This window comes from Papilio polytes, unplaced genomic scaffold (genome assembly GCF_000836215.1).
Source record: "Papilio polytes unplaced genomic scaffold, Ppol_1.0 DF824303.1, whole genome shotgun sequence".
NCBI lineage: Eukaryota > Metazoa > Arthropoda > Insecta > Lepidoptera > Papilionidae > Papilio > Papilio polytes.
Genome location: NW_013524901.1, coordinates 2,525,961 through 2,651,409, shown reverse-complemented (window position 1 = coordinate 2,651,409; position 125,449 = coordinate 2,525,961). Strand labels below are relative to the sequence as shown.

Sequence of the window (125,449 nt, the reverse complement as noted above, 5' to 3'; positions counted from 1 at the left end):
GTTAGACTTTTAATCAATAAGATCCGTAAAAAAATTTAAAATACCTAAGTATACTATTAGGTATGTTAAACCAATCATGTACGTGTATATTTTGTACATTTGAGTAGGTAAAACTGGTCAGAAATAAATTTCCCTTGTTACCATTCAATTTGGCAATCATCATTCGAGCGTAAACATAAAATGGACTTTATTGTATATTAAAATTCGGTCCGCACATGCTCGTTATCTGTTTGTGGCAGTACCGACGTTGATACCATCTTTGTCCCCTGCACACCCCACTGCCCCCCTCGTTGGCCCACCTTTGTGCGCGACATCAAACGATCTTGCTGTTTACACTGCTTTACCCCGCAATTACACTTTTCCTTTAGGTTATCACGCCTCCTTTTTAAACTGCTGCTTACAAATTTGCAAGGAAAGTTCTTACCGCAAGGATGTACAGGATGATTCTTAACGGATAGGTGATTAAATTCTCGAAAGAAAATTTTCAATGATTTTGAAAAAGGGGATAACGATAAGCTCAGTTATTTGATAAAGATAAAGCTCAATTATTTGACTGGTTCAATAGAAAATGACCATTGTAAACACATTAATTTGGACGTACGGACAAATCTTAGGCACAAGTCTGATTTTTATGATTTTTTCACAAAAAATCATTAACTTTAAAACAATAGAAAATCGGGCAGCATACTTTGCGCTTAAAAGATAGCCATTGAGGTCCTCTAACTCCATAAAGTCCTTGATCCGTCCGTTAAGAATCAGCCTGTATAACATATATTCATATATTTATTGCAGTTAAAATAACTTTATATGCTCGATTCTTTGTTAAACATAGTCGTTTAATATTGTTGCGTGTCAACGTTTATTGGGACAACTTTTGAGTAACACTATGTTCTGAATAATGGTATCCACTCCAGCGATTAACGTCTAACGCGTTATCTAACACTGTTACAAGATATTTCGATGTCAAAAAGTTGGTCAAAAGGGTGCGTGAAGCCATTTACAAGATCTAATAAGAAAAGGTGTATAGTAAATGGTTTAAATAAACTTGCAAATGCTTTTGCATTTAAAGCGTCAGGCACTAGAAATGGCTGCCGGCACTTTAAATGTATTGTGCTAGTAAGGTAAACAATAAACATGTAAAAACACAGGAAAAGAGTGAAGGGGCGATCAAAATGGTTAAGTCGAGACCACCAGTATGCGACACTCGACTGAAACAATGCTGTTCGTTATGAAGAGCGCGTGCGTACGCAGCTGTGGTTCCACTTGCCCTATAGAGGTCGCTCTCGTGCTTTGTTCCGGAAGTGCTGTCGAGTGGCGGTAAGTAGGTAAACTGGGGCACGTGCTACCGCGACCGCCCGGTGGACCACCATCGTTGATCACAAATTATATCATCGTTAATACGTCGTTAAAAAATGACGAGGATTGTCGTACCTGTGATGTTGGTCGAACAGAATTTATTTCATTTGATTTGACAGCTAAATCGAAGCGTTTTCTTTAATTTTCTGAGCTATAAAGTTAGTTTAAAAAAGATTTTGTTAACAGATTGTCCATTTTGTAGTTCGACATACGACTTAAAATCCAGAATGAACATTTTAAATTCTTATTGGATAATATATGTGAATCCTATAAGGATATAGAAAACAATTGAACTTCGGATTGGAAAAACTGTTACTTCGTAAAATATTCTTTCTAATATTATAAATGCGAAAGTTTAGATGGATGGATGTTTGTTAGAGTTTGTAGCTTAAATGGCTGAATGGATCTCGATTAAATTTGGCACAGAAGTAGATATCTACAACAGAATAATATTTAAATTAAATTAAATGTACAAATGTTCAAAGTGTCTAGTATCATAAGACATGTTAGTTGGTACTAAGTGCATGTAATAAATCGGTTACCGCATGCTCAAGTCTGTGGCTCAATAAATCCCACATCGGTACCACGTGGCGCTTTACAAATGACCCGTACGTGCCGCCACCGACCGCCGCGTTCCTACAATTGATTAGAAACATTAAAAGGAAGCTCTAACTTAAGTGATACTTGCTTCCAATTAAACAAATTACACTTACCTGTAGCTATTTTATATAATCTATGTAAATATGTAACTTTATACGGTTAAGAGATAAGAAAGAAAACATTAGTTGCCAGTCATTTATGTTTTCGTTTATGATATTTAAATAAAATTAGTCATGTATCAAGATTTGCGATATCTTATTAGATTGCATCTATAGTGCATATTTTCGACACAAACTTCTATCCAACATGGTTTAAATGAAGAGGAAAGTGTCGTTTTTAATATTTGCGTTTAATAACTAGATTGGCTGATGTATTAATAAAAAAAATGAACTATTTCTCTTATTCATTTAATATCCTTAGGTAACCTTAAAGGCTGTTTACGAAATTTTGATAACCTTGAAAACATGGCCCAATTAGCATAAAAATTGTCTTCTAATAGCGCTTACATTTGCTGCTGAATTTGCTTTAAAATACGTAATTGTATAAACTAAGTGATTACCTTCTTTTTGTATAATTTGGAGACCTTTAAAGTAAATCGACACCGTACATTAAACGAATTTGCATGTCAAATGAAAGGTCTGTAAGTACAAAGGACCTTAACATGTCCGAAAAAAAAATCAAGTACCTGTACAACCGTATAGATACAAGAATAATAATTTTTATAAAACTCTCACGTCTATAGGACAGTTGAGAGTCATGTTACAAAACAATTTTGACGTTTTGATGTTTTTTTGCATGTTGTTTACAGGTGTGTGGGAATTTAATCCAATAATCTAACTTTTTTACCTAACTATAATAATATTATGAAGAAGAAAGATTTGTATTTTTGGATTTTTGTATGTATTGAAATAAATAAAAAAGTACTTGGTTGATTTCAAAAATTCTTTCACCATTCTAGAGCTACGTTATCGCTGAGTAACATAGGCTATATTTTTAAATTTCACGTGGACGAAGATGCGGGCAACAGCTAGTAGTTGAATATGTTGAAAATAGAATTTGGTTTCCATGTTCTATCTAGAGTAATTATTTTCAACAATTCAGTTAATTTTTGTAATTTCATGTTCAAAGTTTTTAATTTGTATTAATTTACTTAAAAACATATGAAGTAATAGTAAGTTAAATAAATTTTAGAACAAGTCTTATAAATTTAGTATGAGATTAAAACAATAAATTTCTCCAAATCTCTGTTAGACACAATTCATTCAAATGATTGAAGGATATCAAATGATCGTCGAGCACACGCGTCGAAAAAATAAATCATACATTCTCTTTACGACGCCCACCATTAATAAAACTCTTTAAAATATATTTAATAATGTCCACAAAGGCGGGGGACACAATGGGCCCGCTATAAAGGAGCTGCATTTATTATAGCGACAATATATCGGATACAAAAAGATAGTGTGACAAGGATGCGTACTTTTTAATAATATTGTCATTTCTCAGCAGCAGTGGACTCTTTCAAAAAGCCATAATGCAATAATTTATCTCTTTATAAGATGTTTTTTTACTCTGTGGGAGAATATTGTTAGCCAGGTGAGCACGGGTTAGCTGATACTATTGAAGGCCTCTATACAGCCTCTTGTGACCCGACGCGGACAAAGAATATTTTTATTAAGTCGTTACACGCTTTTGTAGGTTAGATTTGATTTAAAACTATATCATAAACAGAGTATAAAGTAAACCTTAATTAAACCTAGAAAGGTAATTTAAAGAATGCGTTCTTATTTCGTCAATAGGAATGTCGTAAAAATACTTTTTTTTAATGTACAAAAAGTTTAAATTCTCATCGATTTCATGCAGAGTTTAAAACGGTCTACAGAGTGCCTATTAAAATTATGTTAAATAACACGGCGTGAAACAAGAGGTTTGCGCAAAAAATACTACAGCTTTTATATGTGACGTCGAGACGGGGTTGACACTGGAGCCACAATAAAATCGATGAAATATCTTTAAAGGGGCGCGTAATAACTCATAGAGGGCGCTGGGGTTCCATTGTGGCTTGCACAGGTAGGGACAGACGAACAGTTTGCGCATCATTGTCACATTATTTATATTTATTGCAAACATTTTGCTTAACAATAATTTTCTAATTGTTTTTATGGATCTTCTTTGTAACCGATTATATCAATATTTATTTATAGAAATCAGTGATAGAGTTCCTTGAATATCAAATACTGATTCAAGAGACTATACATAAAGCTTAGTAAAATGTAATGTAAATTAATAAAAGAGTCCACTAACTTAATGTTAGCTCAAAATTCTGGCATTCTGACAATAGATAAAAAACTATAGAGATAAAATGTGAAAATTCGAAGTTTCGCTCCAAATCGAATTAACTATTCAATCCGATTCTAACGATAGGTATACGCACACCCCTACACAGTAGGGCACAGTCCAGACAATCTAAGTGAGTTGGAGAATCCTCCGTATTCCTCGACTACTGTCTCAATCGAATGCAAATTACGTCATTAGTACCGACGTATGCACTATGTCCTAGATACAAATTAGGCACGTACGGATCTAAGCGGTGCGATGACCTCGAACATGATCAAACCTTTTGCTTTGTTTACTTAATTTTTCTGTTTTATGTGCTGATTACTAGACTTATATGATAGAAATTAGACTAGTGACATCCTTAGGGCGCCATCTTATGCTCTGGATTGATTATTGCACAGCCCTAGAGACTACTATGAACGATGAACCATACGAGGGCTGGTTAAGAAGAGAGGTGTCGAATCTCAGGAGAGAGGAAATGATGTAAACAGAAAGAGACATTCAGATCATTCCCCAATTCACCTTTTTATTTATCAATTGATAAATTAGTTCCCTGTTAATAATTCCCTGATTTACAATGATTTTATTCCCGGTTCCTTCCAACCTATCTACGCAGAATATGTTCGTCAGAATTATTGTCATAGCAAAAACAAATATTGTTGTGATAGACAATTATAATAATTTATTTACTATTTATAGAGTTAATATAAAATAGTGTGCAGGTAGGCTATGAGTATGTCCAGCAAGTCCCGGCGCGGTGGGTTCCGGGAAGCGGGCATGAAGTCGTCACGCGCCCCGCGGCGACGGTAGCGCACGGGCGGTCCCCGTCGCCCCCTTAATTAATTTTGATGTATTTACCTGCCTGCACAGCGACACATGCCTTGTCCACTCTACTAGGACTACCATGCGTAGCTTAAACCAGATACCTACAGTTTCTACTGACGTTAGTCATACATGGACAGTAGTCGCCGCTAAAATGCAGCCGGCGGCTTCCCAATCTTTTCAAGCATTTGGTACCGAATGTTCCTATATGGAAACCCTTAGTGTATTTAGAGTATGGTAACTGTATGCATGCAATTGTTACGTCTCTGTATTTATTCTCAATGTCTAATAGCGTGTTATAAATAGTTTTCAATGTTAAAATCTTGTTATGCCTACTATATTGTTTGCCTCTTTTTTATGCATTTCTCCGTCCTATTTAAATCTCAGACGGAAATGTTATTTCCATTACATGCGGATATTACTGTATTAGTTTAATAAAAATAAAAATAAAAAAAATATCATAATATTGATAAGACGAGAATTCATATTAGATAGTATGAAGGCCGTTATCGGTAGCAAAGGAAGTCGATTACTAAATATATCTTTGGTTTCCAATTGTGATGGCGGCTATCAATGCTATCAAGAATTCACGGCTTTTCAAATACACGATTATACGCTTAACGATAATATTGCCGAAAATAACATTAAAGTAGTAGATATTTCCAAATATATTTAGTACAGGTGTAATTTTAATACGATGTTTTCTTGTTTTTGATTTAGTTCTTGATGAAGTTTCCTATCGTACTCTCAAATTTGCAATCTTTACCTCGAGTCTTTTGTCTCTGTTATTCTTTATTTAAATAATAAGGACAGTGTTACGAAAATAGAATCACAGTTTGAATTGAAGTAATGTCTACTTCACTGTCGGTAATCAAATTACAAGGATGTTCTAATCGTTTTATTAATTTATCGTATTCAAAGTCCTTGTAGCAAAGGTGAACAAGATAGCCGTAGATTTATATCCTAATTTTCGTACGAATGATAACAATGTTGTTTTTTGAAATCAATAATAAAGACAAACAACGTCAAAATTGTCTGCATTGTAAGTTCGATGACAAAATTACAATTGCAACACCTTAATCTTAATAAACTTAAGTGGAATAAGTTATGTGATTTAAATGTTTATTACTTTAATCTGTGAATTTATTTAAAATTCCTGTTCAATCATAATTTCGCTTTACTCTGTATTTTATGTGAATTTGAAACTATGAAGGCGTCATTTTAATTATGGTATTTTAACGGAAATGATTACACTTATCAAAACTTCAATACAAGGTTCGGTAGAGTTGTTTCTATTGATAACATGTCGAAATACTTCGGAATATCAAATGAAATTTGATATCAGTTAAGTGATTATTAATGTATACCTATTTTATATTTCGTGTCGTTTACTGAATATCTTCGGTTTGTTATCGTTAGATGTTTATCGCTCAGTAAAACTGTGCGTAAGTTTAGATTATATCAAACGCGATTCCTTTATGATCGGTTAATTGAATTCTCACCAGTTTATTAGTAGCTGTTGAATATGTTCTCACATATTTTAACTAGAAAGTAGCAATGATCGCTTTTAATGTACCAATTCAGAAGCATTACTGGTAAAACGTAATGCGGTCTTGTTTCATCGCAGATAACTATGTTCGAGAACTACATACCCTGTTTCTACGAATGGCGGATGTTGTAAATTGTATTTACGGAAGTCTCCACCGCCGAAACATCTACATAAAAACATATACTTGTCGCAATCGGAAGAAGAAATTAATTTGAATTTAAGTCATTATTGCGACTTGACTTGACTCATTCTAAAAATAGGGATCGTTGCGAGAATATTGTTTGAACTATCTGAGCTTTGTAAATCGATGACATGCTGACTGAGAAGTATTGTGAGTGTGTTCCTTGAATCCGACTTTACTAATGACCGCCCACACAAGATCTCGAGTAGTAGTATCTGATATCGTGCTAGCTAAAGCCGTTATACTTATCTATTTCCGTCCCTATAAAAATCAATATTTCCCATATAAATTATTCAGGTGCAATCGTATACAGTTTTTGCATGCAGAAGTCGATTTCATTGTCCCTTATATGCATTCAATTGTGGTCAATTTGTCTCCTCAATAGGCGTGAGCTGATTTGCGTACCCAACCTCCCCTTAGTTAATACCGTATCGAAACAGTAATGATGTGTAGCTAAATCTCTGTGTTAGAGTAATAAATATTTTGGTTGTGCGTACGTTTAGGCGAATTGGAAGCAAATGACTTTATGGAAAGGATGGCTTTGCAAATAAACAACAGTTTAAATGGCACAGAATATTATTAATTTGAAAAGAGTATAGAAAGACTTGCATATCTGTGGTAGTTTCGTAATAAGCTTATTTTGATAGAAATCTATAACTTAACTTTCATTTAATGGATCGCTGGTGTTGTTTTGTTATATTATGTAAGACTATCTTTTTACCCGTGACAGCGTCTGTGCGGGATTAAAAAAACTTAGTACCTAGTTAGAACTGACTGGAAGAACTTCCAAATTATGAATATATGACTGTATCTGTGTAAATTTTCAACTCAAATGCGTTAAACAATTTTGGAAACATGTAGTAGCAAACATCCATCCATACAAACTATCTCATTTATAATACTGAGTACAATAAAGGGGATTGAAAATAAATCGCTTTAAAAATATCGATAAGTAAATTAAAAAAAAATCCATTTATTGGTTTCTAAAGTTCAATACCTTAACTGTAATATAATTTGTGCGTGCGTAAGTCCCGAAGTGTTCACACAATTCATTCGATCATAAAATTGAAATAGCCGTACAACGTACCGCCCGAACGATTTCGCAACGCGTAATCTTTGTAAACGTATTAAACTTTGACCGAATTATCATTACCAAGGGATGAGTTCACATCGTTAAATTATCTCGTATTGCAATAAATATGTCGTTCTGCGGCATTGTACGGCCTTGTTTGGAAACAACGCAATCCGTGTCCAATGTTAATTGCCGAATGTTAATAGAGCGTGCGAGAAGGGCGTCGGAAAACGCGACTGTGCCCGATTACTGTGATATACATTTTACAGATCTTATCTGTAGATCAATTAAGATATTTGATTTAATATATAATTTGATGTATGTTTTTAAACTGTCGAAACATCCTTATTCTGTTCTTATCTTAGGTTTTTTTTAGGAATGTGAAAGAACACGGAGATGAATAAAAATTAGAAAAACTTGAGTCAAATCAATAAATAAATTATTATTATATAAAAAAGATAAAAACATTACAAAGAATTATAATCCGAATATAACGTTTTACTTGATTTGACAAACCGTAAAATTCAATTAAGTGCTTTTGTTAAATTTTTAACGCAATTGTTCGTCTTGCGAACGAAACAATTTCAAGTGTTTAGAAAACAATGAGCGGTACGATGCACAGGATATAAAAACTTAATCCCTTCCAAGTTTACACCACTGACAGGAGGCCTATATCATTTTACTTAGTTACTGCGCTTGCGCAGACCCAAAGCTATTTTGCCCATGCATAATAATATTGTAATATTAAATTGTAAGGAAAACATCTAAAACATGTAGATCTTTTTCTAGAAGTTAAGAGTTAGGTCACATGATATGTAGAATTACATAACAAATATTTAGTTTAGAACTGATAAGTGTTAGATAGAGAAATATAAATTTAAAATGCACGGAAATGTGTTATTGTAATTTGCTAAATTGTCGATTAATTGATAAGGTAGTGTCAATATTTTCACAAATAAACACATCGCAAACAAAATAGTAGCCAAACAGCAGTCAATAACTTACCGATATTTTAATAGATGGGCAATTGTTTTTTTTCTTTACCCAAGTATTGTTGTAAAAGTATCGAAGTAGTCAACAAATAAACAGCACGGGAGCCCAAATAAATAAAACGTATTGTTGACCAGTGTTGCCCTGTTGCTGTGCCACACTGGTGACAAAAGAAGCCAATAAATCCGTGCATTTCGCCGTATTTGTTATGCAATTAATGGCAACTTTGTTATAATATTGTACACCACAGCAATACCGCATCAAAATGACAATATACTCTTCATGACTTTTGCGGTCATTCTAAGGATTGGACAGGCGATTTTTTTGTCGACCTGTGATAATGGTATTCAATGCTGGAACCAACTTTAGGCATTACATACTAAGAAAGAAAAAAAACAATACGAATACATAAAGATAAGCAAAAATGCGAAAATATAAACCACTACTAATAAGCGTTGTGGTCGAGAGGCTTGGTCTGTCTGGGCATAACTAAATAATTCATTATTAATAAGAAAATATATCCTTTGCAAATTGAATTTCAGGTTGAGGTAAATTATAAATTAATAACAATATGCAAAAATAACATGAACTAGTTTTATTCGTATAATGGATTACGAAATAACGTAACGGTAACTATCACAGGTTGTGATAATGATCAAACATTTCACTACTGGTAGCGATTGCAAGTAACACTAATTTCACACGAGGGTAGAACAGTGAGGCAGAGCAGTGAACTATAACAGTACATCTATCTTTGGAACACGCAACGCTGTTACTAGAAGTCCGCTGTAAAACAGGACAGAGTAACTAGCGGCGTGGATGTTGATTCCGAAGGATCAGCATGATGACTTTTATCCTCTAAAATTACAGTACTTATTTAAAATAATTTCAAACGTTGCCATGTTCAGAGTACTAACTGCACTATTTGCTGCTCTGTTAACAATGTCCACGTGTGAAACTAAAGTAAAGCAGATATTTGCACCGCATTGGCAGTAATAGGGTTGACATTATGTGCTTATAAGGCCTGAGAAATTCCGAGCCGTACAACATAACTTAGCTCAAATTAATTGTATTATTTTGTAAAGGTGCCAATTTCAATGTGAAGTATTTTATTTTGTTCAATTAATTGTTTCAGAATAATTTAAGAAAAAAAAAAGACATACAGACGAATTGAGCAGCTCCTTCTTTTTGTAAGTCGGTCAAAAACAGAGCGAAAACGAAAACTGATATTTTAAATTTCTCTTAAATAAATAAATTCTATCGTTTTATTTATTTATTTACTCTTAATTTATTATTATCTGTTTTACTATCGCGCTCAAAGTCATTAATTAATTGTTAATTAGTCACTAAGGGAGACACCAAGAGACCAATTAACAACTTGTAGTTTTCGCATAAATATTCGTTTCATGATTAAAAAATTAACCAATTTAATTTTCTCAAACTAAATCTACACTAAGGATAGTTATTTAGTTTTCATTTGACTATAAGTGCAGTTATAATATTCTTTTATCGTTTATATTTCGGTGTTTAATCTATTAAGGAATCATTAGCCCGCAGTTTTGCCCAAACCCGCCTATTCATTATGTTGTCAAAATATTTCACCGGGCTATGGAAGTTTTTTTCATCGATATTCCCGTGAATTTGTTCAATTGTTGTCGTAAAATGGTTACGTCTCTATCCCATGACAAAGGGATACATTTGTCATTGTCCATTAGAAGATATTGTTAGGATGTATGTACACAGAATGAGTAATCAAAGTTTACTACCGAAGCAATATCGATTATTGTTGAAACCAAAAGTTTTGTAAATTTGTACAACATATCGTATAAGTTTTTAATATAACTAAAATACTTAGATAATTATACAAGGAAAGTTATTTCGATGTTTAATAAAGAACGTTTTGACATGTTCTTTAATTTGTTAATATGAATAAAATTCGGTTTTATAATATTGATAATTAGCTTTCCCCCGCGACGTCTGCGTATAATTAAAAAAAAAACAAAAGTGAGTAGCCTATGTATTCTTTCAGACTAGCATCTACGTATATGCCAAATTTCATTAAGATCCATTCAGCTGTTTACATTACAAACTCAAACAAACATCCATCTATAAGATGGCAATTATTCAAATAAAACTCCTCATTCGCTTGCCTTTGTATACCTAGATATTTTTGTCTAATTATAACTTCTAATTGACACTTATTTGAATACATAATGCATATAAAAAGTATTCAAATCCATATACCAAGAGGAGATATATAAGCGGGTACGGTATGAAATAAAAATCGCATTGTAATCCAGTATTGGCTACAGATAAGGAGGGCTTGTGACAAGGCAAGAATTATGTGCTCCAGAGGGCAATTTTTCTTTCCCGGGATTTATTCGCGTAATTTATTGAGGATCTGCCTGTATCTGGACTAACCCGGTGCCGGCCGGCGTTGGCTGCCAGCGTTTGCAATTAAGAATTAGATAACGCCTCTTCTAATTACATTTCCGAACAAAAAAATCAACACTCATGTTCGGGTATAACTCGATTTGAAAAAATTATTTGTATTTATTTTAATAATAAAACAGTGATGAAAGATAGTTTTAATCTGTGCAGTCAGTTAAATAAAGGTTTTCTATTACGCTAGAATGTGCTTTGTGACAAAAAAATATGATTTGAAAAGTAATTTCAGTTTTACTCTACTGAGGCAAAAATTGTAGTTATTCTTAGTTGATTTTCCTGTGTAATAACAGATTTAAAGTGTGATTTAAAGTGTAAGTTAGATGAATAGGTACAAAGCTAACAATTGCGTTCCGCGCAGAAATTCAAATGGGCAAAAATGTTAACGGACGTGCCTCGCCATGAATTGCCAGTGACAAAAGTGTCTAACAGCAAGCGTCGAGAGTCGGCTTAATGCGGCTCCCACCCCTCGACCGCAGTCGTAAATTTAGGGTTTCATAAAACCAGATCCGAGATAAGACACAGTGCGGAGAGTCCCGGATCAAATGCGAATGCGAATAGCGCAGCCTCCTCGCCTCGCTCATAGACAATAAAAATAACACCCGCGCATCTGCGCCAGCCATTTACATCGATGCCACGAAATTTGTCTTGTTTACATAAAATACGTCCGAGAGATAGCGATCGCGAGATTTGCCAGAACTCGCGCCCAAAAAAGAAATATGTCATTTTCACGGCGAAATACGCACTGGCCGAAATACGAAGCCGTGCCAAAGCCTCGGATAGAAAAAATAAACAAAGTGAACTGTCAAGAGGCGTACAAAGGGGGCATTATGATTTTAACAAGTTTCGGAATTGTTCCACTATTATGAGGTGTGTATTATGCTTTCTCGGCTATAGTACGGGTATTTGGGCGCCTTTGTGGCTCGGTATTGACAAATAACGAAGATTTACTTCGAATGCAAAAATAAAGGGAGATTAGAGAGTGTATCTTTTTTTGTTGGAGTTGTTAGGAGGCGCCACTGGGCTGGCGTTGCATTAATCCGGGCAGGCTTGCTAGCGCTTTGTAAGGTGCAAGTGGATGCATTGTTAATTATTGAAATGGAAATTGAAATGCTATTAAGAACTATGAAAGCGGGTTGCGCAACGTAACAAAAGGATTCTTTGTCTTCACAATGAAGAGGTATTACGTGATACTCTATTTCATGTTTTAATGGTTGGAAAATGTTTGACTAAGCAAAAGTCTTTAGTTTCAATACAGATAGTATGAGACGATGGTTGTAATAAAATTACTATACTCTAATAGTAATAAAAAATTAATCCGAAAATGAACGGTTTAATGTTGCAAAAACAAAAATTCCGAGTTTCCTAGTAAATGTCTATGTCAAGAAATGTACAAATTACTTGGCTTGTAGAAACCAAATTGAAATATTAAAGGTCATGTCTTTCTTTAACCTAGGATATAAAAACCGCCTTAGTGTATTTAGCTCTGAAAAAGGGGTTGTAGGCTGGGCTATGTGTCGGGGACATATATTTAAACCTTCAGTAGATAGGGGTGCAATAATTTTGACAATGACTAGCAGCCTTACCCCGGCGAAGCGTAGGCGCGGGGCGGCGGGGCGCGCGGGGGGCAATCTGCGCACTAAATCACGCTACGAATAAAATTTATGGCGCCGAGATAAAAACTCGCAGCTTTTCTCTTTTACGTTCCTTCCCCGTCGCCCCCTCCCTCGCACCTCCCTCCAGCTCGGAAAATCCATAGGGATTTTTCCAAGTGTTCCGGCGACGGAGTGTGTGGGGTCGGAACGATTTTGTTTTATGCTTATTGCCGGCTGCGATGTTTTGTTTGCTAACTTGCACTGATAAGGTATACGTATGAGATCGTCTCGGCTGGACTCGATTTTTTTGTTACATCGCAGCGTCACGCTTGTCACGGCTGACTCGAGGGTTCTCTGAACTTATTACCTTGCAGACGTAAACATTATCAACGTTTTATTTCATATAAACTGCTTCGTTTGAATTATAAAACTGTTAGCTGTGATGAATTTATTAATTTTATTATTCCCAGACGGGTTTATTTACCTTTTGTTTGGATATTAAAACTTTTATTTGTACTAAAACAAAACTCCACGTTAATAAGTAATTTTATTATATGTATGTATTTATTTATACATTTTAGTCTAATGAATATGCGATTTTTTTAATTAATTTAGTAGCTGCTTAATATGGTAATAGTTACCGTACAATTTATGGAACTTTTATAATCTTATTTAACCAATTTCATTATCTTACAATGATTTTAGATTATCTTACAAACAAAAAAACGTTAATGGTGTAGTAAAAAAATAAATAAACCCCTTAACTGGATTGATTTTTAAATTCACGTATTTACACTAAAGTGAACGTTGTTGAAAGAAAGTTAATATTTTAAAACTTAACGTAAATATTTATGATACCGCTATCAGGTAAATAATATAATTAATCAAATGAACATAAAATAATATGGTACTGGCAGAAGACTCCGAAATTGGTCGTCTTGGCCTCGTCATATTATCGTGGAATCGCATTAAGACCATATACAAAGTAAACGAAGTTAACTCGGCCATAATCATTTAAGCATTAAAATCATAAAACCCTTTTAAACCTTATAAAAATTATGATGTTTTTAGCGGAAAAATATCGTCTTTTATATAAGAAATGTCAGAGTTTTATTGAGTATTTTCACCGTTACCGGAACAATATTATTAGTTATTTTATTATTTAATTTTATTACGTGAACATGTTCTTTTTAAAACCAACGTAATGTTTTAAGGCTACGGCGTTCAATCGAATCTGTTTAACATTGAACCCCACCATTAAAATGTACATCTATAAATACGGCCTTGGTTTAACCACCTGCCGAATAACTCGACATCAATTAGTAGCAACAACGAGTTGTTACTTAATTTTAGTTGACTTTAATATTACTCTACTCATTTTTCTTAAACAGTAGAAATTCTAAGCTAATAGCTTTCGCCTGCGACTCCGTTCGCTTGGAATAAAAAAAAAAACAACAGCACCCTATGTGTTCTTCCAGCTTACGCTCTACATTTAAATCAAATTTTATAGAAATCTGTCCAACCGTTTAGGCGGCAAACTCTAACAAACATCCTTCCATTTAAATATTTGCATTTATTATATTAGTAACATGTGGTAAAGTAACAATAATTAAGGTGATCCCTTTGTTTAAGTTTTTTTTAGTGGCTCAGTGAAGCAGCTGCAAGTACGTATTTCGAATTTCGATTCCGATGCTTGAATTCTGTAGGAATCGCATCACAAAAAATCACATTCATGTCACGCCGATTGTTTTACTTATCTGTACTCAATCAGTGTTTACATTATGACGACGCCGTGATCCACGTCAAAATAATGTCCTTATTAGACTACAAAGCGACGACTCAAAGGAGACACGGCAAAAACTGACAAAAATAACCGCAGCGAGAGATTACTCGAGAGCAAGGCCATCTGGGGATATTGAGACCATCTAACACGAGATAGCTTATCGCACCATCTCGACTCAGATTTTGTGAAGAAAAAGCGAAAGAAAAGACTCCTATTTATAGATGAAGAGCCATAGAGTACGGAGCGCACGCCACAATCGCATTAGGTCGGCGGCTGTCGAACGACGATGATTTGAATTTCCATTGTTTATGGTGGCAGACATGTGTCAAAGTTCGATTGGAATTTAAATTCGGCTCCTTTGTTATTAGCTTTTTTTTGTTGAGTTGTAAACACGGCACCGTGATGTTCCAATTGGGTTACCGGCTTCGCCGATGGAAGGTTGTATCTATGACTTCACTCGTAGCCGGAATGATATTTTTGACATCGGTATGCGGTATGAATAATTACGAATCATGTTCCGAGCGGACCGATGGTTGCGCGCTTTTCTTTTCTATTTTCACAGAGGTAATAATAATTCAACGTGGACTTTGCCGTCGGAATATCAAAGCGAACAGGCATCTGCTAAATTACCAAACTCGAGGCAGTCACAATCAGGAGCGAGGCGAGGGCGCAACACAAAGCGTCTACCATTTTGTTCCGACACTTTTCAAAATTGGAACGTGACGGTCGCAAGCGCTCCCGAGCAGAGACAATGACACGAAAAGGAAAAATGTAAACGGCCCTATTTTAAATAGGAGTATCGCTACATCAGACATTTTAAATCTCGCCACGATTTCAAGGAATATTGATTTGTCATAATTCATAGCGGTAGTACGACAAGGTCGAGTTTGGTTTGCGTTTCGTAGGTGACATAAGTCGTTGTAGAGTTTTCCGTTGTTAATTTAAAAGTGCGTTCTTGAACCCTTTCAGAGGTATTGTATCTTTGTGCGCTTTGTACGGGAGATGGTTTATCTGCGTCGCGGGGTACATAAGTGCTGTTTTTTCATTCCGTAATGCTTTTACATTTCAAAGGGGTTAAATGTTATTCAGACTGGCTGCCCGCTTAGAAAACGTGTGGGTGTCGTGGGGACCGGGAAATACTTATTTACTTATTCTCCTAACGCTTGTATATTTACTGTCCTGTTCTATATGTTGAGTATTGTATGAAGCCTGTATTGTACACGGTTCATACAGAATAAATATATTTGAATTAACATTGTAACTATATGCCACGTAGTGTATTTAGGAATATGCTTCCACGCCTATCTTCAGATATATCAAAGATAAATATAAGAGTATTTTTAGACGTATTGTTAAAATAACTAGTTCAATGTTAAATTGTTAAATAAATGAATTTATTATTATTATTATTTATTATTAATATTCACATAATTCTCACTATAGTTTTTTTTAAACATTTTTGTAATTTATTGTATGCGTGTTGTAAGACTATAATAAATAGATAAATTAATTGTTTTTAAATATTAATTTGAAACTTTAAACGACAAAATTATTCTAAAATTGTTAATTATTAAATCGGCATACAGTCCGTCATTATAAATGTAGTTAATTCTCTTCGAATACAGACCTATTACCCTAATTTGTAAAATGCAAATTTTGTTTGATAAATATTTATTTATATACCGCTATAGAATAAACTTATTAACTCAATTGATGTCTATATTTTACTAATATTAATCTAAACTAGATTTTTTTAAAGTAATCATGTAGATATCATGACATCACGGGTTTCCATTGTTGAAAGACTTGTTTATAAACATATACCTTTCATTCTTTTTAAAACAAGAGACAATATTGGGTGCTTATATTTTAACATAAGTTAGTGCAATTTCACGCTTAAGATATTGATGTAGATGTTTTAATAAACTAACTTGTGTCCGCGCTTATTAAAAAACTAGATGTTCCCGTGCGGCTTCATCCGCATGAAATTTCGAATATTTCATTATATTGTTTACATTTGTCAAATTATCAATTGCAAATGTCAAAATGACATGACATGATGACAAACAATGTCAATCTTACTTCCATGATGTTGGAAGCTTGTAGTTTATGGTCACTTTCCCACATTAAGGCTTTTAACCACTTTATGGTACATAAGTAAGTTTAATAGCGTGAAAATGTAAAACCTAAATCGTGACGTGATTGTAGGGCTTGTTATTAAAGAAAGAGTTATTCAAAAATATGCTGTGATTGCTGACATCTTACGCCACAAAGTAGTGTGTGTTTACGCTTTATTATATTAGTATAGATATACATATATAGGTGTAGATATATTGTAAGTAGACTATGTATTCTTCCAGACTATGTTCTACATCTGTTCCAAGTTTGATCAAGATTTGTTAAGCCGTTTTGGAGATATGTGGTAATAAATATACATCCATTCATCCAAACTATAATAGTGTAAAGTGTGATAAGTTACTAAACTGTTTCAAGTCAAACAAAGTTTTTATCTTGTTAAAATCATACCTAAGTTTTATCTCCATCTTTTTACTAAGTAGTCATACTAATATTATAAATGCGAAAGTTTAGATGGATGGATGGATGTTTGTTAGAGTTTGTAGTCTTAACGGCTAAACGTATTTCGATGAAATTTGGCATATAAATGTAGAGGATAGTCTGGAATAACATATAGGCTACTTCCTTTTTTCCGCGCGGATGTAATCGCGGGCAAAAACTAGTAATAAATATTTCAGTGGTTTGGAATGTACTTCTTCCCCCTTGACCACCTCAATTTGTGACATATATAGTTTTCCTGTTTTTTTTTCCATTTTCTTTGCTTGAATATTGGTCTGAATATTGAAAATTGTCTTAAAATAATTATGCAACTAGATCTGATGGAAGATATAGTTTTTGTAAATAGAAATACTAATAGTAAACGACTAATCAATATTTTGATTATGTTGGTACCTAGTTAATCTAATATCTACACCATGTATCCTTTATTACAAAACTTTAATATAATAATTTCATGAATTTTTATAAACTGATCTTATAATAGTAAATTTAAAGTGTATTCGGAAATTTAGTAGCTGAAATTGGGGTTTTAATTACTGTTAATAATTTAATTTTATTGTTATCACCAGTTTCTCTCAATAGTACTATATATTTATTTTATTTTAATAAAGTATTAAAATTATTACAGTGCCAAAACAATCATTACTTAATTTAATGGAAGCCTTTCGCAGTATAACGGTAATAACATCAGCTAAATTACATTACCAATAAAATAACCCTTTTATTGCTACTTATTGAGATATTCAATCGTATCGAATAATATACGAAATAAAAAAGACTTTTTATTAAAACTTTCAATTGCAAAATATGACCCACAATAAGTATTTATTAAGAAAGTTTATTCATACTATCTTAAAAGGTTCCCATCGAGTATATTTACAAAGCTCTATGATACATGCTGTCCATTAAATGTTTTTTTATTGTCATCCGTCCGAAGCATACATGAGCAATTGATATTTACAATCATAACAGAATGGATCTAGCATCGACGGACATCCATAACGAAATACAAAAATGCTTCCATTGTTAACGTCTACCGCTGCCTCACCGCGCCGCCATCCATCAGCCGCGGCGCGCGCGAGACTGACGCACACCACCGTACGACACCCGCCCAAAAAGAGAAAAAGAAAATTTTAAAAAGAGAACACTCCCATCGTTCGCAACAGCACCGCCCTTTCCGCCGCCCGCCAACAAACCAGCCAATAGGAGGCCGGTGGCTGCGAAGCCCCGCGCCGAGCGTGCCCGAACCCGCCCGAGCGAGCGCTCACAACAAAAACGTCACACGACTAGTTTAGTGTCGGGTCGCGTCCCAAAGAGGCCGCTTCCCGTGCCGCGATAGCACCGCAAGGCTCGCCGCGCCTGCGCACTCACATTTACAATAATCTCAAACAAAACATTGTTATCCCGTTCCCATCTGACCGTTGCACACGCTTATACTTTACGAACACGTCCAGTGACTTGTGGTTTTACAAATTTTCGCACCAAACAATCTGAGAAAATGGACCCGCGAACGGAATGGAGCGTACAATTACAGTGTGTTCATATATCTCTACGTTTACAGTGATAAGTGACAGTGATCGACATCTAAGTGATAAGTACCGGTCGCGGACATTAAAGGTAAAAAAAATCTTATCTTGGATACATAACTTGAAGCTACTGTAATATTAATCAAATAATTTAAATTTTCATATATAAGTAACTAATTTCCTAAGATATTCAGCAGAATACAACCTATTTATAGTATCAGTAAGTCTAGTTTTAGTAAAATCAAAAAAAATATTAAATAATTCACTAAAACATAACTACAGTGCGTTAAATTTTGCTAATTTCTTTAAAATATTCAAGTGTTGACGCTCATTTTTATAGACTTTGATAAATTAAAAAGGAGACTTATGTTAATTATGGTAACATTATATTTAAAGTATGTTTAACATTATCTGTTTTTAATTAAGAAATAATGATGACCAAGTCGTAATATTGCACGTCCGACGGTAACCAACAAGCTATAGGAAGATCAAATTTTCTTATAAGTAATTATAACAAATATTCTTAAATAAAAATCGTTTTAATTAATCAATACAACTTCCTTTTTTCTATTAAAATAATTCTCATGAAGGAATTGGCGTTTTAATGTACAATAATGAAAATTGTTTTTGAAACATGAATTAAAATTGTTGCAATTATACTGTAAAAGGTTTGAAATAAAAAGATATTTTTTGATGTATATTTAAAGGTATTCGTTAACCTATAAAGATAACTTTTTAATCATACTAATATGATAAATGCGAAAGTTTAGATGGATGAATGGATGTTTGTTAGAGTTTGTAGACTGGGCTGAACGGAACGGAATTTGGTATAGATGTAGAGGATAGTCTGGAAGAACACATAGGCTACTTACTTTTGTTTTTTTTTTAAATTACAAGTGGACGGAGTCGCGGACGAATGCTAGTAAATTATATTTTCCTCTCCTCATTGAATACTCTATATAAAAGACATAAACGTGTTTAACAGACAAAATATTTGACTTGATAATGTATGGATTGATATTTGTTTTGAATATATAAAAGAGTTTATTAATTTTCTAAAAACTTAGGTCTCTGGTTACCTTTTTATACCGGTTTTTATGACCAAATTATAATCAACTCACTTCCGTGCCATATTTTTAAAATAAATACAGTTTTTTTGGTATTTAAGCCTTACAATATTATAGTAAAACGACAGTGGGAATTGAATACAAAACTTCTCAACCGTAGTTTAACTAAAATATACCAAATATAAACTATTTACTAAATCAAATAAGGATATGGATACATTAATATTTACCTACATTTATTTAAAATTTGAAAAATATAAAGATAATATCATATGTGTTTAATCTGTAATTCTTTTCAATATTAAGAATTACTTATAAAAATATTATAGAATTGTGAGTTAGAAAAAAAAGTGGTATTAAATATACTTTTGCCTATATAAATTTTGCGAAAAAATTACATAATTTATAAACTAAAAATTATCAGAAGCGTTAGTTCCTACTACATACTTTTTCAGAAACGTTATACAAATAAAACTAGATATGCAAAAGGTATTCGTACTGGCAATGTGTCTCGTATTTACTTTTAAGAATTCTAACTTGTTACGAATAAGAACTTGCGAGATCAACAAATCAATGTCAAAGTCGAGAGGCTTCTGTTTTTAGTATGACTATGGGTTTCGACTTGTATAAGTTCATATTTGCATCCCTTTCATCGTCTTTAAAAAAATAGAGACACACTGCAATCGAATTTTACCGCTCAAAATTTGGGCCGTTACGATTGGCCGCCATGACAGTTCGCGTTCGAAATTTGAATGCGGCAAAGATGCGCGAACGCTGGCCATCGATTAGCCGTCGATAAGGATAAGCGTGTGTGCGTCTATGTAAATGGTTTCCGCTGATTTTATATATGTTTGCCGTATCCTGTCCTGACGATTTTAATAAATCAAATAATATCGGATTAATGTTAAAGCAGCTCACGGATCGAGTTCACTAACATCGACAATGTAAATGTGGCCTTGTAGACATGTCTGTTTTAACTTATTGACGTTGTATTGAAATAAAATTTTGCATCGTTGTTGCCGAGCTCTATGGAGTCGATGGTTGATATTATGAGCACCTGCCGGAGAATTTATAATCTACGGATTGTTTCTAAGAAATTTAGATAAATGTATTATATAATTTAGAACTTTTCTGATATTTTAATATGCAACTTATTTATAATTACAATTGTTATTTGTACTACTATAATTTTTATTACATAATAATCAGTATTTTCTGAACTTAACTTAACTTAACTCATTCTTATATTTATTTTAATATGTTAAAGTTGAGTTCTCTTTTAATTTATTTCAGTTTAATGTTTTAATATTTAAAAACGGAGGAAGTATTCAAAAAAGTTATTTATTTCAAGCTATTGTAAGTAAATAACTTGATGCATTTTTTAAAGACAGGACTGTAGAAGAATAATTTGTTTCCCTTCCCCTGTCTATTGGAGTGCAATTATAAAACATAGAATCGGTTTGCCGCTTAAGTCCTCTTTCCGTATTAGGTAATGCCAATTACTTAGGAATTATTAATTAAAAGTTTAACCGATCTAATTACCTGTGAAATTATTAATTAAAACGTTACGAAGGGTAACATTCTTTCCCTTTTTTTAATTGTTAAAATGTTTATGTAGCATTAACAATCCGCACCAGGATTAACTGGGTGGCATTATAGGTTTAGATTTTGTGTCTTATCCATAGTTAACATTAATGTAAAAAAAGTCTATATTACTCACATATAAACTATATTTATTAGTGTGAAATCATCATCAACTTGCCCTTATCCCTTATGGGGGGGTCGGCACAGTATGTGCTGCTCTTCCATACATCTCTATCAGCCGTCATGTCTGAAACCATTCCTTTCTTAAGCATATCCTCTTTCACACAATCCATCCATACTTTCTTCGGTTTTCCTCTTCCTTTGTAGCCATCCACGTTCATTCTTAACACTTTCTACTTTATGTCCCTATCGTCTCGTCGCATAACATGTCCGTACAACGCTAACCTTTTGCTTCTCAATTTTTATAATGGTGAAAGAATTTTTCAAACCGGCTTAGTAGTTTTTGAGTTATTACAATATATACAAAAATACTTATCTCTCCTGTTAATAATATTAGTATAGAAGAAACGCCTGTAAGGGTATCTAAGGACATATGATTGACTAGTAAGGTTAGAAACCTAGTTCGAATGTTTCGTATGTTTCGAATTTTAAAGATTAATTTTAAACAATAAAATGTCACATATTTATCAATAAGTATTAAATTTATAAATCAATATGTTGAAGTGCTTACAGATATGGGGAGTGATATCTTTTGATTTGTTTCATATTATCATTGATTGATATATTTACAACGATTACATTTGTGCCGTATGTGCGTAATAAACACGAATTGATATCACACTGATAGCTTATCAGTGGATGGTAACGAGTAAATGTGACCTTCAAGTACATTTTATGTTATTTAAACATTTTTATACATTGTCTTTTATGTCTGTAATTTGATCAATAGCGGTGGATATTAAAACGTAGTGTTACTCTTTGTTATGTACTTATTTCTAATTGGTTTATCAACTTATTTACATGATTTTTTAAGAATTTCTTTGTAGTGTTAATAATACAGATACATATGGCATCATGCAACTTATGTTATCTTAATTAAAACCTACTTTATGTACCTATATAATGTATCATTCTATGCACATTTTCTTTCTAACTCAATGTTGTGATTAACAATATTTTTTTATTAAATTAACTAATGTAATAAAAGTGCCAACTCTTTTCGAACTTTCCTAATATTATAATCGTAATAGTCATATCATCCTTAATGTTATAAATGCGAAAGTTTAGATGGATGGATGTTTGTTAGAGTTTGTAGCTTAAACGGCTGAATGGATTTCGATAAAATTTTGGTGCAGATGTAGAGTATAGTCTGGAAGAACAAATAAGCTACTCTCTTTTGTTTATTTAATTCGACGCGGACGGAATCACGGGCGAAAGCTTGTGTAAAATAATTTACATTTACTGGTATTAAGTTATATCTAGTTTCTCGATTAAATATAAATAAATAAATGTATTCTGACATATCTGGAATTATCTAATCTTTGACCTCTCACTAAACTTTACAATAAACTGGTAGCTTTTTGATTTAAGACTTAACAATTATTTATATTGTCTCACAGACAGCTATTATCTGTTAAATGAATTTCTAAACGCTGCGATAAACGTCAATCGACGGATTAAACGTTGTCCAATAAAAAACTGAAGCAGGTCCCAATAAATTATTCAATCTGGTGTTCATTTTAAAAGGCATCGATCAAGCCCTATCGGTGGCGCGTCGGCGATACAAAAATAACACGCGCCTCTGTTACTCCCGTCAAAGATTAACTTTAAAACGCTTAGGCCCCTAACACACTGACGTATAAAAGCGGAACGGAATTAAAATTGGAATTCCGCTCCGCAATCCAATCGTTACAATAAACAGCAAGTCTATCACGAATTAGGACAAAGTTAGTTTACGGATGGTAGGGGCGTTGCACAAATGTAGTTAATACAAATATTGTCGATGACAAAACAAAAACGATTCCATGAAAATCCGCGATAAATCCTCAGTATAGTAGAATGAATACATCTTATTTCAATTTATTGTAAGACACATGTACAGTGACGTTTAGAATTCTGTCAAAATAGATGGAACTTGTCGCGAAACAAAAGCGAAATTAAACCTTCATTTGTCATGCTAAACAATAATTCGCTTACTCGATAGTATTTTGTTTCATTTTTATTCCGCTTTAATTTCTAGGCAGTGTGATTGGGCGTTAAGGATGATCTTTTTTCATGGCCCAACATTGTTTTAGGCGACCATTCTAATCCCCGCCGTTTCGACACCTCAAGACTTATTATTGTCTGGTACATTTTTAATCCTAGCTAATGTGTCTGGTGCTCTTATATTACTGTCTATTCTGTAACTCGAGTTATATGAGAAAACTAAAAAAAAAACAAAGTCTTTTGTAACGTAAGGGTTAGCACACACTGTGTTTTAAAGTCTAGATTATTTAAATAACTTAAAGTTCATTAAAAAATAATTCTACATCATAAACATTTAAATGTATTTCCATTGGTCACAGAAACTGTTATTATATTATTAAATATCGAGGCCAACGATTTCGATCGCGAAATTATGTAAAAATTTATAACTTAATTGAATTTATTTAATTAAAAAAAATTACTTTCAATATATGATTACATATTTTTGATTTTATGTGTCGCATATTGGACAAATACACATTATTAACACATTTAAAAATATATTTTCTTACCATTTTAATTTTTAATTATTAACGCAACAAGAACGAATCATACACACTTATTATTTTTAATATTAGCAAAATCGTTATTAAAACATATTTCATTCCATTTTCAAATACATAACATATTAAATTTATATTTTATTTTACATGGCCTATCATAAAAATAGTAATGTAGATCGCCGGAGGTTATCTTAGTTAGAATCACGATAGTAGGTCGAGATAATGTCGAACACATTTTTTTAGATTTGGGCCTAAACGGCCCGGAGGTCCGAGAGGAATCAATTATCTTAATTGGAAGCTGGTCTAATCTTATTAGGAGTTAACGTGCAAGGTGTAAGCCAACGTGTTTGTATTGTATCACCATTATTATACGATACTATTAATTTATAATGAACTAGATGTTCTCGTGCGGCTTCATCCGCATAAAATTATGAAAAAATTCATTTTATTGTTTACATTTTTGTCAAATTATTACTAGCAAATGACATGACATGATGACAAAACATTTCAACTTTGCTTCCTTGATGTTGGCAGCTCGTAGCTTAAGGTCTCTTTTCCACCTTAGGGTTTTTATCCAATTTTAATTTTCTCCGGAAGTTTTATAGTTATATTAGTATAGACATGGAATTTTGGTAATTTTTAATAATTTTTACATGTCTTAATATATAAATTATTGTATTTTTTGGTTTTAAAACGTGTTTTATACAACTGATGTAAAAAGTTGCATAAGATTCAAAATAAATGTAACAGAAATTGGTTATGTTTTTACTTGTGAAGTTTTATGAGTAACTTTTTGTTCATTACTTAGATAAGTAGGTACTTATGTTGTTTAAAGTTTAATTATTCAATCTAAATAATACAGAAAGTTTTTATAACATTGTGTAAGCTTTTTAAAGCGACTTTTCGTAGTAAAGGACGGTAATTTGATACTGCGGCGGAGGTGTCGGACAGCTAAGAGGTTTTTTACACCTTAGCCCTGTCATTATGTTATGTGTGTGATTGAAATATATACGTACTTTGTATGTTTGCCTATCTGTTACTTGTTGTAAGAACGCGCACAACTTTGACTAAACTATCGCATAGCTGTCTAGTCTCGCTTTGATTCCTATGAACTTATATGGAGGTGCCCACACTACTCGATTTTTAGTTTTACAATTAAATAGTTGAATGAGCTGCGAAGCAATCGACAATCGCACAGCAGTTTTGCGATAGTTTAGTCAACGGTGTGCGCCTGCTCTAAAAGTGATTTGATGTTATTTGTAAATTTTGAGTTGCTTTATGACTATCGCTCACTTAAATGTGATGAATTTAAAATCTAATAACTTTTAACGCAATATGGGTTCTTTGATAGTTTACACTAAAAATTTTGTAATTTATCTTTTCATGTGAACGAAAATAAGAAAACTATTTCTGCAACGAATATTGCTAATATTACAATACAATAAATATTGTACAAAAAAGCGCTATAACATATTTAAATAAAGAGCGGAGCCGCGCGTAAAATTATAGTTCTTATCACTGATATCGAGTTATGGGCAATCAGCAATGATTTACAATGTCGAGTGTGCTACTGCGCATCGTGCGATCACACGGGCGAGATTCCAATGATTTAGATGCTGATACAGGCGCCTGCAGTGGCGAACGTTCTTACAACTACGTCGATAGCGTGCATGCAAATTTAGACTTTAATGACAAATGGTAACAGATACTGTCTGCTCCTTTATTCCGAGCACACGCACGCTCGGTTTCCTGTTACATTTGCTGGATTGACTTTGCAGTTTGGAATCGATACTGCTCGGAGATTAAATCTTTTAACGCAATCAAATAGAAAAAGGTAGCAGTCCCTGTAAGCATCAATATTAAAATAACCCTTAAAACAATTGACTGTGCCGAAGAATAAAAACAAATGAGTTGAGGTCAACTACATACGTTCAGTATTATAGTGAACTAACTGTTGTTCAAGACATCGCCCGCGTGATATTAAAAAATAATAAATAAGCCTGTGTCACTCACAGATAAATTAACTTTCTATCGGTGAAAGAATTTTTAAAATCGGCCCAGTAGTTTTTGAGTTATTGCAATACATACAAAAATACAAAAGTACAAATCTTTCCTCTTTACAATATTACTATAAATTTATAAAGGACAAATACAATTTAGAATGGATTGCATTTGTACATAAGTTACACCTTACCCTAGACCATAGTTGTTTTACTATAATTAGGAAGATAGACGGTTCTTTGGTTTACTAGTAGTGGTACTTATTTACTAGCTGTTCCCGTGCGACTTCATCCGCGTATAATTATGAAAATTTTATTATATTGTTTACATTTGTCAAATTATCAATTACAAATGTCAAAATGACATGAAATGACGAGAACCTTGCTTCCTTAATGTTGGCAGCAACTTATGGTCTCTTTCCCACATTAGGGTTTTTATCCAAAATATTTACCTCCTACGTTTAATGGCGTGAAAACATATAACCTAAAGCGTGACGTAAGTGTAGGGCCTTTTATTTTAAAGTATTATTCAAAAATATGTTGTAATTGCTGACATCTTAAGCAACAAAGAAGTGTGTGTTTACGCTTTATTATAATAGTAAAGATTATCAGTATAAGTAAACGAAGTATGTGTACGATGTGAGGTATGCTCTAAGTTACGTGTTGCGATCGATCACGATATCAGATACCTACTTGGTGCATTAGAACCTGTTACATGAACTTCGAGCAAATAAAGTCGTGTATCTTAAATTAACAGTAATACCACGATGTAGGTGAGAATTTATTTAATGCCATTTTCATGCTATTTTTTAGAATAGATTTTTTAAATCGTAAAAATTCATACTAATATTATAAATTCAAAAGTTTAGATGGATAGATGTTTGTAGTTTGTAGCCTAAACGGCTGTACGTATTTGGATGAAATTTGGCATAGATGTAGAACATAGTCTGATGAACACAAGAACGCATACTTTCATTTGTTTTTTTTTAATTCCACGCGGACGGAGTCGCGGGCGAAAGTTAGTAGATAATAAAACACTTTCGTGTTTATGATTATGATTGTTAAATACAAAATGATCGATTTCTTTACAAGATTAATCTCCAAGTATTCGTTTTTTAAAAAGTGTAAAGGCACAAACTATTAAACTTATTAAATTATTGATGTTTAATATAGGCTAGGAAATTAAAAATAGTGCAGCCATTTGGAGAATTTAAATGTTTGTAAATATGTAACTAATACTGGCATTAATATATAGCTTTTTACATAATAAGCGCTGTTAAAATCGAATCTTTATAACAAGATTAAATAGACAGATGTAATAATTATCAATGTTTTATCTAACTCCAAAGAATACAGAGATATTGATCTCAAACTGGTTAAAGTTTGTGTTTAAGATTTAGCAATAGTCAATAATCATTTATGATGAAGGCTATATCAAGTATTTTAAATGTAATAAAGACGTAACATTTTTACAAATAATAATAAATCAATTTAGAATACATAGTGTTAATAATTGAACAGATTATTACATTTTAATAAAGCACAAGTTTTTAAGTCTATTTAAAAAAAAGACCATACTAAGCGCAGAATATTAGTGTTTCTAGGCCAATATGAGTATTCTTATATCAAGAATATTTGCTACTAGCTGTTCCAGTGCGACTTCATCCGCACGAAATTACGAAAATTTTATTTTATTGTTTACATTTGTTAAATTATCAATAACAAATGTCAAAATGACATGACATGACGACAATCTTGCTTCCTTGATGTTGGCAGCAACTTATAGTTTCTTTCCCACATTAGGGTTTTTATCCAAAATGTTTACCTCCTAAGTTCAATGGCGTTAAAATATATAGCCTAAAGCGTGACGCAAGTGTAGAGCTTTTTATTAAAAAAAGAATTATTTAAAAACATGCTGTAATTGCTGACATCTTAGGCAACAAAGAAGTGTGTGCTTACGCTTTATTATAACAGTATAGATATAGAAAGTAAGTAGGATTTTTTTTTTAAATCATGTTAACATCTTAAAACATGAACAATGCAGCCAACTTCACTTTAATACGAAAAGTTGCACAATACTGAGGTGTTAAACATTTTTTGTTATCTAAATGGAAATGATTTTACATAATCATTTGTAAAAAAACAATTTTATAATTGATAGAGGACGTTCAAATAGTTTATTAATAGGCTCTCGAACTCCTTGCGACTTATCTCATTCCTTATCATTGATACTACCAGGAAATCGTACGAAATGAAGACAATTTGCGATAAATATGCGATTTCTTTTTATTTTATCAGCAAATCCTTTTTTCAGTCGATTGCCAGATAGCGGCGTTACCGGTTGTGATAGATCTTTTTATTGTCCCTGCTTACTCTGGCTCTGTATAGCAGATTATCGAGCAAGCAGATCACATCTTATCAAACATTGGTAAGATTCAATTCAAGTGTTCTCGATCGCTAGGATTAAGCGCTTATTTTCATTATTTTATAATCATTTCTTATCATAATTCGTTTTTTTCGTTTATTACTATGATTTGTTAATAATGCTTACGTTGTTGATACGTATTTTTTATATAACTCAGATTAAATGTCCTTCTGTTGTTTGTTAAATGGGACTTTTGGAACATAGAATTTGAAAAAATACATATTCGTTAATATTTCTTTGCTTTTATTTTCTTAGTAAGGAATGTTTTAAAATCTCTTATCTGTTATAATAATAGAGAAATATTGTAGATATCTGTGATATAATATTAACGTGCAAATGCGTTCATAAAACTTATCTTTCCTTATCAAAATATCTGTAAAATCTTAATATAGATTTTTCAATAAAATTTCACAATATTGAAAATATTCAAACTAAATTAATTTAGTCATCTTTACAGCGTTACTTGCGGGCTATAATTTTAAAAGAAAAGTTACAAATGCGTATCACAATTAACTTAATAGTAATTAGGTAAACAATTCTTTATACTTTCAAATTGAAGTGTTTTAATTAGTAGCAATAAGGTATTTAAATGATTACATTTATTGGCTATTAGAATTCAATTAAAGTCATGATATAACCAATAATAATTCGAGACAGTGGGCGATAACGTTACCGATGCTATCGGCACGTATCCCTGACGTATCTTATCGCTATACGAATTAATAGCAACAAATGTAGTTGCTAATACAGCTATTTTTAATATCCTATGTTAATATTAGCGTTTAGCAGTAACGTGGCAATAATCATACTATCATAAGTTATAAATTCGAAAGTTTAGATGGATGGATGTTTGTTAGAGTTTGTAGCCTAAACTTCTGAACGGATTTCGATGGAATTTGGCATAGGTGTAGAGGATATTCTGGAAGAACACGTTTGAACACTTTTGTTTTTTTTTTTAATTCCACGCGGACTGAGTCGCGGGCGAAAGTTGGTGCTGTAGAAATTTAAAATTATTATTATTATTTACTATAGAAATTTAAAGCATCTACATATATAGAGACTATCAAAATATAATCTACAATTTAGACATTTGGTAATATTCCTAAAATAAATACGTTTGCATCTGAAGTAGTTTTTGTTTGCTTATGACATTTGATAAAAGTGTTTCGAATGTCCATTCTATTATTGTTAAGTTTGAGATTAGTCTATGTATAGGAATGTAGAGTTACAAAAAATATTTCAATAAAGAGAATATTGTAAATACTATGCTTAAATAATAAGAAAAGCTGAATTTACTCGGACATTTCCTATTAAAAATATTTACGTTGCAGATGTTTATACTCGTTTAATAAATTGAAATAATCCCTATAAGACCTGTTATATAAAAACGTGTAACTATATTCGGTGTTGGCATAATAAAATAATATTATAGGCAACACGGTTATTAACAGCGAAAATAAAGGTAAACTAAGACGTTCTTGGTTGAAGAATGTGGATGTAATTATTATTTATATTGGAATTGCAGATAAAAAATTAACACCACCACGTGAAGATCAATAAAACACTTGTCTGTCTTGAAATGTTCATTAAGTTTATATACATTTAATTATTAAGCATTTTAATGCACAACACAAACGATGTAGTAAAAAAAAACAATAACATGATTACGCTCCTATCTCGGGGGGTAGAACTTGAAATTAGAGATTAAAAAATTACAACATGATTGTTTTTCTATTGTTTTACTCTCATTAAGTTAATTGCTTTGCAATGTAAAAATATATTGAAAAAATTGCACTATATTTTTTACAAATACAAATTTATACGACATTGTCTTTTTTTTAACCACTATTGTAATTGTGCATAGATCTATTTGTCACCAGCTTAACAAAAATTATGAAAACTGTTATCATCACGGGATTAAAAGTGAACGTAGATATACCTACTGTAGATTTACGTATACGGTTACCTCAGAGTTCCACTCCCGTGATACATGTATTCATTTCTATTCTCAATCCTTACAGTTTGACAAAACAGAGAGATTATAATAAATGTTTCTTACAGTGGAAGTCTACGGCAAGGAATTTTATGTACTGACTATGTTTATTTTTTTTTACGTTTTTAAGAAACCTAGAGAATGTTCACAGTTTGTTGTTGACATCATTATTAATGTCGTTTATGAATTTAATTTACGGTTTAAATAGATTTGGAAAACAGTTGGCGTCTTACCTTCACCTTTAAACTAAGTCTTTAAGTAACTATTATTTGAGAGTTACAAACAAATTATAAATAATGAAATATGAAATGTCAATAGAATGATTTGGACAAGAATTGCAATATTGTTAGTGGCATATAACGCTCATTGTTTATGACGGAATTATTACAATAACTGTTTTTGAATTAAGAATACATGAAGTATTAAATATTCGAATTCACATTATTTAACAAATTCACATTTAATGTGAAGATATATGCGTCATACATATCTTATTATTTCTCTTGGTGATTCACATGATTGTTCGATGTGTGTCGTTTTGGATTTCTTAAATTTGCTTGTCAATTTTTTTATGTAATGATTTTAATGATATAATATTACCAAACAATACAACGACTATCAACTCTGTTTAAATTATTATACAAACAACTTGTTAGTATTTCTTTAAATCGAGTTTAATGCGTCGGAGGTAAAGAGTTAATTCCTTATTCAAGATGCGTATATGCTAATCATTACATATGAGTTACTTTTAAGTAATTTTTCTTATTCCAAAAGTGTAGTTACAGTTTTAATTACGCATATTTTTAATAAAAATATCATTACGCTTTAAAAGCAGTTGATAAGAAAAATGTTTTAGTTTTGTAAGCGTATACTTATCTAATATGAATGCGGTTGTTTTTAATTGACAAAAGAATCGGTAGCCTTTGTAGATAGATAGCGCGAGTAACTTTGCGGGTACATTCGATACCTAGATACGGCGTATATCTTTAGTCGAGTTTAGTGGCAATAAAAATCACGGCTCGCTTGGCTAACATCGCTTAATGTGCGGTTGGCCGTTATCGCGGCCGTATCGAGTGTTGTTTGTGGTATATCGCCTAATCAAATTGGGAGCGTATCGATATCTCCGCCATCTGTCGATATCGATAGCGCACCCGCACCACCTTAATCTTAATTGATTGTTACGTTTTGACAAAACACCGGCTTAACTATTGACGTTATGTTTTGTTTGATCTTGCGCAAATTGTGTTGTCTAATAAAATCATAAACTCATACGGAAATTCTGTGTTTCTAAGAGGTCAAAATGTTAGGCGTAACTGCTTTTGTTTTATACCCTACTTAAAGTATTTGTTTGTGTGTTTTAGGATCGAGGATCGACGATAGCTACAGAGGCGTTTGGAGTACTACGAGTGGATGCGGACGAAATTTAGTTATTGACTGTTGCGATGCGGATATCGGTGTGGACTCATAGTGCGTGTTTATAAAAGCGATGCATGGTTTGTGAGGCCTTGGCGGTCATGGACATGAGTGGCGAGGGCGGCGCGGGGGCCGGCGCAGGCGCGGGTGCGCTACAACAGCGCTGGTACGACGGCCGCGTCAACGGCAGCCCGGCCGCCGGCGACGTGGGCGATGCCAACGCCGACGGCTTCTTCCACTCGCCGCTAGAGGGCGGACACCACAGCCGCGCGCGGTACTACCACCAGCAGATGCACGCCCCCTACTCCGCCGCTGTCGGATCGCATGGTAAGATACTGTATACATATGTAGACACTATGGAAAATGAAAAAAAAAATTATTTATAGATTTTTTTACACAATACTTAACCTAATTTATATTCAATTATAACAAAATAAATACATTCTAAAATTAACATAAACAGAATAATAAAAAGCAAAAATTACTTGCAAATTGTTTAGCTACCTTCCGCACTAGTATGACTCTGTATTATGACAGGGCAGTGCGGCTAGTTTACTATTAATATTTACTAAAAATTATTACAGTACAAGTAAAATACACAGATTAATGCAACGTAATATAAAAGTTAATTAAAATAACTAACATCAATATGGAATCTAACATAACATATTTATTTCGTTTATTAATAAGTTTTGTTCTTAAATGTTAAATCCGAAGTCGTTTATAATTAAAGTTGAAGTCATGAAAGTTTGAGCCAAGCGTCTTTAAATCTGAACAACCTGACTGGTTTTTGCACAGAAGTTATGTTCGCTAAAGTTTGGTTGGCTTGACCACAAAAATTACAATAATGTTTACAACTTGTTACGTTGGTCTGAAGCTCTCAAAAAACTGGGTTCTGACGTAAGTCGTTCCACTTCTGAACACCCTATTTGGATTATACGAGTGTAACAGGTCTTTTTCTCTATTTTTGGGATAACAAACAGTATCATATATAAATATACGTTAATGTTGCTGAGTGGAATCATTTATATGATCTAGAAATCCGTGTCGTCATGTTAAAATGTGCATTGGGTTCGTTCAAATTAATAAAACCCCCTAATTAGCGGTATGAGTTCAAAAATAAAACAAAATTTGTAAGAACCATATATCACGGGGATGCTTATATATTTAAGGAGTAAGCAGAAGTAGCGGCAGTAACAATTAAATATGTGAAACGGGCCTGCAATTCTGCGAGCGGGCCTGTCAGTATTTAAAGCAAATTGCGGCAGCGCGCGGCCGCCCTTATCGCGCATCGGACGATATCTCTCCCGCACTCCACGATTAATTCAACAGCCGGGCCGGTCAAAATCGCCATTCTGTAAGGTGACAGCTTAGGTAAACACCATCTAAAATGGGCCTCGACCGTAAAAGAGAAAAAAATATAATCTCATGGTTTTGTTTTTTCATTTGAGGTTTAAATTTAATGGCCGCTATAAAGTTTTTCGTGGAGACAGGTGGCTCTTCTTTAAAATTTAACTACTCGTTCGGAATCGTACGAAACATCGTCTATAGGTGCGTCCTTAAAGGCTAGATTGGCATGCGCGCGCCGCGGCTAATTTATTACCGTGTGCGTCGGTAGTGATGTGACACTCGAGAAACTGTGTCACTTCTCGGAATCGGAACTGGGAATCGATTCGGTCGCGTTCGCAGCAGTTACGTGGTGTATTTTATGTGTGTCCCCGCTTTAAACCGATTTTTGGCCTGTTTGTAAACTCGCTTCGTTATCGTGTTACGTCGAGGGTCACGCGGCGGCTTCTTCTCGCTTTGATTATATCTAAATCTGGTAAATTCATTTGTCGACACACGGCACGGCAGCGGCCATCGCGATTACGTACGATAAAATTATGTGAAACATTGATTTTCTGCTTGTTTTTTATTTGACTTGTCAGCGTTCATCAAAGATACGTTAAAATACAATCATAACTTTCGATTCTCGATACAATGTTGTATACGTTTATGTGATTGGTGAATCGGAGATCGTTAAATATGTTTGGGCAACATCAAGGCTGCAATAAACCAGTGCGATGACAGTGAGGTCTGCAACTTTTTATGTCCTTTGAATGTGTTTGCGGTCTCTTCACTAAAGCCATACCTACCTTATTATTTGTATGTTATTTTTTATCAACATGAAGGTTTATTATTCGTATTATCACAAATGTTATTTGCATAAAAGGCCAGCAATTGGTAAGTCTTTTAAGAGGCTTTATCATATAGAATATATAATTTTCTTTGCAAGAATATTCGTAGACAATATTTTTTCCTGTGTTGTTGTTAATTTTAATGGGTTAAGTTCTGTATAAAAACACTACATTTGCTCATAATGAAGATAATTTAGCAAAAAAACTTATAAAATATTTGTATTGTTGACATTTTATAAGGTTGTAACATTTCATTTAAGTAATTTTGTCATTTAAGTTCAGTGATTTGAATCAAGTTAGAAATGGGGATCTTGAGCAATGTAAAACAAAACGTAGACTTCTACATTCCATGGATCCGATCTTTTTTTTATTGTACGCAGTCTGTTGTCGTAATAGGTGAGTGTAACACGATATAGGGCGAGGGCAACCGATTTGACACCGACTCTATAATTTATGGTTTGGTGACGCGATTGATGATATGGATGAAATTATTTATTTCACTCCGTTTGAGATCACTTTTACGGCTTTTTTCATATATCAAAAAAGTAAAGGAGTTTTTTAATTCGATATTTGTTTAAGAATTTACCGTAAATGTTTTAAAAAATAATATCAGGAAATTGTTGAATTAAATAATAATTTAAATAAAAAATTTCGTGTTGAAATTCCCGCCTGCCATATTTATTCATTTTTAGCAGCAGACAATTATTATTTTCTTGCTTAAATGTAATGGTAATTCAATCGAATAAAAATCGAAAGTAATGATAACAAAATTTGATACGATGAAAATAAATTTATGAAAATATCAGAGATGGTTTTTATTTCACCTTTATGTAATCACCGTTATTCATAATATTTAAAATAATGCAAAATCTTGGTATTACGACTTTTGACGATTGTATTTTTAGAATACACAGTTTACGTAGCCAGAAGTAAGTACTTTACGGTTTTACGTAGTTAATTTGTTTTTAAAATAATTGAAGATACTACAGGTAACAAAGCCGCGATATATTAAGCATTTACACTATGAAAAAGCATTTTGAAATATTTGTACAATTCATTGGTTAGTAAAGGTAATCGATTTCACGTATTAAAATGCTGTTTTACTAACACGTTTCACGATTTAATTTCAAATTTTATTATACTAAATCAGAATACATTATAAAATCCCAATATCGAAATTCACCTAATTAGGCGCACGTTTTATCGAATAACGAACAAAACATATAACCAACACATAACGAATTATGAATTTCATATTTATATTGCATATAAATGTCTTAATATGATATTTAGAAACATTTAAAAACTATATAAAAAACGTAGTTGACACGTTATAGGTGTATGAGAATTTAAATTGTTCTCTGATTAAGTCCATACTGATTCCATTAACGAGCCCTCTTCAATTACCTCGGCCATAGAGCAGAGTAATGAACAAGGTATATCAAGAGCAATCATCACTATACCAATTAAAATTGACTAAACATTCGTTTTGTATAGGTCTCATGAAGGTAGGTAGCCAGCGACCTGCGAGGGCTCGCATTACCAACCTATTTTTTCTTTGCATTTCATACTCTGTCCTCTATAATTCGTTAGCTCTGTCTTCATTTACTCTTTGCGCTTTTTGCTCTTTTGAAATTCTCGTTACAACTAGACACTTAATTATATAGTGTACGGGAATTATAGCTTAGCCTATTCTATTTACGTTTCTTTTAACAATGAATTGCGATTAAGAAACACAAAAGGCGATGCATTTGCCTAATGCAATGTGCCATTACGTGTGGTTGTGGAAATGCGTACGTCGGTGCGTGGAAATGCGTGTGTGCGTGTTCGTCCCGCAGATTGGTGCAATTAAGTCAGGGGCGGAGCCTGCGCTGGCGCACGCGGGGACATCTCCCCTCTGCCTCCGCGCCGCGTCGTCCTATAAAAATAATGATGCTTTGAACCATTAATTATTTCCTCCCTGTTCGTACACGAATTAATAAGCCGACGGCGATTCCGCTTGCGAAAATAGTTGCTAAATTACCCTCGGTTTCGGTTCGGAGAGGATGAACCTACTTATTATATGCAAGATTTTATTCTATATGACCAACTTGTGAGACTTGGTGTGTGTGGTAATTGTATTTTATTACTCTGTGCAAGTTCTTTTGAAATAACGCTTTTAAAAAATTATGCCTGCATCGAATACTTCGCCACATTACCACTTATACATTTTTTTAACAAAAATGTGCCAAAAACATTTATGTGATGAAATATTTATTTTTAATTCAAGATGATCTTAAATGACGATGAAAAAGATGATGATGAATAAAATGTTGATGCTAAAATATATATTTGTAATTAATATTAAAAGTAGAGTTGATGTTTTAGGAGCCATTTTTAGGGGAAATAGTGTTTGAGACTTTTCATTGAGTTACAGTAACGCTTGCACTGCATTCCGTATATATGTTCTATAGATATAAAACGAAAAATGATTATCTTACATACCTTGTTATTATTTTCAAATAAAAAGTTAATCTACATTAAGACATTACGATTAAAATTAAACAAAAAGTATACAATCATCCGAGCAAGATGTTGCCGCCATGCCGGCACGCATGCTTGCTTTGCGGGACCCATTTGTAATTCCTTTTCAGACAGACGCTGTTTATTTTTTTATACAATGCAATTCATACTATGCGCAATATCAGGTTTATCATCAATATTTAATAAACAGTATTATGTCACTTAAAAACTTGCCCGTAGCGCTGGCTGTACGCCTGCGACATTTGCCCATTTATTAAGAAAAAAGTCGAAAGCGCGGACTGTTTTCTTGGTGGCCAGTTAGGTTGCGCGTAATCATTGCGCGGGTAATTTATGAAATTACTTAATCTCATTGAAAAGTTTCATTACATACTCTTTGCTCAACTAGAATTGCTAAACGTAGAAAAAAAACTATTCCGTATGTTCGTTTACGTCATACTAGTTGTTTTTACGGTAAAAATTAAGTGTAATTCGTTAGTTGATTAACCTACTTTGTACTTAAATTCAGGCTTCACTTGTTTCTGTCTTATTGAATTAAATCACACGGATTAGGCTTTGTTCGCCGCCATTTTTATGTTTGAGGTCAATCACTTATCTACCGAATTGTTCCTAACCTAAAAAGTTTGGTTACTCAAAATTAAATTTACGTGTTTTTATTTTTTTTTTTTTACATTTTTAACAAGCAGAGTTAGTATTTACACAACAATGTAATAGAATCTCGAATATTCCTGTTCATTGTATTTTGCATTTGGCACTCCCTCTGGCGGATCGTTCGCGCGGAAATGTAATATTTGCATAACTTTCCAGACTCGATCCCTTCACACACGCATTCTGCCGAATTCCCGCATTGTCTTCTCAGATATTTTCCACATTAATGGTTAAGAACATTCTAACTTCCCAATATCTTAAACGTTTTGAATTTAATTATTGTTCAAATTTAGTTGATACTCTGATAATACTTAGTCTGTTATCTTTTAAAATAATAATTTTGACAAACGGACATTTGATACAAGTATAATATTTTTTTTGAATTTGTTTTGAAAGTTACAAAAGAGTGTAGTTTTAAGAGTGTAATTTTGATATGTTAAGGTTTGATGTGCAGAAGGATTGTACCATATTTTAATACCGTTTGTTACACAGTATTCAAAAATCGAAAGTCCTATCGCAGAAGCGGCACTTAATTAAATCAAAGCCGTTAGAGCAGCAGTTTATAAACCGTCACAATACATTTAACATCGACCGTCTGAAGTAAAAAAACTCTAACTTAATCGCTTCTATGCCTATGTTAATTATTGCATATTTCTTACTAACAAGTAGTCGTAATAAATTGCTGAAACAAGCTTAGTTATTTTTTGTACTTTTTTAAATAGCTATCTTAATGTATTGATGCTGTAATTGTCTATTCAGGGTATAAATTTGTCTTCATACATATTCCATTCGCTGCAGATTTTTTTAATAAAGTTCTATTTAAAAAAATCTGCAGCGAAAGTAGGAATTTGGAAATTACCCTGAAGATGAAAAAAATATTCATTTTAATTCTACTTATAAAATTTCTTGAAAAAAATTGAATAAAATGTCGATGAATTATCACCAAGTTGTTTTATAACCAAAAATAATTCCATCACCACAAAAGGTGTATTGTTTTATTATAACTAACTTGTTAAATAATTGTTTTATTTAGAACACGACAGAAAGCTCGCATGCATTGTCGGTGAACTAGAAACTAGTTTAGTTGCACTGTTGGCTGTAACAATTAGAAAAATCGATCGTCGCGCCGCCGCCAACGAGCGGCCAGAACGGAGAACAGCGTTTAGTTTTATTGGCGTTCTTTGTTAACTTCGCCCTCTCATATCGATTGCTTTTAAACACGGGACGAGTTGACCTAATTACTTAACTTTTTAAATTGCCACCGGCCTTTGATCAGTTGGTAAGTTTACTGATGGTGGCACTCACGAGTTAGGATTGTTATGAAAGGTAGAAAATCATTTAAAACTATAGAAATACATAATTGGTTTTGTTCATTAATTTACATAGTTCCTCTTAAGAGCTATTTTGTAGAGAAAAAAAAATGTGTTGCGAATAATGCGTAAGTCTGTGTCATGTGAGTTACGAGTAATTAATAGATTTTTATTATAAAAAATGATCCCTCGGTAGTTGATTCCCGGGCCATTGCACACGGCGCGGGCGTCAACTAAAGAACTTAATGTATTCATATTGCTTTTTTATCTTTCGCGTGATTAACTTTGATTGATCGCATCCAAATATTGATATTTGATATTAAAATCTGACGATCGTTGTGTGGGAGATGTACAAAGCGATTTATTTAAACATTTCACAGACCCTCTTTTCGTTTTTAATGTCCTTTTAGTGTTTTTGACATGAAAATAAGAGTAGTAGATAGTTAGATTTAAATATAAAATTAAAATGTATTAGAAGCATTAGAAGGGATAATGGATTATAAAAAGCACAATTTGCTAACGTGTAACACTGACTTTATAATTCTGTTAAGATTGGATAACTATGTTGTCTGTCTCTTAAGGTATACTTCATGTATTTGTTTTTAGTTTATTTTATTTAGGATTACGAACAACACGATCCAATTTAGGATTTGGTAAGGGTCTTGTTTCCGGTCGATTGGTGCTGTGAGGGTGATTCGGCCGGACCTTGATCGATGGAGGTTGTAAGGCATGCCGCATGCACCTCGCTTCAATTCAAACTTATTTACACTAGCGATATCGATTAAGCTTATTATTATAGCACTTATATCAACGGAATAAGGATAAGAAAGTTGTTAATGTTTGTTTTTGCGTCGGAAATTTGTTTGTTTTCTAAAGTGTGGATGAGTCGGTGGTTATGTCACGTTTTGTCATACATTGCGGTGCGGTTACGTTCGCCCCCAGAGGAATGGCCACGATTTCGGCTTTAAGCAGAAGTTATGACAAAAATGTCATGGGAACGGCCATTGAACTATGGTCCCTTTTTAATTGATCGGCCTTTAAATCCGCTTAATGGCGATCGTGTAGTCTCGGAGCTTGCGGTTTGCCCTAGAAACTGTAACGTTAGTTTTATTATAAACGTGACTCAGGCGTATTTAAAGTGAAAGTTATTGTTATAATGTTGTATTAATTTTGTGATTCAGAGAATAGAAAATGTTTTTAATTACAACTTAAAGGTTTTGAGTTATAACCTGAAATTGTTTTAGTTATTTTAAACGAGACTTATACTGAAAGTATTACCGTAGAAGAAAGTACTTTGAGATTTGTATTTTATTTATACGTTTTTAACACTTGTAACAAATTACGGGCGGGATTACGGCGACCGTTAGCGTTCGGGCTGCGAGCGAAAATTACCTTAAATGAAAAATTTATGTTCTCATTGCACCACAATTTGTAGTTTAAAGCGTTGGTCGCGGGGGGCGTTAGCGTCGCACGACTTCGTTCCGAGTGGAAGCCTATTTTCGCAGCACATTACGGAGGATGAATGATTTCCTGGGCCGCCATGATTTATGCCCCGTTGTTTCGTCCGGGGCTACCGGGGCGGAGGGGCGAGGGGCGAGGGGCGAGGGGCGAGGGGCGCGGGCACTCATTACTAGGCGGCCGTTAAAGAACGCTCCTTTGTGCAAAGAAAGCATCGCATTTGTCTTTCTTTGTTGCTTTCGGGTGGCGATATCAGTGATAAGGACGGGCTCTATCGTACCGATCTGCCACTGAGAACTATAATTAAAGTAATATTTGTAAGCACTCATTCATTCGGTTGAACATTCAGTCTATGTTATATGTGACTGGAATAACTGCATAAATGTTCAATTCTATGTATATGTACACAAAATCTGAGTTTTTATTTCCTTTTTTATTTTTTTGTTTCAGTCTTCATTTACATCGTTGTAATTATTTCTTAATAAAATAAATCCCAAAATATAATTATGCTTATAAAATACGACTGAAAACTGTTTTTATACATATTCGTGCTAACGCTAACTTGACGTTCATGCTAACAAAACATGTACTAATTTAGTGTTAATAAATCTTTAAGTAATTTCAAGTTATATGCTCATATAAACTGCCCTAAATAAATTACAAAAACTATGAGTACATCTTTGAGATTAATTTTAATTGTTAGGTTTAAAGACTGTTAATTCATATTCTATATCTTAACATGTACTTTCCTCTTCTTTATTTGAATTCTTACAGTTGATGTCAATATAAAATCTAAAATCTTTCAGAATAAATTTAACACCACCTGGACAATTGTATTGTACATTCAATAACACAAGGATTGTTAAGAGTAGTCTATATATTAAGATTAAAACAACAAAAAATTAACAGTTTAACAATACAATCATAATCATATTACAACAAAATTAGCAAACTTTAAAAATTACATTTTTATTACTATTTGTTTAACATACGTATTTAAACACATACGTAATTTTATCTCATACATTTTAAAACTTGTATATCATAATAAAATTTAAATCAACTTTTCTACCTTAAGTATTGTCGAGATACATCATACTAATATTAAAAATGCAAAAGTTTAGATGGATGGATGATTGTTAGAGTTTGTAGCCTAAACGGCTGAACGGATTTCGTTCAAATTTGGTATAGATGTAGAGGATAGTCTGGAAGAACACATAGGCTATTCACCTTTGTGTTTTTTAATTCCACGCAGACTGAGTCGCGGGCGAAAGGTAGTTCTAACATAATTCTAACAACGAAACATTAATGTTGACGAGTGTACAAGTTAGATTATAAGTGTAGTTTACGGACATGTTCGCAAAATAACTGTGATCAGTACAGACAGGGTTCAGGTACATTCCTTGTAACTTGTAAATACTTTTAGAAATTGTATTCTTAGATATTATTTAAACCATGTTTTCCTTTAGAACAAATGAAATCTTTCTTAACATTTTTCTATAATTTTTGCCTTTTTATAATAAATAGATCTGACAATTTCTATTTAAAAAATATACCAAAAAGAAGTTACTTAATTTAACACACTTATTTTTTAAAATCAAAATTATTGTCACTAACGCGAGTTTCTAAATCCACTTAGATTTTAGACCTCCGGGCTCTATTCAGTGTTACATTTACTTCGTACATTGACTGACCAGTTAACGTCCAACCTAGCTATATTAAATTGTCGAACTACAGAGCGATCATTTATCATTTCATATACCAATTAACTCAGTATTAGCAGATTGTCTTTCGTTCTCCATTGAATTGTATTGACATTGTCAGTATGAAACGGTTAATCATTGTATTGCATACACAGACATTCAAATATAACATGGAGCGGACATTACTTAGATTTCCCTTTTCATTATTTTAAGCATAATTGTGTAAAATGTTTGTACTGCTACCCACCAGTGTCAAAATTAGTAGTGAAACTACCAGTAATAGGTTTTTTCGTAATGTCCCGTCTATTAATTTGTAATATCTTTTGTTTAAACCGCTACGCATCAGTGTTACAATAAGAACTGAAATTATATGAGTAGTAGGTTTTCGTATTGTCCTGTCTATTAATTTATATTTTTAATGTCTTTGGTTGCAATGACTGGACGATAGCGGCAATAGCGGCGTTATTGATCAATGTCGCGCTATAAGGTGTGGAAGGGATTTCCTTTATGCTAATACGTAACTGTTTATGTACTGCTTTGAAAATATCTTCATTAATTTAATTATGATTCATATACTACTTTTTATCTATATGTAAACTTAACATCACTAATGTAACATAACGGCGGGCCGATTTCGACCGAACTTTCGCTGGAGGGTAGCTGACAGACGGGTATATTATAGGCTTCTTTTTATATTAATATTGCGTGGATGATGTCGGGGGTAACAGCTAGTTAATAATCTGATAATGACAACTTATGACATAGTAGTAGCGTATTAACAGTGTAAGTAAGAAGCTTTTTATATTGATTGATTGGGTCTGTAACAAGGTATTGCGGGAGGGAGGGCTGTTGTCACACCGAGTGAGGTTATTAGACTCTAACTTACTTCTTAGCCAGGATTAAATTATGAAGATCGAAAAATGGACCGGTTAACGACAACAGGGGTGTATTAAAATTTTATTGAAAGTACTAGCTTTCTCGATTCCGTCCGCATGGAATTAAAAAAACAAAAGTGAGTAGTCTGTGTCCTTCCAGGCTATCGTCTACGTATAGTGTGCCAAATTTCATCGAGATCGGTTCAACCGTCTTGGCTACAAACTCTAACAAACATGATGGATGTTGATATTTAAACTTTCGCATTTATAATATTAGTAAGATTAGTTTATTCTGAAGCTTGGTGCGTATTTTAACAGTTGCTTATCGTCTTACAGAAGTTATTTTGTATAGAAAACTCGCCTATTAATTGAATTACAGTTTTCTTTATCCTCTGCTTAGTAGACTACATTGTTTGATTATTAAATTAAAAATCACGATTTATCAATTTGAGATAATCGAGTTATTTTAATTTAACTAAAATTAGTGAGTTCGTCCCTGTGGTATGCGGGTTCGTATTTTTGTGTCGATACCGTAATGCGCGAGTCACGAGCGGTTATGTAAGCAAGCTGCCGGGCGGCGTCATTATAGGCATTATTACAGGAACACTCGCTATCGCCCGGCCATTGTCAAGATTGTGGGGTCAGGCAGACCCCGGCCCGATGTTAACCAACTTGTAATTTCGCAACGATTCCTATAACCCAATAAATCGTAGCTTGTAAAACAATTTACCAGCATCGTCTGTAGATACGAGATGCTGGATCACGTTTGATGATAGACATCGTGACCGACGCACGGTTATTAATTATGGAAATTACAACTCATGTTGTGCTCGTGTCTACCTACATGTCTATATTATTTGTTGTGTCATGGTTTAGATTTAACTGTACCATGTTTGCTTATCTAGTTGTACTCTTTGATTTAGGTCACAGGATATTTCACACTGCCTTTATGAATAAATTCTATGAACTAAAACAGTTTGATAAGTGTAAAACTTTTCGAGATCTGTTCACTTATCTTGCATTGATCGTTGTAAGTGTCCACAGATTAACGAAAAAGAGAGAGAACTCGATAGTAAGACGTCTTGTCTCTCAGATGTACGTGAGCAGGACATTGCATAGCTCACAGACATTCCTAAAGCGATTGTATGGTAGTTATGATTAAGATAAAGTAATAAAGATGAATTAAATAGGTCATAGTCTATCACGTACGTTTTACGTAAGCTCTCAACAATAATGCAATTCTTTGCTTTGATGCACTCACAGATTATAAATGTCCTTATGCATTCGTAATAATTGACTTAACTTGTGAATACAGAATCAAAGTTTTTGTTTATTAAAATTTATGTTTTTATTTAATGAAATAAAATAACGATCTTAAACAATCATTCAATAATGACGAACAGCATTTTTCTACAATGTCATTTTAATTCATTTAAATTGACTAGCATGTTTGTGTCAGATAAATTTATGATTTTGTTCTATGTTATATGTCACAGTAAAAGTAATGAACTGAAGTCTAAATCGTGTTTAGAACAAATAGCTCCTACGTCTTATGTATATAGAGATAATGAAAAAGTAAAACAAACGGTTATACTAAGGTTAAAGAAAACTAGGCTATCTAAAACGTGAAGGTTTCGCGGAAGATGCAAGTGATAATTTATCAGCCGCATCTGTTCGGTATCTCAATAAACTGTCGCGTCAAATGTAGCGGAAATTTTCTAGAGGCAGGTACTTGACGTTCGTAGTGCGCGGCGTAGCAAAGCGTCGGCCCGTTTGATGTCCGGGATCACAAGTGTAGCGTGACATATCCGACGGCCGCGGTTGCTGTGGACATTTTTTTGTATCTGTGAATTCTTTCTTGTGTATGTGAGGTACAGTGACGTAGACAATAATGTGTTATATTCTTGTTGGATGTATGAAAGTGGCGTACTTTCTATATTAGATGACAATCTTTTAAAGATAATATCGGGTTGAAAAGCATTGTTCTTGTCAACTAAGTATTAATATTAAATAAACGTATAATCAATAAAAACTTGTTACAAATTCATTATTTCGTATAAATTTTCTGAATGCACCCCAATTCATTCCTAAAAACAAAACACACAAGATGCGACTTCCTTCCTCGCTCGGAAATGTAAGAGTGGGAGAGAGCCATTGACGAACGTTGGAACAATGAAAAATTTATTAAAATGCAATAACAATAAAATTCATGTCCGGACATTAGAGATGTTAAGTTATTCTTCAAACGCCACTTAATGAGAAGTGATGGGTTCGTAAGAAAATAAAAAAAACAATGTACCCACCCCGGGTTCCAACGAGTGACATCGCATTGCGTATGCAGGGCGCGTGCACTTAAAATTACATGCCCTGTATGCAAAGAAATTCCTTCCACGGTGTCGCCTCGACCGAGAAGAAATTGTCGTGTCATCAGCTTACATCATTATCACGAGATGTCTATTTTTTATCTTCCACATTTAAGGGATATATCGACGCATAAATGGTATGCGTTCTTGCAACAATCCTTAATGTCCACAGATGTCTGACACACACGGACGTCCAAATACATTTCATACATTAAAGTCGTATGTTTACGCGAGACTGAACGTTGTTATGAGTTTTTACTAAAGCTTGCTATAGGGAATTGTCCTTGTTTTGATGCAAACGTTTTCTAGTTAATACATGAAATTATAATAAATTAAAACATTGTTATTATGTCAATTTGGAGTAGTTCATTACAAAAATTAACAACAACTACTAGAAAATATAAAAATCAAAGGATATGGATGAAATAATCATAATTTAAATGATAAAACATCCAACAAATCGTGTTATAACACACCTAAGAATATGTATAAGGCTTTAAATTGTCGCATATATAAATTTAAAAACAAACATGTAAAATAATGCGTTAATTTTGATAGGTTCTAAATCCACGTTAAATTACTATGTTATAAAAATTATGTAGTAATTCGTTTTTATTACTTTTATTTAAATAAACAATAGCTTTGTGTAAACCTGTGTAATATCTAAGAGCTTCGACAGTTCGACCTCTAATCCGCCTCGGCTTAACTTCGCCTTGGGACACGACTCGACGAAAGCATAACAACCAAACTAGATATGCAAATAAACTATATTATATTAACAAAGTCAGTTTCGTTATAATATATGGATATTAATGGCATAGAAATAGTTTATTAATTTACAAAAAATTCAAACGTTAAAGTAGAAAACTAGTATAATTGACGTTAATGATTACGAAATTCAAAATAGCTATTTTTATATGCATGTTGCATAAAGCTACTGAAATGCAATTTAGATATAAAATGAAAATGTTCAAAAGGACGTATTGAGAGCAACGTTATGACCGAGTTCTGTCGCAGCGAAATATAACGTAAAATAACTGTTACACTTACAAAAGAAATAAATATGAAAATGACATCGAATGAAACGTCATTTAGGAACTCGCTGTTGGTTGGTGAAAAGTACATGCAAATACAGACAATTTAACAAATATTTCTTCTATATTAAAAATTGATTAGACGCAAAATGGTGTAGTAAATGAACAGTCTTAACTTTAGATGTTATTTTTTAGCGATAACGTTAACAAAGTTATTTAAATGGTCACAACTTAAATTTGCTTACCCTCTGGTTTATAAAGCGATATCTTATTAGACCTTCAATATTACAAAAACCTGACATATTACGCACGTATAATGCACCATTCGTATGTTGATAATTCCGTGACAATTGGGTGTTTAAGAAATGAAACGATAGAAATCGTCGCTTGAATTTTAATAGGATTTTCACAGGCGTCGTTTAATTTATGTTCAGTTCTCTCACCAGTGGTCGCGCCACACATGTCGCGGCCGCGTTCACATTATGCCTCGTATCAATATGTCCTTGTAATTCTTATAAGTGTCGTACAAACGAAAAATGTTTTACGATCGAACGAAGCGCGTCCCGAATGGTAAAACGATCTCGCGGGCGGTCACATCGCCGTCACTTCTGATTGGATTATAATACGATTTTTATGATTGCTACGTCGCTAGAGTATGATATGCGGCAACAACGTCTTATTTAGTATACGAAGGAATTCAATTTGACAGAGATAGAGAGAACAAAATGCTGCTTTCTGTTAGTCTAAGCATCTCCAGTTAGATCTCAGGATATCGAAGTTGTAGGAGAAATCTTTATTTGTTCCACTATAATTTTAATTTATTTGACGATTGATTAATTAAATATTATTATTACTTAAGACACTATCTTGATTATACGTAGTACGAGATTCTTTTTGACGTAAGCGATATTAAAACGTAAAATGTTTCTTTACGTTGTTAAGAATGAATTACACATTTATCACTGTGATCGAAGGAATTATATTAAAGTTCACACCGTACAAGCATATTAACTTGTTACTTTAGACAGGTGAGTGAGATATCATCAGTGTTGTCACTATATCTCGGTAGTGAAGTGAAACGATCCAATAATTCGATATTAATTCCTTAGTTTAAAGGATTAATAGTTGGAAGAATAAATCGCGTGTGAAAATAGCATCCAATATATCCGGTTCACCTTATTTGCACATTATTAGCGATTACATTTAAATACATTAACGTTTTATGCGATGATGGCAATAATATTTATTTAGTTTTAATTTTAATTTATTATGACATCATCTGGTTGTTGACAGGCGACAAGTGTGCAGGATTTATATTTTTCATTAACAATATTGCATTAATTACATCGCTAAAGTAGTAACTGGCCGGTTTGCCATTCATGTTGCGAAGTGGCCTTATTTTATAGGGCATAATGAAACTATCGAGTCATAAATAATATTTGGAATTGTACTTCCAGTTACCTTGACCGATAGTACGACGGATCGTGGGTACGGGTACGTGGATGGCTGCTTTAAGTTTGTTTGGTTGTTTTAATTACAACATGGTACCACTCAGCGTTGTTGTTTGTATTGTATTTGTATCGATGTCGGTATTAAATATGGTATAGGTTCAAAGCGAGCGCTGCACGGCGATGGCGACGTAGTAGGCAGCTAAAATACTCCGCGTCGATACGGCGATCAATAAATTAAAATTAATTCGGCGTGCGAACGGTGAGATCCGATACGCGATATCGACGCCTACATTTATCATTCGCTAACACGTCGGACATTTCACAGGGGACGACTGCTAGAGGAATTTAACCTCTAACTTGTCGGCGTTATGGGTCAGGTGGGTACAGTTGTATAGTGTAATGATCCGTCGCTGGAACAAAGGATAACACGTCTAAAGACAATAAGTGGAAGGGATAAGTTGGCATAAGTTGGTTTAAGATCGTAACACACGTCCGCGCACGCCGCCCGCATGCGTATGCGGCGTGCGTCGATGCGCGGCTGCAACGACGTCCGTAGACTGGTCGACGCTCGGCCCGGCCTTGCCTCGCTACAGGGCACGATGTTCCTACTGTTTATTTTAATTTAGATTAATAAATCACGTTCTGTAACAAAATTCTTTCTAGAAATTATTGTAACATAGTTTCAGTATCGCTGAGGCTAGTAAATTGCCTGAATTACAATCAACTTTTTTGTATTTACAATGATCTGAAAATTTGTTTCATGTTCGACCATGAAACTATTAATCTTTGGAAAATACATAGACTCGTGAAAAAGGATTACATTGTAATGCAGAAGCAGAAAGTTAACACATAAATAGTAATAAATCAATTTATAAAAACCTATTACTTTTTTGACAATAAACTTTTTACGTAACAAAGTATTATAGTGAAAGGGGTTGCATCAGGACCGTTACAAGCGTATACAAGAGAACGCATCGCTAACACTTGCGGAGGCCTGCGGAGTCGGCCAGATAAGATCTGATGCCACATCTGCTGGGGGGCTGTTGCAGGGGTCCCGGTTCAATTCCGGTGTTTTGTTTCCGTACACACTGTGAGAACCAGCTGAACCGGTTTTGATTGGATTTTAATTTAATATGACGATATATATTTTAATGATATATTGGAATAACACCTTTAATGATGACAAAACGGTGATTATTCACAACATAATTTCAGTATCTCATATGAGAATATTTTTTATAATCTTGTTTTCAAGACGTAAGGTCCGATATTTATCTAATACTTGTAGTTATTGATCAGCAGTGACAAAATGTAATGAGGTCTTTAGATCAATGTTTTTTTTTTTTTAAATTCAAAGTTCTCATATTGAAATAGCAATTGGAGTGCAAGTTTTTTATTTATTATTATTTATCCGAATGGTTCATATGGCACAAATCCCCACACAATCGCAGCTTAGTGGCACTTTGAGTATCTAGCACAATGGCCGAAACTTTGCAGCCCTCTAATGAATAAAAAGCTCGGCTGGCGACCGGTACCATGTAACCGCTTTCCCTTTCAAATCGATTCCCTTCCGAACCGAAAGAATTCGATTTTTATAGTACATCGCTTGGTCGTTGTATCGCATGGTAGGAGGGCAGGTAGGGCATGTGGCGAGATGGAGCGATAACAGGAATTATTCATACGCGTTATCGGGCCGCCATCGCCGGTGGTATTGTGCGCGAGGGGCGGCTGCCGTGGTCGCTGTTGAAGCCCCGTGTGTACTCTGTGACTCTGCCTAATGTCACGCCGTCGATTGATTATTGTTTTATTCGCTCAGTAATGATGCTAAGGGTGATTTATAACGTAAAATGAAAGAAAAATTGCTTTCCCTTTTATTGCATCATATATGGGGAATAATAAAATAATAATGTTGAATATATATTTTTCATACTTTGGCCGAAACTAGAATTTTTCGATTCGGAGGTAGTTTACTGAAGTCACTCTGATAAACGTATTTAGTTAAAATTAAAAGTCGGTTGTAAACGAAGTAATTAATTAGGCAACAGTTCACATAATTTAATTATTCATTCCTCGTAGAGAGCATTTCTCTCTGTTACGCTGGTAGTGGGGACGCGATGTACGGGTGCCCTTGCGATACGATCGCTGATTATCTGCAGTGCGATCGACACCTGGGTACAGGCCATGCGGGCAGTAGGCGATCGTTCGGCATTGTTGATGTTCGTATTATGTTTTGATTCTTTATATGGATTTTGGTGCTTTATATGTTCAGTTATATAGTTTGTTAATATTGTAGTTAATGTTCTCAGGAATAGTAGATGTTAGCTAGCAGCGAGACGAAGTCAAATGTTTTAAAAATGTTCTTTTTCCGTTATTTTAATAGAATTGTCTAAATAAATTAGTTAGTTAATTTTGTTATTATTTGAAGATCGTTAATCATATGCACTTTATTAGTATACATTTATGATAATAAATTATTAATCAGCTCTATAACTCGAATAATGTTAATTTATTCTAATACGATAAAGCGCAGCTGTTTATGCAATTAATAAATAACATTTGCAAGATTTGTATAAATCGAATTCATTATTAACAATTCATAATATTTAAGGTTACTTCTCAATATATAAAAAAGTTGCATTTTCATCATTTTCTTTGATAACTTCTTTCCAGCTGTTAAAATTATCGGATCCAATAATCTAAATGTAGACTTAACTAATAAAACATTAAATAGAGGCGCATGATAGATTTATAAATCGCAATCTCATCTAATAAACATAGGTTTGGCAGTAAATTAACTGTTACTGAGTAATTTGCTAACCCGTGGAGCACCACAGGGATGCGTCAACAATTGCCCAGCCATGAGCTGTGGGCCGTGGGCCGTGGGGAGCGCAGACGAAGGGCCCACGGCGACCAATCCTCGCTCAAGCAGACTACCAGCACCCCACAATAACGAGCCCGTACATATGTTCGTTTTCACTTTTATAAATAATAATTGCCGAATGTAGTTTGTGAAATTGAATGGGGTGTGCTTCCCTTAAGTTTATTTAAAAATTATATGTAATGTTCCATGGTTATGTACCGTGAATATGCGGGAAAGAAGACATATTTTGTTCATATTAGAAGTATGAAAATGGGGGCAGTTAGTATTAATTAAACTATTTTTTTTATAAAATCGATATCTATTAGTCAGCATTTTTCTACTACTACCAACTTTATTGTATAAATCCTTGTAATAAACCACGTTTTAAACAAATATACACACATGTAAGAGAAATGTTAATTAATTTTGAGTAAAAAAATCAAAACAGTTCATGACGTAAATATTAATCACCTTTTAGTTGTCTAATTAATGAAATATCCAAGTGGGCCACAATTTTAATTGTCCGAGGTTGTGACACAGCGCTTTTGTAACGATTTCGGAAAGAGCGGCCTTTGTTCACGGACGCAGCCAACGAGACCGACGCAAACAATCATTATTTGTTTATCAAATACACATTAAACTGCACCACTACACCACTGGCGTACTATTATAATTACGTTGAATAGAGATGTCGCGTGAAAGAGCCGCTGTTAAAGGCAAATGATATTAATTTGGGCGAGCGCGGGCGTCCGAACATTTTAGCTGTCGGCTTTAATGATTGTAGCGTAGCGTAGGACTGGTCAAGCTACCAGCACTACTGAATGATATAAACGAGTTCAACCATGTGTCCTTGAATTCGAAATTCGTTTGTATTTTAACAAAAAAAAAAAAACAAAACACAAAACTATTTCAATAGATTAATTGTTTTCGTGTAAAATATTAATAGAAGTCACATTAGTAATCTTTAATAAAAGTTTTTGTTGCACAGGTCGAACGTTAAGCAGCGGCAGCGGACAGGTGTGCAGGCCGCACTTCCACACGCCGCTGCACCCCTGGCTGGACTCGAAGGCACTGGGCGGCGGCGCGTGGGGTGGCGGTTTCCAGCAGGATGGCGCACAGGCAGACAAGCCGCTCTCCCCCGCGCAGCACCACCACCCCCACCCCTTATTCTCCTTCCCTCCGACTCCCCCCAAGGACTCGACGCCGGACTCGGTGGCGGCAGCGGCGCTGGGCCAGCAGGACTACCAGGCTGCTGTTGCACACGCCACCGCCATGAGTGTGGCCTTTATGCAGCAGCAGCAGGAGCTGCCCCTGTGCGGGGACGTCAAGCCCATGATGGGCGCGCCACCCAGCAAGCAGCGCGAAGGTGCGCAGCCCGACTCGTGCCCCCAGGACACGAGCCAGCCCTCCGGGGAGTACAACACGCAGTACAATGCCGCCGCCGGCGACTACTACGGCTACCAGGGCAAAGGCTATAGTCAGCAACAGAGCAAGCCGCGCCCCAACAAGACGCGCACGAGCGCCGGTGAGTCCGCGTGCTCCTCACTGCACTCGCCTCACTCTCTCTAACTCCCTAAGCACTCGGCACTACATTAACGGCAACACTTACTTATCCGATCACAATCTTATTCTATTTTAAATTTCAACAAAACTGTTTATATTTTTCCATTAAATGAAGTACTGAACCGTACTCTTAATCTGGTACTGTTATCATTAAAATTGTATAAAAGCAAAACAGATAGTAATGAAGATGTATTATCTGATTTAGAAAGTATTGATGTATTTAAGTGTCAACAGCAAAGCGCTATAAATGCGAGAACAGCTTGTACTGCGGTCGGTGCGACGAAATATGGCTTACACTAACAAAGTCTATCTTCGTTAATCAGCCAATAAATCAGAACCAAAGCTTGTTAATAGACGCAGCTGAATGCAGCCGCGAACACCGACCACGTAATTAGAATCTCACCACAGATTGTCTCATTCACGAATTATCGAGATTAATATTTCATTTGGCATTTCTAAATCATATTATCTAATAATTGTGTTAGATGAGATGTGATCGGATAAGCGTGTTGTCTCGCACTGGGGGATGTGGCGCTAAATTATCTCATCATAAATCGCAATGATTCGCATCGGGAAGCCGCTTCGGTTTTTATTCGGTGTTACTAACGCTTTTACTAACTGCTATGGTGATGGTGAAGGAATCTATACTTATAAATATTTGAGCTGGTGATGGTATTTTATATAGGAGATGCTCTCTTAATTTTCATGTAAATTGAACTGTAAATAATATGTTTCCCTTAGAATGCCGATTTTAGTAAATTGCAAATATTTTTAACTTGATAATAGGTCATAGCGGAATCGAAAGATCCTTTTGAGAACAAATCTAATTTGAAACTTCAAGTTGCGAACGCTGTGTTCATTGTTTCACTGGACATGTGAACCGGCGGCGCTACGGCTAAGGCAACTGGCAGTTCCCATTACTTATATAATTGCACCGCGCTATTGTTTATACTCGAGTAATTAAACAAATGCTCTTAACTAGATTTCAACTCAATTTTCGAAATCGACGCGATGAGCTATTTCCCCATTTCGCTCGGCAAATGCCGGCTATTTATTACGACATGGTTAACAATCTTAAGAACTCCCAGTTTGTGCTATATGAGGGCTGTGCTCGCGGCTGTTCTATCCGATTGACCTTTGTATTAATGCAACCATTGTTACTACCGACAATTGGATGCAAAATTTTCGCAATCGAAAACTTAGTTATGACGATTGTTACTAAGTATTACTCAACTATAACTGTATTACGGATTAGAGCCGCTTTATTTTATTCATAAATATGCAATTATAACTCTGTTGTTAAGCTTTGACAATGGAGAGAACAAAACCGGCAACCGCTTATTGTTTCATTTGGAGTGTTAGTGGCGGTTAATTTAGACTACCATGTATGAACTTCGTTATGTTTATTCAATATTTTTGTGAAATTTAAAATGAATTTACATTACATTTCAATCTCAAACTTCTAATCTTATCTGAGTTCTCATGGAATAATTAGTTGGGATGGATAACACGAACAAGTTTCTAATTATGCAGAAAAAGCTATGTGTTAGAACAAATATAAAAGCTATTGTTAACTTACACTCACCGTTAACATGCAAATATATTTGTAACGGAAGTGTAGTTGTACATACATTGACACACTTATGAAGCTAAATAGATAAAAATTCGCGAAATGTTTAGTTATTTTTTTAGAAGAATGTTACTTACTAGGAAGTAAAATATATAGTATAGTAAAATATATTTTGTACATATTTATCAATTGGAAAGTATTAATGGAGCTTGACTTAGAAAATTTTGAATAAAAGAACGACTTAAGAATGATACTATTGTCATTTTAGTAGCTTTTTCATTGTTTTCTTTCTAAGTTCGATCTGGACTGGATCTACAGGTCATTACAATTTATCGCTCGCGTGAAATTAAAATATAATACCTACATATACCCTATGTTACTCACAGATAAATTACCTTTGTAATGGTGAAAGAATTTTAAAAATCGGTCCAGTAGTTTTTGCCTGAATCAAACACATGAACAACCAAAAATACAAAGTGCAAATCTTTGCTCTTTATAATATTAGTATAGATTACTTTTTTAATTTGCAAAGATTAACGTTTACAATATTGGTATCAAAGAATACAAAATCTTAGGTTATTTATGGCTACAAATCGTTATTCTATCATTATGCATCGCTAGACAGTGCGTAGTTAACGTTGGCATAAACTCGTACAAGACGTTGAAAAAAACGATATTTACGAAGCAAGACGTGTTGGATAATTGGAAATTGGTTGTTAGCTTGTTTATTGAATCGCCGGTTTATTCTATTGCCAGTCGATTAGCCTTGGAAAATTTAAATAATAGCTTATGTGTTTACATCGTTTTTTTGTATTTTAACATCTTTTTGAAATCTTTAATTAAGCAGATAAAAAGCATGGCTAGATTTTTTTATATAACGAGATTAGAAGAGTTAATTGATTGAAGTAATAATTTTTTAAGTGAAAACAACAGCAAGTATAGATTTTAATCCTAGTTCTTTCTTCTTACTTATATTATAAATGCGAAAGTTTAGATCGATGGATGGATGTTTGTTAGAGTTTGTAGCCTAAACGGCTTAACGGATCTGGATGAAATTTGGTATAGATGTAAAGCATCGTATAGAAGAAAACATAGGCTACTCACTTGTGTTTTATTAATACCCCGCGAACGAAGTCACAGTCGTAAGCTAGTTACAAATATATTTGTAGTGTTTAGTGATAAAACTGTTCCTCAATTTAAAGTGGTAGTTTAATGAGTTCTGTCTTCAAGTTTACTGTGCATTGTAATACCGTATTCAAATAGGTTTGAATTGCGAATGGCGGTGTTAATGTCGGTGTATCGGCACCGGCAGTACCTTAGTGGAAGCAATATTATGATAATACCGCTCGGCCGGATGTGGCCCATTCCATTGTTGCCGATCGCTTGACCTCGGGCCTCTAATGCTGTAAAACAAGACACGAGAGGAACTCGCAGCTTTGGAATCTAGCTACTTTTTTTATTAGATTGAGTTACGTTTGATTGCCAGGGTTTAATTCATTTGTTTTACAGTTGTTCTTGTAGGGATTACTATTAGCTCCGTCTTCTTTTGTTTTATTGTTTGTGATGTAAGGTAGAGGTAGACTTGGAAAAGATGTATGGATTGTTTGGAAGGTGATACGATCAAGAAAGGAATGCTGACTGAGGTCACGGATGGTAGAGTTATCTGGAGGAAATTCAATGATCGGACCCTACGGAAAAAGAAGGGATGATGTTGACTTACTTTTTGTAGTATTTATTATTATTTTCTTTCCCTTTTATATCCAAACTTTTTTTGCAAGTTCACTATATTGTCATTCGTTTAATTCAACATTAAATTCTACAGACAACGTATATGCAACGGTTCTGTTGTAAACTGGATAATTCATTTTGAATCTTATATTTAATGTCATAGGACTTATTATCAATTGTCATATTATTCATTATACGAGCTTGTCTATGCACATCACGTATGCTGCAACAAAGATGTTTTGCGAATAGTTGCGCAACCAATTATCCGAGGTACATTCGGGAAAACAGTTGATAGTACTATTCCATGATGATGTTTGCGCGATTATAGTCTTTATACTATCGGAATACTGCATATATTAGCAGATATTTTAGACAGTAATAGTCAGCCAAGCTAGCGTGTGCCTACTCCACGGACGGCCGGGTCAGAGGAATGAAGTCGAGACGGCTCTCTTAATGGTGCTATTTTTGTTTAGTTTTTTTTTATAATTTTCTCAGAGGTCTATTTATAATATTGCTAAATTTAATAAGCTTACATAGCCTTACGAAGTTATTATGACTATAACATTTATTTTTACTATGGTAGCACAGGCACGTTTTAAAAAAAATGTTTTAATGCTGGCACTGGCTGTTTTTGGTAATAAATATCTAAATTAACTCATTATCTTAACACGAATTAAAACATTAGAGCATTTAAAGTAGACAGACGTTAAAAAACAAATGAAATTGTCTATTCGATTTTATCTAACCGCGATAATTTAACCAAACGAGATCCTGTTAGCGAATAAGAAAAAAAAAGCGAGATAAACAATGGTTTTACGTTTAATATACCATTTTGATTGTTTCCAAACAGCACAATGTGAGCCGTTAGAGCGGAGTATTTTGAAACAAGGCTGTAATGAATATTTTCGTGTTTAAAACCGTACAGTAGGTAGTCACGGTACGATGCCCACAATGTGGGATACAATTGCACCAAACGAAATTTGCATTTAGCTTTCGGTGAATTAACAATTAATTCAACGATAAAACTGTCATTAGGGTACGGTAAAGAATTAAATTCGACAACAACGTAGCTTATAAAAAATGTCACCATTGAAGCTACAAATTAGTGACGTACTAGCTGTCGCCCGCGACTCATTTTACGTGGATTTTAAAGAAAACAAAAGTGAGAGAGCCTATGTGTCTTTCCAGACTATCCTCTACATCTATGCCAAATTTCATCGAGATCTGTTAAGCCGTTTAGGCTACAAACACTATCAAATCTCCATCTAAACTTTCGCATTTATAATATTAATATAATTAAAATTATATGACAAGTTTTCAACGTAATAGTATTGAAAGCGTCAAATTACTTTTTTTTTTACCCAAATGGGTAGGAAATAAACTTCCTCAACTGTACATCTGACTTTTTACTTATAAGTTAAAACCAAGTATTATTTCATAATAATTTTTATAGTTTATGAGTCAAATAAATAAAAGTTAAATGTTAATTCTGTCTAGGTTATAGAACGGTTAATGTCTGGAATAATTAATTTAGATATTATTTAAATATTATATAGAAACAAAGAAATTCATTAGAGTTATTTCGATAAATTTTATTTAATAAATTGCTATTTTACAGACAAAGAGTTACCGTATTTTCTGGAATATCTGAATATCTTTATATGAATAATGTACCTAGATTTCTTTGTTTAAAACAAAAGAAAAAGTTACTTATTGTTTAGAGGACGATAAGGATTTTTTAATTTTGTTGTTCAGTTTCCGTTGAATTTCTATTTTTAATGTCATTTAAATTAATTTATTCTTATACAATAATAGGAAATAATTTGTGATAAACATTATTCTGGCGAATTTAAATAAAAAAATTGAATATAAAATTAAAAATAATAACAATAGAACATGTACTTAGAAATTAAAAAAAAGTTACAAAAATAATCTATACTATTATAATAAAGCGTAAACACACACTTCTTTGTTGCCTAAGTTGTCAGCAATTACAGCATATTTTTGAATAATTCTTTTTTTTAATAAAAAGCCATACACTTACGACAGGCTTTAGGCTATATATTTTCACGCCATTAAACTTAGGGGGTAAATATTTTGGATAAAACCCTAATGTGGGAAAGAGACCATAAGTTACTGCCAACATGAAGGACGCAAGGTTGTCGTCATGTCATGTCATTTTGACATTTGTTATTGATAATTTGACAAATGTAAACAATAAAATAAAATTTTCATAATTTCATGCGGATGAAGTCGCACGGGAACAGCTAGTACGTTATAAAAGAAGTTAGACGCTGTCGCGAGTGAATAACGATAATTATCATATCGATAATAATAGAATATTAATAAATATAAATTTTATATAAACGTATAATATTTCTATTAGTGTCAACACACTATTTCCGTTCATGTAATAAATTTATTCGACGTTTATGATTTATACATTTGTAACTTGACTTCATAAATTAGTTGAAATCTTTGCTTGTCTAATACTAGCTGTAACACGCAGTTTTACTCGCAGAAACGCTGTGCAGTTTAATTCGAATTAAATTAATTATGTTTGACAATTTAGAATGCAATTTAGAAGCCGTGGACAGTGTATTATCTTTACATAAAAATTCAACAGTTGATTTCCTTACAATTCCTGTAGTTGCGACGTGTACTGACATTAAACCTTCATGGTGGGACTGTTGGCTTTAATTATGAGACCCGGCCCCCACTGCCTCGCTCGTCACACGTAATTATCTGAATGTATGCTAATAACAAATGCAAATATGATCGCTGCGCCACCGCGCCACTACTGGCGACCTCTGTGTGTGAAAAATGACTTCATTACTCTACCCGACCTAATGATTTTATTTCACTTACCATTGTTACTTTAATTCTAACCTCAAAATACACTGGCAGCTTAAAATCCAATCTCAATACAGATTGGTTTCCATTAAATATATTTGCATACAGGCGTGTAATTAAGGAGTAATGCCGGGCTTTGTGGCGCAACAATAAGTTTTTGAGCAATAACATAATGGTTTTGTATGCAAAATAGCCACACCGTTACGTGTTGATGGGCCGATGCACCGAGAGCGCGTCACGGTACACGCCGCGCCGCGTTGCGCCGGCGAATCAGTCCTTCATTTAAATTACATTAACGTTGCCGCTGTCGGGTGTTGGAAGTTTTTCTCTCATCGATCGTCAAGTTGTTTTTGTTTGTTTGATGCTTCACTAGCCGCAGGGAGTACGGGTTGGACTAGCAACGCATTCTGCACGATCAGCTGAATCGGCGCGTGGATTCAGCGCGGGGACGTTTTCCCCACGCGCGAGGGGCGTGTGAAAAGTTTCCGCGCACTCGACGGCTCGAGTGGGCTCGCCGGGAGACTCTCGAAAAAATAAAAACCGCCCACTCCGCTGCGTAAATACGGCAGATGAGAATCTTTTATCGCGGTCACGTAGCGCCGCCGCGTCACGACCGAGCTCCACTCGGCCACTAAACGGCGGACCGCATTCTAATTTTTGAACAAACACTGGAATTTTTGCGTTCAAAGCTCAATCTTCGCTCGTCCGCTCCGAATAGGTTTATCTTTAGTCGGTGGTACAGTTACGAGCGCACTAAATCGTATCTTTATTTCGCGTCAAGCTCACGTCCGGTATCAAAAGCGGCGTGTGCTGATGCGTCGATAGCCGCCGAGTCGTGGAAATAAAGAAATAATTCTCACAACGTTACCGAATTAACACCGTTACGTTACAGATTGAACAGGCCCGAACAATTATAAGGCTGGGTAATTAATCAGAAAGTCTATTCTCTTTAATAATACGTATGAGTATATGAGTGCGGCGAGCAGTAAATCTTGTAAAGCACCGGAGTCGGCGGCTGCGGCCGCTGGCAACACTTTCACAATAGTTATCAATAGAGACGTTACAATCGAACGAAATCACTTCACGAGCGAGAGACACCGTTCCACAACTCTAACCGCGTGTAATATCCTATCATTTTTTCTTAATAATCGTTATTGGTGTTTATTTATTAGAAACTTCGGAACAAATTACAGGCTTTATCGACGCTACAAAAAATAAAGGGTTAGTCCAAAAAGTGAGTCGTCGGTTCGATCGCAATAAGTTTTCGATAAGGTCCGGGCGATTTAATTGCCGGTTGTGATCTGGTTTTACATAAAAAAAGATGAATGGCTCGATGCCTTGAGCCCGAAGACCATTTTGTGTTTTTAATACGTTTTTTATTCATTGTATGAGGTTTATTAGAGCACTTTCACCTTCCTCGTTAGATCCTGCGCGGCCCTCATTATTTATTCAGCGCGCCGCGATCTCTGAACGGGGACTTGATAAATCAGATCTAGATACATATTGTTACGTTTTAGATATTTATCAATTACACCTGTTATATAATTCACGGAGCAATAAACTGGCAACATAACATTACTATCACTTTCCGTAGAAAGTGTAAACAAAAAATCTAACATTTTTTCATTGGATTTAAGATAACAAGCTAAAAATAATTAAATAAATTATGATAATATTCATTCAACTAAGCTTTTTTTATTCAGAATTAATTAGCAAACGATATGAAGCATGCTGTAATAAAGTTAGTCGAGAAAAACCATTTGTAGTAATACGATAGAGAACCTCATTACCCAGCGTTATTACGAGTGCAGTTTTTTAAAGTTAATGTATTGCCAGTTAAGTCATTCTTTAATTGGTCGTGTATGTATGTGTGTATAGGTGTAACGAGGCGAGCTTCTAAATTCGATCTCTGTAAATCATCGGTAGTGTAATCGAGTTTAGAGAGAGGTGGGCGGCGCACGCGCATCCCATATGCGTGCACATCCTCTCACTAACAATGTGAACGCTCTTGTGAAATGCCTTGTTTTCTTCAAAAAAGGGGCCGAAAGTAAAAAAACTGCAATATTTCCCGGAGGGCCGCTCGTTCTGGGGTCAAATTATATTTTATATGCATGATTTAATGGACGTTAAGTTGCAGCATGTATCAGTTGGTAGACTTGTGAGAATACTTTAAATCCCGCACTCAGTTTAATGGTTACTTAAGTAATCCCTTATTGGGATCTTTAGTGACCAATTAACGTGTGTGGACTTATTTGAGATAAAGTTTTTATTAGTGTTATTATATTTCCTAGAGCTTTATTTTAATTTCTTTGTTAACATAAAACTATTTACGGTTGAAGTGATATGCCTTGCGTTGAAGATTGTTTAGACGGACTATGTACATCGGTATATAATTACATATAGTAAGAATTAGCATGTAGGCAATACTTTGCTTTATAGCTCCGTTTCTGCTCTGTTTACTATGCAGACGCTCTCCTACATTTTTGCAACTGGCATTGTTTTATAATCTGCTTTTGTTGCTTCAATTTCGAATAAAAAATATAATTGCTCATCGATATTACATTTTTACATTCATTTGTTTTTAACAGTATTTAGTTCTGTACAAATAGACTTTATATCGTTTTAGTCATTACAATACGATAACAGAAATAACTTCAAGTTGTCCTTATAAGGTTTGTTACTTTTGATAAGCGTAAAATGATAGGTTTTGTGTATTCATAATTTGAGGAGATTTAAATTTTAGTAAAATATCTAGTGTTTATTTACTTTTTATTGAAATGTAGTTAACCGTTATTTATGTTTTAAGGGTTGGTTGCATGTTAGTATGTTAGTTTACTTTCTCTAGATTTTTCTTTGCGTGTAAAAAAATCTTGATATTTTTCCTACGAGTGAAACTTCGTGCGCTTTCTCTTGTTAATTGTATACTTGATTGCGATTTATATTGCTTTCAAAGTTATGGTATATTTATTAGTATTATTAAATGTGTTTCGTGTCTGCATGTTAGATTAGTTAGTGATATTTGATTTGTAATGTTTCTGAATGTTTTCTCTCGTCTTCCCCAGCCTGCCAGGAATCAGGTAAAATCACTCAGAGAACATGCAATTATCACTAAATTTCTATGCATTATTTCCACAATCTCATGTTAAATTCCTATAACATTTATACTATTTCATTAAATAGCTTTCTTCCAATTCATTGTTACTTCAGTTTTATTGTGGATTTGATTGATTTTTGTTTAATAACAGAGGGTCGCGAGTGCGTCAATTGCGGGGCGACGAGCACGCCGCTGTGGCGACGCGACGGGACCGGACACTACCTCTGCAACGCGTGCGGACTTTACTACAAGATGAACGGACAGAACAGACCTCTAATCAAGCCAAAGCGAAGATTGGTGAGTGTAAGAATCCGACCAATTTGTTAAATATCAACTGAAGTCATTCGTATCTTTTTGACTGCTGGTTGTTCATAACAAGGTTGTTCTATCTCGGATTATGATACAATCAAACACTAATAATAATAGAATTATATGATTAAATAATACGAGTGAACACTTTTTAATGTATCTACAACGGTGTTGTAGACTTTTTGAAAACAATGCAGAAAAAGGCGATGAAAGGAAAATTGCAAGACAGTACTACCAGATAAGGCAATGCCTATTAAACTATCCATTAAAAACCTAACGATAAATCATCTTTTTTTAGAAAATTATACCTCCAAGGGTTGAATAATTGAATAACTCCACGCGATGTCGTGGGCAATAACTAGTCAACATATATGGTCATAAGCTCCTTTTATAAAGATATAGAGCAGGAATTATGGCAGTTATAAAGCGTAAACGTTTTATAGCTTTCCTAAATTGCCTTTTTAAATTTACGTTAACCTAAGTCTATGATCCGAGACCAGTTAGGTCGCGTACACATTGTTGCAAGATAAAAAATCTTAGTGTGGTCGGAACTCTGTACTTTTTAGACAACATAGAGTTTGTGTTTCGTGGAATAGCACGTACTATCGTTTGTACAGCGGCGGTACTTCTTTCAACGTTTAATCTGTGTTTGAGGCAATGCGACATTCGGCTGTCGGCAGATGAAGTCGCAAAGGCATCTCGTAACGACTAGCTCGTGCCCGTAATACTATAATTTACCTGAATACTGTAAATAGAGTAGACACTACCGAATGTCGCAGTTTTTAGAAATGCTTTCATAATTCAAAGATTGGAAGCAATTAGTTACTGCATTAACCATTCGTATGAAATATTCATAAAGAGCAATAAACATTGAATAAAAAACGGTTAAGATGTTTATAAATAAGTGAAAAAGTGAATTATAGTTTGCTGAGGAATTTTTAGTAATATAAAACAGTGGTCATGCTTTGAAATCTTACTAATCCCACTTCTTACTAATATTATGAATGCGAAAGAGATGGATAGATGTTTGTTAGAGTTTGTAGCCTAAACTGCTGAACGCATCTCGATGTCATTTTGTTAATAAAAATAAATTATATTTTCATATACAAATATTAGGATGGGGTGCAAAAGTATTTAATAGTTTGTATACTTTTTTATGTTTATTTATTTCGAACACAAAGAGTAACAAAAATTATAGTACACATAAAATTGTTTTTCTTAATAACACCTCGACTTCTGTTGGAGTTAAGAGTGTCCGTGTCGCGGATAATTAAGTAGAGTCATGGTACTTAAGTTGATATGCAGCCAGCCGAGTACTTTTAATATTTAAAGTCAGCGTACTGTACCAAGATACCGTTACCCGACCAGGGCAGATTGAATCCTCACTCTTAATTTCAATGAACACAATTATGTGTACTCTGTACTGTATTCATATTTAACTATCTTTTGCCCGCGGCTTTGGTGTAGAATTAAATCTCGTAATACAGTTTACTAGCTTTCGCTCGCGACTCCGTCCGCGTAGGATTTAGAAAACAAAAATGAGTAGCCTACGTGTTCTTCCAGACTATCATCTACATTCATGCCAAATTTCATCGAGATCCGTTTAGCGGTTAAGGCTACAAACTCTAACAAACATCCATCCATCCTTTTAAACTTTTGCATTAATAATATTAGTAATATAGTCTATATCGTGCACTGATAGTGTGGCTTTACAAAATTGAAATAATGTTTCAAATTATTTGACTAGATTCGGAGATTATTCGATACAATCAAATTTTTCATCTTTATAATGTTATTATATAGATAAGATTGGAATATCAAGTCTTGATTTCAATTTTTTATTTTATCAGTGTTATTTGATGTAATTCCAGACACATTTCGAGTCTATTCTGTTTAGAAATCCATAGTAAACACTCAATTTAATATTACTTATAAATGTCGAGCCACCTTATTATTATAATGCAATATATCCTTTCAATAACAATAACATTGTATTGTAGTCGAATCATAAAACGCTTTTAGCTAAATAATATTACGAACACAATGCAAAATATTTTATTAAATCTCAGAATTAGAACGGCCATTGTAATGGGTTGTTACAACAGTGCAAGCCGACAAAGATGTTGGAGCGTTAGAACAAAGAAATTAATAATTAATTTTTATTCAACATTAACATGATTGCACTTGACACTAAAAAAATCATAAAAGTGGGAATCTTTTTACAATACAAATTAGATGTCTCACTCGTCCATGATAAAAATTAAAACCACCTAATAAAATACACAGACAATGGGTTCGCATTATTATATTAATGAGTCGGATTAGTTTGTCTGTTTCGTAAATTTTGTCTTACGTTCAAACAACGAAAGTATACGAATGTAAATGTGGTAATAACTCTTGTTAAGCGGTTAACATTGTAATAAAGTAAGTTTTGCCACCGACTTGTTTACTATAGATGGTAGAGATATAAACATTTTAGTACGTGACGTTTTTTTTCATGATTATGAAAAGGGATGCGATCGTAAACTGCATATTCCGTTCGTAATTAACTTAAGCGGTGTTTAAGTCACGAGTGTTATTGCAATTCTGAAGCTACTGCACGTTTTTATTAAAACTACGTTTTTACTTGCCGATTCAATTTACATAGAAATGGCAAAGTTGCTAGCGTAAAAAAACATTTAAATGTTGAATCCACTTAAACATTACAGAATTGTTATGTCTATTATTATACACACAAATCATAACCATTGCTTTTTATGACATTTGATTTTTAATTTCATTAAACTTATTTCACTAGAGAGAGCGCTTTTTAAGGTGCATTTTATAGCCCAGTTATATTAAACAGCATTTTAAAATAGGCAAGGTGGTCCCATTTTTTACACTATTTCAAAGTCTGTTATTTCTTAGAAATAGCAATAATCATTGTTGTACATATGAGTTACAATGTTACGTCTCATAGGACTTACTTTGTCTCAAGTATAATATGGTTCAAGTATTAAATAATTTAACTTCAAATACAAGGTGAGGCAACAAGCCTGGCTGTCGTTGGACATTATGCAGAGTCGTGGAAACAAAACGCGAGCGCTAGGGTAACAGCCACTTCTGTGTGGAAACGCTTTAAGAATAAAGACTGTTATACATTATCTGTATTTTAATACTAGGTATTGCGCGCGATTTCGCCTGCATGAAATAAAAAAAAAATATTAAAAGATTATATTTATTACTGACTGATACCGTACTTTTTAATGGTGATAGAATTTTTGAAATCGAACCAATATTATTGGAGTTATTTCAATACATGAAAAAATATAAATCTTCCCTCTTATAGTATTATAATTATAGACATAGATAATTATTTATTTGTATAATTTTTTTAAACCTTTCCATAATTGACACATTTCATTTTTTATCTCATTTTAAACTAAAAAGGATTTCCATTTTATAGTTTGTTTTTCTTTAAAATTCAATAATTTAATTCGTGATATTAGTTCCTTAGGAAACTTTGTTGACTTTTTCATATGATACTTTTGTGTCGATAACGAATTTGTTGGAAGACTCTACATATATATTTATATTCACTACCTATATCAGTGTGTCCATTCCTTTATAACGCAATAAAATTGTGCAGAAGTGTACGCCATAAACAGGGCTATGTGTTACGAGCGATATCCAGCAATATATTTGCTGTGCGTTTGCGCTACTCGCGCGGGAGCACCGCAATATGCATACATTTATATACACTCTTTGCAGTGTTGATTTTAAAACCTTATGCCATAGTCGTACGGTCCAAATATTAGCAAATAATGGACGCGACTGTACCTACTCATTGTACGTTTCATTATTTCTCGCGAAAGTTTTGATGTAGAGTTGGATTTATGTTTTGCTCATTTCACTGTCGCTGAGTTTTTTATTTGTAAATTCTTAAAAACTGACATCATTGTAAAGGTTATTTATTCACAATAATTTTAAAAATAGTTCACGAAAAACGACCTTGAATAAAATATTAGTGATGATATTTTATTGTGAAATTCAAATTCTATACAACATTAAAATAACTATCTCTAATAAATTTTAACCTAAAGACTTAATAAGTGAGTATATTTGTTATCAGTTTGTTTAATATAACAGCAATAGTCTAGAGACTTTCTTTATTGGCGTCAGTCTGGGATTGCAGTGCGTGCTAACTCATTCAATATGGCTTCATTCAGTGAATCGGCTTGAATAAAATATCTCCCACGCCTCCTTTCGCGGTGCGCATTCGTTAATAAGTACTATTAGGTGTTATCCAGTTTTATCACAACATAATCTGTCCGCCTCGTGGCTACTCCAAATGCATTCACAATAGCCGGTGCGGATCGCGGCCGGTCATGGAACTCGCCTATTTGGCATTCAGCGGCCAAACAAGAGCCAAATATACTATCACAATGCGAATGCTATGCCTTACGTCGACAGGAATCGGTCCCACACTGTCTGACGTTCGGAGTGACGTCATGATTTATTCCTATTCGTTTTTATGATGTAACTCAGTATGCTAAACTGCGGACATTGCGGGCCTTTTGTACTTAAAATTCACATTCGTATTCGAGTGCCTTAAAATTTCTAATTCATATTGTTTTTGACACCAACTGAGTTATGCGGACCGGTCTCAAGTAACGTTATAAAATAACACAATAGGAACTAATGGTTACGAAATATCTAACAGTTATTGGTTTAAATACTTTGTGTGTTTGTTAAGTTTTTAAGTAAATTGTTTTGTTTATATTAACAGGAATGAAATAAATTAAAAATAACATATGGTTAAGTGTATATTCAATAAATTGTATTGGACGTGTCGAAAACGAGTTCTACATCATTTATCTTTGCATATACAAACAAAGGGCCAATTATAATACGATTTAATTCACAAACGAAAATAATTCTTATAGCATCACGAAACTGTTGTGGACACGAGGCGAGCAGCGTTGTTTTTTTGTATTGATATTTATTTGTCACGCGAAGTTCTATGCCGGGACAAAATAAATCAAGGTTAATTTTAACCGAAAGGTGTATGTTTAAGCTAAGACTTAGAAAATACGAGTATAATTCAACTTTTTTAGATTTTTTTTAAAACTGGCAACTTAATTATTTATTTCGTTTATAAAATTTTAATTAAGATTTATAGCGACAAAATTAAGATACGTTCTAGTTTTAAATTAGTACTGGTTTATTTCCTTTGCCTGTCCTGCAAAAAACTTGCAATAGGTAAAATAAACATTAATAAGATAAAATTAAGAAAAGAAGTAGTAGCAATTCGATCGTTAAGTTTCCACTGTCAAAGCCCATGTATAATATAGTGTTGTCCCTATCATCGTCTTTGAGAAAGAAAAAGATAGAAATATGTTACATAATATCGTTGGAGATTCTCAGACGGAATACTCAGACGCATCCTTACGATTACAATGAATTGACCAACTAAAAAGTTAAATATAGTATCTAAAGTTATTTGTTTAGAGTCAAGCTGAACAATAACTTAATTAGTTGTGTGCTGTTTGGAGAGGTTGTATTTTTATGTCTGGGTACGGTAGTGGCCGTGTTGTCGTTGCGGCGACTGCCCATCAATCACCGCAGACCCTCATATAAATCCTGCTCTTACACGCGGTGTAAGACATAAGCTGAAGCGATAACGGGTTAAAACCAATATAAAAGCGATTTCTTGTAAAAGTTATAAACTCATCCTAAAAGTAGTTTTTTGTACTTTATTATGATATTTAAAATTGCAACTCTTATTACCGTTACAATTTAGTATTTTTATATAAAACATAAATTAAAAAGCTCAAATAAGGCGTTAATTACACTATTAATTTTAAGAGAGTAATTAATAACGCAATTTTTAAATTAATGATTTCCATTGAAAATTAAATTTGTATAATGAGGCCAAGCGTTCTCTTAATTTTAAAATTTTTTGCGTTAAAATAAAAAAAAAAACAGCATAGGTAAGTTAATACATCTTTGTCCAGAATACGATCGCGCATTACATGGTCTATACGAGTTTTAAAACTGGTTGCAACGTTAATTATCGGTATAATTGCCCTTAAGGCATTTATTTGAAATGACAAACATTCATGTGGCAGATTTTAAGTTAGTGGGTCATGTCGCCCGCGCCTCCCCTCACTCCGATTCGAAGATAAACAGCCCGATTCGGATGTCATTGTTATTAAATTGTTGAATTTATAATGCAATTCAAATATGATTATTGTACAGTGCCTGTTACTTGGTACAATCGATTGCTCAATTTTAATTAGTAAGATAATATCAATGTCGGTATAATAAAAAAAATGAAAGTAGATCGATACGCAAAGAGATTTGAAATATTATTTCGTGTGACTTTGTTCTAAGTATTTCGTACAATATTGATTATTCCATTTTTATAACAATGTAATTTAAATGTTGTTTCTATTTGTCAAATTAAATAACACAGTTCATATCTTGTTTGTTAACTGATCTTTGATAAAGATTTTTATAATTTAGAGAGTATATTTTTCATTATTCGCACATTAAATTATTAAAATTAGACGAATCTAAATTTAATGTATTCGCGTAAATTATAAAAATCACTAAGCGATTCTAATTGGGACTTTTATGTATTGTGATATGCATAGACAGTGTGGGAATTATCATTGAGATTTTTAAATAAATTCACAATGAACATAAATCCCAGCGAAAAAACGCCGTCTGTTGTCTGTCTGTGACTCAGCTCAGTGCATTTGAATAAAATAAATTAATTTATATCGTCAACGGTTTATTATTTTATTTTAATTAATGCAAATTACTTTTTATATTATTTTATGATAGTTAATGTATAGTAAAAATATTACAGAGGGAAAATTTGTCTAGGAGTATCTTATTTTTTGCACTAATGTGTGCTGGGCCTTTTAGGTAGATAAGAGATTGACACTTTTATGTATACAACTATGTCACGATCGTGTAAAATGCAAATCTATAATCTACGGCAACATGATTGTGTAACATTGTGCTACTATTGCCTAACTCTTTAGACCAAGAGTCCACGTTTATTTCACTTCCTACTAACTGATTCCCGCACTTCGTTAGCATTGGATACTGTTAATGTTAAGAGCGCACACTTTTGAGACTATCGCACCACTGCTGTGGGATTGTCGATTGTTTCGCAACCCATCCAACTGTTTAGTTGCACAACTAAAAAAAGATAGTTTATGTAATCAAAGGTGTACGTGCGCTCTTAAACGTATTTGTAAATTATACACTTACGATGTAATTAAGAAGTACCTATGACATCTATATTTGAAATTATCTGCACCGATGTCATCCATTAGTTAAAATTCGAGCGTAATTAACATTCAAAGATTTATTTTAGAGTTGATTTCGCCCGTGACTCAGTCCGCGTTGAAATAAAAAAAACAAAAGGAAGTAGTCTATGTGTTCTTCCATACTATGCTCTCCATATATGATAAATTCATCGAGATCACTTAAACAGTTTATGCGGCATACTCTAACAAACATATTTGCATCTATAGCAACTTTCGCATTTATAATTATTTTTTCGCACTTCTTCATATTTTAAAATACTAGAATACTAAGAAAAGTTAAAAAAAAACAATTAATGTAGATAATAAAATTCAATACAGTGGTTACAATAAACGGCTATTCAGTTTAATATGTGGAAGAGTACGTCGGACATGTATTAGTTTCTCACGGGTGGAGCTTGGCGGGGCTCGTGCACGGTGAGTGACACGGGCGGCCGCACCGCGGGGGACCTCACTCACATTTTTATCATTCCCGCCTTAGGACCTTACCTGCTTGTCTATGGCGACTTAAGCTGTGCATGGCATAGAGTATAGAGTGCACTTGAGCAAAATACCAACTGTCAAATGTCACCTTAATGTGTTATATACAATTGGAGGTAAAAGAATGATGCAAAAACAAACTTTAGTATTGATAAATTGAGGACGTCCATCTTTGTAATATAGAAATAACGACAGTAACATGGTGTTTTATGCAGTTTGTGTGAATCATAGATATATAAAAACGTGTTTGATACTCTCTATTGTACGCATATTTCAAATGTTACTTAATTATTATACTTATATCGGTATTTATCAAAAAATCGTTCTTGTGTTAGTGTCGTTTATGTCTTTTTTATGGAACGTAGAGGTTAGCAATACGCTCAATTGTCTATAGAACATTGCAAGTTCGAATTCATTTTAGGTGCGTAAAAATTTATATCTCAGTATTCCAAAAACAATAAGGCACTATAAAAACAACCATAGATTCAGTTAGCGATAATTTAATTAATTTTATAATCATTATAATTTATAGACTAATACGTTTTTATGATAAAATTAAATGTAAAACAAATAATGTGTATAAAGGATGTCGGTGTGGCCGCGGCTGAACAGCGCTCGCATCTCTTTTATTGCATTTCCATAAACACGGACCCTTTTTTCATCCCACGGCTCGGGCACGAGGAAAAAATTCCACTTTTGTCAACGCCTTGATTGATATGGTAACCTTCCCTTGTTTTAGCAATAACCCGAAGGCGTCTCCTTTGTTTTTTTCTTACCCTCGCCTCGTACATTTTTATTTGCCACGTCGAACAGGTTTGACATATCACTAAATTTTGTAAGAAAAATTACAATTCTCCGGATTTTTATACCGGTGGCCGGGTGCCGGGAGGTGTTATAAATTTTCAATTTTTTTCTAAACGTTCGAGTCAACCTTCATTGTGAAGTAGTGAACCTTTTTGTGCGTTCATTTTTATAGTTTCGTGTACCTGTGCCAGGCGCCAGTGGCAACGACATTTACGGCCAGGATATTGGGACTATATTAATGTCCATATTAATAACAAGGAAACGAGCCTTGTGAGAGATCATAAATTGTCTCGTGGGTCGCTTTTTATTATCGTGTCAAAATATGGGCTGACATTTTTTAATGGGCGTATCTTATCTTATTGATTAGTTTTATTACAACGTTTACAAGGCGGGTGATAATTTAAAGAGAGGTAGCCACTTTTAATTGTATTGTGGTTTATATCTATTAATATTTAAGATCATATTTATTACTAGCTGTTCCTGTGCGACTTCTTCCGCATGAAATTATAAAAATTTTATTTTATTGTTTACATTTTTTTAATTACCAATAGCAAATATCAAAATGACATGATATGACAAACTTTGGCAATCTTGCTTCCTTGATGTTGGCAGCAACTTATGGTCTCTTTGTCACATTAGGGTTTTTATCCAAAATATTTACACCCTCAGTTTAATGGCGTCAAAATATATAGCCTAAAGCATGACGTAAGTGTAGGGCTTTTTATTAAAAAACGAATTATTTAAAAATATGCTGTAATTACTGACATCTTAAGCAACAAAGAAGTGTGTGTTTACGCTTTATTTCAATAGTATAGATAAATAGTATAGACTAAGATGAGAAAATGATCGTAATGTGCTACTTTCTATCTTGCAATTACTTTTCATAATTTATTCTAAATTTAAATTCAATTACAGCTTGTTTATTTCTTCTTTTATGTTATAATCCGTTAAATTTTTAAAATGCAAGTGGCCAGTGCGCTTGTAGCGAGCAGTCGATTTCACGCGAGCGAGCGCGGCGAATTGATTGCCCGCCTGTCGTACGTGTCCGATCACAGCCACAATAACTACTCGCCCTACGATATAATTACGACTCCTGGCACTGTGTGCTTATATTGCATTAAGATATAACCTACAAGTACTATCCACTTATTCTTAATCGCTTTCCGATACGCAATTACATGTCGGAATGTTAATTAATAATTATTTCATATTGGTTTAGTTTGACGATACATTAATTTACTACTATTTAATATCAAATTAAAGAGTACTAAGTTAATCATTTAGTATACTAAGAGTCTTATTTGTACAATTGTGTTAATAGTTCAGATTATGTGCTTAAACATTCAATAACATTTTCAGAAATTTCTTTCAAATTATCAATCAGAAAGCATACGTTTTTAGCGAACCTTGTATTTAGGATGCATATTAGAACTCTTGCCGAGTTCAACAATCATGAAGGTATCAAAGTGAAATATTCTTGTGTTACACACTAATCGCTTCGTTGTTATTTATCGGTAGCGGCAGCACCGCAGCAGCTGATTTAGAGCCGCAAATTGCACGGCCCCGATACACCGCTTCTCTTACATTTTATTTATAATCAGCACTCAATTTCGCTGTGAGAATGTTTATACTGACCTGAGACGAAACACGCTTCGATTTAATGATTCCTTATTGCGTAAACCTCTTCAATAAATTAACGGCAATTTCTTACTTCACGTTGCATGCGGCTAACGCTACAAAAAGTCTTGTTCCAGCATTTAACACATTTGTTTTATGGTTAAACATAAATTTCTAGAATCAGTAATACTTTGTTCTTTCTGGAGGCGATTTAAACGGAAGATAGACTTTATTTCCTTGCGATATTTATAAAGTTGTAGAGGGAAAAAGGAATTTCACGATACAATGTGAATCACTATTTTGAAATTACGTACTTTTTGAAGTTTATGTCATTTATAATTATAAATAATTATATTCGTACATACTTTGACAAAACCCTTTAATGTAAAACAATCACAGTCAGTTATTAAAGTAGCTGTTGGGAATGCAGGGTCTGTTGCAACATAATATCAATTAAATATTTTAAGCGTGAGTTTGAACGACAAGAGAGACAAGCGGACTACCGTATTACGTTTTAATCTGGACTAAGCTTCCCATCGACTGACAGTCGATGTAAGTGCCTACCGCCAGCCGACCGGCAATAGCCGAAAGTCGAACCGATAAATAATTCGATGCGTCTATCGACTTCCCGCCAATTAACATAGCAGGAAGCGTGAGCTGTCATTATGCCGTCAGTGGCCAACTGTTCGCCACTGTTCGAAATCATGGTTCACGACTCGCCGATGCAATTAGAACCGCGCTTTATAAATATAAATAAATAAACGCGATGCGAGACAGCCGGTAATTTGGCGGTGCGCGGCGCGGTCAAATTGTCGGCTTGTATGTTTATGGTACATGTGACTAATGACGCGACTATTGCATAGTAACGATATGAGCACTAATAACTACTTCTAGCCAAATATGGTGCTATAATTCTGAATTGTCAATTATGCGTAAACTAATAAAATCGTAGTAAATAAGTTAAACCAGCTTCCACCCGCGACTCCAACCGCGTGGAATTAAAAAAAACAAAAGTGAGTCTATGTGTTCTTCCAGACTATCCTCTACATGTATACCAAATTTCATCAAGATCCGTTAAGCCGTTTAGGCTGCAAACTTCCATAATCCTCCTAAACTTCCAACATCCATCGAAACTTTCGCATTTATAATATTATTATGATTGATCAACTTAGTTTGGTTGGTTGTAATTTTTACTACGAATTCAGACGTAGCCGTAATCTATCCATTCATTGCTTATCTACGAGTGTAGTGTAGTTGTTTTCAAAAAAGTAAACATACATTTTAAACTTGGAATATTCTTGTTTAGGTAATTTCCTCAGTATGTTTATAACTTCTCTGTACGGCTACGATTTAATCTTTACACAGTAGCGACATTGTTTGATAGCGTTGCCGCGGTTTTAATCCTGAATTTCAAGGTATTATCGTGTAGTGTATCTAGTTAACGGGACTCGCTAAACGTTGGTTTAGCGCGGCGTCTATTTTGTCAACGTGTGGTGTTATCGGCCCACGCGCGGCGCTGTACACGTCCCGGCCGCTACCAATGTGACGTCACTTCCGCGTCTACATCGACTTTAGAAAATCTAATCGACATCCAATTGGTTATTAATCTAAATTGAAAAATACATATTATATAGTAAATTGTCTAAAATCAATGCTTAATAAGTTACTTATAAGTATTTTTTGAAGTTCATATTCAGGTCAAGATTATTGGAACATTAAAAAACACAGCCAAAAACCCTTCAGAAGCAACAACGTCTAAAATACTTTGAATAACTTTTTGTTTATCTGTGGGAATATAAAGTCGGTTGCACACAACACATTTATATGTATCGGTTGATCGGAAGAGTGGTCTCGTAATTGACACACAGCGTTATTATTCGCGATGTATCTCGGATCCCGGATAGGATCGATCTTAACACTGATATCTCGGTGCGTTTTACACACATTTCAACACTTACTTTTAGATTAAATTTAGATAGAAGATTTATCTGTTTTAAATACAACCAGTAATTAAATTAACTTTCAATTGTTTTTATAAATGCTTACGCATACTGTCGTCATTTAGTTACAGTAATAAAAATAACAGATACTCGATCCTTTAATAACAACAGGATAAAAATAAAGATGTTGCAAACGGGTAAAACAAAAGCAATACATAAATTACAGCTTCCAACTTTGCCCATTAGGAAAATAAACTACATATGTATGTAGTGATCACATTGTTGAAGCGTGTTAAAGACCGGTCGGCGCCGGTAACGAGCCTCCGTATACAATAGACCTTTTAGCGTCATGTGGACGCACGTCAATCCCTCGACAGACTTGCACGACGCAATGCCTCCAGTGTGCACACGGCCTTATTATACGTAACGTGTTAGTTTTATAAAAAAAGTTTTCAACTATTACGATACAATAAATAATCAATTTGATATGATAGATTAAAATTATATTTCTTTCTTGAGTATAAAAACTTTTCTCTTTTTATTACTAGAGTAAATAAATTCCAAGTACAATTATGTCTAAAAATAATAAACCGTAGTACTAACGATTGACGTCTATTTATCACAAGCAAATATTATTACAGAAGAGACTTAGCAAAACGTTTATAAAATTAATCGTATACGCGAGTCGGACAACTATGATAACAAAAAACTCGGCGCTGCTCGATTCGTATGAAAATAAAAGATATCCCGGCAAGTGACGTGCGTCCGGCGTCACTTAGCAGCGCTGGAATGATGTGACAGCCCTTGCCGAAGCGAATTCCTTTTTTATATTTAAAAATCAAAAATAGAACAAAAAGAATTTCACTTTCTGAATCTGTTCCATTGTGTTCACGTTTAGGAAAAATTTAAATGACCGAACGCCGTCCGCTTTTTTGAGGTCCAGCGTCTCGGTTTCGGCGTTTAAATACATACAGTTTCGCGGTTTAGCGCCATGTTTTTTCCATTTTCTGAGCATTTGTTTGCGCTGGATGTGTCGCGATGCGGTGGATTTTACACGACGGAGTCGCCGTGGGGGGGCCGCGAATAAGTTGTAAGTGTTAACGTTTCCACAATCACATTCTTGATCTTTGATCGAAAGTCTCGAAATCGTAATCGAGACGATTAACTCAATTTCATTTAATTATTATCTGTGGCGTTTCTGGTGTTTAAAAACAAATCGATTCAATCTTATCGACTTCTGTATTTACCACAGATTATGCGAGGACATCAAAATGTTTCATTAATCATACGGTTTTTTGTTTGTCGGCATCTCGGCGTAGGGCATCCATTGCAGATATTTAGAGTGGCAATATGAATGTATTTATTCAGGGTCCGGGGCGGCCTCGGCCTAACAATGCTACGCTTGTCGTTGCCGCCGCGCCGCCCCAGGGTTACCGCAGCGGCTTTGCAACGATATACACTTATTGTTGCCTAGCCGGCGATAAACCTGTCCGAGGACAAGTCGAAGGCTTATTCTCATCATATATTACAGTTCGTCAACGTTCCCGGGTCGATTATTCAACGACTGAGCTCGTTGGTAATAAGTGAAGATTCCTTGTTACTGACGCATTACATGAGACTATGAATCTGATTTAATACATCTCTACATTAAAATTGCAATAATTGATAAGCAGTACATTTAAGTATTTTAAATTATTTGCAAAACCAAAAAGCCCCGACACAACTCTATTCTGATCAACAGTGTGTTGGCAGCCCTATACTTCCCGAACATGAATCAGGGCTGACACCGCAGCCCGGTGGTCCGCACGTCACCAAACGCGCGTGCGCGCTCTGTTCAACCCTTTGTATTTACATAAGCGTATTCCCTTTAATAAATACCACCTATATCTCATGCTGAAAACATGAAAGTTGACCTCTCTTGTGGAATAAAAATTTAAGTTTTTTACGATACAAAGGTATAATGACCAGTATGTCATTTTAATTTCCTACTCTAATTTCTTAATTTTTCCGAAGTTAAGGTATAGTAGCTAGTGTAGCGTCTTCAAGAAAATTTTCTTAATATACTGTAAAAGAGACATCAGAACAATAGGCAACAATTTATGATATCAAGTATTGCTTATTCGTTTGTATTAATCACAACTCAGAAGTAATTTAGTGGCAATTACAATGTTAGAACACTAGATACTGGCTTTAAATCTGAGAACAATAGTCGTTCGCGAGTGAATCCGCGCGGTGCAGGGTCGTGCGCGTCTCGCTGTCGTTGCGCGGCGTCGCGTCGGCCATTGTGTTTCCCGCGCTTACCATTGTCCGCGCTCTCTATAAATTGGGCCGCGTCGTTCTACACCGGTGACAGGTATATTTGAGTGGTCGATTTCGGTCGATAATTAATCCGTATTGTTAACTGGATGGGCCACCCTTGTTCGGGTGCAGCGTCTTGGCATGCTGTCTCGTTTGTCCCTTATTTAATTCGCCGCGTCGAATGTCCGCCGTGGAATTTTATGGCCGCCCGCTAATGTTAGATGGCGTTTAATTTAAATTGTCCTTTTGCTTGACATTTGTTTGTTAAACGTAAACAGGATAAAAAGTTTCTTGCTTTTGTTTTTGAATATTAAAATGTAAACCAAAAAAGGTTGAAAAAAACGGAACGCACTTGTTTATAAGTTCAACATATTCTCAATACATTTAAAATGGGTAAAACAAAGTTAGTAATATGAATAATTCGATCAATTATTGTGCAATCTAAGGAATCATAACCACTTAAAAAATTGGTTCTACAAAGCACAGTTAGCTGTTTGCCATCATCATAACTAGTCATTTTTTCGGTGTACATTATTGTTTGTTGTTTGTACGTGAGGCCATCATTGAATTTAATTTCACGCTCACTTAAAGTTAGCGAAGCTTATATTGTAAATACAATCTGTTTTTGCTGTCATATATTTTGCTAACTAGTATCTTACATTTTACAAGGATCATTGTTAACCGTGGAATTTTAACATCAGTGAAATCGACCCATAAATGTTATAACATTTTAACAAGTTATCTGAATTGACATTTATCGTAATTAAAACTTGCGTTTAAATTAACTTTACTATGTATAAAATGAAACTCTTAACCATTTTTTAGTTCTCTATATTTAAAAGAGTAAAGGTGGGATTGCAATGCGCAAACAATCGTGCGAACATATACTCTTCTTCCTTCCGTAAAAGATATGAGATAACACTATGCTCTGTACATGTTTCGTCAGTAAAAACTGACCGTAACACAAAGAATCTAACTGCATCCAGAACAATGCTAGAGCTAAATACATTGTCCCATTTGAACACACTATAGATTAACTAGACGTTGTAAAGCTTCTAGGAATATGCAATGCAGGCTATAAAGTATAATGGCCTACATTAGCCGATGTTCTCCACACCTGCCTTTTGTAACAAATGCAGCATATAAATTATGCAATTGGAATGATCGTACCATTGGTTCTAAAACAATTATTTAAGACAATATATACTAACTATACTATTATAATAAAGCGTAAACACACACTTCTTTGTTGCCTAAGATGTCAGTAATTACAGCATATTTTTGAATAATCCTTTTTTTAATACAAAGCTCTACACTTCCGTCACGCCTTAGGCTATATATTTTCACGCCATTAAACTTAGGGATATATTTTGGATAAAAACCCTAATGTGAGAAAGAGACCATATGTTGCTGCCAACATCAAGGAAGCAAGATTGCCAAGTTTTGTCATGTCATGTCATTTTGATATTTGCAATTGACAATTTGACACATGCAAACAATAAAATAATTTTATGCTGATGAAATTGCACGGGAACAGCTAGTTGTATCATAAAACATTCGCATAGAAGTGGATATTTAGCAAGTATTTATAAAAATATAGCAATAACTAACTTGGAATTCATTAATTCAAATTAAAATCAAATTCTATCTCTACTTCGTCGGTAAAATAGTTGTCAGTTGTTTTTTTACAATCAAATAATACTTTTTTTTAATAAAGAAACTCAGTGGCGAGTCAGTCATTAGTTCAGAGGGCTACAGAGGCCCGTCGTGTACATTAAAAGAGCACCGGTCAGTATTACGTCGGAACGAATGAAGAGCTGTCAGCCAGCGACGCGTGCGCTGACTACTGTCGGATGGTCGTTCTCCCTCCGTGCCCCCGTGCCCCCGGTACTCCGTGCCTCCATACTGCAGTGCCCCCACTCCGGACCCAGATGTGAAGAAATACTTGACCCAAGGGGTTAAAGTAAAGTTAAAAAGTTAACGTTCAACGAGTGATTTTATATGTTTTTTTGTGACAATTCATGTAGGGATGTGCTGCAAGCTTAAATTCATTTAATTTTTAAAATAATATAGATAGATATTTTTTCTAGATATCGTAGAAAGCTTATACGTAATTACAATAAACATAATGGAGAGTTCAGTTGCCGTGCCGCGATGTCATCGCAGCCTCCTTCGTACTTAGCCGTTGCTCGTTAAAAAAATAATCCAATTAACAACACCGCAAAGCTTCAATAAGTTACCGAGTTAAAAATCTCGCTCACACCCATTGTAATAATGCATTCGCTCTCAATATTAAATTTTAACAAGGTATTAATTAAAAAAAACTAAAGCGAAAGAAAATATCTTTTAAATTTTCTCAGGGCTTGCACGGCCCCCTCGGGTTGTTTTATTTTTAATTCATTTTATTCGGCGCTGGCCGAGCGGTTCGCTACGCCCACCGGTGATTTAAAATTTTGATTTATCGAAGCGGACGCTTGGCGCGGCGCGGGAGAGAGCCTAGCGCCTAGCGCGTGCGCCCGCCTCGCCTCGCCTCGCCTGCCGTAATTATAAATATGACGCGCTGCTAAACTGTGCGAACTGACCCCTCACCTTATCGCCAGGGCTGTCATACCAACTCGAACCTATCAACAAAACTGGTACTTGATATTTTTAACATACCAAAAACAACATCTGGTTTTACTGCTTTATATCAGTCAAGTTACATATTTAAAAATAAAAAAAATTGACAGAGCAAGTTTATAAGTTTAGTGCCAACCCTATAAGCAGCTGGTTGCAGTCCGGTGCAACGCGTTATGTCCGCCTCGCTGCGATTGAGGGTACGAATAACTCTCGGCGAATCGCGTTATTTTAATATTGCCGTTGAAAATTATATATTCGACTAATTTAACAGTAAAAAATGCATACTCGATTACGTAGTAAGTTTTTGGACGATGTAAGTGACTCAAAGGAAACCTTGAGGTATCCTCTTTCATAACAAAGATCAAAATCTTTACACTATGGAGCAGTGAACATGGTTTTTATCTGACTTAATTAGTATATTAGTACACATACAAGTATTCATACGAAAGTTGGAATATTACTATTTCTATTTCATGCTATTACGAAAATTGAATTATACGCCACTTAAAGGGCCACTAAAATTTATAATTATTGGGCATAGGTCCGTTATAAAATTAACTTCGCAACTAATTTTTAAACAGCGCGTAAGAAGGACAGGTGCGTATTCGTATTTACGACTTCCCTCTTCGCAGCTTTGGCTCAGAACTTGAGGCTCCACACTCGCTCGACACCGGCCCTGTGCACCTGTTTTATTTGATTAATTGCATCGCCCAATCAAACTGTCAAATAATTGTGTTAATAAACAGTACCAGTGTCAAGTTTACCGCAATATTTAGTGAAATTTCTTCGTAATAATATAAATTACTTACCCGTTTATATTTGCTTTTTAAGAGCATATGATTATACAAAGTAAGTGGCACCCGTCATATGCAGTCAGTTATGATTATGATTCACAATTCACTAAAGATTTAATTAAACTCCTTTATGGACGACGGTATTTATTAAAAAAACAATTCAAGGATCGAAAAATTTAAGAACACCATGAAAACAAATAACTCTTTAGAGGAGTATAGACCTATAAGAATATAAAGCCCGGTGGGGATAAATGAAACTATATTATGAAAGCTTCCTAACGCCACTATGTCAATATCAAAAAAGTAAGTAAGATTTTTGTTAATATCATAAGCAATCGGCGACCTACTCGCTAAACTAGCGAAACGACTAAAGACATGCATTTGCAAGTTGTCTACCGTTAAACGATGGAAGGGACATGCAAACAGATGTTTTAGCTTCGCATTTATCTCCTCTTGCACCAAATCCACTTCCCCTCGAAATAGAAAAGGGATGTAGCAGTTTTGTCATTTCCTATGTTTTAGTAGATAGTACATATTTTTATTGAATTAACCCCGTTATCAGCCCTTGTTCGACTTACATCAGCTATGTCGTATCCGGTATGGCTCTAATTATTTTCAATGTACAGTCGAAGTATACTTTTAATGCAATTTTAGCGTAAACTTCGATACTGGTCAAGTGTGAATAAACACATTTATTTGAGATAATGACAATAGCAACACAGTGTCGCGATTCTCCGGCCCCCAACAACGATCGGGTTGTGTTATTCACGAGATCGCCTTGTATCCAATTTGAAAACGCCCGCGCTGTCCTTCTCCATTCAATGCAAATTCACACGTTATAAGAAGCGATGCCACGCAGAATTACCAACGTTTAGTCGCCTCTTGAACATATTTTTAAGTAACTCGCCACTTTAAAATTTCACCAAACTATCACATTATTTATTGCTGTTTCTACTATTAGGAATACACTTTTTTTCTAAATTTACTGTTATCTACTGATTTATGAGTTGTTTACTTCGTTGTTTTACGAAGCCAAGTTTTTACAATAAACAATCTGTAAAAACTATCGTTGCATAAAATAAATACGGCAAAAATACACGAAAAAATTGTTTGTTTCAGAAATTTTTCTAGGGTTCTAGAAGAAGTAAAAACAAGAGCAATTAAACGTTCAACATTTTTAACATAAATACTTAAAACTGTATCATTTTAGTTGGCGTTCGATTATGAAGTGGTACGTAATTTGCAATTAAATTGTTAACTTTTATCGCTAATTGGAACTTTGTTTTCTTCCTACTGCAAATTTAATGTTAACTTGGTCTTAATTGGCAAGGGCCGTCAAGTTTTTGCTAACAATGACTATGATGCACTGCCTCGCATGGTCGCCTCGCCGCCATCCGTCTTGCCGACCCATCCACCGACCCGATAGCCTCATACAAAACCTGTCTATTATTATATTTTTTGCTAATAATTTTTCCATTTAATGTACTCATTAGTAAGGTATTTGATGCTTTAAATATTATTTATTTATTTAATTTTCCTTAAACAGTTGATTTACCTGATTTTTTGAATTAAAAATGTTTCGGCCATGATTCTGAAATGCGAAATGTAACGTGTGCACTCCGCGTGCAATGTCACCGCGACAAGCGCTTTATTTATATTGTACGGTGGCGCCATCCATCAACGTCCGAGACAACTAATTGCAGAGAATTCTCATACATTTTATATTAAACACAGTATTAAACAATAAATATTTTATAAAGCACAGCTAATTATTAATAACCTAAAAAGTCATATTTCTTCGGCAAAATACTTTCGAAAATTGCATAAATGTAACTTAGTTATAGGAATAAGAGTTGATTGATCGGATATACCTTACTTCTTACTTAATGCAAAAGATTAGATGAATGGATATTTGTAGAGTTTGTAGCCTAAACTGTCTTTGAATCTCAATAAAATTTTGCATAGGCAAAATCCTTTTGTTTTCTTCAATTTCACGCGGACGTAGTCGCGGGCGAAAGCTAGCCTTTATACAATTCTAATTCGGTCAACCCTTTACACTACTGACTAGATAAGATTAGCGACAAAAGAGATTATCTCCTTCAGACAGGTTAAAGACGTAAGAGGTTATGTAAATTGTGGTATTTGGCGTGTTATGGTCGTGCGGCGTGACGCCGGCGTGGCGGCAGCGTGACGATTACGATTACGAATCCCGTCGATCGTCGATAAGGCGGACGATTTGACGTGTCAATCGGAGCGAGTGTCTGCCATCGTACAGACGAGCGTATTGTAATACAACGCTACAAACAAATCGAGCCTTTGAGTCACCGAACTTTGGTATTAAAACGCTGACGTGAGTTAACGTGGCACAAAGTGTACGTTATCTTGCGATACTAAATATATTTTTTATATAATATCATTAGAAAGCTTATTGTGTATTATATTTATACCATTTACTATATAGAAAATTAATATTCGAATTTAAATTGTAAACACGACGGAACTATCATATTTTGTTGTCAAATAAAAAATTAAATCGGTCTCTTAAACTTAACGTGCCAACCCTAGTTACCATTGCAAAGGTTATAATCGTAAAATAACATTAGGCAGGTAAATTGGCGTCGATGTCGGTAACTGTCAATATTTTATTACAACATTTTGACAACTAAAATGTAGTTGACTAGCATTTGCCCCTGACTCAGACCGCTTCAAATTTAGAAAGATAAACTTAGTTACTAATCGATGTGTTCTTCCAGACTATGTTCTATGTTCTGCATCTGTGCCTTTCATCCCGTTAAGCTGTTCTGGTTCTACCTTATAATATCCATCCAACTAAACTTCTGCATTTTAAATCTTACTATTCTTATAAATGGGTAAGTTTAGATGGATGGATGTTTTTTAGAGTTTGTAGCCCAAACGGTTGAACAGATCTGGATATAATTTGGTATACGTGTAAAGTATAGCCTGGAGGAACACATAGGCCACTTTCTCCTGTTTTTCTTATTTCCACGAGGACGAAGTCGCGGGCGAAAGCTAGTATTAAAATAAATACGATTTCTTAATTTATCAGATGAAACATATTTTATTTGTGTTATTATGTTCAATGTTAATCAATTTCATTACTCAATTAAATTATTGAACTACATTTAACATAGTAGTTGTAGGGACGTGTCTTTTTAATTAAGACATCAAATTAAAATTGCCAACCCTAGTGGCAACTTAAAATATACTCACGCAACATTAGTCAATTAAATTGGCGTCGATGCTTGTAAGGTACACGTGGTTAGTATCGAGATAGCATTATTTACAAGGTCTAGGGCTGCACGACGCAAAGGTCACATCGGTTGTTAATACCTTTTCAAATGTTGGCTTACAACGTGATTCAGTGTAAGGAGTGGCCAAGCTCTCGTGAATGTCATTTACTTTGTAGTTTTGTCACGTTCTGTTCAATTCATTTCGGTTCTGTTTTGATAAAATACGGAATTCACCTTTTGGTTTTGTAATGAACACGAAGTTCTAGTAACGAAATGTAAAACGTTAAGTCTGGCTTAAGTTACAGTCGATCGAATAGTCATTTGTTTAAGTAGTTATTTTGTTACGTTTTCAACGAAATTTTTTGATATCTAGTCTACGTATTCCAACGATCAACTCAGTGATCAAACTCGATCCATTCTTACTAAAGACTAGGTGTTGCTCGCGACTTCGTCCTCGAGAAATTAAAAAATAATATAGCCTATGTTACTCACGGATAAATGAAAAAGAAATAAAGTGAAAGAGTTTTTAAAACCGGCCCAGTAGATTTTGATTTACTTCAATACATACAAATATCAAATCTTTCCTCTTTATATTAGTATAGATAGGATTTTTGAGTCATTTACCACAATATTAATATCTTTCTCTAAATACAATAAGCTTAGTATATTAGAGGTAAGCGCACGGTCTTTCGTGATATGCCCTTAAACACATCGTTAGTAAATTCCCCAACATGGCTTCCCTCGCTACGGCCAATAGTAAGTTAGCATTCCATCTTCGTAGAACTCGAACAGTTGCCATATATATTATAACACTAATTGTGTAAAATATGATTAATTCAAAATGTTACTAAAACGGACATTGAATTCTCTTTGTCAATAAAGCCCTTAAGCAAAACTTTAAATGATTTATAATATTTTTTAAAGATATTAACACACTATGCGTATAAGTTTCTATAATAATCTGTTAGCTAACATGTAGTGTTAAAATAGCGTCTTATACATTACAAAAGCAACTTCAGTTTGGAGAGCCACCCCACTAACGTCAAAGTTCTGTCGACCCCCGCTCTATTATAAGAGGCCTATATACCGTCTATGCCTACAGCAGACACTATACAACCGCTACACCACCGTAGATACAGTTCAAGCCACGCTGGTGTGAGTGAACACGATGAAAATCTTTATTTTCACGCTATATCTCTCTTTATCTAATCGCCCCGGTCAGATAAAGACAGAGCGCCGGAAAAACTGGCGCGGAGCGGGGGGTAAAGGCTACATCGATTCCGCGCTTTCACTGCTAGGGGCCGTGTAAACCTTTGAAAGCGGCACTCCGGTCGGTGGATTGTCATCTCTAATACCATTGGACAAGAAGTAAATTTCCGTGCACAGAGATCACTGGTAAATGGATTGCCTCCCTCTTGGGGGTTCTCATAGTGGGATCTAGATGGCGTAGATATGCTGATACGCGAGCTTGTGTGTGTGAATGCACTACGTTAGTGTGCGAGGGTGAATAGGTGTATTCCGACAACGAAGTTGTAGCGGTATGCAGTATAGAGGGACGCTTCCTATGGGTTAAAATTTGCTTGTGTTTGCAAATATTTGAGGGGTTGTAGGTAACCATCCCTTTTTGTAATATAATTTTATGTTTGAGTGTAGATAGGTGGATAGATTAGGGAAGACGGAGGCTGTGATTTGATTTGATTAGGAGGTGTTTGCGTTAGGGTCGGGAGAGATAAGGCTGATTGGATCGCAGGAGGCCGCCGCCGGGAGGGCTCTTTATGGAAATATGTTTTTAATGCGGCCGGCTCATTGAATTAGTCGACTTCGTGTCACTTCAAGTGAGATTAATCCCTGAAAGTTAGCTTGCGATTATAAACAGGGTGCGTGTTTAATGAACACGGTAAATCGATTTAAGTTAATTTTGAAACATACTGTATATTCCAAATACACAAATATTCTCGTAATATGCACACAAATATTGTACATTGCTATATTTATTGGGTAGATAAAGAAATGTACAATGTAAGTAGCATTACTGCACCATTTCTTATTTTAAGTCATCCCAACATTTGCGTATTCGATTGTCTGGTATTTGTTGTATTGTCAAACGTGTATATCCATTATCAATGGATTTAGAAAACTTTGGAAGCGAATTACAGAAGAAAGGCCGTAAGCTGTCCACTTCTACGGGCAGCCGTATTATGCCCCATTATAATCGCTAAACTCCGTCCAATCTCACAACAAAGGGGTCGTTTTTGTTCCTGTCAAAACACAAAAGGCGGCTCTTGATGTCACAGCGTTTGCTCTTTTGAGTTTACACTACACTGCAAATTAAAGTACTACGATAACAATATGTACTGGATTTTGTCTAGTTGTTTGTTTATTTGGGCCTTTTTATCTGCACCGGCATGTTCTGTTTGACATTCGCTATGAGAGCCGCCTGGAGGAACCGATATCGGCCCCGGAATGTCGTTGACAGTGAAATGGGTATCACAATTAATAAAACTCTTCGATCGGGGAGCGTTCGCGTGCTTCACATTCTTGATTTTTTAACGTGCCCTTAAAACGTCTGTAGCACTTGAGGAGTTGCAAACGCATTGTTAAAAGCAAGGCGTACTGGTTGCTTACAGTCAAAAATTACGATAAAAAATTGAATCCGTACCAAGGTACAACATATTATCGAGTGATTTTTGATTTTGTAAAAAACTTCTACATTTTTTTACATTGAATTATCAAAATGTGTTACTTTATCATGTAATCATTTTATAGGTATTTGAGTAAATCTCGACTTATCTTTAAAAGTAAGGCTTTCACGAAAACCTTGGCATCGTGTAACGAGCGACCCGAATAAAAAATAATTTCGCTCGTAAAATTTACGACTTTTTCCAGCCATTTCAGTGTTTGAAGAGCGAAAGTAATTCGGTCATAAAATTACGAGTAAACAGTCGTTTTTTTCATGGAAATAAAAGCGCCCCCACTGACGGTTGACTTCTGTAATCGGCTTAGCTCGGCCCCTCGCGTAGCTGGTCCCCCGGGAGCCGCGTGTGATGCAGCGCCCGTAAAAGCTTGATGAGAAAATCTTATCTACAGATTATAAATTGGTTTGGCGTAATTGACTCATAAAATTCGGACCTCGGTTTGCGTTTACATTCAGATTAATCTGCCCCGTATTCCTCGTATTGTTTTTACTATTTTGTAGAAGTAGATATGCAGCTAAGATCGGTATAATTCATGCATGTACAATAAAATAGATTTTTCTTTGGCAACAGTACAGTAATTTGAAGCCAAGTCCCGTGACAGTGTGAAGAAAAAGGCTTGTCCATCGCCAGGGCCGGGCTAATACGGCGAGCTCTAATCTCTTTCTGGCACAAAGGAGCTGCCATGACGCGGCGAATATTGACGCGAACCATTTAATATTTAGGTATTCCAATATGCACGTGTACAGTTCAGCACAATATACTTACGACGTATTAAAAAGTTTTTTATATTACCTGTACAACATTTTATATCATCTTTATATAAGCTGATGATTAGATTTGACGACTATAAAACTTTGTGAAAGAAGATTAGGCATGTGTGCATTTCTATACCAACATACAAATTGATCGATTTTGAAGTCTTAAATATGTATTATGTGCACAACAGTACATTGCCGGCGGCCAAGTTACATTAGACCTGACAATGCGGCGGTACAGTCACGACGATTTCCAATATTCATTCTAGTTACCGAGAATCGGTCACAAACAGTATCGAACAATTCACCTAATGTTCAAAACTCTGATACTATTCTCTCGATAAATGACATGACAAATTAATGGATTTATTATGAGCGGGATTGCGTGTTCTGTTTCTTTTTTCCCGCGTCGGGTTAGGACGAATGCATTTTTAATTGAGTGAGGCACTTTTGTGGACTGTATAAAACGGCCACCGCATGCCTGGGATGTTTTTTGTTTGATTGACGGGTAGTAATGGGCAGGTGCGTAAGAGGGGCCGACGATAGCTACTTCGCTTTTTCGCCCCGTTGCCCCGATGTTCGCTTTTTGTCTGTCGCATCGTTTTGCCGATTCAGTTTTGTTGTAACGTGATTGTTTTAACAAATGAAGAACACCATGTGCTTCTCGATTCTTGTAACTTTTGGTAATTAAGGAAGAAAGAAATGACAAAAACTGACCAATTAAGGATATTAAGAAAGCCTAGTCTTGCTATTGATACTTATTATTACTTAATTGTAGTCGTTACGGCACATCCAAATGTATAAAAAATTAAATTCTATGATCATTCGGGTCATTTTCAGCATTCATGATAGACTGAACCTACTAGTAGCGCCATCAAGTTCCAATATATTGCATTTATCATTTTGTTAAAGTTCTACAGAAATTTATTCTTTTCGTTTTTATAACTGGTTAACACTTATTTTATTGATAAAAAAAACACATTCACTATCACTAAGATATTGCTAATTTTACTGTTTCGAACAGCCATATTGTGAGTTCTGTGTTAAACGATAAAGTCTATGGCGTCATAAAGAGAAGACCCTAATACCTTATATAAAAATGAGATTAAATTGTATTGGTAGTCATATAAGTGTGTCTACGTAGGGCTTTATAATGCTTATTGTTTTTCTTAACACATAATTTCATTAACAGTCACTGCAGAGCGCGGCGCGGCGAGCGGGCACCTCATGTGCCAACTGCAAGACGACCACGACGACGCTGTGGCGACGCAACCAGAACGGCGAGCCAGTCTGCAACGCCTGTGGCCTCTACTACAAACTACATAACGTGAGTCATTTTTTTTTTATAAAAAAGGGACGCCCTAGACATCCGCAATACCAGAAGAACTATAGATGCGTTGCCGGCCTTTGAGGAAATGGTAGGCTTATTGAAAGACCTTAAGTCGTAAGGTTTGGAAACTTGCAGTCTCTTACAGCCAAAATATAAATCGATCTTAGATCGGATAAAATGCTTTGAGATCGAATATTGATTTTGGCCGTTGAACCCACTTGGATACCTCTTAGTATGTAATCTCGTAGGCACATTATCAGATTATGTGATAAAACAATTAGAAAATTAATTAGATTTATTTGTGAATAGTTAAGGGTTATATTAAGCCAATTAAGACTAATTTATTGTTAGTTATTTATCTCTTTGTGCCAAGATCTAAGAATTAAATATTGATTTATAAAATAAATTCTTTTATAATCTCATCTTTCCTCAAGGGACCAACTCCCTTATGATGAATCGGCAGATTCTCGGTGACAGATAGCATCGACCGCCGCGCCCCCTGATGCCAGTTAATGTGTCATAACACCCGGCGATTGTCCCCACTGAGTATGTTACCATTTAGCGACTTGCTTATTTGCAATAAAGCGACATAAATAAATTACACAAAACAGTTCAACTTTTAAAATGTTCTTGAACCAAAGTTTTGTTTGTTTTGTTAAAAGATTTGTTTTTTAAAATGAATTTGAAACAATAAATTGTTTGCATACAATTAAAAACGTTCTAAATGTTAAATGCATTTCTCACGGCACTCGCAACCCCGATACGTGAAAAAAATCCACAATACCCTTGTGCAATCGGCGAGCGATACATTCGCAAAAGAACAAATGTACGGGAGCACAATGACAAACAGTCCCTTCGATGGTCTCGACGTCTTTGAAATGTATACTTTATTGCCGTTGATATTTAAACAACAATGTTGTCGGTCTAATTATTCGGAAGCTACAATACGGAGGGTGTGCCCGCTACTTTAAAAGTTGACGGTATAATGGTACACAATACGGGAATGCAGCGGTAGCCTTCACCAAACTTGTACGTACCCGCCTTTTATACATATTTATATTGATCGTACTAAGTTACACAAATGTCGTCAGCCGCTTGTATTTAAGATGGGGACAGTTAAAAACATCTCAGATATTGATTGGATACTTAACAATGATAAGAAAAAAAAAATGTTAATATAATTAAAAATGTACCAAAACGTATAAAAAACAAAAGCACCAATTTATAATATCTTTGAGGTAAATAAAAATATTTGTTAACCTTAAATTCGCGTAATAATTTTCATCCTAGATCATTTTTATCCAATTTGAATAAAATTATAAAATAAAAATCGACTTCCACGGATTTAATTAATATATTCAATGCAAATCTTTCTAACAAATTACCTTAAAAGGAAACAAATGTATATCGTAAAAATTGCATTTTAGTGAAGCATAAAATTTTTATGTCTGCATACTTAAAATATAGTCTAAGTAGTATGTTACAAGGATTTCTAACTTGTGTAAACAGATTGTTATAATTCGGCGGGACTCAAAGCGGATACACCGTGATCGATTTCACGCAAAAAACGCAATTCATACAATAACGCACGAGCCCATTGTGATTCACCGACGTCAACCTTACTATACACGATAGAACCATCTTGATATTTCTGTACATATTTATTAATTTAAAGCCAGATTTTTAAGGTTGTAAAATAATATTACGGAAAAGTTTTAGAATATAGATCCGTTGTGTGAAAGTTGTGTTGTGTGAATCATTAAAAGCAGAGACACCTACTTTATGTTTTACAAAAAAAAGTTAAAAGTATCAAAACGTCTACGTCGTTGTATAGAGAAAAAACTCTCAAGTGTGTTTACTCACAATATACCTCTTGAAGGTATACTATTGTTTGTCCATGCACGCTTAAATTGCCTTCATAGAGTATACAACTTGAGCCGACAAGGATCTTGTTCTTTTGGTCCTTGTAGCCAATGCTTTTGTATTATTGTTTTTAATAAAAATATTTTATTGGTACTTTGTAATAGTTTGATTGATATGGGAACGTATTCGACGTCTTTGGTATGCGAACGGATTCAATAAAACCATTTAAAACAATGTAAAAAAACATTGTTTTGAGATTTGACTTCGTTTCTTTACATTTTAATTATGTACTGTTTTATTTACTTGATGGAAAGGATATCGAAGAGTAGCTTTATTATAATTTAGGCTGATGATTTCGATTCACAAAAATACTAATTATTATTTTAACAATCTACTTTGAAATATTTAAAATTTTCCTTAAATTTTAGAAGCAAATTTAAAATAATTTATTAATAATTTAATTTCTTAAAGGTTCTTTAAAACGTGTATAAATTTGATGAATTAATTAAAACTAGATAAAATCCTTTAAAAAATTAAATGAAATTATTAAATTTAAAAAGCGATGCCATTCCACTGTTTTATTTTCTATTTATACAAAACTTTGTCCAGAAATATGATAAATATGCATATAACGAGTGCTGTATTTAAGTCACACGGTATTAAAATTTCGTCCCACAATAAACAAGATAATAAACTATTATACTTAACAAAATGACAGAATATAAAATAAATACTTAGATAATCATTTTAACGATGTTAATTTTAGTCATCTGCGATTTTATAGATGAAATCAGATTAGGATTGTGTTTCATAGCCATCTTTGATTAGAAGCTTTTATTCAACAATAACCTTGAACATAATTAATTGATATTCTAAATCGGGGAAACCAAAAGTTCATAGTGATTGGGTTTTAAAAATTATTTTGATCCAATATAAACCGAATTTTATCCTCGAAATTAAGAAAACAGAAACAGGGTGTCCACAGTGAGTCAAAGCCAAAAATTCCCTTGAGATACTTTCAAGTAATGCAGAATTTATAGTTATTTGTTACTATTATCAAAGACTTCACTATCCAATTGCTCTTATCCCTTACTCCGGGTCGACATAGTACGTGCTGCTCTTCCATACATCTCTATCAGCCGTCATGTCTGAAACCACTCCTTTCTTAAGCATATCCTCTTTCACATCCATACTTTCTTCTGTATTCCTCTACCTTTGTAGCCATCCACATTCAATTTTCTTCTGGTTTATGTCTCCATCGTTTCGTCGTATAACTATTATCAATGACTTATGCTTATAAATTGTTCAGTAAAATTGCAGTTTTAACTTTATAACAGAGTTTAGTTCAGTTTGTATACAAATGGCGCTTGTTTAATCATAGAAAGGTTTTCGAATGATAAAGCAATTCTTCAACAATTAATAATCGCCCCGAGCGAAGCCGAGCCCAATTGCTATTGAATACTATCGAAAATAAATTATTTATTTGGCCATTTACAATAGGGTAATAGGATTACCGTAGGTGCGTGGGTTCGACTCCAGACCCGTACCTGCCGACCGCAGTTCCTTAACAAAAGCGGTTCGATGTGGCTTTTTATAAATTTGTTTATTTAATTTATCACGCTCGTTTATTTGGTACTTCCTTCGCGTTACCGCGATTAAGTTTTTGTGGTTTGTATTCGATTATATTTTTTTCCGGTTACCATCATTTATCATTCATCGATGAATCGGTTACTACTTTTTGCGACTATTTTAAATTCGATGTATTTTTTTCGTAACATATGTATCGTAGTGGTCCGATGGCAAAATTTTTAAATTTATAACACTCGACAAGTAATACATGTTACTTTTTACTAATGGATGGATGGATGTTTGTCAGTACGTATCTCCAGAACAACACAACGGATCTCTCTGATCTGAAATTTGGCATTTATTAATTACCATAGTCTGGAAGAACGCATACGCTAATAATTGTGTTTTTTTTTAAATTACGAGCAAGTAGTGTAACGGGCAACAGCTAGTAATTTATAACTCGTACCGTTATTTAATTGTAATAATTTTAATGCAATAGCATTAAGATGTGCAATTGCTTTCAAAATTTTCGAATTCCTTTTTTAAATTCAGTAGGCGTGAGAATTAGTTCAAAGACGTAACGCAATCATTTTTTAATAATTTGAATACCTGTCAACAATCAATCTGACCGGAAGCTCGTCCAAAAATATAGGAATTACTTAATACAAAATACTACTTATAAGCTAGTTACGTTATTGACTTTAGTTCCTGATAAAGCAAACCTTATGAATGTCGTTATAAAACTCTACATGATTCAATCGCGTTATACATCGTTTCGAAACTAGTCGGCGCTGTTAAGTGCCTTCCATACAAAAGTATTGGATTACCGGCTGCATTGAGCGTTAGAAAGAGAGCGGCCATAATAACAGTTCAAATGATACATTTCGAATACAATGGAGCGATCAATTCAATTTTTGAATTGAGAACGCTCTCCTAGTCTTCTTTTTTTTATTTCGTCTAAAGTGCTGTTTTGTTCAGCCAACATCCGACGGATTCTGACAGTCACTGTTTTTTCACCCGTTTTTCTTTCGCATCAGATTTTAATGTTCGGTTGTTGATAAAAATTTAAAACTTAAAAAAATGTTTTCAAATCAAAGGTGAGACAAAACTTACTAACAAAGAATCAGTTTGTATGAACCAACGAGGTCTTATATTAAAGGCAACTAAAGCAGTAATCAATGAAATTGGTTAATATTTTCGATTAGTTACGATTAAATAAAAATGTTTCAGTTAATTTTTTGCCGATACAAAAGATCTAAAAAGCACGTTTAATTTACTCATTACACTCCGTGTACTGGCACTGGCTGTTAGCCAAACGGCCGGCACGTTTGGCCGAATGTTATAATGACATCAATTTGAATATTCAACATTGAACAACGATCCAATTTACATAAGTTCGACCGTTGAATTTTGTGCCAATGTAAAATGTCCCCTACCTTACTAATTATTGCCCGTTATTATTATTTCCGGATCAAATTTTTAAACAAGCCTCCGCCAGCTTTTTAATTATAATTAAAAAGTTATGCAATGCGTTTACGTAATGTTTATTTACAATAATAAAATGTTAGTTCCGAATGTTTCAGTTAGTCGAAATCGTTATAAATAAAATAAAACTGGGCGTCCGCGCAGTAGGCCGGAAAGATTTTATCTGTTGGCAATACAGAAAAAATGGCGCCCACCGGAAGTGTCCGAGCGCGGCGCGCGGCGCGTTACCATTTTTTTTCTTTTTTGTTTTAAATGGCTTTTTCCCGGCAGCGTTCGACCGGAAATGCGTTTGCGTAGAACTGCTCGCTATCGACCAATAGTGATACGTCCCATAAATTCTGTAAACAATTTTGGCACTTGATGAAATGCATTAAAGCTTCATTTCGAGTGAACGGTGTGAATAAAAACGTTTCGGTAGGTCCGAAGACATGGTGTGCGCAGCGCTAAATAGGATGTTTTTATTCATGAGGCCCTCTTCTGTTTTGTGAACGATTCCGGGCTGATTTATTGTATTCGTAATAAATTATGAGAAAGCTTGATACCTTATAAATTGTGTTTCGGGGAACGTTAATGTTTAACTTCTTTGTAGATTTTTATATCAACCTGCAATGATGGGAAATTGTTATCAAAACTCCGCTTGTAATATTCTTATAAGAAATCAGGCGAAATGAAGTTTAAATTATTAAGATATTAAAACTTAAAATATTCTATTAATAATTAAAACAAATGAAAGAAAACAACGTGAGATTTTTCTTTTTTAAAACTAGATCTTTTGTCATCAGATTTTAAATAGAAAAATTAACAAACTCTGTGCTATAGAAAGTCTATTTTCATTTTGCATTCGAAATTTAAAAAAAGAACAAAATGGCAGCTGCACGTGAGGCGGGCGATCGTCGGGGGCGATAACAGTGTCCTTCTACAAAACAATTACGGCGCTACGAGTAGGTCGGTCGCGGTGCAAACTAAGCGAGATTTTCGCAACGGCCATTGTCGAGAGCTTTTGTCACTGCCGATGGCTATTTGTAAGTATCGATATCTATATTTCCAATATTCGTGTCTTGAATCGAATACCTGTTCTAATCGACTGCACATAATGTTTATGATTTTGTTAGAAATACTAAAGGTACAATCGGAATACTTACCGATAGCCAGATACGGATTTAGTATAAAGATATTTTACTTACATTATAACATAGGCTATATTTTCCAATGTTTTATTTTAATTCCACGAGGACGGAGTCACGGCCTATAGCTAGTACTTAATTAAGCAACTATGATAAATTTCGCATGAAAATTGTTTAAATAAAAATTTTACGAAAGTAAATTTTTGAAACAATTAGTGACGTTAAACAGTATGGTATATATATTAAAATATTATTCAAATAAATCTTTTGTAAGATATATAGACAAGATATAGTAATTGAATAATGATGAGTTGAAACGGGGATGTAAATCAGTGATCTGGCACGCCGCCACGCTATCAGCGCCATCTGCAGTGATCTACGAGTGTGCAAAAATAATCTTCGATATTCCAAGAAGTTCATCATCAAACAAATTCGAACTTATAGTTGGGGACGGTCAGATTTTGCCATTTTAATTTCAGGTGAAATCAGATGATTTAATTCACTATTTATCTTACTAACATCAAGTCGAAATCTATTATTGGTTTTACTTTTGAGTGAACCAATCTTAAGGAAGGGTGACACCTAGATAGAATCTTGAGCGCAAAACTGCATAATTTTCGATTATTATAGACGTAAATTAGACTTTTTATCACAATTTGATAACTAGGTATGTGATTATAGCAAATATTTGATTCATGCATTTGTTCATTGGACGTGGAGTTTGTCTAATGTCCGATGTTAATGTCGAAGTGAATAATTCTGTTAGTTGAACTGACATATCAGTGCTGCCGCCTGTCGGGGTTACAGGTAATTGCCTTTTAGTCCGCCGAGCATATTAGAATTGTTCGGTCGATTGCGTTCACGAGAGACTTTCGGCCGTTACCCCTCCGGTACATCTGTAAACATCTCTTAGATAAGCATCTGACGTTTGACACAAAGCGCGGTTGCGGGAGATACTATCTGAGAACTATCCGAGACCTCCCCTCCCCTGCCTCTCCCTTCCTGCCCCCCACTCGCACTCAAAACTTCCTCGACACCGTCTAATTATTTATTTATGGCCGCCTATCATACCATCGATGCGCTCCACGGCAAAGCTGAACGTTTTCATGACTTCAAATTTAGAATGGGAGCAGTTTCGTTATCATCTAGGTGATCGCGTCGCCGGCTTCGAAATCTCAGCGACATTTCGCCATTCTATTTCGTACACAAGGACTAGTATTTAATTCTTGAAATTTCTATTTAAATACAGGTTATTTAGGACGACGCCTGCAATGAGAAAGTACATTCCTTTTGTCAACAGTTGTTTGGTTATCTTATCGCACCACGTGTTGCTAAATTAATTTCGTCATAACTTTGGCTCAATGAGCTATTGTTATTTCAGAATGAATGCTTTAAATTTCCCATGACAAAATCTTTTGATAGATTTCCGTTTGTAAAATTTACAAGTCCTAAATATTTTACTCGATTTAAAAGTTTTAAAATCCAAAACTTAGCTGCCTAGCATGGTCATTTTGACAATTTTTACTGTATTAAAAAATAAAATTATAGTGGTACAAATAAGTTCTTGGAATTTTGGTAATTTGAACTTCGAAACGTAATTGATAAAATTCCGTTTTACACCGTTGCCACGAAAGGCAGAGGGTAGTATAAAAAACTTTTATGACATCTCACTTGTAAAGCCAGGCAAAGGTGTAATTTGATTGAAAGCACCAAAAAAGTCTTATAATCATATAATAAGTGGTGGAATAATTACTAGGGTTCTTAGGGCAGGTGTATTCGATATACGTGCGCACGCGCCGACTGCTCGCCACTCGCCGACGCCCGCTGCCACTTACATTAACGAACTCCAAAATGTACTTTGAAATTCATTGTTTCTACAAATTATTGTTATGTTACTTTCTACAACAGCCAGTTTGAAAATTTAAACGCCCTAATGAATTTATGGTGTTGTGTTAGACACCGCCCTCTTTCAGCTGTCTTGTAATTTTAACTTGTAATATTTTTTGTGGCAAATTTATAACGATTCATAATTCATTATGTTTAATTAAAAAACGTGTACGGACGTTCAAAGGATATGCGAAACTCTTTGTGAACATCACAAAACTGGATGGGTATGAGTAATTAGTTGGTGTTCCAGTTTAATGTGCTACTAAAAAGTTTAATATTTTGCAGTTTTATTTTATGACGCTATTTATAACTTGTCCCCTTATTAACGATTCCCTTTTTAATGTTGTATACCTTTAGTTGTGCGTCTTTTTTGTATATTTTACAAAAATACTGTAACATAATACCATTTTCTATATCTATACTAATATAATAAAGCGTAAACAAACACTTCTTTGTTGCCTAGGATGTCAGCAATTACAGCATATTTTTGAATAATCCTTTTTTTAATTAAAAACCCTACACTTACGTCACGCTTTAGGCTATATGTTTACGCCATTAAACTTAGGCGGTAAATATTTTGGATAAAAACTCTAATGTGGGAAAGAGGCCATAAGTTGCTGCCAACATCAAGGAAGCAAAGTTGCCATGGTTTGTCATAATGTCATATCACTGTGACATTTTCAATTGATGATTTGACACATGTAAACAACAAAATAAGATTTTCATAATTTTATGTGAATGAAGTCGCAAGGGAACAGCTAGTATTCATATAAAACTAAATTAATACATGTATTCTCGTTTAGTAGAAACTACTGCGAGTATAAGGTCTAAAAGGCTTGCAGAGTTCAATATTTAACGAGGCGAAGTTTATGTTAGTGATGTGCATAGTCTACAACATATCGATAATCAAGAAGCTGTTAAAGTCGCTGTCTGTATGGACAGTTACGAGGGCTCGGCGTATGAATTAGTGTAGCCTGGTAGCCGGTGGAGATTTAATGCCGACGCGGCCCTGCACTAATTGGACCGGGTTCGATGCCAAGGGCGCGAAACACTTAAATTTATTTCATTCCATAATTGTTTTTGAGATGTAAGATAGAAATGCGAGCTACCGTACTTCTAATGTATACAATTTTAAAATTGACTTTTACACCCATTTGTTTCATTTTTTACACCGTTACGTAAATTTTAATATTTGTTTCAATGCATTATCGAGCTTATTGCTGCGTGACATTTAATAATATCTTAGGTTATGTGGTTATAAATTCAATACAATTTTAATATATTTACGATTTTTTCAAGTAAATTTTAATATAGCAAGTGCTTGCTAACAAGAAGTATTAAATAATCTTTAAACTAAGAATTTAACTTCATGCATATTCAAAGCGTAAATATAACAAAACTGAATCGTTACAAACGTAACCATTCGCGACGCTCTTACTATAAATCGAGGGTGTCGATAAATTTGGCGAGCTGTATAAATCGTGTTTTCAATTATCCGCCGAGTACCAACCGTCCTTACTGCCTCCAGTATTTATTTTAATCGCACGCACCCATCAAATACAAGACTTTTACACACCTCCTTAATTATAAAATGTTAGTTGACCTTTAATTATAACTGAAACCAGTATCTCTTTTAAAATAACTTCCTCGATGTTAAACAAATGTATATTTAAAGGATTTAGCTTATATTCCAAGATGTGAATGCCCAGAAATTAAAACATTCTTTTGTATATTTAACATTGACCAGGGGTGGAAAAATATAAATTATTCATGTTATCCTTTTTAAAAAATATATCGAAAGATGCGTTGCGCGTTGCGCAGGCGCAGGCGCCGGCGGCGGGACCGATTGCCTCGTGCTCTAACTACGCGGAACTAATTCACCGACATCACCAAAAGGACCGCTTTTTGTCTTTGCATCACTAAACGTTTATTTTGAACTGTCGCCATGAGGGTGATTGACATGGCGTTCCGTAAGCAGCTGCTTCAATTTTTTAATTTTCATTGTCTGTTGTCTAACTCGCAGATGTCTGGAACCTAGACAAATGCTCTGTATCCTCTAAGATAAATTTACTCCTTAAATATTTGCCAATAATAATAATAATAATGAAAGACGTTTTTGAAAACAATTATTGGCATCTAAATATACTGAACCCTAATCTGAATTAACATAAAAGTTCCTCCCTTTCTGATGCCGAGAACCCTTTTAAGTAACACTCGGTTGATTTTAAACGATCCGATACTTCTGTGCTTAAAAAAAATGCACACGTGATGTGTCTAAACTTGCTGCAGTCATTACGTGGCCTGTTCCTACTGTTTGTTAATTATATTTATCCGCCTTAAGCTCACATACATAAAGATGTTTCTAAGTTTCTACCTTAAATACTCATATCTAAATGTTCACTATTAAACCGCCATTAAGGGCCAATAGTCTAATGCTTTGGGGTACGAACTACTGATCTTGCAGTCGAGGGTTCGAATGCCATTCGAATTTTTCCGTGAATCATAAATCGTAAATCATAACCTAACACAAGCCGAGAGCTTAGTTGTAGTGGTTATAGGAAGTATTGGTTAACAAAAATAAAAAAAAATGACAGTATTTGATTTAGTAAAGAAATTGTTAATAAGCTATTGAGACTGTAACTAAATTTGTGTTAAGGTTTTTATACTTTGAATTGACCCATGACAACATTTTCGACTTCTAATATTAACACAAAAATTTGAACACCAAAGGCAAGGAGAAAGAAAATCAGTAAGAAGTTAAATTAATCATAGCTTAAGCTGATCAAACATATAATTTTACGTTTAAGATTTCAAAACCATGTCACAAGTTCCACTTGCAACTAATTCTTTTGATTTCTGAGTAGTGTCGTGTGTGGCGGTGCACGGTGGCCGCCGGCCCAGCGCTGTTGCGCCCAATTGCAAGCGCGTATGTTTATTTTCTCTCCACGCAACATTTCTCCTGTCTTCGAGGCAATTTCGCTTTTTAATTGCAACTCTCAACACTTGACTGATTGGCCGAAACGTTTTAGTTACTGCGTTGTTTATTTAAAATCTAAATAATCAGTGAAAATATTTTTATAATAAGCTTTATGATGAATTCAAATAATGAACGATTTGTCATTTTAATTTATTGAATGCGATTAAGTGTGACTTTAATGTTAATTAATTAGTAACACGCGATAGTTTTTGCACGAATGTGAACATCGCTTTTCTTTATAAGTTCGCACGCTTAGTGAATCGATTGTTGATCAATCTCTATTAATTAACGATAATATCGGATAATATCTATAAGTTATCTCGCAAAAACTAGTAGTATTTGCAGTACTGTTTGATTAAAATCTGCGACAATATTATGGTTCTAAAACATAGAATATTCCGATCATAAGTAGCGAAATATTGTGTTGAAACTAAAATTCGTTAGAGCAAAATTAGTTTACAAAACGTTATGCGTTGTTTTAACAAAAATAAGACAGTGGCTCGTTTTGAGGTGACATTTTAATAGTTTTAGAAGTATGATTGAATCATTGCTTACCTTAATATCTATTACATTTTACTATTTACTATAATTTATTAAACAGTTGTTCCGACCCGACGTCTATGAACTCGACATATTTCATATCACCGTGCAGTTGCAGAAGCCGGGAAATATTAATCAAATCGAGTAAATTTTAATGCAATTTGCATGTCATGCATATTATCTATCGCTAGACACGGATGCATCGCGCATTCGCCATGCAATTGTGTTGAAACTACGACGTTTCGAGTCATTAAAACGTTAAATTGCCTCCGAGATTATATAGATATTAAAGTAGGCGAAGAAAATATTTCGCAATGCATCGATAGAATTGTTATTTAAATATAAATAGGAATGTTCGCTGTTAAACGAGGGATAAAAACGAAATTCGCATGCGATAACGCGATCAGTTTCAATTGAGCCATTCATCTTTACTTTTTACCCGATAACGGGTGTATCGCATTTTTTGCGGTGTAATTGGTTGCTAATTCTCAAGTTTTGTCGTGCACTCGTACGCCTGTCTAATTTATCTGATCTTTATCGATTGATTTACAGCTAGGCGGTGTTGCGCGTGTGCGCTGCGTTTCTCCCATTTCCTGCGCTCGATTTATTGCACCGCGAGGGGGAAGTTTTGTTACAATTAACACTACACGTTTTCTATTACTTATTGTCTCATAATTTATACATTTGCATAAACATTGCCTACAATAAACTGAAACATAACTTTATAAAAAACTAGATGGCGCCACTGAAAAAGTTAACACGCACTAATGTTTTTCAACAACTTAAAAAAAACATTAATTTATACAATTGTGTACAAAGAACACACGCAATAAGGGCTCGTTTCACTACAATTAGCTTCAATACAAGCTTTCTAGCTGTCGGAAAAATTACAGCGAGGCATTGAGCAGCGTTTTCCATGGTATTGTGGCGAGCCTGTTATTTTCCCATTTGGCTTGATGTCTACGGCCGATGCCAGATAGCCCCGCTCTCTGATCTAGAAACCTAACGTAATTATTCGCACGCATACCGAGCTATGCCATGTGGTAACACAGTTGTATTGTTAATAGCTATTGCGCTTTTACTTCGATCTTTTATTTTTTTTTTCAATTTCTATTTATGTTATAGCCTAGCTATTGCTCGCGACTTCGTTCTCGTAAAATTTTAAATATAATATAATGTATAGAAAAATATAGCCTTTGTTACTCAATGATAACGTAGCTTTTTAATGATAAAGGAATTTGACATGTTAAAATCGCCCAGTAGATTTTGAGTTATTTCGATACATACCAAATATAAAAATTTCCTCTTTATAATATTAGTATAAATTACACTTATTAAGTGCTACGTAGGCATTTTTTCAGGGCAGATGTTATGAAAAATGCATAATTATTTAAGGCATTATTTATTACACTTGCATAGTTTATATTAAAAATATATTAATAGTGAAAACTTAACTTCTCTGAGTTCGGTAGTTACTATAATTATATCTATTTAATGACTTATTCAGTCTATAATATCTGAAATCTGCCAATCTAATAAATTTGGTTAGCGCATGAACATACAGTACTGTAAACTAGGCGAAAGGAAGGCTTTAGAAACTAGTTTTCACTGAAGTTTCATACGATCGGTAACAACGAGCGCAAACTCTATAAAATGTCTACCAATCACGCTATCGGTAAAGGTGGTGATACACTGCAGCTGTTTTATTATTATTTTTAATTTATTAGCATATGAGCTATATTTTGTTATTAATTGAATGGTTAACAATGTTTTACATTACATAAAGATTGAATTTACACTAAAAAGATGAGCAAATTTTGTGCTTTTTATTACAGTATTTATCTTTTACATTTCTACTTCTCCTTGGACAGACGGCGGCCTCTGATTTGACCGTAAATACTAAAGTGTGTTACAAGCATTACATCAAATCATTTGTATTCGATAATACGTTTACAAAACTTTAAACTGCTAACATAAAAAAACTTTTTCCATTCATCGACCTACTTTATACCGTTAACTTTCGAACTTAAATATATTTTAGTCTGTATTTTAAATTCATTTCATAAACTCAGTACCAGTTTAGTGTTACTAAATCCCTGGGCAGAATTATATCACCCCTTTAGGACCTGCTTTGACTAATTCTTAGATTTTGACGCCCCTTTCTGTCCAGCGCCCTGGGCGCCCAACGTCGCCTATAACTCTTTGCGCAAACTTTTATTCAAACAATAAAGCAAAGTTTATCAGTGAAGGTCCCACATACGTTAGATTGTATGCATATCGTTAGGAAGTGGCTCTGTCCGTGTACGTAATATTTCATACAGTAATTATGCTTGTTTCCCTTCGCATTGCATGTAGCTTTCATGATAAGATTTGTCTACGCAACCTTCGTGTAGTACTAGCATAGATTGAAGATTACAGAGGCTGAACGTGAAAGAACGTTTTCTATACTATTATAATAAAGCGTAAACACACACTTCTTTGTTGCCAAAGATGTCAGCAACTGCAGCATATTTTTGAATAATTCTTTTTTTTGTAAAAAGTCCTACACTTGCGTCACGGTTTAGGCTATATATTTTAACACCATTAAACTTAGGGGGTAAATATTTTGGATAAAAACCCTAATGTGGGAAAGAGACCATAAGTTGCTGCCAACATCAAGGAAGCAAGGTTGTCATCATGTTATGTCATTTTGACATTTGTAATTGATAATTTGACAAATGTACACAATAAAATAAAATTTTCACAATTTCATGCGGATGAAGTCGCATGGGAACAGCTAGTGTTTTAATACAGTGATTTTATTTTTTTTACCCCAACAAGTAACAAATCAGATAAAAAGGTGGATTTATTGTTTATCTAGTTTATTTATAGACTATCTGTTGCTCGCGAATTCGCCCGCGTGAAATAAAAAATAATAAAAAGTATAACCTATGTTACTCACTGATAACGTAGCTTTCTAATGGTGAAAAAACTTTTGAAGTTGGCCCAGTAGTTTTTTAATTTATTTCAATATGTACAAAAATACAAATCTTTTCTCTTTATAGTACTGTAGAAGGAAGGAATGTCTTATAGTATACAGATAACAGTGTTCAGTTTATGCGATAGCTTACTCGGACATACTCTAAACGTTTGTACGTTTGTTACTAGTGAGAACAGGTGGCAACGTAATTAACTCGTAAATGGACAGTTATTAAGCAATTTCTGTAGCCGACCGACGGGAAGCTCGACTATTTAAACGCTGTATGAAGTGATCCTACGAAGAGATGTTTTAGTAATAATTGAAATAAAGTGCATAATTTCTTTGCGAACATGAAAGTTCGATTTAGATGAATTGTAACAGCGAAAGATCAATTGATATTTTTATGCATTATAATTATAGCAGGATTATTTTATTTTAACTAGCTCTAGCCTATGTGTTCTTCGAGACTATGTTCTACATCTATGCAAAATTTCATCGATATTCGTTAGCTGTTTAGGCTACATACTTTGATAAACCAACCAAGTTTCTGCCCCGCACAGCGGCGTTGTGGAACGGTCTGTCCTTGGCGGTATTTCCAAGCCAATACGACTTCAAGAAGCAAGCCTATCATCTCCTCAAATGCCGGCAACGCATCTGGCAGTTCCACAGGTGTTACGGATGTCCATGGGCGTTGTTGACCACCTCGGTGTTCTCATCGCTCGTTTGCCCCCTTTTATTATAAAAAAAAATTATGCAAACTTTCGCATTTGCAATATTAGTAAGGTTAGTGTTCGCACATACTACAGAGAATTGAAGTCAAAACTAAAAATGCGGGTTCTCTGTCAGGTTTATAGAAACCGTTCAGTCTTCCGTATACGCCAGTTATGGTACTATAATCCATAAAAGGTTTCACATTTCGCATGCAAAGTACGTAACGATGACCATTGCTAACTCAAGTATTTATTTTTCCTCTTTGAATATATTTTTTATAATTTTCCTAAAGGTACACTAAGGATAGTCGAATGCATTTTGAATGTTAATTACTTTAATTTGTTAGTGACCACTATTTGAATATTAACCGTGGGAAAATTTGTTAGGTTAATTAAAATTCACAGACTGTTGCAAAATATTCCACGACATTTTTTTTATTCATTGTTTAATATTCCTATTTAATTTAATAATTTAATAAAAGTTTAGTTATTGTTTATACATTTTTTGAGTGTGCAAATAATTTTAATAAAACAAAATAAGTAAATACTTTGTAACTTACTAAATAACGCAAGACCTGGGTCCAATCAGTTTTAACAAATAATTCATTGCCCTGTCTATAGCTCATAAGCTACTTATATCTTGATACAGTTAAATTCGGTATCTCTACCCCGAAAAAGTTTCCTCTTAATTGCGAAGAACGCGAAGGCTTTGCAATGACCCAATTCGAGTGCAATCAGCCGGCGAGTGCGACGTTCTTAATGCATTTTATATTGGTTCAATTGCATCCAGCGACGGCGGCGGCGCGGTATGCGCGCGATGTGTGGGCGATTCGCGGGAAGCCATTAGGGCCAGCGAATTGGCACGCACCGACAACTGACGGATTCTCTGGATATATCAGTAGCACGAAACTAAGAACTCAACTGTTGCAAGGGTTTTAGAGGATTCATTAGGGATATCTAAACAGATGACCAAACTATGTTTATTAAATCAAATACTCAATATTAATGAAAAGTGTGTTAAATTCATGGTAATGATATTTATCATAAGTATCTAGCAATTTTTCTTACTTAAAATGCGAAGGTTTAGATGGATGGATGTTTGTTACAGTTTGTAGTCTATACCGCTGAACGGATCTTGATAAAATATGACATAGATGTAGAACATAGTCTGGAAGAACACGTAGATTATATACTTTTATTTTTTTAAAACCTTGCGGCCGGCTTCGCGGGAGAAAACTAGTGTAGTATAAGTTCTGTTTTAGAAATTCCGGTGGGACAGGAATTATAGGTAGCGCATGCAACTTCCCACGTGTCTGGTAGTAATGACTGTATTAGTGAATAGAATGTATACATTCTAACATTAATTTTAGGGTTACTAATGAGTTAAACAAGAGCAGGGCAGGCGAGGTGCAGGCGCGGGCGCAATGCAATCGTGCGTTTAGGCCCACATGCCGACGCCAAGTTCCATGGAAGGCGATGAATAACTCATTGTCCGTCCGTACGTCCGTCGTGACGCACGCTTCTCGGAAACTAACGATGCGGTGCAGAAAGTGACCGAGATAGTTGACCCGCGAGATACATGCAACTCACCGAATTAAACATTTCGGGGATTTAAGGCTTGTGCCCATTTCTTAATTTATTAATGCAAATTACAGTTATATTTTTAACTTACTTGGAATTCTTATTATCACAACGCTGTGTAACTAGAAGCCTTAGTTCTTTAAAAATAATGTACTCAACCTCTAACAGAAAAGATTATTCTTCTAGGTTACTAAGGCGAGGCTAGTAAAATAAAGAAATCGAAGTGTGTCGTTTTAAAAACAAAAGATTTTCCTTCTTTATTTGTTTGTATTTGCTTTATCCTTTTGCATCAACTAACAATAGCTCAAACATTAAAATGCCATACGCAAACACGCAGAGATGTAAACTGGCGCAGTGTTAATGCGTTAACAGCGTGAAACCGAACGCATTTCGCATTGAAGTCACGGTGTATTTAGCGTAAGTTATATGACTATAACATCGAATATAAAGCAATATGCATCGAGGATGTCAAATTCAAATGGAGTACGGATTCCCACCGGGTCTCGGCGCAAGCGCAATGACGAAGTGCATCGCTCTAATTAGGATGCTAGTGACGTTCCGTTCACGCATGTCGGCATCAGCAACCAAACAACTGAATATTCGCACATGACTATTGTTACTACTTTATGGTCTCGGCTTGCCTTTATACTACTTAGTTAGCATTCCAAATTGGTAACACAAACGTTTTTTATTTCATACCGCTTAATGTCATGTAGCAATAAAGAAGGAGCACGTCTACACAAAAGTTGTGAGTCAAGCTCGTACGATTGTTAACCTCATGAGCGTAATTGTCTACCAATTACTATGACATTTGAATAACTAGGTTAGGTGTAGAATTTGTTAAAACTTTTTTCAGACGGACCAAAGACAATAGTCATAATAAAAGTCAACTGTGATGACGAAAATAGTATAATCTATACTTATTATAATAAAGCGTATACACACACTTCTTTGTTGCTTAAGATGTGAGCAATTACAGCATATTTTTGAATAATTAATTTTTTAATAAAATGCCCTACACTTACTTAACGCTTTAGGTTATATATTTTCACGTCATTAACTTGAGGGGTAAATATTTTGGATAAAAACCCTAATGTGGGAAAGAGACCATAAATTGCTGCCAACATCAAGGAAGCAAGACTGTCAAGGTTTGTCACGTCATGTCATTTTGACATTTGGTATTGATAATTTGACAAATGTAAACAATTAAAACTTTCACAATTTCATGCGGATGAAGCCGCACGGGAACAGCTAATATTTAATACAATTTGTTATTGAACAGTATTTAACACGTTTATTACTAGTATTCTTCGTAGACAAATAGCTACGAAGTCTACGCACTATGATCTATTAGTGAAATCTATTGCTTGTTACTTTACTAATAAATCCACGTTTCTCTTGTTACAGGTAAACAGACCATTGACGATGAAGAAAGAGGGTATCCAAACGCGAAATCGCAAACTGAGCAGTAAGAGTAAAAAGAAGAAGGGAGGAATGGGCATGGGAGGTGGGGGAGCGTGCGCACTTGCGTTGGGGGGCGTTATGGGAGACATGATCAAGCCGCTGGGAGATGCAACCAAAGGTTTCGGCGGATCGGCGTTCCCTTCCGCAATGGACTTTGGTAAGTTGAAATATTTCTAGCTATACAGAAAAAAAAATCTTCAATATTTATTTGTTTCGGGTCAACTACCTCATAATGTCCTGAACATTTAGATAAAAAAAAACTAATGTTAATAAAGTATGTATGTTGGTAGTTCATCAAAAATCGTTATAAATTAATAAAACTATATAAAAAATTGAAACTTCTAAACAACTATGCTGATTTATGGTAACGCCATCTATTATAATTGTTTAACACTATACTTTTGTGATGCAGGTCAGCACCAAGTGGGTCTAGTCCATCCGGCGGCGGCGCATATGTCACATTGGTACGGCGCGCCGCACCAGGGCTTCGCCCCGCCGCCCGCCTCTCACAACCCTTACCACCATCACCACCTTGCGCAGCTTAACTCTATGGTGAGTACTCTTATTATAATTTAGCTTTTATCAAATTAATATTCATTATAATTTTGTTTCCATTAAAATATGCTTTCATTAAAATTTCGCTTTTATTACATTTACTTACGTTTGAATTTAGAATGTATGAACCTGAACTATTATAACGATAGATTTTTATCCTAATAATTGTAATGTGACGATGATATTATGATCTTATCCAACAACAGATTTATCCAATTCTCGTAATCAGAAACTAATTAGAATTAGTAAACTTTGTCTATACTTATATACTTATATACTTATCTGTATCTGTACTATTATATAAAGCGTAAACACACACTTCTTTGTTGCCTAAGATGTCAGCAATTACAGCGTATTTTAGAATAATTATTTTTGTAATAAAAAGCTACACTTGCGTCTCGCTTTAGGCTATATATTTTAACGCCATTAAACTTAGGGGGTAATTAAATTGGATAAAAAACCTTATGTGGGAAAGAGATCATAAGTTGTTGCAAACATCCAGGAAATACGATTGCAATGGTTTGTCATCATGTCATGTCATTTTGACATTAGACAAATGTAAACAAAATTAGGTTTCTATAATTTCATGCGGATGAAGCCGCATGGTAAAAACTAGTATAAGATAATGGAGTCAAGTTCAAGAATTACAAATAAAAAAAAACACGATTGTTATCACTTAAGATATCGTTCAGATAGTTAATCATTTACATTTTTATAACTGAAATTAAAAACAACTTTAAATTTACATAAACATAAACTTTAACTACATTATTGTTTCTTCGATTGTAAAAAGATTCTCAGACATTTAAAAAATATATAGACTAGATATAGTGAACAACAGTTTTTCACCGGTAACTTCTTTGAAAGGTACTATGTTACTTCTCAAGTTTAGTATGCCACCTCATGTCCTCGTATTGACACTTTACAAAACATTTTTTAAAATTATAATAAGCTCCATCTTTTGTTATAAAATAAACAGTTTCACAAAATAAAACATGATTATATGACATATAGTTTTTAGGATATATTAATAGGTAGTGAGTGAGGACCATGAGAAAAACATCTCAAGTGAAATGTCAACTTCCTAAATATATATTTTTTGAATCTCTTTGAACTGTTGCATTATATTGTATGTACATAATTTACCTGTCGTTATTACGGTGAAGGGAAATCTGCACATATCGGCGAAGAAATTCAAAGATATGTGTGAAGTCAATCCGCAGGCCAGCGTGCTTGACTATTGCCTAGTCGCCCTAACTTACAGTAGACTCCGAGCCTCTCATACGACGTATAGTGAGCTAGTGATGATGATTGTTATTTTAATGGATATCATTGTTTTCAGACTGGCTGGAGGAGTGAATACACGTGATAAGTCAGCCTGAGAGCCCGAAACTTTGATATGTAGCTGATGACGTCACAACGGCGAACTATAGAGAGAACGAAGACATCACAAAATAGTTACTGTGATTCACTTAGTAATGATTAATTATCCGAAAGTAGTTCGTAATTTAATCACTGTATGACCTTTGACACATCACATTAATTTTATAAGACTGTTAACTGAATTGATGTTTGTAAAACGCGCACTATTGTTTTTTTATAATACAAATGGTTTAAGCTCCCGTTTAATTTTACAGAATTGATATTAAAACTGTTCGCGTGGTTTAATTATTCCGCGTACGTTTCCGCAAGTATTATTTCAGAATCGTTTTACAAGAGTAACTAGAGAAATTGTACAGTATTATAAAATAATTTAGGGTCGTTTAATGTCCGTTTAGATGATTTATATATATACGATATAAGTAGGTATTGTTAAAACGATGAACAATTTGTGTATTTTGTACATATACATATCTTATTAAGTTATATACCGTTCCTGTATAGATTGTTTTATTTTCTTATTTTTTATTTAATATCGAACTATGCGGATCGCTATGGGAATTGTGATGTGTTCAAAGAATTTTTATTCCACAGTGTTTGTACATTTGATTTGTGTAGTGTTTATTAAATGAAATGCAATAGTAATTTATATAATAGATTATAAATGATGCAATTTGTAAATAATATTATGTATCGAGTCTGCGGATTTTACTTGAAAATGCCGCTAAGTTATAAATATTAAATCAGGTCACTCCATTGGTTATGTTGTTCAGATAAATGTGTAAAGGTGCTCCCACACTAGATGCTTGTGACAACATTTTAGATTCCAATTTAAAGCATAACGAACGTTACAATACAAAATAACATACTGAATCATATTCACGATACTCACTGTAATGTTACATTACAGACCAATCCTCTTGGTGAGGGAACACCTTTATCAGACGCAGTAATATTTTGTTAACCCTGTACCTGTAAATTTAAGATATTGTGTGGCCATAAATTGTAAACGGGGAGTCTGTTTGGGGAGGTGGTAACGAATGCGTACATTTACAAGGTTTTGTAAATGTTTATTACATCCTCAAACATAGTCCCGGAACACCGAAGTGTATATAAAATGTAAATGAAACGTAGAAAGTAAAACATAATGAAACAAAATTGTAAATTCACGCAGAAACACCCTGTAACGATATCCCGTAACTAAAGTTTTTAGTTTATAAAAATGAAACATTGTGAAGTTGTGTATTTTAAATAAAATTGCGAATAAATCATCAATACTTATTGATATTTAAATGAAGGTTTCATTTGTAAAAATCCCCGATATAAATATACATATGTGTTGAAAATTCAAGGTTTAGAAGACATTAGTAAAACAAAAACAAGGTACATCTTACTTACTAATTTTACTAATATTATAAATGCGAAAGTTTAGATGGATGGATGGATGTTTATTAGAGTTTGTAGCCTAAACGGTTAAACAGATCTCGTTGAAATTTGGCATAGACAGGCACAATACATAGGCTACTGACTTTTGTTTTTTTTTAATTCTACGCTGACGGAGTCGCGGGCGAATGCTAGTACTATATAAAGTTTATTATCAGTTCTGGATTGCCGAATAATCAGCTTACATTGATTAAAGGAGGTAAAGCTAATTTATGGACACGCTTCAATTTTTCGATCTATTTCTAGCGAAAATAGTTTTATTTTATATGACACACGTTCTGAAATCAGAACTAAGTAAATTAAGTAGGCATCAAAGGTAATTTTTAGTTTCATAAATTGAATAGAGTTTTGCAGCAAAAAATAGATAGCAAATAAGATTTTAAAGTTATTTAAATAATAATAAAGCTTCGAATCTATAGTTGCCTCTCGTATTAGATATTGATTGAATTGACCATTCATTCGGCATCTCGGTCCGCCATAAGTCAGCGGATCAATTCCGGCATTGCGCAGAAAAAGTCGTCCAAAAGTCGCGCTTATCTCGTGGCAAATTGAAAATGCAGCCGGCCGTGTGATTGTGACGCAAGCGGGGACTCTGCCGGCGACATATGGACCTATTCAATTTTAATCGCATTTCAGAAGAAAGGACATCGGATAAAGTACCTATAAAACGGTCCCCGTACGCCGGCCGATAGAGCCCAGTTAATAAGCTGGTTTTATTTGCGGTTTGAGATTTCAAGGGTGGCTTGTTCATTGTTGGTCGACAATTAAATGTTTGGGATTGATCTTTTTAAATCGCAAGACTGTTACTCTAAGCGTTTACGCTCTACTGGAAATACGTTAGAATTGGCAAGTTTCTTTTCAATTAAAGTTTCAATAGTTTGCGTGGAATGTTTATTTGGTATGGAATTATTGCTAAAGTAACATCCTGTTGGGTACGGATTCGTTTTTGGTCGCGAAAAAATGGTGACGTCGTGTATTTTTAGCGGGAAACCAGAGTCGGATTCGCATAAGTCACTAAAGGGCGAGTGATATACGGGCTGCTAGCGCGGGAAAAAATGTCGCCCAACAAAAAGCTCGGCATCAGTCCGCGGGATTTATGGCGCGCGGTAAGACCGGCGGGCATGCGAGACTACAACACCGAGGGCGAATATTCTTACACCTACTCGAAAGGAATGCGCCTACCCCCCGATGTGATGGAACTTTGCACTTCGCTAAATTACGACCTCGATGTAGTTGTATTTCGCTTAGCCACAGAACATTAATAAGTCTGCTTATTTACACGTCTCGTTCCCTTCCCGACAACTGGACTCCTCTACTACCTCCCATTGTATTCAAATTATTTTTTCGCGTAATATCTGTAAAACTTCTTACAATTTAGCAATAAATATTATGACGGACGGTAAAACTTCCTAGTTTATGATTTGTCGAAATGTTTAATAGGGATTCAGCTAGCTTAAATCTTATGAGTTTGATAAATAAGTACCTGAACCAAAAATAAACTCTGTAGAACAATGATCAACTATACACACTAGCTGTTGCTCGCGACATCGGGCGCGGAAAATAGAAAAAATAGTAAAAAATAGCCTATGTTACTCTGTGATAACATAGCGTTTTAATGGTGCAAGAATTTTTTATCGGTCCTGTAGTTTTTGAGTTATTACAATACAAACAAAATTCCATAATACAAATCTTTCCTCTTTACAATATTAGTATAAAAGGGTCAATTTCATCGAATAAAATCGTCATAGCTCCACAATACAATAAGCTAACAATATACAAATAAACAAAGTGCCGTTGTGTAAATAACAAGCTTAAATCCCGATATAAAAGTGTAAGAAACTAGCATCACAAATCCCATAAGAAGAGTCATAGAGGGTCGTCGGGTCGTGAGTAAAGGATCGAGCACACTCCACCGGTCACTACGTCTGATCCGGGAATCAATCTCGGACTTAGTGTGCTTATCTCGCTGACCCCGGCACTGGCGACTGTCACGCTCTATTGCTTTATGATTTTATAAACCTATTTTTTTTAAATAAAACAATTTCATAATTGCAGATAAAACACGATGTTACGACCAGTATGATTTCTTCTTTGCAAAAAACAGTGCTTTTGAACATAAAATTCTTCACCTATTATTCTTCTCCACCTATGTTGCTCGCGACATCTTCTGCTTGAAATAAAAATATAGCCTATGTTACTCACTTATAACATAGCTTTTAAATGGTGTAAGATTTATTTAAATCGGCCCAGTAGTTTTCAATTACAATACATACAAGAATCCAAAAATAAAAATCTTTCCTCTTTATTATATTAGTATAGATAAAGAAACACATAGATTTATATATTTTTTATACAAGAGGAAGAGAATTTAGAGAAATGAAAAAAAAAAGTATGTATTCATCTATTACCTACTCATATGGCATCTAACATAAACATACTTTATTATGTAACACTAATCATAGTTAACCAATAAAAGGTCTTCCACGAAATCTTATTTACATAACATCGCATACCGGTATTATGTAATTACTTTATATTCATTACATAAACATATTAACAGTTACGCCGGAGATAAGCATAAAAGCCACATGACTGTAAATTCGATCGTTAACAAAGTAATAAAATGGAAACCATCGTCGCAGCCGAAATCAAGGAATTCTGTTCTCGGAACTACTCCTATTAGATAACAGATAAAATATCGTTGATATACTTTGGACTTCTACAAAAAAGGTAAAAAAAAGAAACATCGTTTCGACACGACGTAAATACAGCCCATGAAAACATTGGACACGCAAGTATGCAACGAAATATCAATAAAACTTCTTGTTGAAAGTAGATATAAGTAATTAAATGTTTTCACATGAAAAGGTATAAAAAAGTTTAAAAAAAAAACTGTCACACCTTGTTTGACAAGGTGGAAAGAATAATGTAACCAATACATTACTAGAAAATATTTCAATGTTTAAAAATACTGAAACGATTTTAAATATAAACCAACCCTATGGCTCTTTACTATTTAATGCTTAGTATAGGAGTTCCCTTATAGATTAAGTAAGTAAAATTTACACCGAGTTATTAGCAATGTAATACTACGTAAGTGGTCATCATTTTCAAAAGCTAGTCCTCTACTATTCCTCTATATGTATATAGGTTCGTGGTATACTTTGCAAGAAGACTATCATTTTTTTCAAATTTAAAGCTTTTTACAGTATTTTTATTACATTTCTAGATTTTTATCATAAAATTTTATCATTAATATATCTATGAATTAAAAAAAATACTTTTTGTTTTCTAAACATTACGACAAAGTAGAAAGCTTTGCCAGAGCACCTAAAGCACCGGTTCTAACTACCATCATATAAGTTACAGGAAATATTAGTAGGTTCTAATTACAATTTCAATAAATATTTTTTCCAGTCCACAAAACAAACGTAGTATTGAATATCTGATACCAAACACCTGCCTATTATAATATATACGAAGATCAGCCCTTGATGCATTCAGTTGGACTGACGTAATTATTATTTGGTGCAAACGTATTGAATATTAAGTCTGATATTGGGGCAAAAAAAATCTTTCGAAGTAAAAGTATGCTAATTACGTAACGGACACGAAACAAGGGACTGGCAGGTGACTTGATGTGACAGAATGTTAATAAACGCGATACAAAATTGTTATAATGTGTGTTAACCGTCAAATATTTGAACCAGAATATAATACAATGATTTTTGTAATCTGAATGGGGTAAAAAAGTACAGTCAGCTATATAAATATGTACCATACATTTAGCATGATTATTAACAAATAACCTCATACATATATAAACTGAAAGCCTAGACACGTTAAAATTTTGTTAACGCATACATATTTATATAGTTGATTGTACAGCATTCTGAACATGACTTCTCTTATAGGATTAAGACCGAAAACGTTGTTTGTTTCGAAATAAGAATGTCTAATTCCTAATTAGCTGGAGATCCTATTGGAAATGTCGGTGAATAAATGACAAAACAAGACTTTCAGTCTGAATTGTTAAATGATTACTTATGCAATCCTTTAGTGTACCTACATTTCTCATCATAATGAAATAAATCTTATAACCGTCCTTTGTAACTAATTCACAACTAAGTATAGTCTAGATAATGGTATTTTATTTTATTTTTGGAGCACTTTAAGTTTACTTATATTGTAGTAAACGCAGGAACTTGTTCAACTTTTTTTTCACAATATGGAGTCAATAAAAGTGAGAATACTCAGTTTATAGTATGTCTTTATAGTGCACCTGCCCAAAGCTGCAATTGACGCACCATTTATTGCCCCTGATTGCAAACCCTTGGACGAAACTTATACTACGCACCTTTTAGTCAGCCTTTCATCCATACTGATATTATTTGTATGTACGAAATAACTCAAAAACTGCTGAGCTGATTTTTAATTATTTCACCGTTAGAAAGGTAATTTATCTGTCTTAACATAGGTCATATTTTTATTATTTTTTAAATCACACGCGCACGAAGTCGCGGGCAACAGTTAGTTCATTAATAATATTAGGCATACATTTAACGTGTATTTTTAAAGCACGTAAAAATAAAGAAAAAATATATTTATTTTAAACACAAAGTTCAATAACATTTACAACTAGATAACAGTTAACGCCCAAAAGATTTTCTACAACGGCTAGAAAAAAATACACCTAAAAAAAGCTATGCAATAAAAAACAAGTCTAGAATTACAACAATCATTAAAAAGGAATTGAAACAATAATTATTATACACTGATAGGTGGTTTCCGCCTACTTTTACCATTAGATAGAGCGTATGGTTTGATAAATTCTTAAAATGAGTTCCCGAACAACGTAACTGGAGTTCTACTCCTTTGAAATTTAGGTTAACCTAACCTAATAACTAGGTAAAAATAATAATTGGAAACTTCAGACTTCAGAAACCCATAATTAAAGGATGTATTTAAAATTTTCTTCGACTTCGACATAAGTGATCGGGTTAGATCAATTTCCGTCATAGAAAAGTAAGATTCCAACGTGTAGATATGCTAGTATAGGAGCTGTAGAACCAGTTCTCAATAACTATTGGTAGAGAATTGGATGCAGATTGAATGATCCTTTATCTAAATCGCAACCTATTGGAGTTCACACGTTAAAGATAATTGGATACGGACTATAACAGTGGTAACAAATCTCATTAAATTGATCGATTGCTTTATTTATTGAAGTTACACGACTTGTAATTATAAAAAGAGTCTAAGAAGTTGTTTCACAAACATGTTTTGACTAATCAGAAATGTAAAAAATATCGACGTCTTGCTGAAAAATATGAATTTTTTTGTAATAGTATCTCATCTAGAAGTTTATGGTTATAATTTTTAAATACTAAATTGGTATTCGAAAAATTACTTGCAATTACTATTCTAAAACGTACGCACAACTAAAACTAAACTATCACACAATTAAATCTCGCTTTGATTCTTATGGGCTCTATTGAGATGCACGCTACTTATTTTAACTTGAGCAACTAAACAGTTGTATTAGCTGCAAAACAATCGACAATCGCCCAACAGTTTTGCGATAGTATAGTCAATGGTGTGCGACAACTTTAAGGAAAATAAAAACGAGCAAAACATAAAAGATCGTGGAAACTTTGTTAATATATGGAGATCTAATTAAAAAGACGTGCGTTAGTTGATTGATAGGGAATGAATTGCAAATGATTTCTTATGACCCCTTTACACTCGCCGCGGCATTACAATATTCCATATGTAGTATAGATCGTTGTCATTACGTTAATTAATTTGTATCCATTGGATTGTATGATTGTCGTGTTTTGTTAATTACCTTTAATTAATATTCAACAACGAACGTCTAATGAGTCATTGAAGCAAGACTTGGATGACCTTATTTGTAGTTTTTTTAAATAAGTCTTCTTTAATGAAATAGTAATCAATTTGGGTTTCCAATTTCAAAATATAGACTACAAGTATACACATTATTTTGTCTATTAAGTAAATATTGATATTTTATCAGCTTTCGCACGCGACTCCGTCAATGTGGAATGAAAAAAAAGAAAGTTGCCTATATTTTCTTCCAGATTATCTTCTACATCTATACTAAATTTCATTGGAATCCGTTCAGCAGTTTAGGCTACAAACTCTAACAAACATCCTTCCATCTAAACTTTCACATTTATATTATTAAGTATAGTATGATTGCTCGTTCTTTCTAGTATTTTAAATTTCGTTTAGTTTTTTTCTTAAACTGTTTGATATTGGTTGTTATTTGAGGTTATGTCTAGTAATTTAAGCGGATTAAGACCAATGTTTACTTTATAAGTTGCGTGCACTTGACAGTTCTTAAATAATTTACAATTATAAATGACTTTCGATATCTCGTTTTTTGACATATCAACTGCAAGTGGTAGTAAAAGTTAATTACTGACAAATAACTTGCATTTATTTCATGTCACTATTCAATAAATAATTGCAGTCATGTCTGTTATTGTTTCGAGTTTTTATTTAACAATCATACTAATATTATAAATGCGAAAGTTTAGATGGATGGATAGATGTTTGTTAGAGTTGGTAGCTTAAACGGCTGAAAGGTTTTCGATGAAATTTGGTATGGATGTAGATGATAGTTTGAAGGACTCATAGACATAGGCACTTTTGTTTTTTTTTTATTCCACGCGAACGTAGTCGTGGGCGAAAGCTAGTATATCAATTATAAAAAAAATTAATTACTGTTTGTATAATGAACTAGCAGAAACAAATTTGAGACTACTTAAGCCGTTTCTGTGTCTATGTCTAAGGTCAGTAAACAGACATATGAAATCATTTTAGTTCATCCAACGGTCCATCAGAACACCAGACCGTTGTCCAGCCAGTACGTCAGTTCGTGAGTGCGTCAGTCTGTCAGTTCGTCGCTCAGTTGGAACAGAATGATTATTAATTTTATGACAGTCCTTGAGACACTTAGGGAGCACCTTGTTTAAACAAATACACCTGATCGATTTTGTTCTTTGCACCTTGCTTTGAATGCGGCCGGCTCTACACCTGCTCTCTATACAAGTTGCTGCCCGCGACCTCGCTTGCGGTTATTTAGTATTATTTTTGTAAGTTGTAATATTAAATGTTATATATCATTTAAAATAATTTATTAAAAGTGTTCTTGGAAATGTGATGGTAATATTTTGAGCATGTATTTATGATTTAATTCTATTTTTTCTACCAAAGGCCATGGGTGTTAACAGAAATGGTTACACACAGACGTTTACCAATTTTTATATATACGGAATTGTTTATTTTTAACACGTCAGGATAAAGTAAAGCGATTATAGAGGTGGCTAGTAAATGTGTAACAGTCGGCTTGAGCCTGCGGCGATTTATATGGGGTTATACAGGATGTTAAAACAAAGGTGTGGTAACGAATTCAGTCTCGGATTCCATTTTAATAATTAACATTAAAATAAAATTTTACGTTGGTAAGAATTACAACGATGGTTTTCTAAGTCATGAATGTATACATGAATCTTTAAAGGAAAATGTGAAGTGGGATGACACTCAGGGACATTTTTGGTTATCAAGGGATTCTAAGGGTCCAGTTATATTTGCTACTAGCTGTTTCCCGCGACTTTGTAAACCCAATATTAAAATAAAAAATAGCCTATAACATGCGATATAATATAATGTGTCTATGTCAACTACCCTTCAGTGAAAGTCCCGTCAAATTCGGTCCAGCTGATTCGGAGAAATCACGGAAGAAACGCGGCTTGCGGACAGACAGACATAAAAATTACATGCAATTTTCGTTATTAGCAACGCAAATACATCATCTTCCCGAAATCTGGAATTTTTCTTTTGATATTACAAATAGACACTCCAATTTTATTATATGTATAGACGATAAATTTAAACAAGTCACAAGTGATCTTTTAAAGCCACAGTTATACTACGGCATAATAAAGCAAATTGAAGTATGCAAAATTTATAAAGATTGATAAAAACATTCCTTCGTTAGAATAAATAGATTCAGAACGAATTAAATATTTCCTACTTTTGAGATTAAGATAACCGATTCTTAGATAAAACTCTATATATTTAAGTTCGCTCGCATTTTGAGTTGTTTCACCTCATTACTCTGTCTGATATTGCAGAAAAGGTGATAAGGTATATTTTAATCGTACTGTAAAATGAACCTTAAAACATATCTAAAAGAGTTCAAATCATGTTTAGCCGTATCTTCTAACTATACTTTCATTTGATAAAAATTTGCATGCAAATTTAAACTTAAACAGCAAACGTGTTGGTTCAAAGTTAAATATATGTGGAATTTAAAGTATTTTGTGCTGTTATTTAATTGAATTTAGTCCTTATTTTGATTAGTATAAAGTTTAAATCCTGTCTAAGATTTAGGATCTTTTAGATTGGAGGTTCCAAGCCGTTCGACGAAGGCAACGAATGCGACAAGTCCGTTCTTTAGAATACTGAAACTGGGACTAATGCCCACTATCCTTTATGTCTCCAATTAAAATAATTCCGTACACGTACACGAGAATGTTTATTTCATTATTTTTATGCTCGTTTCCTGTATCGATAGAATAACCATTCAATCGACAGTTGCTCGAGAAATAAATACACATATTGGATATCTTTAACAAAATTAATTACTTCCTTTATAACGTTAAAAATATTTCTGAGTAATGTCCTAAATCATACTAATATTATAAATGCAAAAGTTTAGATGGATGGATATTTGTTAGAGTTTGTAGCCTAAACGGCTGATCGGATTTTGATGACATTTGGTATAGATGTAGAGGATAGTCTGGAAGAACACATAGGCTACTCACTTTTGATTTTTTTTAATTCCACGCGAACGGAGTCGCGTTCGAAAGCCGGATTTTTTAATACATTTTGTTTTTACGTCTTTAGAACTCATGGCCGTCATTATTTACTGTGACATTAACAAAAAAATTTATTCCACTTCTATTTTTTTTTCTGATTAGTAAAACAACTGAATCATACGCAGTGCTACAATAATATAAATATTAATTATACACATTAACTATTTAATTAAATAATTAGTATATATTTCAAAATCACTTTAAACGCAAATGTCGCCATAATTTCTAAGAGGGTCATCGCATTTTGCAGTTCATTGAACGCTTTAATTACTGGCTGAATTAAGTTTTTAATAATACGCACCGCTGTCACTAGCTTTAATTAATTAAGAAGTTTCAGTAGATGCGTGTAAAATTTGCATAAACACAACGTTCAATAGCAAAAAGAAAAAAAACGAGGTTTCCCAACCCGGAGCTCGCATCGGATCGGGGAAGAAATCGAATAAAAAATCGATTTTAAACGTTCGATCTGCGCCCGAGTGGATGCAATTAAAGAGTTCCGAGAACCGATGCTGCGGAGTGCGCGGGGCCGCACGAAGGTACCCCACCCCCGCACAGCGCATTTGCAGCCTGAAAATTATTTTAATAAAATAAAATGAGAGTAACCGACATGAAACATCTAATTACCTTTAAAAATATACTTGATACATATTCTAATTCGAATTAAATCTTAAAATTTAAATGGATATTTTTAATAAGAAATTAGTACAAAATATTGAGTAATTGGAAATCGAATTTAGATTCGGTTTAGAATTTAGATTTAGTTCATGGTCGTTTCCAGCAGTTATTGTGTTTTCTAGGGATCTCGTTAAATCTATGTAAAAAATTTTTTAATACGTATCGTTAACAAAGACTCTGAGACAACTAAACAAGGTGTTTACGATACCGATTGCGATCGACCAAACCGTCCAATAAAACGTAAAAATCTTTAGCGAATAAATTATAAGGAGAGAGTCCCGTACACAGGGGCAGCCGTGTCGCGGGTTTAATTGGGCCATGTCGCGTCGACCGTCGACGGAAAAAACTTAACATTTGTTAGGTATTCCGAGAATTATACACTTGTTGCTTTCGACGCGGGCCGGTTTTATTTTCACTCAATACACACGTCTAACGAATGCCCACGAATGTGGATGCATGTGTGTTGTGTGCGTTTGTACCTCCTTACTTTATTATTCTTCGAAATTGATTTAATCACGAATTTGATAACGTAAGCTCGATACTGTGTTTATTTCAATAATCTTCTTTATGTTATTGATATTAGATTGTAATAATTTAGATTAAAATTAAAGTAAAACGGTAAATTCATTGTTTATGATAATGCAAATGCATCGGTACATGAATTTTTTTTAGTCACTCCATCTTTCGAAAAATACGTGAATTCAAAAATTCTTTTAAAATTAACTATATGTGAATATTTTTTTGAACAATATTCGGAAAAATTAACAATTAATTTCAAATTATTTCAATTAAGTAGGTACATGTTGAGATAAATTCGTAGCAATAGAACATGAAAACGTTACGGTAGAAACCGCACGCGTCGTTTTCAAACCAGTTTCGACAAAAATGAAATTATATGGCAGTAAAGAAAAATTGTGTGGCACGATTTTAAGAAAAAAATTATAAGTGGCGTGGGCGTCTTGATTGCAGAGTTGGGAGGGAATCCGAGAGATTTCCCTGTGAAGAGCGCTCGTGTAAAAATCTCTGATGGCTAATACTTAACCGTAACGACGCGGGCGCGCGTGTCGGTGAACGTAAATTGTTTATTATTTTTTATAGGATTTTCATGGGAGTGCGCTGCGCTCGTTAAGGTCGCTTTACTGTGACTCAGGGCCCGTTTATATTCGCCGAATGACTGAAGCGAATTCGCAACGACCTCGAATAAAAGTACACTTCACTTTAAGTTTTTGGTCCGTACACGTCATGGTAATTTTCTTCTTTTAAATGATTGATTTTTAGAAACATCCTCTTTATCTCTCTTAATCTCTGAAAAACTGCATAATTATAATTTTTGCACATCTTTTGTCCAACTTTTTTTATTCTTGAATCTAAAATCAGCGTAACGAAGTTTCCAATACAGCAATTATCGTTATTTTGGTAACGAGTTTATTTTATTTTAATTCCAATTAGTTACTTTATATTTTTGATACAAAGTAATTTATAAAGCAATGTGTAATATAGGCAGTTAGTTCATGGGATTTCCCGCGATGATCGCTAAGCTTTGCCAATGTCTGAGGATGAGGAACGAGTGGAAGGGGAGGTTCGGGTAAAGGGGTCCACGCTCGGGGGGTAACGGGCTGGGGGAAGGGGGTTGTACTGTAAACACAATTACCGCCCGCGCCTCCCCCGGGGGCAACAAATGGTGGCTTAACGACCTATTCGCCTGTGATTTGTTACCAATATGCTTGAGATTTGGGACTTGAATGCTTCTTTAAAATTTGTTATTATGTCATTGTATTGTTCTGAATTTTGATCATAACTTAAAATTAATCGATTCATTTATTCATAAATGTTGTTTATCTGCTCGTTTTATTACTTTTGTAAAACAACATTTTATGGTTTACGTGTACTGTACAATTATGAGTCATGTTCATAACGCAATCAAGGTAGGGATAGCAAATCTTGACATTTTCATCTGCGTAGAATCTTCTAAGTATACTCAAACACCAATACTTTGGTGTGGAATTAAATATTATCACTGAATATTACTAATTACAAGATTTGCCGCTTGTTAATCGTACGCGATGCGGGCGCCGGGGGCGGGGCAGTCTCCCCGCGCAACCCAGCGCCCCCGCACGCGTATAAACCACTCACCTTACAACATTTAATTATCCCTTTATTAAAGCAGACGCACAACAAACGGATAACATAGATACAGATCATTGTTAACGGATAACGTATTGTTTCAATGAGGAGACGAATTATCTTACACCTACCGATTTGTATGATTCGATTTGGGTTGTGTTCACTTCCAAATTAGAATGAGTTAAAATTAACACTGTTACATTCTTTGTTTTAATATAATATACGTTATACAGAGAGCAGAGATAATACCAGCTGCCTTCAACTGAAGAAATTTAAAAAATACATTTGATTTATTGCGTTTAAAACAAAACTTTACAATTAAAGATTTTGAAAAGAAAGTGTACATAACTGTTGTGATAAAGAAATTATAAGTTCGCACGGTTTTAGACTGTATTTAACGTTTTGAAGTAATTTAGACAGATCTAACCGTTGTATAAATGTACAATGGCGTTTGAACGCCGGCGGGTAAGGTTAGAGCAGGCGTTATCGCGCACGCGCGTTCGTCGCGATCCACGCCTGCGGCGGAAGTTCCACGCTTTGCGCCTGCGCAGGAAAACTGACGAGATTAACATGAAACTAAGAGATTTTGAGGATGTTTAAAGTTACGTAAAATTTATACCATAAGTATTAGGCAAGTACAGTTCAGTCTAATATTATCATTGATCGGATAAGTAATGAATAATATCCTAAAGCCTCAGTAAACTGTTCTTCTTCTTCGTCCTTAGCTCTACAGCCCTTTGTGGCCCTTGGATTGGTTTACCCATCTCAACTTTGGTCTCCCTCGATCTCGACGTTCTTCAGTATTGCTATAGGCATCCTGACTTCGTTCATCCTCTGCACGTGACCAGCCCATTTGAGACTTGTTAACTTAACCAGTAAACTGTTACTTCATTAGAAATTGTGCGAGCTTATTGAGTATACAAACTAAGTACTTGTTAGTATAAGATCTATTACAGTTTCAAAGGATTGAAGGATACCCGAGCATTTGCTACGTTCAGTGTAAGCTGGAACGTTATATTATTGCGCGTGATTACATCTTTGAGGACCGCCCCCTATCCCGGCTGAGGGCGAGAACTGTAAACCGTTCTTTCTGGGCCGCAAGCTATAGTAGTTTTACACGAAGGTTGAACAGATAGAGCGGTACAACAGTGCAACAAAACAGCACGCCAAGAGAGTACTCTTTTCACAATGTAAACCTTTGTAATACTGCATAGTCAACTGCTCTGCCTCACTGTTATGTCCTGGTGTGAAACTATCATTATAATGAGACGTTATTTATTGTATCATCCAACAACTAATCACATCGGATACTTGAACGATAAACGCGTGCGATTAAAAATTCAATACATAATGTTTTTGTAACCAGCTCTTGCCGGCTGGTTTTACGAGTTCCCGGTACATAGAAGTGTGGGTGGTGTTGGATAATAAAAAGATGTACGTAAACGTTACAAACTAGTTACGATTTTATGATAGCGTTTATTTTATCAACATGCGTAATAAGGTTAGCGTGGAAAAAAACAGAGTAACAGTTTATGAATGCCCAGAATTTACTTAAAAATGTTTATATTTCACTTGAAAACCTCCTTTTGATTCTAAACCATCATTTACAATTCGAATGAAAGTAGTAAATAGTTATAAAGACTGGCAGTAATTAAACTCCAGTAATAGCGGTGATCTAGAACTAGATATTAAACTAGGATTAAGATATGATAGAGAGATGCCACACTGACGGTGCAGCGCCGCAATAGTATCAACATATAGTGTTAATACAAAGTAAAAAAAACTGCTTGCGACGCAAATGACAAATCGTTAATGCCTCTAGCACAGAGCCGTTAAAATGAACTAAAGCCAAGTGAAAATTGATATGATGAAAATACGTACATTATACGAGACCCGTTGAACATAGTTTTGTAAATATGAAGCAAACTCTAGATTAGTTATGTTTTAGTTTATTTGTCGCGGTTCTGTATCCTAGAGGGAGTATGTTCTACACATTGACTTCAGTTTGTTTTCCATGCTAAAGTACGAGTAGTTATGTCTGTGAAACTGTCAGTTAAAATTAGCGATGCGGGACCGCTGGTATGGTATACCTCTTCTGAATAGTTGTGGAGAAGCGTGGTGTAGCGGACTAGCGGTGCATTTGGCACGTTGCAGCGGGCGGGGCACTCTGATACAGCTAACGAGTTCCCTATCCCGATCGTAAGCCCGAGACGCGCTAACACATTACCGCCCTCTATCTATTGCACGATATCACCAACACTTTCAATGCCCGACCAAATGTTCACAACAAATTGTGTTTTGTTTTTAAACAGAGCTGAGAAGGAAGAATTCTGTGAGAAAGGCTGATTGCTAGAACCAAATCTATTACTACCAAATATATTATTTTAAATGCAATTATAACAGGATTACGACAATAGATTTTTTTATTAGCTTAACTATAATAAGTCAAAACCAATGCTAATTATAAAATTTCCGCGATAAAGAATATATTTAAAAAAAAATTGATTCATGTCAAGTCCGCTTTTTATGATTACTTTTAAGTGTATACCACAGATCATATGTAACAGTCCAAATTGTGAATTATAACAAACTGAACCACATTGATGTTTCTCTAAAAGAACCAGGCAATATTGTTCACAGATTAATTTAATACCGAGAGCAAATCACTTCCTGTCATAACGTAACTCCGTTGGGGCTGTATCAAGTTATAAAACATGGATATATACACTTTGGAATAGTCATAGAGCGTACTTGTACGACCCGTTTGTGTACTCAGATATTTCTTTTAATTTTTTCACAATACACCATTTTTTTACTTTTTAAAAAGATAGTTTAGAAAATAAAAATAAAAATATATGAAATCATACTTCTTATACTGTATTTAATTACCAGCCTTATTTTTACAAATCCTTCGTCTCATTAGATCCACAGAAAACAAGGAAAAGACGATCAATATTTGTTCGAAAATTTTGTCACTTCTAGTGAAACTATTAAGTCAAACAATATACACGTCACTACAATACAGAAAAAATATCGAGAACAACATAGAAATTAAATCGAGGTAATTAACAGGGAGATAAAAAAAATGTTTAGCAAGCTGCTTTGTGCCGTGACTTATACAGGGTGTTTATAAATTGAAAAGATAATATCACATTTTGTTAATAAGTATTATTCAAACGATGGTTTATAGCTTACTTAAAATTATCTACTTATCATTTGTATTGCTTTGATATTTGGGTTTTCATTCTGTCTACCACATTAAACCTTAATTCAAATAATTTGATGAGTTACTAGTACTAAATCTAATAAATCAATCCAAAAAATCTTATTACATTTTCCAAAGACAATAAGTCGAATAAATAAAACTTCGTAAAATGAGACACACTGTATGTGTTAGGGTTATATCAAAGTAGTGAGTCAGCAGATGCGCTGTATTATGCACTTGATGATTAGACGAATTGAACTGTGTTTTATTATACTATGCTAAACAAAACACAGGCAAATGTCACGATGTTCAGGACAATTAACTAAGTTGAAGTGAACATTACAACTCCTTTTCAGTTTTATATAACATAAGAGCTGATTTAAATAATATATTTACAGTATCATAACCTATAAAAAGCGCTCTATTTAGGCGTAGTATTCCATAACAGCTATCGTAACAACAAACAAGAAAAGTCAATCGCCATTCACAAAACCTATTATGTTAATTTAAAACACATCGGTGGTGCGATAGCATCTCTGCTCGTTCACACCACACCTCCCGAAACAATAGTTAATAAGATGATTTATATCTGGACCGAGATGTCTAACACGTCTTACACCGCTTTAGCATAATCTCCGGCCGCGATCGATAGTGCGCCATCGATGGCAGATGTTCTGGAGGGCGCACCACGCAGCGCTGACGTGTGAACTATCCTTTGATTGCTTACTGCTATTGTAATACAGAACAATATTTATTATACGATAGTCATTTGATAAGGAAATGACTTGTACTTAGTAATGATATTAGAGTACCAATCCGAGACTGTAAGGTACCAAACAATGACAAAACAAAATGGAAACCGACTTACCAGGTTGTATGCGATATGTAAGACAATGTTTTATTGGAAAAAGACACGTATTATGGGATTTTTCTATGTATTCGATTTACGTGAAAACTACTGGGCCGATTTCAAAATTTCTTTAACCATTAGAAAGGTAAATTATCTGTGAATAACGTAGGCAATATTTTAATACATATATGTGTAGAATAATATACTAGCTTTCGCCCGTGACTCGCGTGGAATACGATTATACAATAGCAAGTAACTATATGTTCATTCAGGCTGTCCTCTACATTTATGCCAAATTTCATCGAGATCTATTCAGCAGTTTAGGTTACAAACTCTAACAAACATCCATCCATCCATCTATCTAAACTTTCGCATTTATATTAGTATGATTTACAAAGCTTCTTTAGTAGTCGACTATTGGTAGTTTTATAGAGTCAATAGCAAATTTTAATTAAAAACATCGCAGCGGTTTGCGATACGATAGTGCAAAAAGTGTATAACAGACAATGATCAGTAATTGTTATCGATAGTATCTTCAGTCGCGGAAACGACAATGACTCGATTGATACAACCGTAGTCCGCGGTGACGACTTACCGCCCAGAACGCGGCAATTAATTCGGTAAGAGTTTTGGTTATTTGCCGTGGGCCGAGGCGACGGGCGACGGGACGGCGGCGTGACGGCAACCATGACACGGACGTTTCTCCT

At 34.3% G+C, this 125,449-nt stretch overlaps 1 protein-coding gene across 3 annotated transcripts; it reads left to right on the top strand.

Annotated features, from left to right (window-relative positions):
• The first annotated feature begins 18,593 nt into the window (after positions 1–18,593).
• Positions 18,594–108,817, top strand: LOC106101610 (GATA-binding factor C-like). 3 transcript variants are annotated; one of them, XM_013280917.1, is made up of 8 exons: positions 18,594–18,921; positions 31,969–32,347; positions 51,408–51,944; positions 61,379–61,524; positions 87,305–87,439; positions 105,545–105,758; positions 106,014–106,153; positions 107,499–108,817. In XM_013280917.1, the coding sequence occupies exons 2-8, from the start codon at positions 32,098–32,100 to the stop codon at positions 107,523–107,525; spliced, it is 1,449 nt and encodes a 482-aa protein (XP_013136371.1). In that variant the 5' UTR covers positions 18,594–18,921; positions 31,969–32,097; the 3' UTR covers positions 107,526–108,817. The 3 variants fall into 3 exon arrangements, with proteins under 3 accessions (XP_013136371.1, XP_013136356.1, XP_013136364.1); XM_013280902.1 differs by having other exon boundaries at positions 61,379–61,530; XM_013280910.1 differs by lacking the exon at positions 18,594–18,921 and adding an exon at positions 28,516–28,617 and having other exon boundaries at positions 61,379–61,530.
• Positions 108,818–125,449: the final 16,632 nt, after the last annotated feature.

What these genes read in the sequence shown, in the direction of transcription:
- LOC106101610 (XM_013280902.1), top strand. Translation starts at nt 32,098, where the DNA reads ATGGTTTGTGAGGCCTTGGCGGTCATGGACATGAGTGGCGAGGGCGGC. An exon ending in CCCTTCCGCAATGGACTTTG is followed by an intron (nt 105,759 to 106,013) that starts GTAAGTTGAAAT and finishes TTTGTGATGCAG; the next exon opens with GTCAGCACCAAGTGGGTCTA. An exon ending in TTGCGCAGCTTAACTCTATG is followed by an intron (nt 106,154 to 107,498) that starts GTGAGTACTCTT and finishes CATTGTTTTCAG; the next exon opens with ACTGGCTGGAGGAGTGAATA.